This window comes from Polypterus senegalus, chromosome 11 (assembly GCF_016835505.1).
Source record: "Polypterus senegalus isolate Bchr_013 chromosome 11, ASM1683550v1, whole genome shotgun sequence".
Lineage (NCBI taxonomy): Eukaryota > Metazoa > Chordata > Cladistia > Polypteriformes > Polypteridae > Polypterus > Polypterus senegalus.
The window spans coordinates 38,110,054-38,238,205 of NC_053164.1; the positions used below are offsets into that span (position 1 = coordinate 38,110,054).

Here is a 128,152-nt window from a genome sequence, read left to right on the forward strand (position 1 = left end):
ATCTTAGTGTAGCTTTTCACACAGTCAGATATGACATTCTACTGTCCACAATGGAGAACATGCTGGGTATCTCTGGCACTGCCTTCCAGTGATTTAAGTCCTGTCTGACTGACAGGCAAGAGTTTGTTAGTCTTGCAAACAGCCGATCCAGCTCAGTGCCGGTCACACAAGGGGTTCCTCGGGGGTTTGTCCTTGGCCCTCTGCTCTTCTGTATCTATGTGCTTCCCCTTGGCCATATCATCCATAGCTTTGGACTGGGTTATCATTTTTATGTAGTTGATACTCAACTCTATTTCAACGTTAAAAGTGAAACTTCATCAGGGTTTTCTCAGCTCACAACTTACCTCAGTGAAAGTAAAACCTTGACGGAGCAGAACACTTTAAAATTAAATTGCAACAAAACTGAACTCCTACAAAAGTGCAACTTAGAAAATGAGCTCCTTCTCAGTCACACTTGATGGTGATCTCATCAGACCTTCTGATGCAAGGAATCTTGGTGTCATTTTTGGTTTCCTCTCATTTCTTATTCTGCCTACATAAACCACATTAAGAAACTTTCCTACTTCCATCTCCATAACATATCCCATGTTCACTCATTCCTCTCCTTTTCTAATGCTGAGAAACATGTCCAATGCTTATATTACATCCCACATCAATTATTGTAACTCCCTACTGGCAGGTGCCGCTTCTAATCTTATATTACAACTCCAGTTGATTCAAAACTCTGCTGCGAGAATCCTTACACAAACCAGCAACAGTGAGCACATGACACCCATTCCGTTCTGCCTTCAGTGACTCCCAGTGTCTTACAGAACTGAACATACAATTTGATTATTAGCCTACAAAGCTTTAAATGGCCTTGCAGCAGACTACATAAGTGTCCCTCTCCATCACTAGGCTCCTGTTCGCCCACTGAGGTCCTCTGATTCTGACAATCCTGTTGTGCCCACACTAACCTGCACTCTATGGGTGACAGGGCCTTCAGCTGTATAGCTCCCAGATTTGGTCTGTCTTTTAAAAACCAACTTAAAACTCATCTGTTCAGGAAGGCTTTTAACTTAACCTGACATTCTGCCTCCTCTTTCAGTTTTCCTCTCTGCCCAGATGCTCAGTATAATTTGTGTGTGTGTGTTATATCACAAATAATGTTATTTGCTAGGCTTTCTTTTAGATAGATAGATAGATAGATAGATAGATAGATAGATAGATAGATAGATAGATAGATAGATAGATAGATAGATAGATAGATAGATAGATAGATAGATAGATAGATAGATAGATAGATACTTTATTAATCCCAAGGGGAAATTCACATAATCCAGCAGCAGTATACTGATACAAAAAATAATATTAAATTAAAGAGTAATAAGAGACAAAAACTTTGAATAATGTTAGCGTCACTGAAGCTACTCCTCTGCCTGGAGATGACACTGTTAAGTGGATGCAATGAATTCTTCATGATTTACAGGAGTTTGCTTTGCCCAGCGCTCTGCCTCAGATGTTAAACTGTCCAGCTTCATTCCAACAACAGAGCCTGCCTTCCTAACAAGTTTGTCCAGGCATGAGGAGTCCTTCATCTTTATGCTGCCTCCCCAGCACATCACCGCGTAGAAGAGGGCACTCGCCACAATCGTCTAGTAGAACATCTGCAGCATCTTATTGCAGATGTTGAAGGATGCCAACCTTCTAAGGAAGTATAGTCAGCTCTGACCTTTCTTACACAGAGCGTCAGTATTGGTATTAGGGTTATCTCTGGTGGTACCCAAGGACCCTGACTCCCATAAATCCCTGCAGGTGTCCTTATTGGGTCCATGCCAGAGAAGCACTGCCATCGATCATACTTGGGAAGGAACTACCCTGGATGCACCAACCCCTCCTTATCCATTATTTTATCCTTTTGTAAGGGATGATGCTTCAGTTATGACTTAATCCATACTGTCCTTCCATTACAGTGTCCTGGCTGGGAAAGGTTCCAGCATAGTACTCACTTTATATATTGTCACAAAACTATCAATGAGACATAGCAAGGTTTGGGACAGCCACCCGTATGATTTGGTATCCTGGCTACAAAGCGACTTTTAAATGATAGCACTGCTGTGCACAAAACCGAGTCCAATACAGAACTGAGGGAATAGGGAAAAGGTGGAGGCTTTTAAAGGGGAAGACAGGAAGTGAAGTCAAAGGGGTTGTGCTCATGTAGGTCTTCTGTCATTGGTGCGAGCCCGGACGTGACATCACAGGGGCCGGAGTCGGCAAGGTCTCCTTCCATTGGCTCGGTCCCGGAACTGACGTCAAGAGGACCAGGTGAAATCTCCTGTGAATGGTCTACAGGCAAGGGAGAAAAAGAGTGCACTCTGCCACATCCCGGTATGTCTCGGAACTGTCCTTACTCAAGCCTTTTAGCAAGACGTGTGACATATATATATATATATATATATATATATATATATATATATATATATACACACACACACACATATATATATATATATATATATATATATATATATATATATATATACATACACATATATATTGGCATGAACATGAAAAAGTGTTTCCTCCCATCATGATTACGAATATTAATGCATATTTATGACATGTTTTCAGAGCTCTGACTGGCTCTCTAGTTAAAATGAACACAACTAAAAAGATAATTGGAATCAGCTGACTGAATAGAGCCAGACTTGATTACAGCCAGCCCTGCTCAGTATCATATATTTTTTGTAATCAAACTTTTAGAAGAAAATGACATTAGAATAGCAAACATAATGAGATTTAATTTAAAAATCAGATAAAGGACTCTACCTCAAACTACACCCACTCCCCAAATCCGCAAAGTCATGTGAATAAGGAATAGACAAGAGAGACAGTGAGAGAAAAAATATCAGATCCCTGTCATCCAATTCACCATGAAATGAACTGCAGCTGACAGTTTGTCAATAGTGGCATTGGTTGATTGATTAATCTGGGACACAGAAAGATCCAAAATCAGTAAAGTCTAAAAAGAGGATTTTCAGAGATTAGGAAGAAAGGAATCAGGAGATTTCAATCAAGAGGCTTGTTTTATCTTGGTAGAGTAATATATATATTGCTCTACTGTCCCCTATTGTATTATTAATATGTAGCCTTAGAATACCTAATCTCACAGACTTACCACTGTATATAACTTATCCCCACCTTCCCTTCTATATCTATAACCTTAGGCAATTAGATGTAGTAAAAAGACAAGCAGGAGTTAAGTTACACATAAAATAATGTATTACTGATAATATTCATAAATAATAACAAAATGCAAAGTACATTTGAATATTGGCAACCATACAACCTGATAAAATGGTGATGTGTAATTCAGGTGGCACACAGACTTGCAGTTACTTAAAATGTCTCTAGTTAAGGCATCGTTGGTGCTCAGCTTTCAGCCACATGTCTGTTCAATATGGCTGCTGAGCTGTGCTCTTCAATGTAATGTCTTCATCATCATATGTGGGTCAGTCAGAGAGATGCTTCTTCATCATATGTCAGTCAGTCAGAGAGAGAGAATGTGGTTGAGCAAGTACATTTATAGATGTTCTCTCCAATTCCTAGAACCAATAGGACATCATGGTACTTAAAGGCCTCTGAGACTAGCCAATTCCAAACAGCCATACCTCAGACCAATGGGTGAAATAGAACATCTTATCTTCTGCCCCCCCAAGACCATATATTACACTAACCTGGCTTTGTGTGGGGGATGGGAGAAAAGACTTTAGCAAAGAAATGCTCATCAAACTGGTTTAAGACACATCCCCAAATCCTGTCGTAAAATTACAAAGAAAAGTCGTAAACATGGGGGGGATAAACAAGAATGCCTCTCACCAAGGTACCACTAAATTACATTGGTTTGCCTAAATTATAAATAAAGACATACAAAACATTTATCAAGTTATATGCAAAATCCTACATCACAACACTCCACCCCGATGAATGTTTTGTACAGTGTCTTTATACACAATGTCTTTAAATTGTTTCAAGAGTCTGATGCATAACTTGTGCATTGATTTGCAGTATTTGCTCTCCCAGTGTTAAAAGTTGTCCGTGACCATTTGTCCATTACATATCTTCTTTATTTCAAAGACAATCTGAAGAACTTGGAAGCGCTCCCGATGACTTGTATCTGCTCCAGCTTGCGTCAACTCTTTCTGCAGTCTCCATATGTCATCAGATCTGGTGGTTCAAAATGAGACAAGTCCACACCTTCCACTAAACTAGCCCACTACAATTGAGTCTATTGTGTGAATTTTTAATCTGTACTTGTTCTCTGTCTAACTGCTAATTAGACCCCTGTCCCAAACTATCTAAGCATATGCAACTGTACAATTAACATCAAAATTTGAAAGGTAACATGCCACAGGTGCCAGTACAACCACTTCTGCCCAAGTGACAGGCCATGTGCCACTGCATAAACTGTTCACAAACCAACATCTGTGGCCCCTCTGCACACATTTGGGGTTGACTTAGTTGCCTCTTGTGCTTTCCTACCCATGGTGCAACTCTTGACTGCCATCAGCCTTTACCAGTATAGGCTGGCATCACCACCATGAGACATCAAAGCTTTGCAACTCTCATCATTCCCCCCGTAGGCCACCCCTAGAGTTGTTTGCTCACCATATGCATACTCATTGTGCTAAACACCTCGGTTCAGAATTGGCCCACTGGTCCTGTGCCTGCACCATAGCCGACAATCTCAGCAGGGCTTCCATATTTTCCCAATTAGACTATACCTGAACATCGGAGCCCATATGTCTTGCAAATGTACCAGCTGCACCTGCTTTCCTGAAAAGTTCACCAATTTGCTCAGTATACCTTTTCTTATATTAATTATCCCTCTTAATTAATTAATACCCAGAATGTATACTTTATGAGCCCAAAATGAATCCCCTTATTTTGGCATTCCTAACTGGTTTGTTCAGTTTCCACCCCTTGGAATATAAATTTGCTGCAGTAATGAACAAACCTTTTCTTTTAAACTATAGCTATTGTGACTAGTCCTATTATTATTGCATGACTTGTGGACTTGTTACTCACTTAAACCCCAGTAAGTGTCTTTTCTTGATGTCTCTTCAGTTCTTCTTCATGTCTTTGTCTTTAGTCTTTACGTGTTGTCTTTTCTTCATTCTGCTATGTAGGCAGGTCTGCAAAATGGAAGGTGACAAAGCAGTTTCTGTCCATCTCATTTTCTTGGCTGTCGACCTGGTGCCAAAACTCAAACTTTGCTTCCAGGCATTCATTGGAACAGCTTGGCACTAGTGCCACACCACTCCAATGTGCCAATGGTAACCCGATCTCCTGCATGGATTTTACTCTGCTAATTGCCTTCACTATTTATTACCTGCACCAAACCAAAGTCCATAAAAAACCTTACTATAGAAGTAGCACTATTGCAAAAGGCCAGAAAATTGAAACAGAAATAACTATTTTCCCTTTCCTGTCTTCCTGTGCTACCCTTCTATTTTTTCATTGCCTGTGTGTCCTTTTTTTATTGTATGGTAACTGCTACCTGAAAGTGTGGACTGAAGCCTCTCACAAACCCAAGTTCTAAATCCAGCATTTCTGCTAAAACTGACCTGTGTTCTTTACTAAAGACCAGCTCACTTTTCTCCATTTTATTGCATGGAGAGTCATAGGCTGTCTTTTGAACAACTGGTCAGTCAGGTTTCAATTACTGAACCTAAGTGTGTGTGTGTTTTAATTACTGCTGGCCCTAGCACAGCTGTTAGGACCTTCACACCCCTGTGCATTCCTGGCTTGCTAGCTGAGCTTCCTGCTGCACCATCCCCCATCCTTTGTTCTTTGGCTTGTCCTGTTTCATTCAAACCAACTCCTAAACTGGTGCACTTTCTTTCCAACTCAGCCATTCTTGCACTAGCACATTCAGACCTTTCACACACAAGCACTTGAATTCCTTTCATTTCCATTGTTCTTTGTTTTAATTCCACACTTTCTTTACTCAGTACCAATATGCCAATATCCAGTTCATGCCCTCTAGTCAACAATTGCCATTCACACTCACCAGCTCCTCTGCCTTCTATCTGATCTCTTTGTCCTAAATCAGATTTCAGTGCAGCACTGGTTACCTTTCCTAACAGTGGTGAAATATCTATCAGTGTAGCATGCTCTTTAAATACTGGACAGGCCTCAGAATTACTTGGAGATTGTGGTGCAGTGGAGAATAAAGGAAGAAAACACCCTTGCTGTTTTCCTTCCTTTCATCTCTCTCCTTTTCCTCACACTCACATTCCCACTCTTTATCTGAGCACACATCTGTCTCATGTAAGTCACCCACCCATGTTTTAGGGTTCCAGTCTGATCTGGTTACTGTTGCCCTAACTTTCACCATGGATGGTTACATTTCTTTTTCCACTTCTTTCACTGCTTTCTACTTTAGCAGTGGGTGTTCTACATGCTAACACTTCACAATTATCACACCAACTGTTACATCTTTCAAAACTCTCACTCAACATTCCACAACTTTTACTTTCATTCACTTTGCTATTTTCTTCCTTATCATGATCTTCCTTATTACCAATAATACAAGCTAGTAAACCTCTTATAACAGCAGCTGTCTTCTTTAAACCTGATCTCTGTTTTCTTGCTTTTAATCCTTCCAGCCCCATTCCATTTTGTGGCACACTCAGCTCAGCTTCTGCTTTCTCTACCTGAACTACAGGTTTCCTAGCTTTAGCCTGCTTCCTCTGCCACTCCACTGGAAGATGGCTGACTTTAAAATGAACTTAGGCATTTCTAAGTCTACAATTCTCTCTAATACAATTTGCCAAATTCGTTATGGGTTGGCCTACTTTTGCCCCTGTAAGCAAACATACACATACATACACAAAGATTCTAAACGAATAAGTACCGTATGAATGACGAATGCATGTCCCATCACTCCCTAGCACTTTAACCACTTAAATGCCGTATGAATGACGCATGCATCTTTCACCACTCCCTAGCACTTTAATTAGGGACTCACTACCACCAGTACTAACAAACATGCGGGTGTCCTTGTGACACACATGAAGTCTCTACACTTTGTTGGTTATATTCCATTCAGCAACCAAACAAAGTTTTACTTCCACCGCATTTGTACACTGGGTGCCCTAAAATTCACATACATAAACAAACACATACATCAAAACAGTATTTGCAAACAGGGTGCAAAACTTGGTTACCCCAAAATCCTGCCCGACTACGCCAATTGTTTTATCTTGGTAGAGTAATATATATTGCTCTACTGTCCCCTATTGTATTATTAATATGTAGCCTTAGAATACCTAATCTCACAGACTTACCACTGTATATAACTTATCCCCACCTTCCCTTCTATATCTATAACCTCAGGCAATTAGATGTAGTAAAAGACAAGCAGGAGTTAAGTTACACATAAAATAATGTATTACTGATAATATTCATAAATAATAACAAAATGCAAAGTACATTTGAATATTGGCAACCATACAACCTGATAAAATGGTGATGTGTAATTCAGGTGGCACACAGACTTGCAGTTACTTAAAATGTCTCTAGTTAAGGCATCGTTGGTGCTCAGCTTTCAGCCACATGTCTGTTCAATATGGCTGCTGAGCTGTGCTCTTCAATGTGTTGTCTTCATCATCATATGTGGGTCAGTCAGAGAGATGCTTCTTCATATGTGGGTCAGTTAGAGAGATGCTTCTTCATCATATGTCAGTCAGTCAGAGAGAGAGAATGTGGTTGAGCAAGTACATTTATAGATGTTCTCTCCAATTCCTAGAACCAATAGGACATCATGGTACTTAAAGGCCTCTGAGACTAGCCAATTCCAAACAGCCATACCTCAGACCAATGGGTGAAATAGAACATCTTATCTCCTGCCCCCCAAGACCATATATTACACTAACCTGGCTTTATGTGGGGGATGGGAGAAAAGACTTTAGCAAAGAAATGCTCATCAAACTGGTTTAAGACACATCCCCAAATCCTGTCGTAAAATTACAAAGAAAAGTCGTAAACATGGGGGGGATAAACAAGAATGCCTCTCACCAAGGTACCACTAAATTATAAATAAAGACATACAAAACATTTATCAAGTTATATGTAAAATCCTACATCACAACACTAATTGTTTTATCTTGGTAGAGTAATATATATTGCTCTACTGTCCCCTATTGTATTATTAATATGTAGCCTTAGAATACCTAATCTCACAGACTTACCACTGTATATAACTTATCCCCACCTTCCCTTCTATATCTATAACCTTAGGCAATTAGATGTAGTAAAAAGACAAGCAGGAGTTAAGTTACACATAAAATAATGTATTACTGATAATATTCATAAATAATAACAAAATGCAAAGTACATTTGAATATTGGCAACCATACAACCTGATAAAATGGTGATGTGTAATTCAGGTGGCACACAGACTTGCAGTTACTTAAAAATGTCTCTAGTTAAGGCATCGTTGGTGCTCAGCTTTCAGCCACATGTCTGTTCAATATGGCTGCTGAGCTGTGCTCTTCATTGTGTTGTCTTCATCATCACAGGTTAGCAAGAGAGATGCTTCTTCATATGTGGGTCAGTCAGAGAGATGCTTCTTCATCATATGTCAGTCAGTCAGAGAGAGAATGTGGTTGAGCAAGTACATTTATAGATGTTCTCTCCAATTCCTAGAACCAATAGGACATCATGGTACTTAAAGGCCTCTGAGACTAGCCAATTCCAAACAGCCATACCTCAGACCAATGGGTGAAATAGAACATCTTATCTCCTGCCCCCCAAGACCATATATTACACTAACCTGGCTTTGTGTGGGGATGGGAGAAAAGACTTTAGCAAAGAAATGCTCATCAAACTGGTTTAAGACACATCCCCCCAAATCCTGTCGTAAAATTACAAAGAAACAGTCGTAAAAAGGGGATGGGGGAAGGCAAACATGAATACCTTCACCACTTGGTTTGCCTAAATTATAAATAAAGACATACAAAACATTTATCAAGTTATATGCAAAATCCTACATCACAACACTCCACCCGATGAATGTTTTGTACAGTGTCTTTATACACAATGTCTTTAAATTGTTTCAAGAGTCTGATGCATAACTTGTGCATTGATTTGCAGTATTTGCTCTCCCAGTGTTAAAAGTTGTCCGTGACCATTTGTCCATTACATATCTTCTTTATTTCAAAGACAATCTGAAGAACTTGGAAGCGCTCCCGATGACTTGTATCTGCTCCAGCTTGCGTCAACTCTTTCTGCAGTCTCCATATGTCATCAGATCTGGTGGTTCAAAATGAGACAAGTCCACACCTTCCACTAAACTAGCCCACTACAATTGAGTCTATTGTGTGAATTTTTAATCTGTACTTGTTCTCTGTCTAACTGCTAATTAGACCCCTGTCCCAAACTATCTAAGCATATGCAACTGTACAATTAACATCAAAATTTGAAAGGTAACATGCCACAGGTGCCAGTACAACCACTTCTGCCCAAGTGACAGCCCATGTGCCACTGCATAAACTGTTCACAAACCAACATCTGTGGCCCCTCTGCACACATTTGGGGTTGACTTAGTTGCCTCTTGTGCTTTCCTACCCATGGTGCAACTCTTGACTGCCATCAGCCTTTACCAGTATAGGCTGGCATCACCACCATGAGACATCAAAGCTTTGCAACTCTCATCATTCCCCCCGTAGGCCACCCCTAGAGTTGTTTGCTCACCATATGCATACTCATTGTGCTAAACACCTCAGTTCAGAATTGGCCCACTGGTCCTGTGCCTGTACCACAGCCGACAATCTCAGCAGGGCTTCCATATTTTCCCAATTAGACTATACCTAAACATCGGAGCCCATATGTCTTGCAAATGTATCAGCTGCACCTGCTTTCCTGAAAAGTTCACCAATTTTCTTAGTATACATTTTCCTTAATATTATTAATTATCCCACTTAATTAATTAATACCCAGAATGTATACTTTATGAGCACAAAAGTAATCCCCTTATTTTGGCATTCCTAACTGGTTTGTTCAGTTTCCACCCCTTGGAATATAAATTTGCTGCAGTATTGAACAAACCTTTCCTTTTAAACTATAGCTATTGTGACTAGTCCTATTATTATTGCATGACTTGTGGACTTGTTACTCACTTAAACCCCAGTAAGTGTCTTTTTCTTGCTGTCTCTTCAGTTCTTCTTCATGTCTTTGTCTTTGCTTGTTGACTTTGTCGTTTCCTCTTTCTTTTTTTTTCATTCCACTATGTAGGCAGGTCTGCAAAATGGAAGGTGACAAAGCAGTTTCTGTCCATCTCATTTTCTTGGCTGTCGACCTGGTGCCAAAACTCAAACTTTGCTTCCAGGCATTCATTGGAACAGCTTGGCACTAGTGCCACGCCACTCCAATGTGCCAATGGTAACCCGATCTCCTGCATGGATTTTACTCTGCTAATTGCCTTCACTATTTATTACCTGCACCAAACCAAAGTCCATAAAAACCTTACAATAGAAGTAGCACTATTGCAAAAGGCCAGAAAATTGAAACAGAAATAACTATTTTCCCTTTCCTGTCTTCCTGTGCTGCCCTTCTATTTTTTTTCATTGCCTGTGTGTCCTTTTTTTTATTGTATGGTAACTGCTACCTGAAAGTGTGGACTGAAGCCTCTCCAAACCCAAGTTCTAAATCCAGCATTTCTGCTAAAACTGACCTGTGTTCTTTACTAAAGACCAGCTCACTTTTCTCCATTTTATTGCATGGAGAGTCATAGGCTGTCTTTTGAACAACTGGTCAGTCAGGTTTCAATTACTGAACCTAAGTGTGTGTTCTTGTTAATTACTGCTGGCCCTAGCACAGCTGTTAGGACCTTCACACCCCTGTGCATTCCTGGCTTCCTGCCTGAGCTTGTAAAACTTCCTGCTGCACCATCCCCAATCCTTTGTTCTTTGGCTTGTCCTGATCCATTCAAACCAACTCCTAAACTGGTGCACTTTCTTTCCAACTCAGCCATTCTTGCACTAGCACATTCAGACCTTTCACACACAAGCACTTGAATTCCTTTCATTTCCATTGTTCTTTGTTTTAATTCCACACTTTCTTTACTCAGTACCAATATGCCAATATCCAGTTCATGCCCTCTAGTCAACAATTGCCATTCACACTCACCAGCTCCTCTGCCTTCTATCTGATCTCTTTGTCCTAAATCAAATTTCAGTGCAGCACTGGTTACCTTTCCTAACAGTGGTGAAATATCTATCGGTGTAGCATGCTCTTTAAATACTGGACAGGCCTCAGAATTACTTGGAGATTGTGGTGCAGTGGAGAATAAAGGAAGAAAACACCCTTGCTGTTTTCCCTTCCTTTCATCTCTCTCCTTTTCCTCACACTCACATTCCCACTCTTTATCTGAGCACACATCTGTCTCATGTAAGTCACCCACCCATGTTTTAGGGTTCCAGTCTGATCTGGTTACTGTTGCCCTAACTTTCACCATGGGCGGTGTACATTTCTTTTTTCCACTTCTTTCACTGCTTTCTACTTTAGCAGTGGGTGTTCTACATGCTAAGACTTCACAATTATCACACCAACTGTTACATCTTTCAAAACTCTCACTCAACATTCCACAACTTTTACTTTCTTTCACTTTGCTATTTTCTTCCTTATCATGATCTTCCTTATTACCAATAATACAAGATAGTAAACCTCTTATAACAGCAGCTGTCTTCTTTAAACCTGATCTCTGTTTTCTTGCTTTTAATCCTTCCAGCCCCCTTCCATTTTGTGGCACACTCAGCTCAGCTTCTGCTTTCTCTACCTGAACTACAGGTTTCCTAGCTTTAGCCTGCTTCCTCTGCCACTCCACTGGAAGATGGCTGACTTTAAAATGAACTTAGGCATTTCTAAGTCTACAATTCTCTCTAATACAATTTGCCAAATTCGTTATGGGTTGGCCTACTTTTGCCCCTGTAAGCAAACATACACATACATACACAAAGATTCTAAACGAACAAGTACCGTATGAATGACGAATGCATGTCCCATCACTCCCTAGCACTTTAACCACTTAAATGCCGTATGAATGACGCATGCATCTTTCACCACTCCCTAGCACTTTAATTAGGGACTCACTACCACCAGTACTAACAAACATGCGGGTGTCCTTGTGACACACATGAAGTCTCTACACTTTGTTGGTTATATTCCATTCAGCAACCAAACAATGTTTTACTTCCACCGCATTTGTACACTGGGTGCCCTAAAATTCACATACATAAACAAACACATATATCAAAACAGTATTTGCAAACAGGGTGCAAAACTTGGTTACCCCAAAATCCTGCCGACTACGCCAATTGTTTTATCTTGGTAGAGTAATATATATTGCTCTACTGTCCCTATTGTATTATTAATATGTAGCCTTAGAATACCTAATCTCACAGACTTACCACTGTATATAACTTATCCCCACCTTCCCTTCTATATCTATAACCTCAGGCAATTAGATGTAGTAAAAGACAAGCAGGAGTTAAGTTACACATAAAATAATGTATTACTGATAATATTCATAAATAATAACAAAATGCAAAGTACATTTGAATATTGGCAACCATACAACCTGATAAAATGGTGATGTGTAATTCAGGTGGCACACAGACTTGCAGTTACTTAAAATGTCTCTAGTTAAGGCATCGTTGGTGCTCAGCTTTCAGCCACATGTCTGTTCAATATGGCTGCTGAGCTGTGCTCTTCATTGTGTTGTCTTCATCATCACAGGTTAGCAAGAGAGATGCTTCTTCATATGTGGGTCAGTCAGAGAGATGCTTCTTCATCATATGTCAGTCAGTCAGAGAGAAAGAATGTGGTTGAGCAAGTACATTTATAGATGTTCTCTCCAATTCCTAGAACCAATAGGACATCATGGTACCTAAAGGCCTCTGAGACTAGCCAATTCCAAACAGCCATACCTCAGACCAATGGGTGAAATAGAACATCTTATCTCCTGCCCCCCAAGACCATATATTACACTAACCTGGCTTTGTGTGGGGGATGGGAGAAAAGACTTTAGCAAAGAAATGCTCATCAAACTGGTTTAAGACACATCCCCCAAATCCTGTCGTAAAATTACAAAGAAACAGTCGTAAAAAGGGGATGGGGGAAGGCAAACATGAATACCTTTCACCACTTGGTTTGCCTAAATTATAAATAAAGACATACAAAACATTTATCAAGTTATATGCAAAATCCTACATCACAACAAGGCTTAAGTCAGTTCTAGTGCTATGGTGCCTAAAGGGTCAGCAGAACAGGTTTAAAAATGTTTAATGTGTAATGCAGGACAGGTACATTCCAAAACTTGGAATTAGTAGGACATTAAAAACAAAAACTCTGCAGTGGATAAATAAGGAGTTGAAAAAGAAGCAGCAAAGAAAAAAACAGCTGTATAAGATGTATAGGACTAATAAATCCATTGTAATAAATAAATAAATCCATCATAGGGCATACAAGAACACGAGTGCAACCATTAAGAAGAATATTAGGCAGGCCAAAAGACAGTTATAGAAGTATACAGCAGATGAGATGAAAGATGATCTAAAGTGATTCTTTCAGTATTTTAGTAGTAAAAGAACAGATAAGGAAAAGGTGAAGTGCATCAGGAATAGTAAAAGGGAATTAAAAAATACAGACAGTGAAACAGCAAATTCTCTCAACTTGCATTTTTCTGAGGTCTTTACATGTGAGGAAGTGGATAACCTCCCAGCTGTAAAAAGGACTACAAAGAAGTTACTGAGTGATTTGGAAATTGCAGAGGGAGGAGTACTGCTAACCGTCAAGTTTTTAAGTAGGTTAGTGAGTACATATATAAACCCTAGTATTCTCTACTGTTGCGACCCCTGTCATCAGAGAACAAAGATTCAGGAAGCACACAATGCTACAATCAAAGGAAATTCCAGACAAGTTCAGAAAAAGAGTTGTTGATATCTAACAGTGTGGTGAATTTTACAAAGCTTTGAACAAAGGCTATGGAATTCACTGAATCACACTAAGAGTCTTAATCTCCAAATGGAAAACACTGGGAACAATAGTTAAACTTGGCCACCCTGCCAAAAATCACTTCAAGGACACAACAGAAAATCACCCAGAAAGTCACAAAGATTTCCATAAAACATCCAAAGAACTGCAGGCTTGGTCAGTGTTCATGACCGAATAATTAAAAATTCATTTAGCAAAATTGGGCTGAGAGTGACAAGCACCTGAATGATCCTCAAGCTTTTTTGGGAAAACGTTCCAAGGGCAGATGAGTCAAAATGATAAACCTTTTGTGGTTTAAAGCACACAACATTCCACTGTCAAACATGGCAATAGTAGGTAGGACTTGTAGAACAATGAATTCTGCTCTTAATCAGAAAATTCTTAAGGAAAGCTTTGGAATGGCCCAGTGAACGTCCTGACTTAAACCCAATGGAAATGCTGTGGCAGTGCCTGAAACGAGAAGTTCATGTCTGCAATGTTTCTAAATTAAAGATATACTCCACCCAAAAATGTTTTTTATGTTATATACTACAAGTAGATTGTATTGATGGCTATGAAAAAGTTTTAATTCCACATTTTCATGCAGAATGTCTGTGATTCTGTACAATGGAGTCTTTCACTTCTATAGAATGTGAAAAGTCCACAAAAAGAAAAAAATCACGTTACGTACTGTATGTTACCTAATCCACGTGTCTATTATCTAGCTTGAAATTTGCAAAAAGCATGCATTTTTTGTTAAAATAAAGCGTTCCAAGTAACCAGGAAAGATGCATTTACTTTTGAATTGCAGACCTGCCTCTACTCCTAAATCACCAGTCAAGACTACTGTCTTCATACCTTCTCACGTTTTATCGTTATATAACATTGAAACATGGTGGATTTAGTTTGCTTATATCAACACTTAGCAACAGAAAAAGATTGTTTCACGTCAAAGTGAAGACAGATCTCTGCAAAGCGGTCTAAATTAATAACAAATCATAAAACAGAAAATAATGAATCACATAAGTATTCTCCCCATTTAATATGATGCATTTAAATCATCACTGGCCGAGAAGTCACAGAATTAGTTTCATGGAGGTCACCTGTCCATGGTTTCAGTTGATTGTAGTGTAAAGGAACCTTATCTGGAAGGTCCAATTTGTGATGAGTAAATATGGCAGCCTAACCTACACAATGAAGACAAATGAACACTCCCAGCAACTCCAGCACAAGTCAGGGGATGCGTACAAGAAAATGTTTGTCACTCAATATCCGTTGATCAATCACACTGTGGTAAATCTGCCTAGAACAGATCATCCACCAAGACATGAGGAGGCCACCAAGAGGTTGCAGTGGCTGAGATTGTAGAGACTGTGCAGACAACAACTCCTGCCTGGGTGTTTCACCAGTCTCAGCTTTACAGCAGAGAGGCAATGTGAAAAAAAAAAATACCCATGACATCTCAGCTAGAGTTTGCCAGAAGGCACATGGGAGACTCTAAAATCAACTGGAATATGATGAAACCAAAATTGAGCTTTTTGGATATTAGACTAAATTCCATGTTTGAACACTAAATATTATCAGATTCATACCCACTGTGAAGCATTGTGGTGGCAGCATCATGCTGTAGGGATTCTTATCTGCGACATAATTTGGAAGGTTTGTGAGCGTAAAACGAACGCAGCAAAATATACGGAAATCAGGAAGGAAAATCTGTTGCAGACTGCAAGAAACCTATGCCTTGGTGGAAGATTTGATTTCCATCAAGACAACAACCCCAAGCATAAAACCAAACCTGCACAGGAATGATTTAAAAGCAACAATGTTAATGTCTTGGAGTGGCTGAGTCAGAGTCCAGACCTCAGTTCAAATGAGAATTTGTGGCCAGACATGAAAAAGGCTGTTCGTTTAGGAGAATAGTGGCAAACAAACTGCAATCCAAATGAGCAAAACCTATGGTGTGAGATCTGTGCAAATACAGTAGACTCACAGCCGTCATGGCTAAAAAAAGTGCATCTACTAAATATTGACTTGACTGGGGTGAATATGCGATCAGTTAATTTTGTATTTATATTTGTAATTAATTTAGAACTACTTTGTAGACATCTGGCTTCACTTTCAAAATGAAGTCTTTTTCTATTGACCACTACACAAAAGACAAACTCAATCCACTGTGATTCATTGTTACTTAACAATAAAATATGACAGCTTCCATGAGGTGAATACTTTTTTAGGTACTGTAGCACACAAATCTATATTGAAACACACATAATGTAAACATGCGTGAAAAGGTCCAGCACTCTTGCACTTATTTCAATAATTAACAATGACAACATTTTGCAAATACTCTCGGGATGTCTATCTTGAAGAACAAAATGTATTTCTATAGCAAATATTCATATAAGGCATGTACAGTAGCTCAAAGTGTTTTACAAGAGGTTAAAGAAAACATTTTAAGAAAAACAAATATATGTAAGAGTAAACACCGAGGTAAAATGAGCAGTGAGTGTTGCAATAAATAAAATCTAAACTGAATAGTTTAGAGCTTATAAATTATTATATACAAGAAACAGACAACATTAGCAAAGATGATAGGAAGAGCTTGCTGGTTATGAAAAAAAAAAAAGTCTCTTCCTTTCATACAAAAGAGTTTTTCAAGGTTTTGACGTAATAAGAACGTCTTAAGAGCATCTTGTCTTGGACAATAATCTTAGTAAAAAAGATGTGTTAGATCATCAGAAGCACTTGCCATGAATAAAAGATGCATAATGTGCAAAGATATATTAATCCATTGTTTCTCTCTGAGGTTCTAGTGGGGAATAAATGGGAACGGGAGATATTGTTTAAATATATGGTATGTGTTCTCAAAAATACTCCCCAATACTATTTTATTATGTATATAAAAAGGATGGTCACTCCACCTTAATAAATGGATCAGTGTCTGTGTATTTGTGTGTCCATCTGGTTTGCTATGTCTCTGTCATTTCAACAACAATGGCACATCACAAACATTTTCAGTAATGAAATGCATTGCAAATTTGTCATTCCAACAGATGGCACATCTACACGTTATCACTGCTTTTACTAATCTTATACCAAATAGCACATAACAGAGACATATGCATTGCATTTATCATTCCAACGTATGTAGTAATGCATTTTACTACTACAATTGTTTGTAATGCACCATCTGTAGAAATAACAAATGCAATGCATTTTATTACTACATGCATTACAACATACACTCCAATAGATGGTGCACTGCTATCGTGTATACTGAGGTCTACAATCATCACTTAGATTTCAACCTGTCTTGAGTAGCACAGCTAGTACAATATATAAAGTGCCCTCTCTCAGGATGACTCCACACCTGAAATAATTTCAAGTAGTCAAAGGTATAAAAAGAACAATGTTTACTTTTTAATAATAAATAAAACACACAGGGAGCTACACAATAAAAGTACAAAATACAATGGAAAACACACAAGAAACAAAACCTGCTGCCCTTCTGTGCCTTTCAGTTTCACTCTGTCTTTGTCTATCATGTGGGATGACATATCCTTTTGTTCCTCTGTCAGTTTTACACCAAAAGCATTCTTTTCTCACTTCCCAATTTTTCTCCCAACCCTTACAATCCCCAGAACTCACTTAGTACCGTAATCCCTTTCTGGGGGTCATCTATGACTCAAGCATCTGAATGACTTTAGGGATCAGGAATATTTCTTATTTTGCTACAGAGACTGAAACTTAGAGACCTGTTTTTGGTCCCTTACACTTTTGCATCCCTCACTAGCCCTTAAAAGGCCTGATTTCCAAGGTAGCTACTGAGGTGCATATTGTAAATGGACCTTATGCTTTCACTTTTCTCAGTCAGGGAGTGTACGGTGCCATCTTGCAAATGGTCAGGAAAGCATTAGCCCTTTGCCAATCATCTCTCACCTCACTCTTAAGGTGGCAACATTATCCCAGGTTTCCTGGGTCGCAGACTTTGTTTTGTCAACTTTGACCAGACGTCCACGATATCCTCTTTCCCGAAAAGAGTTTTGGGTCTTTCTCCACTATCTTCCCTCTTGTACTCAGATGGACTTCTTCTCTTATCCAGGCTCTCTCTTTCTAACCCTGGTGCCTCCAGAAGTTATATATGTAGAGCACTGCACATGACAGGGTCTACTGCAAAATTCATTTCAGTTTAAGGTTGTAGGGAGCCAGAGCCTATCCCAACAACACTGTGCACATGAAACAACTCTGGATGAGGCACCAGCACCTCATAATGTGCGTGGGCTAGTGTAGAACCAAGAATCAACTTAACCTGAATAATAAACTCTCACAAACATGAGAGGAATGTGTAAACTGCATATAGACAATGACTAGGCAGAACTGAAATCCTTCCTCCAAAAGATGTCAGGCAGCAGTGATAACAATACCAGTGAATTTTAGGAGTACAAAATCTGGTAGGGCCACATGAACATCAAATAGAGAAATGCTGTCAAAAGGGACAGAGCCATGCTGTCCAGTGTGTCTGTGTGTGTATGAGAGAAAGAGAAACTATCAAGAATTTAAAGAGCTGCACCTAAAAGACCAGTAAAATCCATTGGCCTGGTTACATAGCTTCAGGTAAGATACTTGGTTCCTGGCCTGGATCTGCTGACAAAAGTAGGGAAAGTAAGTGCAGGTGGTGTTACCTCTAACCCCAAATGAAAAGTGTGAGGCAAAGCTGGCAGTATTATATGCAGTTTTATAAGATTGGACTGGCAGTGGTGGGTGGCCAACTAAAAAAGATGGCCTCCAGTAAACCTCACATGTGGGAGTAAGGGAGGAACCCTTCATTCCACAATGTATTAGGTTACCATCAGCAGTGATGAGAAAGTATTAGAGAAATAATTCAATTTAAGAAATCACACATAATTAAGTTCTATTCACATTATTGTGTTGTACAGTACAACCAACATATGGCAATATTAAAAGATATCTCAACATCAACTACTCATATTCATATATTTTCAATTTTTGAACAATGGGCAAAATGCTAAATTGTACCATACACAAGTAATCAATAAGATTCATTAATACTGATGGCTACTCCAAAACAGAAAATATGCAATGTTAAATACAGTATGTTAAAATCACTCCCTGACAAATATTTATGGTAGTTTAAAATTATTTACCATGATGCCATCTTATTTTGACATGGACACTTCTGCATTGTGCTACTGTTGTCATAGTAGTTGCTAGGGGCATGGCTTTATAGTCACATCACTAGCATGATGATATAACAGACTACATGTAATTAAGAAGTGACATCCTAGATTGTTTGGATTACCCTAAAAAGCTTTGTCACTGCACTTTGCTATTGATATCTCAGTCTCTGATCTCTTGCTCCTGTTTTTTGACTTCATACTTGCCTAACATTTTACTTTTGGTTGCCTCTATAATAGATTTCATAGTTTGAATCTCCTGTAATCTTTAAAATGGTTCTCTCTCTGTCCTCCCTTTACAATCTAACTTATAGCAGGACATGAACCAGCAAGTGATAGAAGATTGTTAGTTATCAAATAGAAGTATTCATTTCAAAAAATCAAAAAAAAAGGCAAAAGTACAAAGTGTAAATGAAAATTTTAAAATGGGAAGCTGCATGACTAAGTGGGGCTAACACAAGTTTTTTTTTTTTCTTTCCTGTCCATCTCTAAGTACCACACTGTCTCTCACCTTTCGACTCTTTCTCTCTCACGATCCTGGCCTCTCTTTTACCCACAAGACAGCTTTTGCCCCAGTTTACCTCCCCAGGTCAATAAACTTCTTGCGTGAGACAATTTAGCACCTCATCCTAATTGCATTTTGAGGTCAAACTCCCATAATCACTTGCAAGTAAAGATGCAGCCTTTGTGACTGCTAGAAATGTGGTCTACACCTTTTTCTGTAGGACACCAGTGTGTTTGCTTCCCTAAGCCTTATGCAGCTCTTAGTAAGAGTTTGATCACAGCTACTCAATTGCTACATAATTTATAGGAAAATCATACTCATACTGTAGGGCACATCTTTCTAGCAGGCAACCCTTTACTGTCTGATGTAGAGGTCAATGATTCAATACTTTGATCTACTTTTATATTGTGGGCACCAGGGGCTGCATTCACTCCTCAAATTCAACAGACACCTGGCACAAGTTCAACCACAACACACATTTTTATTCACAGGGGAAACGTTTCCCAATTGTTCCCCCCTACATAGTCCCAGCACACAGTACAATAAAAGATCGCCTTTTTTTCTTCTTTCTCTTTATAACAGTCATTCTTCCACTGTTTCTTCTTCAGCAAGCTTTGTCCTTCTTCCTCACTCCTGGGATGAATGCAGGTGACTCCTTTTAGGCTACACCTAGGAGTACCCCAGGTGGCATGTTAGAGAGGTCTGGAATCAATCCCTGGTGTACAAATGTAGTTAAAGCCCAAAGTAGGGCTCTACAGCTCCCATTGGTGGCTACCACAGAACCCAACAGGGCAGTCCCAGACTCCAACTCCCATGGAGCCCTGTGGGGATCCGAGGTGCTGTTGCAAACCATGGGACCTGCCATCTAGTGTTCCAGGGGAGGCAATACCCTGTGTACATCTGCTTCCACAGTACTTCCACTACGACGGTCTCCAGGCAGGGAAAGGGCCCCAGCTGTCTGTCAAAATATAAATGAAAAATAAGTTTAAATCAGTCCTTTACACTTCCAAGAACTCTATCTAATGTCAAAAATCCATCTCACATGTTTAACATCACCCTGTTCCTTCCTAAGACTGCAACAGTTTTTGTATATCAAGTACTGGCCATTTAAGTTTAACATAAACTATTTTAGTAGTTTCATATTTTGTCAAGTTTTCTCTTCTTTAAGTTTTGAAATTTGGGGAGTGTAACTACAATGGGGTATCACTAAACCCCAAACCACAGACACAATGTCACCCAACACAACTCCAGGTTCAAGTACAGGGTTTTTATTTGTTACCAACACATTCCAAATAATCACCAGAGAAATTCAACACCAAAATATAACAAGAAATCAATTTCTCCCCTCCATCCTTCCTACAAATGAACGTCTCCTGCTGCCTCCCAACTCTGACTCCCCAGGTGAGGCTGCAGACTTCTTTTAAACTGGACCTACCTAGGACTGTTTCTGGTGTCATAGTAAAGATAATCCGAAGCACTTCTGGGTCATGTGGAAACCAGGGCAGTTCCACCTTGGCAGTACTCCATGGCAGCATTCAAGGGCCCTGACTGGGCTACGTTTTCTGACTCTAATTCCCATGCCACTCTGTGGGAGTCCTAATTGGGTTCATCCCTGAGGAACACTGCCACCTGCCATGTGGAGGAATGAACTGCTTCTGGCACCCATGTTTGCCTTTTCCATCCATTATTCTTCTCTTCCAGGTGGGATGAAGATTGTCAGGTGTTCTGGCTGGATTAAGTCTCCACTGGCCTCCTTCCTGGGCAAGAAATCATCCTCCATTCAGGCCAGGATGCCTGTCCTTCCTCTGTGGAAATTACAGGAGTAAATAGATGTCTGTGTTTGACTTAAATCTAAGCACATTACCTGAAAGTAGATCGATAGATCAATAGATAGACAGATAGATCGATAGACAGACACTTTATTAATCCCAAGGGGAAATTCACAACAATCCAAGTAGAAAATAAACAACAATAGAACAGAGCTGATAACACTTTGGATTGTCCTCCTGTTATTCTGTTAGAAGACACTGCTCTATCTACCTGTGAAAATGCTGAAGCTATGCAGTGAGACAGTGAAGCCACCTAAGGCCATGTTTATATATCTATATATACTAAAATGAAATGTCACAATCCCTGCATTCTCGCTGTCACTTTGTCTGCCACAGGCAAGCAAGTATTCAAAATGGAAAGTTGATATGACTGGGGCTAATGGACAAATATGGCAGGCATTACCTTCATAGGTTTATTTACAAAAATCCACAGTGCCTGTAATGCTATGAAGCTAGAACAGAATCTTTTAAAATCAATTTATCTAAAAAAGTAAAAGCTATATTGCTTTATCCATAGCTAAAGTGAAGACCTGCAGATTAGAGATTAGACATGTCATAAAGATGGCCTGCTGTTTAATCAGAAATTACTTTCTCTTTTTTTAGACACCCTGGGACCCAGTAGTGAGATTAAATGTTTTTCTAAAAAGACAAATGAATTAAACCAAATGATGATAGTTTCTTTTTTACATAACTATTACAGAATTATGAATAAACAAATAGAAAAGCAAGCAATTCTAAAAATACATTCATGTGTATTTCTCCTAATTGCAATGAAAAATATGAATAACATCAATCCATCCATTATCCAACCCGCTATATCCGAACTACAGGGTCATGGGGGTCTGCTGGAGCCAATCCCAGCCAACACAGGACGCAAGGCAGGAAACAAACCCCAGGCAGGGCGCCAGCCCACTGCAGATGAATAACATTTACAATTTAAATTAAAGTCATTTATCAAAGTAACTTAGAAAAATGTAGGCAATACACTATGAATTGTCTGATCATTCAGAACCCATGATTCAACAAACACATGTAAAGGTGATGGTAGTTGTGCCATGTTAGATAACAATCATTAGTAAAAAATGAAAAAAGTGAAAATACCTGGACAAAGCGAAAAGACAATATGATGACTTCATTTTCCAATTTTATTGTTTTCTTTGAGGCTCTCATTTCATCAGGTAGTCCAATGATGCCTGTTTTTAATCACACAACAATATGTGGTATCCTAATTATTGTGCAAAGTACATTACAACACTTGCATTACTGATTTACATTTAATCTTAACAGATCTGAGAACACTGAGATGAAAGATTAAGGCTGAATTATATCTTACTACTCATTAATAATAAAAAAAATATTCTGGCATGTGACATTAGACAATGAAACTTCTGTCCTCTCATAAAGCCAAAGCTGGAAGTAAAATGCCCATTTAAATCATCGCCCTTGGATGTACAGTATAACAATCATCTTAATGCAGTGCTGGTTATTTTTACCATTTGTGGCATGACAATTATTACATTATCTCCTTCATAATTACAGCTATTAATAATGTCAAAGATAGCAGATTCCTCTAAGAATGTTCTCTGTATCTGTGGTGAAGCAATGAAGCTGATAAAACAACCGTCTCAAAGCACTTGGGGACCAGTTTTGGAAAAGTTGTCTTTTTAGCCAAACCTTTCTCTTATTTTCACCATATGTTCTTTTTGTGGCATTTTGTGCTACAAGATAATTTTAAAGAAATCCCTAGTCATGGGGCAAAAGTCAGGGGGTTCTACGAGCCCCAAAATAACACTTTGGACACTGTAAAAAGCTGAAAATTAAAATTGTATAAATTTAATTTATTAATAAATACATTAATTAAAAAAAAAAACAAAAAGCAGCAAAAAAAATTCTAAAAGGCAAACAAATTCTGTTTTCATAATCCAGACTGTACTCAAAATAAACATTATCCACAGGTAATAAAATGCTGATTTGAGGAGCCAAAGTCAAATGTGAAGGCTGAGGGCATTTCCTCTCCTGATATGAAAGGGGCCCCAACATAAAGGCTCCACATGAAGGGCATAGAACAGACACCCTCAACATAATAGTGCAAATTTAGAAAAAAATATAATGAACTGAACCCTCTATGAGCAGCATGGTGTCGCAGTGGTAGCGCTGCTGCCTCGCAGTTAGGAGACCCAGGTTTGCTTCCCAGGTCCTCCCTGCATGGAGTTTGCATGTTCTCCCCGTATCTGCGTGGGTTTCCTCCGGGTGCTCCGGTTTCCTCCCACAGTCCAAAGACATGCAGGTTAGGATTGTCAATTCTAAATTGGCCCTAGTGTGTGTTTGTGTGTGTCCTGCAGTGGGTTGGTACCCTGCCCGGGATTGGATTCCTGCCTTGTGCCCTGTGTTGGCTGGGATTGGCTCCAGCGGACCCCCATGACCCTGTGTTTGGATTCAGCGGGTTGGAAAATGGATGGATGGATGCTTTATTTATTATTGAGTATTGCTTTGTTTCTTGTTTATGTCCTGTATCGAGGTGAAGTTATGTGTATTTTATGTTTTATTATTATGTTTATATTTTTAGTTACTTTTTTAATGTGAGCATGTTCTGTGTTTTTTGTTTGTTTAAGAACTGGTCCATCCCTACAACGGCTGTGGAGACAGGCAGTTCAGTGGGAATCATTGTAAGGCTTTTTAAGGCGTGAATACTGTTTTTGATTATTTTGCTCTGTCTTAGGATTCTAATTTCTTGATTGAGTTTTTCTGTGATTTGTCTACAGTGAATTACCTTGTAGGCAACTGCTTCAATGCTTCTGTGTGCTCTGTGGAGCTTTTGTTACATGTTTTTGGCATTTTAAAAAAAAAACAATATACAGTGTTTGTTAGCCCATCTTTGCACTGACTGAGGTCTTTTGGTGTGATTTTTGAGATATTTAAGACATTTAAGGACATTGTGGGGCTAACATCCCCTTTAGACCTTCAATTCCTTAGGCAGGCATTTGAGTGGTAATTGATTACAGTCAGAAAAAGAAGCCCTTGTGAGGAATTCTTGAGGCCTCACACCTTTTTTCTTTCATGGAGGATCCATCCATCCATCCATTGTCCAACTCTCTGAATCTGAACACAGGGTCACGGGGGTCCGCTGGAGCCAATCCCAGCCAACACAGGGCACAAGGCAGGAACCAATCCTGGGCAGGGTGCCAACCCACCGCAGGACACACACAAACACACCCACACACCAAGCACACACTAGGGCCAATTTAGAATCGCCAATCCACCTAACCAGGATGTCTTTGGACTGTGGGAGGAAACCGGAGCGCCCAGAGGAAACCCACGCAGACACGGGGAGAACATGAAAACTCCACGCAGGGAGGACCCGGGAAGCGAACCCGGGTCAATAAATAAAGCAACATAAAGAAAAATAAAATTACAAAGTTAAATTCAAAAAATGACAAAAATGATTAAATAAAACAAAGAGACAAATGAGCCAGTAGATGAGTCCCTTTCTATTTCCTAACACAGTGAGGGACAATAACACTCTCCCAATATAGCTGATATCCAAACATCCTCACTAAGGAGTGGTGAGTGGTGGCTCCCTGGCTCTAAGGTTGATGGTTTGAATCCTGGCAGTGACAGAAGGAATGCTACTCTGTTGGGCCCTTGAGCAAGGCCCTTAACCTGCAATTGCTCCACAGGATCTGTACAAATAGCTGACCATGTGCTCTGACCCCAAAACTCTCTGGAGAGTTTGGAATACGTGATAAATGACAAATTCCTAATATAAGAAATTATACATGGTGAATTAAAAATCACTAAGAGGAGAATTAATATCTAATTGAGTAATACATGAATTCAAATACTGCTTTATTTAAATGGTGACCCCCCCAACCCCAGCCTTTTGGCTTTGGTTATATTTCTTAACAAATGTGCGACTACCTTTGTTATATGTATCCCCATCTCTCATATTTAGCCAGAAAGTAACAGAGGTTGCTGATACTGGGATACCAACAGTGTTTATGTTGCAGGGGAACAGTGCTTAAACCTTTGACATGCCCTACTTCTGCCTTCCATCTTCTTAAGTTAAGTTGCTGGTCTGGTCTGTGGCAGGTTGGTAAATTGATTTATGAAATGAAATTACCCTATTTTGCATGATGAAATAGACATTTTAGCATTTCATAAAGAGCATAAACGTGCATATGTCTCATGAAACGTGGCTGTCCCGCATAATGCTACTCAGAAGCACAAGGTGACGTGGCTTTTTGAAGACTGCCTTTCTGTATATGATGCAATTCATCTTCTTCAGATATACATATGCTGATACAATTATCCTTAGCTAACATGAATATTAATTAGTACCAATGTAAGACTATAGTTTTTACCCAAGATCCCCAGATCACCATGGGGTATTTTGCACACTATCCCAAACCAGCTACTTTTTTTTTCTTTATCCAGTGTGTGTTTATGATTATGTAGAAATTCTAGAAGTAGGTAGGTAGCTAGTTGGCCTAAATCATCAGTACTGTGACTCTATCAGTTATAACCATCACTGGCACCCTGAGAGGTATGCTTTTCCATTAAAGTTGTTGAATGGAGTTTTTGCATCCTGTACTCTATTATCAATTGACCAAATCTCATTTATATTATTTAACTTTATATTGTCATAATTTGGTTACTCCAATCTCATTAAAGTTGCCCAGTTTTATTCTGTGTTTAATGTGGTTTGTGTGTTCATGTGTGTACACCAGGGGTCCCCAACTCCCGTCCTGGAGGGCCCCAGTGGCTACAGGTTTCTAATCCTTTTCTTAGTAAGTGACATGTTTTTGCTGCTAATTAGCTTCTTTTGAATTAATTTTATTTGACTTTCTCTTGAAGACTCAAACCCCTTAATTGTTTATTTTTTCTTAATTAGCAGCCAAACAATAATCATATATAAAAGGAACCAAAACATGACCAGCAAACTGTGTCGAGCGTACAATATCCGTCCATCCATTCATTATCCAACCTGCTATATGCTAACTACAGGGTCACGGGGGTCTGCTGGAGCCAATCCCAGACAACACAGGGCACAAGGCAGAAAACAAACCCTGGGCAGAGTGCCATCCCACCACAGGCCACACACACCCTAGGGAAAATTTAGGATTGACAATGCAGCTTACAATATCTGAAAATAAAGAAAGGTAAAGGTCTCAGGAATGCCGATCTGCTCAGGTCCCTAAAACATTTTAACGCTGCTCTTGGAAAAGAGAAAATGAACAATTTCGGAAATGTATTCTATTGCACAATGTGAACAGCAACAAGCCATTAAGGAATTAAAGAATGGGTTTAATTAACAACAAGAATCAGAGCCTAATTAAGCAACTGGTTGGAGTGAAACTGGTTGGAGTTGCAGGCTCTGACTTAGTTAGTCTTATGTTGGCTCACTCACTTTTCATTTCCATTTCATTGGCCACCTTTCATTTCATTTCCAGTCGGGTTCCATTTAAGGAATGAAATAAAGCAATTCACAAACGATGAAGAAATTCAGGGGAACAAATCTTAAAAAACAAGTCAATTACAATTAATTCAAAAGAAATTAATTAGCAGCAGAACAATGCAATAATAATTACGAAAAGTATTAGAATGAAAACCTGCAGCCACTGGGGCCATCCAGAACCGGAGTTGGGGACCCCTGGTGTACACGTTTAGCAATTTGCTGTTAATGGGTTTGTAGTACTAGGGTGTTGTACCGTGTTAACCATTATGAATGCAGAGAAAAGCCAAGTAAAATGACACCTTTTATTGGCTAACTAAAAAGATTACAATATGCAAGCTGAAGAAGGGGCCTGAGTTGCCTCGAAAGCTTGCATATTGTAATCTTTTTAGTTAGCCAATAAAAGTTGTCATTTTGCTTGGCTTTTTTCTGTTAATGGGTTGAAATTATATATTTGTGAACTGAGAAAATGAAATGTGGTCTGCATAAGTGTGCTTACGTATCCTGTCACCGTCATAATACAAGAATCTTCAATGGCACATCTTAATGCATTTTTAGTTGTTGACCTGCTCTAAGAACACAAGTATCCCCTACAAGCTTTCATCATAAGGCCGATGAAAGTGGAAGGCGAATTATTAAGTGTGGATATGAAAAATATTGCACTCTTTAACATGATTGCTAATTTTTCACAAGTGATTAACCTTTATGTTCTGACCGTATTTTTTTCCCCGCTGATTCACTACGTGCCAACACTAGCTTTATCATATGAGAAAAAAAAGTCTTGTTTGTGTTTGCCACTTCTGACTTCCTTGTATATTTGTTATTGCATTATTTTTAGATGACCAAATCGTTAATTATATCTCGGTCTAGTAACATCATTGTAACAATCCAAATTAAATACAGTCAGTCCCAAAGCCCTTGCAGGTGGGACTATGCTACTGCTTCCTAGTGACACAATCTATTCTGATTAACTAAAAAAACTCCAGATTACCCATTTTTCAACACTTGCCTTCAACCTTACAATATTACACTTGTTATATCAGTTATAAAAATATGAAAACTTGTTTTTATTGTGGAATGGTTTTTATCAACCAAATTTTTTTCTGCCCTTATAGTCATAGTTACAGTTTCAAGATTTTTTAGGTTTTAGTAGATTCAAAGAACAGACTTGACAGAGATGCAGAAAGCCAAGTTCTGTTCTCCACCTACATATCACACTTACATCATTGGAGTGGCTGAACCATTCTACTGTACTTCGAAAATTGGTTGGCTTGCTCTCTGAATTTTACCTTATACCAGAGGTTTTAATCAAAGGTAAGCAGACAGATCAGTAGGCTTTGCCAGATCAACAAGCATCTGGAAGGGCATACAACTTGTACAAGCTTGTAACCACAAACTGAACCCTTGCTTACTCTGATGAGGGAAATGAGTTGTACCTGAGAGTGGATTCTAATCCAATCAATGGAAGCTACACCATCTGTTAAAAACTTGATACATAATATCTCTCTACTCTCTTTGAGAAAAGAATGCTAACCATATAAAGGGACTGAAAGCTGCCTCTTTGGGCCTGGAAGTCTTAGTCTCCTTAGGACTCTTGTAGCTGAGCCCTGTGGAAAACCTTTGAACACCCAGGAGGGATCCATTAACTCTAAAAATCAGCCATTTCTAGCTTTGATGATGTGCTAATGCAATCTAGGAGTAGAAGCCTTACTTCAGTGGACACAATATGCCACCCCAGAGACACAGATAATGTTGTTAATATTGCGAGCTTCTGAATATTTTCCATGGACTTTGTAAATGTTTATGTGGACCTGATAATTGTGTGTGTTTGTTTTGAAACACAAGAAATTGATATATACTTTATTGTATATATACTGTATATACTTTATAAATGCATTTATTGATTTGTTTGATATATTTACTATGGCTCCAATTTTTTGGTTGTCACCATTCTAAATAATCATTACTATGACGCAATACAAATTGCTAGTATTTATGATCTTATTTTATTACTATATTTCCTTAGCCTTTGCCTGTGGCCCATGTTTTACCTGAACATTTCCTTCACAGTTTTTTTGAACCCCCAAACCTTCTCCCATCATATACTTTTGTTTCTTTACAGGTGCCGCAATTTTGTCTCAGTAACCCCAATGGTTGCTAAGTGTTGATGGCCAGGAGTGCATGAAGTACTGAGTACTTTCTGGTCATACCAAATTGTGGATAGAAACCAAAAAAATTGAGTGTGCGTTGATTACCAATTCACATAGTATAACTTGTCCTATGACTGCGTTTCTGAACCTTTAAGTCAGTGGTTCTCAACCTGTGGGGCAGGCCCCCTTAGGGGGGCACGAAGTAACAAAAAGGGGGGCACAAAGATGTGAAAAAAAGAAAACAAGAATCAAAAATATGAAAAAACATCTGTTGAAACCAAAACAAATTAACTTAAACTACATTCTGATACTAGAACAATAAATATTGAGTTAGATAAATGTCGATAAAAGTTAAGTAGGTATAATAAAATATGCACCTACATTTCAAAAAAATGTTAGGGGGGGCGCAATTAAAACTGTTATGAAAACTCGGCTCGCAAATACTTAACCTCCTAAGACCCAAACTCTTTCATGGCATGCATTTTTAATTTCTATTTGCTATTTGGGATGATTGGGACCTGATAAATATAAAAACAAAGAATTATCTTTTTACCTGATGTAGTTTCTGAGAAAAATGATGTCCGCATACGAGGACATTCGTTTTAAATTTCGATAGAACACTATAAAGCCACAATTGAGTAATGATGGGCAAAACTCTTTATTTGGTGTCAGAACACAGCAGCATTTTTCCTGAGTACAAAAACAAAATGAGAAGCAACAATTGTGCCCCTTTGAGCAATATGGCTCATTTGAAGTGCTGCTAACAGTTGCAGGAAGACATATGTCTGTAACAAAGTAAAAAAAGTAAAAGATTTCTGAACATCACATGAAACACGAAACATTTCACTCCAAAACTGCTACTTCAAACTTTTTTCCCCCGTAGCAACATGTTTACACTTATGTGTGAAAGGCTGTGTAACAGTTGCGATCTGCCTGTAAGCAGAGGAACACCTTGCATGTAACACACTTCACTCGAGTTTTCCCTGAGCAGCCTTTTGCTCTGCAGCGCGCTGCATTCTTCATTTTTACTACCTCTGGCAGATGTGCATTAGCCTTCCTGCGGAATGAGACATGGGGCACTGCCTTCACTGGATGCTTTTTCCCTTGGATTAACACGTCTGGGTCATCTTCCTGCGCTGAAAAGTCAGAGCTGTCATTGGCATGCTGAGCCAAGAAGGTCATGGCCACTTCCATGCGAAATTCAAGAAACTGCATGATGTTCTTCTTTGGTGTGCCACATACAGTAAGGTCTTTGTGGTACAGTAGCCAACTGTTGGCTAAAGCCAGATCCATAAAGTGCATTAGCATCCGCAGTGTCCATTTCTTTGTAAGGCCACTCATGCGATTGTAACTCATCATTCTATCGACAAGCTCAACTCCACCCATCTTGGAGTTGTATTCATGGATAATACTTGGTCGCGAGATGGTCACATATCGTTTTATTTTTTTGTCCCATCTCTGGCAGGTGTCTTCTGGTTTTCTAGCATGAACAGCAGACATCATCAATACGGGTTTGTTGTCATACCACTTCACCACGCAAATCTTTCCATCCTCAGTGGTAACTTGTGCTGAGGTCCCTCTTCCGTTCTTTTTCATTGTTTTGTCAGTTGGTAGCTTCTGTACTGCTGCAGCGACCCGATTCTTCATAACTGTACCAGTTACATACATCTGCTTCTTCATCATGCATTCCACACCTTGGATGGACATGAAGAACCGATCACAGTAAACCTTTGTATTAGGATGCAGTGTTTGAGACAGGCGATCTATGACCAAGCCTCCCAAACCCAGATCCTCTGGTTCTTCAACCTGCTCAAGGAGTGCACGTGCCCCTTGATAAATGTCAAAGTCCAGCACAATACCATCTGCTGTTGTGCAAACAAAGTTTTTTATGCCAACTGGGTTTGGCTTCATTGGCAGATATTGTCGACACGGACAGGCTCCTGTGAATGGAATCATCTGCTCATCAATGGAAACGTATTCTGGGCGAGCCTGAGATTTGCATCCTTTCAGAATGCGGTTCAGAAAAGGCCTCACCTTCCAGAATTTATCACACTCCCTCAGATCCTCTGGAACATCATCATCAATGAGCACTTTGAGTGATTGCCTTAGTCTGAAGAATCTGTCACGTGTGAACTTTTCAGTGATGGCATGGAATCTCAAGGTTTTGGACCAGTACATCCTGATTGCAGGATACGGTACGCAAGACATCAAAATACAGGCACCAAAAAAATAATAAATTTCATCAGTTGATGTGTTGAGTGGGTTCCCACTTCTAGCCAGTGACGTAGCATTAGAGCAATCTGCAATCATTTTCATCACATCTTTATCAATATACTGCTTTATGTAGTCCAGTGGGGTCCAGCCCTCTCTGTCCTGCACAGTTTCTTCCTCATGCTCAAACTGGGCTTGATTTGGTGTTAGCGGAGAAGCCTTCCATCGCATCCCACGCCCTTTCTTGGACTGTTCTTGATGGCTTGGTCCTGGTGTTGTCTCTTCAGGGACATTGTCTGAGACATCAGCCTCAGCTTGCTGTGTCCGAGAGTGATGTCTGGGAGTGCGTGATCTGGCAATGTCACGATCTGTACGATATCCTTCATATTCATCACGGAGACGTTTACGTCCCCGATAAGCTGAGAGGGCTGTGGAATGGGGTCCTCACACCCACTACTGTCCTCCTCACTGCTGCTTAGCTCCTGTCGTGGGGCTTGATATTCAGCATCCCCCATGGGATCGTCAATGTTTGACAAATCTTCCACCTCTAAGTTGTCTCCACCATTTAACCCCAGTAACTCCATTGCTCTTGTGAGAGAATAACGCTCTGAGAAAAATATCATGAGAAAAATCAAATAAAAAACTATGGAGATTTATTTATAAAACATGCTATATCTGCTTGTACCGTAGTAAACTATTGTTTTCTACCTAAATCATCCAAAAATACAATTTCATTATCACATTTTACTAGCACATGTGGCTAGCATTTATGATAACATATAACTCCCTCTGTCCACATTTGTGGACATTGTCAACAAAGCTAACAAAACTAAGTCCTTCTGTCCACATACGTGTACCACATGTTTAGCGGCATGGTAAATCGTTACAGTTACTAACTTTTGTAAAATTTGACTTCCATAACAAACATTGAACACTTTTATACATATCTGAACAAGAATCAGCCATGAAATGTGATTGAATTTTTTACTTGGTCGAAGTTTGGCTCGGGAGTTGCCATCTGAACTTCTGAGTGTGTTTTCGGCCATCTTGAATCTAACATGTAATGAGAAATACTCTTCTGCCACCACCAAGTGGCAGTATAACGTCCTCGTAAGTGGATATCAGGTCCTTGTAGAGCAAAATTTAGTATTGTGGTCTAGACAACTCAAAATGTGATGTCCGCATATGTGGACGCCAGGTCCTAGGAGGTTAAAGGTTGAGAAACGCTGCTTTAAGTATTTGCGACCCGAGTTTTCATAACAGTTTTAATCGCGCCCCCCTAACATTTTTTGAAAGGAGCCCACTAATACCAATTTGTTCTTTTTTAATTAATGATATATCATAGATGCATATTTTGTTATACCTACTTAACTTTTATCTACATTCATCTAACTCTGTGTTTATTTTTTTAGTATCAGAATGTAGTTTAAGTTAATTTGTTTTGGTTTCAATAGATGTATTTTTCATATTTTTGATTCTTATTTTGTTTTCTTCACATCTTCGCACCCCCCCCCTTTTTGTTACTTCGTGCCCCCCTAGGGGATCCCACCCCACAGTTTAAGAACCACTGTTCTATAACTTATTTTTGACTTTGACTTTTGGGTTGCATGTTTGATTCTAAGTGCCTTAGTGTTGATGTTCTGGCATAAAACACTAGGTTAGTCCTTTTGATTTTTTTAATCCATTCTGGTTTTGACAAAACAATTTTCTATCTTTCTAATAACCTTCTGGTCTACATTATACTTTTGTCTCACCTCATGGCAAAATATATGTTGCAAAGTCAACAAGTATGCTCCACTTCATCTTCTTCAATTTTAAACATGTCAGTTTGTCTATTTTGTGGATTTGCATGTAAGGATTTGATTTCTAAGAGTTATTTCATGTTTTAAAGTGAATTTGCAAAGTTGACTTTTCCTACCATCTTTTGTTCTTGTGAATGTTTGAATTTGGTTAAGTGACCATGAACATTGCTTTGATGAAAGCATAGGAGTTGACAGTATAAATATAGATGTGAGCCCACACTGCTTTATCTCTCTATGGAGAAAAAAAACCTTTGATTGTCTTGGTGGACATTAGCTTTAAACCAAGTATGGTAGGATTTGTGTTCTAATTATGAAGTCTTTGTGTATTTGACTTTAAATTTAGTCTTGTCCTTTCATTTCTGATTACTTGGTTTTATTTGGCTTTCCAGGTATTCTCATCCTTGCTTGCCCTTGACCATGATATTTTGCAGTTTAAGCATCTTCCTGTTCTGTAACGCTCACTGTAATCTTCTGTGCCTATAGCAATCAAAATGGCTGCATGGAAAAAAACAAACCTAGTCCATGTGTGCTATGGTGGACCGTTGCCCAGTTTGGAAGCCATAACGGAAGGACAACATGCAAGGGGGTATAACCCAGCTAGGATGGGGCTGGATTGCAATCCCACTCAAGGGGAAAGACTAATGGATGGACTGGGGGAAGTTATATCTCAAGAGCAGTTCCTCCCACAGTATGATAAACAGCAGTGCTCCTCTGTACGGACACCTGCAGGGATCCATGGGATTCGCAGCATAGAGGGACTACCCTGTCAGAGGCCTTGGGTGCCGCCAGAGGGCACTACGGGGAGAAGGACTCCCTGTTTTGATGGCTTTCATATGACCTGAAATTGCTTCTATCAGGCTATGCCCTGGCACTGGACATAAAAGCAAGCCATCCAACCTCCTCCAGTTGAGTTAGAGTCAGGAGGCAGAAGGCAAGGCTCACTTGGAGGAGAAAAAGCAGCATTGTTAATTGGAATGTGTGGAGTGGAATGTAAAAGGTATTTGTGAAATAAATTTTTTTTTGCACCTGTTTTGGTGTGATTGTGTCTGGGGTTTAGGGCTCGGTGATGCCCCGTGTCTCTTACAATCATTAAAAGAATAACATTTTAGAAATAACCAAACTCACAAAAGAGTTGCATTCAGCATGTACAAAAAAAATCATGAAATGTGTTCCCATGCCAGCTCTACACTATAGCAAGGAAAACAGAAGCATAGTGTGTCCAACTCCAGAGAAAAATGACAAACACCCATTTTGCATCTTTATGAGCATGGCCAACAAATAACTTGGTATACAATCCAGAAAGAATCAAATGTATTTTTGCATGGCAGTCCTTTTCATGCTAATAACTCCCCACCCAAAAGCCACTTTAAAAGGAATATAAGAAATGTGTGTAAACACTTTAAAACAGAAGCTGAATAATTAAATCTGAATCAGCTTATTCCTCAAGGTTTATCCAAAATACATAGCAATTATAATGAAGTTGAAGGAGCCACAGTTGATGAGGTCCATGCACTGCTTTGATTCCTCACTTATTAGAATTTGTCTAAGATTTGCATTTACTTATTTGGCAACTGTCCATGCTCGGCAGCCATCAAATTTAACTGAACTGGAGAGATTTTGTATGGAAGAATGGTTAAAAATACCTCCATCCAGAATCCAGACACTCATCAAAGGCTATAGGAGGCGTCTAGAGGCTGTTAGATTTGTAAAAAGAGGCTCAACTAAGTATTGATGTAATATTTCTGTTGGGGTGCCCAAATTTATGCACCTGTCTAATATTGTTTTGATGCAAATTGCATATTTTCTGTTAATACAATAAACTTAAACCCACTGCTGAAATATTACTGTTTCCATAAGGCATGTCAAATATTAAAAGGAATTTGCTACTTTGAAAGCTCAGCCAATGATAAACAAAAATCTAAAGAATTAAGAGGGGTTCCCAAACTTTTTCATATGACTGTAGTTACTGGCAGGCAGTGATAAGGTGTGGCTAAAAGAGTATACACAAGTACATTAGGTTTAAGTTGATTTCAGGTTTATAAAGGAACTTGCTGAGGCTTGTGCATATACAGTATACATTTTTACAAATCAGATTCTTTTTTTATGTATGCTGTTTTTGCCTTCAGGGATAAGCAAAATTTTAATATGGAATCTAAGCAAGGTTTTATATATAAGGCCTCGGACAGCAAAAATCTAAATATTCCCTCTAAACTGATAGATATGATAATATCATCCATATTGACTTTCACAGATTTTGACCTGACATTCATAGTACACACTGAGATCTAAAATGAACTGACAGCTGTGCTGTACCAATGGCAGGTGTGTCACTAGGTGTGGCAACCTGAGCCTTGGCAGACATTCATATGTGTGTTCAAACACATACTCAAGTGGGCCATCTATAACCATTTTCAAGATTGCCTTTAGGATTACTTTACCAGTGTTGCCACTCTCCAGCACCATGGTAAACAAGAATGTATTAAAATACTTTATTTCATTTTAACTAATAGAAAACACAAATCAGCACTCTTGATATATGCATTATTTCTGTCCAGTTTCCATGCTCCTTTTACCTGAATTCTTGTGGGAAAGAACCTATTTATCAGACATGCAATTAAAATTTTCACTTTAATAGTACACCTGACAATACTTCTACTACTAATGCATTTCTACAATAGTTTACTCAGAAAATAGACCATGTACTTAGCACTGAACAATTAGATTAGATTAGTTTAGATTAGATTAAATGTGATTTATTAATGCCCAAGGGGAAATTCAAATGCATACAGTAGCAAAAACAAAATAAACAGATATTGACACAAAGTACCATAGAATAAAAATCATATAATACAATAAATATTATGCTAAAAACTATAGTAAATTGAGTCTGTACAGCCTCTCGCTGTAGTGAAGGATGGGACATCAGGAGGAAGTGTTAAATTACCTAATGGCTACAGGCAGAAAAGATCTCCAGAGACACTTCTTATTACACCCTGAAAGAAAGAGCCTTTGGCTGAAAGAACTCCAAAAAGGAACCAGCAGGAGGAGATGGGAGGAATTGTTCATAATGGCATCCAATTTTGCCACCATCCTCTTTTCCATAACAGGCTCCAGTGTCCAGGGGCAGTCCTGTGATGTAGCTGGATCTTGTGAAAAGTTTATTCAGGTGTTCTGCAGTGTCTGAAGTTGCTTCCACAGTATAGAGTAATACACTGCCTACCGCAGACTGGCAAAACATTCCCAGTAGCTTGCTACACATATCTGAAGACTGCATCAGAAAGTACAGTCTACTCTGGCCCTTCTTACAATGCAATTGTGTTATCAGACATTTCAGGATACTGCTGGGCTGGTGAATTAAAAAACTTTATCTTTCACATTAAATATAGACCTTGTAAGCCACTAGGGGGCGTACTGTCACCCTAATCTCCGGACACAGATGGGCAGGACACAGGTTCACTCAACACCTGTGTTTATTTACAGTTTATGCACATTACCAACACCACAATATACAGTCCATTCCCTTCCTTGCCGCCAGTCCATCCGCCTCCACTTCTCCTCAGGCTTTGTCTCCTTCCTCCCGACTCTGGCTCCCCAATGGCGTGAGGCGGCTCCTCTTATTCAGGTCCTGGGAGTATTAAAGGTGGCTCATCACTATTACCTGGAATCACTCCCAGGTGCGCTGGAGGTCCTCTACAGGGCTCTATAGCTCCCCCTGGCGGCTCCCAAAGAACCCAACAGGTCTTCACCAAACTTCAGCTCCTGACATGCCCAGCAAGAATCCGTGGTGCCACAGCCGCCTAGGAGGGCTGTCCTCTAGTATCCCAGGGGAGGTATTGCCTCATCAATGCCCTTTCCCCTGGTCCTTCCGCCCTGCTGGTGTCCCAGCCAGGTAGTGGCCGTGGCCGTTGATCACAGCCTGTAAAACTTAAAAGAGACAGTGACACTCTATCAGGGTATATTTTTAATCTTCTTGCATGGGAAAGAAGACAGAAACAGTGTCTGTTTTGTATCTATAAATATACAATCAAACTAGGCAGGTGTTGGAATTGACATTGGGAAGCTTATAATCCTATTACATAGTTTAGGCCCCTCAAAATGGTAAAACTGGTCATGACTGCAAGTTAAAAACCTCAAGCAAAACTTGATTTGGGCAACAGTTTTTTTTTTTAAATGCAGTAAAGAAGAATCAATATTTATCCTCCAAATTCCTTTAATACCTTTCAATAACCAAAGTCAGTCCAAGTACTACCATTTCTCTGTCATTCTTCCCTTCTCCATTAATATTAATAAGGTGAAGTGCCAAACTTTGAGAATAACAGGAATCCTTTTACAGTAGACTTCGCCTTCTATTATGGAAAACTTAAATGAATATTCCACCCAAAAATTATATAATTTTTTCTATATGTTAATTACCCCATGTAGTTTGTAGATGTATTGGGAGAACATGGGGGGGTCATGAGGTTGCTGGAAAGGGATGTGTGGCGCTCCTGGGGCCTCATGTATAAAGCCGTGCGTAGAACTCACACTATAATATGACGTAAGCACAAAAGCGGGAATGTGTGTATGCACAGAAAAATCTGTGCAAGATGCAGGAAACTGTGTGTACGCAAACTTCCAAGTTCTTCCGCTACATAAATCCCGATCAGTGTGAAAAGTAATGTACGTGTACGCGCCTGCTGTCCCGCCCCAGCTCCTCCCAGAATTACACCTCTTTGAACATGTAAATCAATATTAATAGCCTTTAAACTCAGCATTCTGTGAAAAGACAATGGCAAAACCACGAGAAAAAATAGAACAATTTCAGCGCATACCAAGTGGAGGCAAGGAAAAACATACTATTTGTTGGTTTAAACAGTGGTATAAACAAGAAAAGGAAGCTGATCGAGTGACATAGCATGTTGGAGAAACTCGAAAGCTCACGTTCACAAAGTCGCACAGAGCCCGAAATAAAAAAAGAGTTGCATATGAAAGTCGCCGTGAAAAGGCGAGTCGTAGCCCACTGTCTGAGTGTCATATGAAAGCTTATTAGGGTACAGAGAAAAAAAGGCACACAGTGGGGAAAAAGCAGGAAATGTCAACTTTAATCTTGAAATTTCCACTTTAATCACGTAGTTTATTTGGTCATTAAAGTAGAACATCATAAACTTAATTTTAAAATCATTTAATTTACTAGTTTCTCAATTCCCATTGTAACTAAAGTAGTACGTTAAATGCTTTGTTTTGTATTCGATGTTCTATGTGCTCTATGTGTGTGAATCACTATGTGCTTCTTAAACCAGCTTTGTCTACCTCTGACAGGACACAGAATCCATTACATTCATGATATTACAGCTCTCTGAATAACTAAAATACTGAGATGTATACGTGATATCATTTTCATGATGATAGGAGTTAAAACATGTTATTAAACATGGGAATACGCCGCAGTGATTGTGCGTGACCTTTCGATAAAATAATTTATTGTAGCAGTACTGTCTTTCAAACGTACTAACCTCCAATTCCTGTCCTTCCTTTTCTTTCTCCAAATACCCAATCGCCACATGATCAGCTCTGTAATAGACGTTAAGCCATCTGTAAGCTTACAATAATGATTCTTCAAAACTTTTAAGTAACATTGAAATATCTTCGTAGTACATGTTTAATTATTCTGTCCTTCACGCCAGCCCCAGTGAAGAATACAGTGCAAGGCATGCAGGAACAATCCGTGAACGGAGCGCCAGATCCTTGCTAGCGTAGCGACACTGTGTCCTTTAATTATTAACAATATCGATTATTTAAATAAAGTTTTATCTGTATAATATAATAAAAATATTTTGTTGCATTTCATCTTATAAATGATATTGCCATCATATGTAAATATGCGCTTTATAAAGTGGATCAGGTTGTGCAATTTTATAACTGTATCGCAAGTTTACAGTGAGGTAATTGTACTTATAAGTACAAACAGTTCTACAAGGAGCACTTGATGGACTGATTGAGTGCATTTAGAGCTCTTGGGATGAAACTGTTTCTGAACAGTGAGGTCTGTACAGTAAAGGTTTTGAAGTGTTTGCCATGTGAGAAGCAGTTCAATAGACAGCATGGCTGAGGCAGCGTGTGCTTGACGCTGTATACCAATAATTCTCTTTCCAATCAGCTGCTCCGAGTGGTGCAGTGAGAGTAATATGGAAAAAGATGATCGCTGTGGCAACCCGTAACAGATGCAGCTGAAAGAAGAAGAAGAAGGTGCAGTGACAGTAGCAACACTAAAGCAGCTATGGTATTTAGAATAGTTTGACCATTCTGTGGACCATTATATTGTTACAGGTTGATTACAATCACATGCATTAAACTAATAAACAATATGCGCTTAATTTCAGTGTATTTATAAAGCCACGTCAGGAATATAAAGAGTAACTACACAGGAACAGTAGCACTGCTTTGACGCTGGGTGCCGCCAGTCTGCAAAACCGAGCGGAGAACTTGCGTATGACAGGGTATGAGGTACCGTGGAAAAGTACGTGGCTTTACACCAAGCTTAGGTTTTATACAACGCGATTTGAACATGGAAACGTTCTTAGCAACATTTCTGTGTGTACGCACCATTTATATATGAGGCCCCTGGTATCTATGCAAAAGGATGAAAGTCCAAGTCTTTAGAGTGCTGGTGCTCTCTGTCTTGCTATATGGTTGTGACACATGGACACTATCTAGTGACCTGAGAAGACTGGATTCCTTCGGTACCGTGTCCCTTTGTAGAATCCTTGTATACCACTGGTTTGACTTTGTGTAAACTGAGTGGTTACTCACAAAGTCCCGAATGAGGCACGTTACCTGCATTATGAGGGAGGGTTAGTTATGGCACTATGGTCGAGGGTGATCCGGCTTACAGGATCCTCATTGTTGTGGACTAGAATGGCTGGACCAGGCCAAGGGGACGTCCAGGTAACATATGGCTGCAATAGATATATGGTCATTTCCAGAGGGTGGGACTAGACTGCGTATCTGCTTGGGGGGTTGCCAACCAGGATCCCAAGCTGTTTCATCATGTGGTGGGTAAAGCAATGTGCTGTACCAGTGCATGCTCCCCAACCTGACCTGACCTGTTTGTAGAGGTGGCTAAGAAATATGTTTAATCTCACGTTTTCATGGAAAAAGTAAATTGCAAAGATTTTGGCTGAATGGGAATCAATAGTGGCCAATGCTGGATAATGGCAAGTTTCCACACAAAAAAGAAAGAAAATTCAAACGTTACTCATTTTAAATAATCAGCATGTCTGTAATCCATTTGTGTGCTCAAAAGATGCACAATTCATGCATTTTTTGCGAAAATATTATTAATACTTACTTCCGGAAAACTCAGGAAAGAAACCTTCCCATAATACTGTGCTTTTGAATTAAAGACAGGATTCTTGACTACTGAAGGGGGAGAGGCAGATCTTCACATCTGGATCCCACTTAATCAGAATCTTTGTCATGTACTTTCTCCTTAAAAATATGAGAATAAAATTTTTTCTTGGCCAGCACTAAAAACATACATTTTGTCCCAAACATAATTAAAAATATAGGTTATGAGGAAATGGTGTGTAACAGCACTGAGATGTTGCATCACCCAGGGATGAGTTGCCCATAGCATGTATTGGCATTCCATCACCAGCAGCCGGAATGACAATAAAAATGGCAAGCCTGCAATGTTGCAAACAGAATTCCATCTAGTGTGACAAAGGCAAGCAGTCCATTTCAAAATAGTGAGCAAGCTAAAAGAGTCATATAAAGAGCAGCGAATCCATCATGGCACTTGGCACTACACTGGTGTCAAAAGCATGGCGAGCATAAGACCTACCATCTGATTTAGCAAAGTGCCAAGTACTGCAGAGACAGCAATGGGCTTGGCTCTTTGGAGAAGTTGCATGAGAGTCTTGGGGCTAAGATCCTAAATCTGGAGCACTGCTTGCTCCATCTGTATGGGATAAGAGAGCTGAGGGACTCCTACCTCTGCAGCTCCACCAATAATTCTCAGTCTGTGACAGACCATTGGCTTTTGTGCAGGGATGCCAATGGAGCTTGCAGCTCATGGAGCTGGGAAAAGTGTGGCAAATCAAGTTGTGTGAAACACAGATGGTAGTAAAAAGGGAGATTGCAAAGCAGTTATGGAGCAGCCATAGGGGTGAAGAGTGAAAACTGAGATCCAGAGCTAGAACAGCATTTGCAGTGTCAGTCCAGTAAAGGAAAACAATCAAGAGACTGATACATTTGCAGCTCCAAACAAGGAGGTTCACCTACTCACTTACATTCAGCAGATCACTGCAGAGACATGTAGTTTTTAAAACCTCTGTTGCACCTCACGACTACACAGTGCTCAACACTCATGCTATACTATCTGACAATGCAGCTCTCAACATCGCCCAACAGTCATGTGCTCAAAACCTCTGCTGATGTACTTCTGTCACTGGCCACTTGACCATAGCAGAAACTAAGACCACCCTGCCATTTAAAAAATTTGGAAGTGGTCACTAGGGATAGTAACTTCAAATAGAGTGCTAAGACTAAGAGTGATAATGGTAATGAGAATCTGCATCAACCAGGGATAAATCATCCATAGTTTGAGCTGGCATTCCATCACCTGCAGTATGGGTGTCTATAAAAACGTTAAGTCTCCAATGTTGCAAACAGAATTCCATGTAGTGTGGCAAATTCAAGTTTAGTTGAACATTTTAATAAATGATACATTGCTGCCAAAACAAAAGGGTTAACACATCGAACTGTTTGCACATCAATTCTCCATGGCCCATGTTTTTGTAGTTCAATTTTAAAATATTAAAACGTTTGAAGATATATTTTTTTAATAAAATTATTAGAATGTTTTTATATTTTATTTTCAAAAATCACAATAAAATAATGGCATGCTACTCAATCAAACATATAACTGTAATAAGATACAACCATTTACTTCAAAATGAATACAAAATAAGCAAGGAAAAAAATGAAATACAAAACAAAAAAAACAAAAAACAAAAAAAAAAACAAGACTCAACCTCAGCAAAGAAATTCAGTTTTTAAATAGCATCTACAAAACATACGTAGCCTGTGCGAATATGAGGGCTTAAGTTACTTCCATTGCGTAAAGCGGATTTTCCTTTTAAATTATTTTAGACGTACTGTATTGGGACATACTTACTCTCTTTCTACTTTCATGTAGTACCAAATATCAATTACTCATAAACATTGCGACACGTTGTAATTAAAGAATCGCATATTATAAACTGTAAATATTAAAAGAAAGGTTTTTAGTCATTGTAATTAGAAAACAAATAGACCTTCTCTACAGCTTCGATAAGCTGTCTTTATCTCGCCCGCCTCCTCGCCTTTAATACTTTTTAATTGGTCAAACATTAATCCGAGTACAATTGTTTTTTTCCTTTTCGCACTGCCTTATGGGTGTAATAGTTTAGGAAAAGAAGTACCTGGAATTTAACTGCGGAAAGCAGCTGTGTAAAGACTACAACTCCCAGGAAGCAACGGATTGCAGTCCTAGTATTGAGTTGCGATGTGTATTGCAGCGCAGTGCAGCGGCGGCCGGAGCAGTAGAGAAGGTGCTGGGGGTGGGGGGGATTGATTGGCGTCAGGAAGGGGAGACCCATGGATTTTTGGGTCTGAGACAGGAATACAGAGTTGGGTAAGTACCTACGGGCTGTCTTGTTGTATTTATTATTACTGAATCCAGGATTTGACGATAGGCCTGGTCGTTGTTTTAGGTATAACATGGGGGACGTTTTATTCGACCCTGTGCTGTTCGCGGTGTTTATTGTGGTGTCTTGAGCTCTGGGACGCAAAAAAGAGCCCCAGTTTCCATCATTTGTGTTGCTCTCTGGTGTAATATTCGGTAATTAAAATTCTTTATGGGTAGATTGATGGAAACGGTGCTCCTCGAAGTCTCACTGTCCTCAAAAACAGTTGCATGCTCTGTGAACCTCTGGGAACTGATAAAAATGAGCTGTCTGTTATTTATTTATGAGCCATCTTAAATGCATGTTAGGACGGAGCAGAACACTAAAAGAGTACAAAGGGTTTATTTCCACTGTTTAACCAAAGCTTCTAGTGGCGAGACCCCAATATTTTATCAACAGGAATGCATCGCATACTCTAGTGAACCAACATTGGCGGATGAAGGGCTCTATGCAGTCAAATGTTTTGGAAATCTCTTTTTAATTTTAGGTCAGTCTCTAGGTGTAGACATTAGTCATTTCGTTTCTTTTATTTTGTGCAGTATACGTTTGGAACAATATATTTCCCCGTATTTAAAACAAATGTAATAATGTGCTAAACGGCTGCGGCCGTAAGTATTACAGGATGGCAATCAAAGCATGAAACCTGCGTGATCTTGGTGCCATTATATTTTTGGCATGCTTAAACATGTTCACTGTCGAAGCAAAATGTAAAACATAGCATTAAATCAGGAGTGAGTTTTGGAATACTCTTGTTTGGAGTAGCCTAGTAAGTAGTGACTAGTACCTCTCTTCACCTTCAATCCATCATTTAACTGTAATACCATGAACAATCCACAATCTTTGATTAACATGCTTTATTGATCAGTTGTACAGACTGAAAAGCACTGTTATGATGTAGGAATTGCTTTCGCTCTTCAGAGTGATGTGTTGCCATCAGTCACACATCATAACAATAAATAAGTTATTAAAAACTTATTTTATACCGTGTGTTTCATAGTATTCAGTTTAAGTGTGTTGCATTCTGTAAACTATTATCTGTCAAGAACAATATGAAATCTGCAAAAACAAGTTAAATTCAGCATAAGTAATGTAAGAAGTTTCTTACATTCACGAAGTCCCTCAAAGTTAATATAAATGTTTTCAATTTTTATTCACAAATTATAAAAGAGTTGTTTTTCAACTATGTACAATTGGAACCCTATCTAGTTGTAGAAATTGACAATAGTAATGCAGTAGGCTGGTGAACTGTGAGGATGTATGTATTGTCAAGATAGACAAGGTGCAAAAAGAGATGTAACAGGGTGATGGATATCCTCGCACTTTTCTCCTCCTGCAATGCATTTGACCCAGAGATGACCAACAGGCAAAGGATGCCTCAATTTGATTTCCTTCTCATTGCATGTACAATTAATCTATAGGAAAAGTAACCTTTAATCAATAGTTATAATAATATTCTAAAAACTACTTAATCCATTTCGTCATCACAGAGGACCCAGAGTCTATCCCATTTATTTTCTTCTTGCAAGGCAGGAAATTACCCTGGTCATCTGATCCTTCACAGAGTCCATTCATGCACAAAATCATCCTCGCATTCACACAGGCACTAATTTAGAATACCTAGTTTATTTAACGAATATGACTTTGAGAATGTAACCAGGAATTTGCATGCTAGCTGGGTGAGAACATGCAAACCCAAGACATCCAATGTCTGGACAGAACACTGGATACAGGAAGCAATAGTATTAAACAAAGCAACACCATGCTGGCCAAATAATTTTATTAACGTAGTTCTTATTTTCTCAGGCAGGATTTTCTTTTACTTTTAATCTTAAATACAGTAATTTACATCATTTAAAGTACTGGTTACTCATTACTCCTGTTGTTTTCTTGGGTAAATCAGGACATGACTAACGATAATAAACAAGGGCTTGAATTGGTCATTTCTTTGATTGACTGGTATTATTGAGGACATGGGTTTTCTTTGTGCCCAATTTCTGTATTTGGATAGGCCCTGGAGAAAAGCAGCTGTATCCCTGAAGAAGCAGATTAAGATGATGAATGAATAGCTATTTTAGGCAATTTACAACTAGAATCCTTCATATACCAAGTGAAACTGCCTTAATGTAGACTCGTTGTACAGATATTAGTCTGTTGTTCTTTATTGTTGTGAGTATATCTTTCCCACAATAGTTAAGTCCATTTTTTCTCTTTCCAGGTCAGCAGGAAGAATTATTTGATGGTGGCAGCACCAAGTAGCCCATTCTTCTGCACTGTTCCCCATCCTTTTGCTCCTGTCTTCCTCCATCATGCTGTAGCTGCCGGCTATCCTTTGCCTCCTCAATGACTGCCTGGATTATTCTTCCTGTCAGCCTGTCTGCCTTTTCCATCACAGGAATATGGATTGTGTAGGTATTATTTGTTGTGGGTCTTTTAGTGGTTTTGATAAGAACAAGCCATACAATTGGAGTATTTTGGTAATGTGGATTAGATTAAATATACTTTTTATTCCTAAATGGAAATTTCAAACTTTACAGAAGCCAAAGAGATGGTAGTTGATTTGTTGAAGAAAGTTAATTATGCACAAATGCTCCAGGCGCATAAAAAAAAGTTTTGGCATTTAACTTCCACTAAAGCCACGTTTATCAAAGCCTAAAATAAAACTTTGTAAATTATCAATACTATTATTGTTTGCTTGCTGTGTAGATGTATTTTTTTAAAATAAAACTGACCTTTCCCAGTACTCCTATTGCAAAAAAAAAAAAAACAAGTTCTCCTCCTATTTACGTCAAGGAAAGTGAACTTCATCTCCCTCTAAAGTCAACAGGAAGCTTTAGACATCATGATATGAAGCTGGCTGCCAGCTTTTCTGATTGTTAATCAGAGTTTAATTAACTCCCCTCTCTATTTCCATACTTCTCCTTATTGTACTGCGTTCAAAATGAAAACATGGCTCTCTTGGCAACAGAAGTTTCATTTTGCTAAACTAAACAATTTATTAAACCAGTCACATAGGACCTCTACAGCTGAACAAAGGGGCCATGTTTTAACAATTGCTGGGTATAGGAAAGGAAAAGATACACATTTTCTGTCTTCGGCAACACAGTGCTTTTGTGTTTTATATAATGATATCCTGCTGTATGTTTCATTCAAAAGCATTTTTGCATTATAAGGTAAAGAATGTTGTTTGTTTCCATTCACGGTTTGCACACCTTTAAGCTTTTCTGTTTTTTTTTTTAAATTACATTATTGCAAACACTGGTTTATAATATTTAATGTGAGAAACTTTACACAACACTATTGCTTAATATGGATTGACACAGTGGCTAGTACTTTACTCCAACCTATAATTGTCATCCTTGCTTGAATAAATATCTTGTTTTCCTCTCCTTACATTTTACAATATTAAGATGTATTTCATCTCTTAAATATAATTAGTCTTTATGTAGTGCGTAAACCTTGTACCTCTATGCATATGTAAACTATACATTTCACATGGTAGTTCTTCTTGTGCATATGTAAAATGTATGTTCTCAATGTTTTGTCCAAATATTTTTGAGAATTTCGCGAAATGGAATTTTTTACAGCCTAGCCGTTGCCTATATTCAATAAACTGAATGCTAAAGGAATGTTGCTATTGGCAAAAGCAGTGGTAACCTTTTTCTAAAGTGTGAATATGGACCTATTAGGTCTGAAGTCATATGAGAAAAACTATTTTATTTGCCAATTATTACTGCACATTTTTAAAAAGTCATTCTTCTCATTGTAATTTTTGTCGTAATGAACAATAAGGACATGCATAAGGAGCTTGGCATAATTGCACATTGGTAAGCACTCCTCCTTTATAGCTCCAAGAAATTGTGCTTAACTCCCAGATCCTTTATTGTAGAGTTAAAGAGTTATCTCTTGTTACTGTAGATTTATTTTTCCTCCAAGTACACCAGTTTTCCTCCTGCATTCCAAAGACATATGTTAAATTAACTGCACAATCTAAACTGGTCTTATATGAGTGGGTGTGAGTATAAAATTTGATGAACTAGTATCCTGTTGACTCCTTCCTTGCATGGGATGATGTTGGGATGAGCTTCGGCTGCCCTCATATATTTAAAATGAAAAAATCAAGTTAGGTAATATTACATTATTAACTGAAAGAATGTACACTTCAAAGGGTATCTATTTTCATTTACGCTACACGCACACAATACTTGCTAAGTCAGTAGCTTCTTGACTTATAACTGTACTTTTTCCCCAGTGGTGGTGTTCTTTTGCATGTAAATGTTGGTGATTTCAACATGAATGGCTCTTAATTAAGAAAATGAGATTGGCGCACCTCTTCAGATGGCTAGCAGCCTCTTTACACCTTTGAAGTAAATCTTTCAGGATATAGTTTAACAAACTGAAAAAACAGCTAGACTTATGGTAGGAACATACTATCCAGCACCTGCCAAAAAACAAATTCTATGCACCATCTTAGATTTAAGTGAGTTTAGGTATGAGAATAGTAGGAAGAGCCTTTGAATCTATAAATGGTAGCAAAAGTTGGTGTCATAGAAAAAAATATAAAGAAGTAATCCTTTTATTGTTGATTTTATAGTGTTTTCTCCACAAGAAAGTGTTAATCGATTTAAAGTGTAAATTATGTTTAATTACTCACACCAGGCTTTTACTTAGCAGTGCTTCTGTCTATAGCGTGTATTTGTATATGTATGTATGTGTGTGTTGATAAAATGTCTCCATCAGTTGTTTTGATGGACTCAGATCCACACATAAATGGTTATTTAAGTGCATTCACTTATGCGTATGGCTTTGGTCAAGCACCTCTGGCCATAAGCCTAGCTTAAAATACATTTTTGGCCTATCTTTATTAGAGTTTTTGCTGCCCCAAGCTTGTTATCCTTTATTGAGTTGCTTTTACTTTGCATTATTTCCCACATCTGTAACAAGTGTTTCTGACCATTATAATAACATTACATTCTTCATAAATGAAAATCGAGGTAGTATTCCTTCCAGTCAGCACTGTGCTGGTGTTTTGTAGAATATAATGCTTTCAATTTGGAGGCAACAGTTAAAATTTTCTTTCATGTGACATCACCTGCCCAGGATTGGTTCCTGCCTTGTGCCCTGTGTTGGCTGGGTTTGGCTCCAGCAGGCCCCCATGACCCAGTGTTTGGATTCAGCGGGTTGGAAAATGGATGAATAGATCACCGGTTCTGTGGTGCACTAGACTGATTACACTTCATTGTATGTAGAGTAGGGCTACCTCTTTGTGCATCAGCATTATTACCTTGTTAAGACAATGTGAAATTGGAAGATAATTTTGTTGAAGTCAAATAAAATTTAAAAGATGATACCACAAAAATAAGAGTTGGGAGTTTTTTTTTCCATTAAATGTAAATTTAAAGTTTTAATAGAAAGAAAACTCCTAATTCTTGTTTTCAAATTAAAATATGTTTGTAAGCCTTTCAGTGATGGATGGATTTATGTTGGAGGCAGATGAGTAGTCTGATGGCCGGTGAGAAGAAACTCCTACTGAGTCTGACAGTCTTCCACTGCATACTGTGGTAGCATTTGCCAGGATGGCAAAAATTTGAACAGTACGTGGGCTGGGTCGGTGGGCTTTCTGACTATCTTGGTGGCTCACCTAAGGCAGCATGACAAGTGCAGATCTTGCATAGACAGGAGGGTAGTTCCTATTATTTCCTCTGCCAACGTAGCCACTTTCCAGAGGGACTTCTGATCTGAAACAGTGCAGACTGTAAGACTGCTGGTTAAGATGCTCACTATGGCGTCAGTGTAGAATGTTATGAGGGCAGAAGGGAGGAGGAGGAGGTTTACTCTCAGAACACATCCCTGGGTGACCCCAGTGTTCATGTTGATGGTCTCAGAGATGTTCTTTTCAACACGTACTGTCTAGCGTCTAAGTGAGGAAGTCCAATATCCAGTTGCATAATAGGGTGTTGATATCATGTTTTCTTACCAGGTGCTGGGAGTTAACTGTATGAAAAGTGAAGCTAAAGTCAGTTAAGAGCAGCCCCAAATAACTGTTATTATTCTCCAGATGGGTCATGTTAAGATGGAGTATTGCCGATTTGGCATCGTCAGTGGAGCAGTCAGGGCAGTATGCAAACTAAAGTGGATCAAATGTTGCCGTGAGTTTGGATGTTGTGTGGTTCTTGACCAGCCTTTCAAAGCACTTTATCATGATTGGGATGATAGTAGTGACCCTGAAGCACAGAGGTACGGCGGCTTGCCTCAGGGAGGTATTATAAATATCTGTAAGAACTGCATTAGTTGATCTGCACATTCACTGAGTAAACACTTTGGTATGTTGTCAGGACCTACAGCTTTCCGTGGGTTGACTCTGCGCAAGGTCCTTCAAACATTAGCTGGGTCAAGACAAAGTGCTTCATCGTCCAGGATGGAAGAAGCTTTCGTTGTTGTTGTATTGTTCTTTTCTTCAAACCAGCTGAAGTTATTGTTAAGTGTATTAAGGAAATTGTCATCACAGAGTGGTGCAGGAGACCTGTAGCCTGTGATCGACTATATGCCTTGCCACAAGCAGCAGGGGGCTTTAGAATCTCTGAAATGACCCTGAATTTTTCCTCCATAAGCATGCTTTGCTGCTGTCATGCCCCAGTTCAAGTTGGCTTGGGCAGTCATCTCTGTCGAGTCTGGTCTGTATAGCATACTTCATTGTTCAATAATGAGCTAAATAGATGTCTAGTAATTCTGAAGCTGTTCACTTTACTCGATTTATGTAGCAGCTGTTTTGATTTGTTTATCACACCACTCTTTCTGGTGTGTCTCGGTATACAGCATTTTATGATGAAGGTTTGCAGTGAAAGTTTTGCTAAATTATCAAGTTCAGTTATTTTTGCTTAATGTGGACAGAAGGAAACACATTTTTTGGACCTTGCATGCTAGTCCAAGAATCTTCTGATTATTTAATAGTAGTTCATATATTTACAAGAATTTTGTCTTAGAAGGGTACAATATGGTGCTAGTGCTGTTACCTCATGTAATCAGCATCCTGAGATCAAATCTTTAGTCTATCCTAGTCTATATTCTTGCTATGCCTCTCGAGTTTTTCTCCAGATACTGTGGTATTGCTGTCCTATCTCGAAGCATGAATGTTGAAATGGCAGCGCAAAATTGGCTTATTGTGGGCATACATGCCTTCTGGGTTGTTTCCTGCCTTTCACCAAATAATACGCATGTCCACAAAACTCTTTCTTGGATTAATGGTGTTTAAGAATGTAGTGTTGCTTTATGATCTGAAACGGCAATGAAATGTACTTTTTTTTTTAATCTGTGATTCTTTTGATATATGCATGGTAGGCCCTCCAATAAAAGGTATATATATTTAAAGACAATTCTTGCATTTTCTTGTAAAATATATTGTTCATGTGCAATTGCTGCTTTATACTAATCTTTACTGTTTTTTTAGGAACTGAATGTAAAAAGAGCACAATTGCACAGAGTATACGGTTTGCTCTTTTAGGAGATTTCTTTTGTAATTTTTGCATTCAGTGCTGTTCATATTTCACAGTAAACAAGGAACATATACATGTTTGCGCTTGCCTAGTTTGCAGCTAACATGTGAAAGGTCTTACATGACTGTACCTCTTGCCTCAAGGCAATCTATAAATAATGTATACCCTGTTGCTTGATTTCCTACTAAAACTTGAAAGAACTGGTATTTAATCAGAAAAACCTCCTTTTACAAAGAAACTGTTATTTGAATTCATTGTGCAAATCTGGTATATTATACAAGTTAATATGTTTTAAATTATATTTCATACAATTCTGTTTCACTTTGCTTTTTCTCATAGGATTAGCTCTTTTTGCAAGAATTAGAAACAAAAGTGAATGTAATGAGATAGGACCTTCCACATTTTTTGGTATAGCTTTTAAAATGAACTGCTTTATTTAATTGGGTAAAATTTCAAACGTTTGTTGATCAAGGCATTACAAAAATGCAATGAGCTGGTTGTCGTTACTTCAATCAAAAATGTTTTCTGTGGATCACACCTAATCAAGCCTATAGTTGATCTGTCACACAACAAATTCTCCCACATTATGCTTTTCTTAACCAAGGTGTTAATGCTGCCTCTTTGTTTTTGTTTGTGTATCATTAGATTCTTCATTTTGTTAGGATTACTGAGTCTTACTAAAGTATTTTATGATCTCGGTCCAGTACACCCTGTGTTTTACTTTCAGGGCATTTATAATTTTAAATACTGGGCTGCATGTTCCAGTTAGTTTATAGCTTCTCGTTTTAAGAAATTGTTCACCATTCGGTTATGCAGACAATGTCCAAAACATGTACCTCTGTTGCCAAATAAGTGCTGTCACCACTCCAGCTAGAGTACATTTGCTTTATTAATATTAACTTGAAAGCTTTGGCCTCATTTTTCAAGCATTATAAAACTTTCCTCATTTATCTGTAATATTCATTGTTTTACATCATTATTGTAACTTATCTGCTGGAGCAAATCTTTATTTTAGAGCTGCAGAACACATTGTGGTACCTGATGTGACTACAGATTTTTTTTTAATAACTGTTTATTGTGATCTCAAACATGCAGTAAGCTGTCAGTTGTTCTGTAGTGTAAACTAATCATAACTTGCTTCTTTTAAAATCTGGCGTAGGGGTCCTGATTGTTCATGAATTTAACTGTAGTGCTTATTTGCAGGTATGCTATGGCTGTGATGAACCATCATGTTTGTCCAGTAGAGAACTGGTAAGTCTTTTTGGTTTAGATAACATTTGAATTTAACACACTATGTAAAAGAATTAAATTTCAAATAATTTGAATTACTTTTTGAGTGGAGGTGTAATTCAGCAATTATCTTGTTAAGTCATTCTATTTTAAATAAATGTTCTCATCACAGACCCTAAGTTATCTACACTGTATGTACATATCGACAATGTGCTGGCAGACTTGTTAATGGTGTCTAAGCAAAGTTGAATTATGTTGCAGTGGTTGGAGCCCCTACTTTCATAGTTTCGAGTGTACTGGGTTTTTATTCTGGCCCAGTCATTGTTTTTAGATAGTTTGCCTGGTTTTCTTCTTTTTTAATAAGGTTTTCGCTTTTTGAGTAGTTAGCTGCTATTATTATTATTATTATTATTATTATTATTATTATTTATTATTACTATAATATAATAAAAACATACATTTGATTTGAGTCTGTAACACCCCTTGTAAATTTTGGCTACTTGTAAAAGTTAGCGCTTGTTTTTTTATTATTCGGTTTTATTTTGTCAGTGACGTTCACATGGTACAACAAACTTGCCTCTCCCTCTCTTTGTTGATGGCGCTTATCTTCATTCTTTTCATAAGAGAAGCGATGACCACAGTTGGTGCTGTGGCTGATGCCTGCTTAGAACTGTTTGTTGTACCGGCAATCAAAGATTTGATGTCCCATGACCACTATCAGACTACTATGCAGCATTTGCGCTTTGATAACAAAGACACCCATGCAGAACATGTGAAAAATAACAGATTTTCTGCAATCTCAGACATTTGGCAACATTTTGTTGAGAACTGTGTTTTGAATTACAACCCAGGGCAAAGACTTTCCGAGTCTGTGGATATAAAGATTATGAAGTTGTTTCTGGGCAATGGCAGAACTGTAACAACAATTTTTTCACAGCGTTTTCGCTGGCTAATAGACTGATGCACCACAATGCAACTCTGCTTGCCATCATAAGTAAAATGGTACTTCCATCTAAAGCTAAAGTCACTTCAGTAAATGAGCAATTCGCCACGCTGATCTTTAGATCTGGCAGTGGCAGACCGGTGGTGTATGCACCCAATAAGAAGCCAACTTTGATATCAGTCTGTAACAGCTGGTGTAAAGTTTTGCTACCTGTAGAAGATGTTGCTGAAGGCATATAAACAGACACACAAACGCTGGTGAATAATGTCTTCTTGGTATCTTGTCACTTGGATTTTCTGTTATTCAGTTTCATCTCTATAGATAATCTTCATTTGGATCTTGATCTTTGTTTGTCCGCAAATGAATTAGTAGAAGAAGCACTAGATGGCAGTAGAGAGACAGCTAAAACATAGGCATTGAATTAAGAATTTCCTCCAGGCTTATACTACTGAAGACTGCAGTACGCCAGTCACACCTCAAAACACAGACATGCAAACTAAACAAATTGTTGTGCTTTAAATTAACTAAAGAGATATTCATTTAGATCTTGATCTTTGTTTGTCCGCGAATTCCACGCATTCGTAGACCACCTTCCAGTTTAGTACGTTGTTGTTACTCAAGGATGTCAACAATGTGCCCGAATAACGAAAAGGGTGGTGGACAGTGTTACGCTGGTTAGCTCCTGAGGCCTGGTTAGAGAATGAGATTGCCGATGATAAAAGGTACGTGCCTACGTAACATATGAATGAAAGAAAGACAGTGGGTAAAATGAATGACAACGTAACAGCACATTCCGGAAATTATTATTGTTACGTTGTAGCCGGCGAGTGCTGCGCGTCTCACAGTTGTACAGTGGCTTGCTCACATGTCAGTGAAGTGATCCCTATTTATGCTTTAAAGAGCCTGGATACCTATGTGTCCCCCTTTTATAACCATTGCTCCATGTATATTGCCTTACTCTTTGGATTGCCACAAAGCAACCTGCGAGATTGGAGAAAGGTTGAGATGAGATCGTGAGAGGAAACGACAGCGTCGTGAAAACGAGACGGATCAATATCCAAGGGTTTTCATTTGTAATTTTGTTTCCCTTATAAAAAAATCATAATGTTATGCGACGAAGGGCCCAGTTCATGACTGGCAGCCGCGTTTAAACAGGGAGCCCTTCACAGACAACTTTAACACGCGCAACGTAGTTGGGCACACGTGGCTAGTTCTTGAATAAAAGCACACTTGTTTTGTTGTACCTTTGTGAAAGTGTTTATTTTAAATTCCTGTAACCACTTGAATGAGATTGAAGTCTCTGCCTGTCTTGTGCACACACACAATTATACATGAAAACGTCACTATTTGAAAATGCTATACCATATGAACGTGAGTTGTCATTTGAAGAAGTTTTTTTTGATCTTGCCCGTACTGTAAGAAGTCTGTCTGCATTTTCAGTATCACTAACAGAATAAAACTGAGTAATAAAAAAAGCACTAACTTTTAAAAGTAGCCAAAATTTACACAGGGTGTTACAGACTTAAATCAAATGTGTTTTTATTATATTATAGTAGTAATAATAATAATAGCAACTCACTACTCAAAAAGCGGAGCGCTCGGTCTGGAACCTGATACCTCTGGGTTATAAGGCAGCAGTTCTTACCTCTGCACCATTCAAGAATACATATCAACTTCCTTTCAATTGACATTTGAGGTTGGATTTTTAACCCATTGAAAGCAACATGTAAATTAAATGTTTTTTTTTTTTTTTTCTTTGGTTATATACACATTATACACTTTACGATATTATTAGATTAACAGGAAAAGGTTTCTGTTTAAGATATGTGTTCAGCAGTTCCTGTTATCCTACACTTACACACATTGTTGTAGACACGTAACACACATGAAATATATGTATGCAACTGGCCTCTGCTCTGTCGGGGGTGTGGGAATGGGATAGCAGGCTGCACGCTGCTTGTGCTAATTGACACATTTGCAAAAAAAAAAGACACTGATGAGGAGAGGTGCAAAGGAATTTAAGGCAAAACTTTTAAGGAACATTGAAATGTCTTCTTAGTACATGTTTAATTATTCCATCCATACATCTATCCAGGCCCAGCAAGCATACAGTGTGAGAAAGGAATAATCCCTGGACTGGGACACCAGCTCATCGCTACCGCTGTGCCACTGTGCCCACACATTTAATTATTAACAGTATACATTTTTTAAATGAAGTTAACAATGTATCTGTATAATGTAATATACATACATGAATGCATTTCATCATAAAAATGTTATTAAGAGCTCCAAACAGATAGCTCTTGGTAATCTAAATCGACTTAGAAGGCAGTTGTCACCATCTGTAAATACACGCTATCTCCTCTATTGAATTGCATTGAATTCCTTTATTATTGTTGTATGGTACAATGAGATTCAATATGCAAATCCTCCATGAACTTATTTTCCTACAAAATGATAAAATAATTATAAAAAAGTGAAAAAATATATAATATGAAGCCATAAGTACACTATACATGTACATACAGTGCAGATAGTGCAAATGGTTCATAAAGTAGCCCAGGTTGCGCATTATTACAACTGTAGTGCAAGTTTACAGTGAAGTAATTGTAATTCTAAGTAAAACCAGTTCTACTGGGAGTACTTGAGGGACTTATTGAGTGCATTTATAGCTCTTGGGATGAAACTGTTTCTTAATCTTGAGGTTCGTGCAGGAAAGGCACTGAAGCGGTTGCTGAATGGAAGAAGTTTAAATAGATTTTGCACATGGCTGAGGCAGCGTGTGCTATAAATGTTCTCCAGGTTAGATTCTGTATTTCGATAATCTGCGCTCACGACACTGTCTACCATAGAGCTTTCTGATCAGCTGCAGTACAGCTGTGATTCCACACTCAAACACTGGGTTAAAATACTCTTGAGTGATGCACTGAGAATGACAACACTAAGGCAACTATGGTATTTGGACTTATTTGGACTAGATTGGCCATTCCTTTGGACCATTATATTGTTACAGGTTCATTACAATCAGATGCATTTTTATAAACAATATGCGGTTCATTTCAGTATATTTGAAAAAGCCATATCAGGGATGTGAATCTAAAAACGAATGGGAAGCCACACAGGAACAGTAGCACTGCTTTGACACTCGGTAAGGGTGGTGTGAGAATGTGTGTTGCTTTACACCAAGTTTAGTTTTTATACATCTTGATGTGAATGTGGAAACGGGTGTACGCGCCATTTATACTTGAGGCCCCAGATCTCTGCTTGTGGCAGCTAATCCTCTTACCTGAAGGGTACTTTCAAAGTTATTCTGGAAAAATGCCATGATCTCAGATTTGGAAGTGCTAATTCTCCGCCTGACCACATCATATTCAGGTGCAAATATTTCCTGTACATACTGAAGATGAAGGTCTGATAAGGCCAAGTAGATAACATCTGCAAACAGCAGAGATGCAATACTGTATGACTGCTCGTTTAGCTATGCAAGGACAAGCAGAGAAGCAAGCGGTGTTATTTATGGATTATGTTCTCTGATGCCCAGATAAAATGATCACACATACCTTGATCTCTGATGTTGGTTCCTCTGTTCTTGCCCTAGTTTTTGTCTCTCGAACAAGCCATGCTTATGTTAAAATGCACATATAGAGTTTCAGGACATGTGGCAATATTCATATTTGATTGGCTACCTTGTCCTTGTGATGAATGAATCTTTTCAACATGTTAAGTCTTTTTACACACCTAAATACTGCTTTCCTTTCCCAGGGTATAAACTAATTAGACCTGCTTCTTAGTCCTGCAGTCTCAGTATTTTTCCATTCCCTGGTCATAACTAAATTAAAGCAGCCTCTAGTTCTGTGCCACCTTTACTTAAACTGACTGCAGTTATAAACCAATGGAAACAGATGCTCCAGTGTTATAATTTAATTGATACAATACAGGTAATTTGTATGAGATAGAAACACTTTCAGTGTGAATTGCTTTTAATTGTAAATTCAGTTCTCTCTGCTTTGTTTGAGCAAAAATTAAAACTTTATTTAAGCAGTCTGCATTTTAAAAAACTGAGGATTTTCCATTCCAAGACGCTCCTTATGAATCTAAGGTTCAACTTTGAAACATCTGTGTCTCAGAGAGGCTGAGTTATGCAATCATTTGGTAATTGGAACACTTCATCCTATACTTCCTTTTTAAAATGGGGAGTATTATCCAAGTCTACCAAGTGCTGAAATGTAATGTCCCACATTGAACTGGTACGTTAGCCAAAACACCCAACAATATTCACTGCTTTGAGCGTTTCTTGTCTGATGTCATTAAAACAACAGGTGTGAATGAGAAGAAAATATTGGTCACCACAGCGACTTCAGCCCATAAAGATTTGCTCTACCCTAACTAATGCCTCTGACACTAAATATCCACTGGTTTTAGGAGTCCCATGAAGTGTCCCTTCCACTTCTTGATGGCATTCAGTATTCCTATTTAAGGTCCATGTTTCCCCACTCTTGTAAGAACAACATTTGTGACATCCTGCCCGTCCCTCTTGAGTTCTCAAATGTTTTGCCAGAGTTTCTTTGAGGCCTTCTGATAGTCATTATTCAAGGCTTAAACCCCACTCAAACATTGGCTTTCATTTTGGCCACTGTTGCTACTTTTTGAGAGCCTACTGGTACGTCCTAGTCAAATCTGGAGACCTTCCTGGTAACCTTGCATGGATCATCGCATTGTGGTTTGAAATGAAACTTGAAGAAAAACACTAGTATGTAGACTTGGTATAAGCAACAACTGAATTTGTTAGATAAACTGTTTTAAAAATTTGTCCTTAAACTACCTTTAATCAATATACCAATAATCCAGTCATCCTTCAGTCTCTCAGAATATAGAATCAATGCAGGACGAACTTCAAGACAGAGAAGCTTTTTATCTGTTGCTCCTCTACATGATGATTGCCTTTTTCAACCCTCTCAAACCTACACAATGTTTATTTTTTCAGAAAACATACAGGATTAAGACATTTAAATAACTGTATATAGAGTTGTTGCATCTTATGAACAACTATGCTTCAAATTTTACTTCCAAGTCGTACGCTTTTTCCACTATTTGCACACTGGAAATTTTGTTAAAAGAAACCTACTCAGCTCTTCACATCTTCCACTCATTTCTGTTCCTGAGTAAATACTGTTTATCTTGAAGACACAGACAGCATCTCAGTAATATATAAAAACATCTCAAAGAATCTTTACTTTAGCGATTCTAGGGTATGGTGAGAAAAGGACCTTTTGACCTCCTTAATGTTGCATTTTATTCCAAAAAAATGTTAAAAGGGTTGCATTGTTTTGGCATGAAAAATTACATGTTTATTAAATCTCAAATGTATAACAATGATACAAATAATAATAGTAATGATGAATAAAAATAATACGAAATGAACAGTAATAACAAAAATAATAACAGTAATAATAATACTACTGATGATGCCAAAATAGTATATAATCTTAAAATGAGTCCTTTGTGTGATAAATCTTAAAGCACGGTGAAAGATACAATCCAATGACACAGTCGGGATAATGATAGCATGTTTCTTTTCGGATTTTCTTTCCAGATTTATCGTTTTTAAACGGCACACTGCACAGGTGCGAGTTAAATTCTGTTTTTTTTTTTCCTGTTGGAGGTATATAATCAATAAAATGTCTACCAATACGACGTTCTGTATTGATCCGTGATGTCTCTTTAGCAGTAGTGTGGGTGGTGAATGTGAGACAATGACTTGTTCTACAAGCTGGCATGTAAAGTTTGCATGAGATAGTTTTGCCGGCTTTTTGTTTGTGTAACACGAATGCATTCCAAATGCACTGTTCCATCAGATGATAAAATATATTTCTATAGTATTTTTTGTATTATGTAGCAACTCCATACTGATTGTTTTTCTGATCTAACATTGTCCAGATATTTTGCTACAATTGCCTGGTACAGTTAGGTCCATAAATATTTGCACAGAGACAACTTTTTTCTAATTGTGGTTCTGTACATTACCACAATGAATTTTAAATGAAACAACTCAGATGCAGTTGAAGTGCAGACTTTCAGCTTTAATTCAGTGGGTTGAACAAAAAGATTGCATAAAAATTTGAGGCAACTAAAGCATTTTTTTAACACAATCCCTTCATTTCAGGGGCTCAAAAGTAATTGGACAAATTAAATAACTGGAAATAAAATGTTCATTTCTAATACTTGGTTGAAAACCCTTTGCTGGCAATGACAGCCTGAAGTGTTGAACTCCTGGACATCACCAGAGGCTGGGTTTCCTCCTTTTTAATGCTCTGACAGGTCTTTACTGCAGCGGCTTTCAGTTGCTGTTTGTTTGTGGGCCTTTCTGTCCGAAGTTTAGTCTTCAACAAGTGAAATGCATACTCAGTTGGGTTAAGATCAGGTAAATGACTTGGCCATTCAAGAATTTTCCACTTCTTTGCTTTAATAAACTCCTGGGTTGCTTTGGCTGTATGTTTTGGGTCATTGTCCATCTGTATCATGAAACGCCACCCAATCAATTTGACTGCATTTAGCTGGATTTGAGCAGACAGTATGTCTCTGAACACCTCAGAATTCATTCGGCTGCTTCTGTCCAGTGTCACATCATCAATAAACAGTAGTGTCCCAGTGCCACTGGCAGCCATGCATACCCAAGCTATCACACTGCCTCCACCATGTTTTACAGATGATGTGGTATGCTTTGGATAATGAGCTGTTCCACGCCTTCTCCATACTTTTTTCTTGCCATCATTCTGGTAGAGGTTGATCTTGGTTTCATCTGTCCAAAGAATGTTTTTCCAGAACTGTGCTGGCTTTTTAGATGTTCTTTAGCAAAGTCCAATCTAGCCTTTCTATTCTTGAGGCTTATGAGTGGCTTGCACCTTGCAGTGCACCCTCTGTATTTACTTTCATGCAGTCTTCTATTTATGGTAGACTTGGATATCGATACGCCTACCCACTGGAGAGTGTTGTTCACTTGGTTGGCTGTTGTGAAGGGGTTTCTCTTCACCATGGAAATGATTCTGCGATCATCCACCACTGTTGTCTTCCGTGGACGTCCAGGGCTTTTTGCGTTGCTGAGTTCACCAGTGCTTGCTTTCTTTCTCAGGATGTACCAAACTGTAGATTTTGCCACTCGTAATATTGTAGCAATTTCTCGGATGGGTTTTTCTGTTTTCGCAGCTTAAGGATGGCTTCTTTCACCTGCATGGAGAGCTCCTTTGACCGCATGTTGTCTGTTCACAGCAAAATCTTCCACATGCAAGCAACACACCTCAAATCAACTCCAGGCCTTTTATCTTCTTAATTGATAATGACATAACAACAGACTTGCCAACACCTGCTCATGAAATAGCCTTTGAGTCAATTGTCCAATTAGTTTTAAGCCCCTGAAATGAAGGGATTGTGTTAAAAAATGCTTTAGTTGCCTAACATTTTTATGCAATCTTTTTGTTCAACCCACTGAATTAAAGCTGAAAGTCTGCACTTCAACTGCATCAGAGTTGTTTCATTTAAAATTCATTGTGGTAATGTACAGAACCAAAATTAGAAAAAAGTTGTCTCTGTGCAAATATTTATGGACCTAACTGTATATCTTTCAGATTTTCTTCGTTTTGGGTGCAGAAAGGGGATTCTAATCAAAGTCATCATTATTGGTAAAGTGCAGATATTTCATAATTAGTGAAAACCTTCACTCAGACATACTTTCCCCAAATAATGGCAGCACTGACAGCACTTTTACAGCCCGAGTGATCCTCAATTCTGACGCTTACGCAAAACACATTTGTATAGTTGCCCAAGTGATACTTGGGACTAATGCTTTTAGCACTGTTTTTGCATAACACTCGGGTCTAACGTTAAGGAGGTTAATTGAGTGTGAAATGCAGCCATAATTACAATACAGTCTCGTGCTGCACGTGCAAGACACTTAATAATTCAACATGAAATCTTTCATCGATCACACTATATTCCTTTTAAAATTGTCTAGAATGTATCCAGGTTATGATCCAACCTGTGAACATTGCAATCTTCCTCCAGCATCCCTAAGCCAAATGTTTTGGGAATGCACAAAATGAACATTGTTTTGAACAAATATCTTTAAATACTTGTCAGATAGCCTTGGTGTCACAATCATTCCTAACCCATTAATACTATAGTACTTCTAGATAAGTGGCAAGGTTATTGTAGTTTTGCCATGTTATATTAGTTTTTATTTCTATATTTTTTCTGACCTTACTTGGAAATTCAGTTTAGTAGTTTTCTTCATCGTGTATTTTTAGTTTTTAATTTAGCTCTTATTTTACAAAGACATTTCTATTTTATTTTTATGTATATTAGTTTCAGTTTTAGTAATTAGGGTACGGTTAGAGAGCTACTATGGAGTTTAGTTTTTGTGTCACAATGAGACAGAACTGTACACTTAACGGGTTTGGAGTTTAATGTTAGTTAAAGCTTACTACACTACACAACACACTTTACTATTTCATTTTGTTTTTGTTGGATAAGAACATGCATAATCAAAAACAGATACTGAATATGAACAATTTTATACTTTTTTAAATATTTTGTATGTCATTTGTGCTGAACAAATCTGTGCTGCCTGTTGGTACTTTTTTTCTTTTCCTTTTATTGCCCAGAATGGGTCAATTTGTAATGTAATTTAGGTGAATTTTAAGGTGTGAGGATTTTTTTTTTTTTTTTTTACTCTAAATGTCTACACCACACAACATATCCTGCTCCAACGACAATGTGCTTATAATAAATCTCAAATCCTGGGCTTTATTTTCTACCAGCCATACTGATCTCTGATTTCTTCTCAGGCCTACCTACCTGTATTTCAGTGGAAACAATAGAATGGAAACAATTTTACAAGGTTTGTTTGGCTTTGTTTTTAAACAATGCTTTTAAAGCAAAAGTGATTGGTCAGCAATGGAGACCTAGTCAGTCTCTCGATCAATGCCGTTTTATTTTCAAAAATTGGGAGTGGTCTCCCCTAGACTTTCTTGTTTACTCAGATATGGGGGTGGATATTTGAGGAGTAAACCACAAGACAATGATTATATTATGATTGTTTTGTCTTGGTAGAGTAATATATTGCTCTACTTTCCCCTATTGTATTATTAATATGTAGCCTTTGTCAGAATTCCTCAGAACTCCCAGACTTACCACTGTTTATAAGGTATTATAGTATATAACTTCTCCCTACCTTCCCTCCTACATCTATAATCTCAGGCAGTTAGGTGTAGTAAAAGACAAGCAGGAATTATGTTACAATTTAAACAGTGTATTATTGATAATATTCATAAATAACAATATGCAAAGTACATTTGAATATTGGCAACCATACACCCTGATTAAATGGTGATGTGTAGTTTCACAGACTTGTTAGTTATTTAAAATGTCTCTAGTTAAGGCATCATTGGTGGTCTGCTTTCTTCAGAACAGGCCGCATGCCTGTTTCAATATGGCTGCCGAGCTGTGCTCTCCATTGTGTTGTCCTTTCAGTTCATCAGTTTGGTAAGAGAGAGTGATGCTCTTTCATCAAATGTTAGTGAGAGAGAGAGAGAGAGAGAGAGTGAGGCTAACCAAGCAAATTTCGTGGTACTTAAAGGCTTCCGATACAAGCCAATTCCAAACAGCCATACTTCAGACCAATGGGGAAATAGAACATCTTAACACCTGCCATCCCCCAAAACCATTGATTGAGGTAAAGCTTGGCAGTTAGGCAACCTGGCTTTGTGCGGGGGACGAGAGACTCTAGCTGAGAAACATTTGTTTCAAGCAGTTCCCCCAACTTTCACTTTCCTGACTTAGTTTTGCCTAAATTTTAAATAAAGACATACAAATTTTTTATCAACTTATATGCAAAATCTCACATCACAACAATTATGTACATTAACGAACCATCAACAGCAAATCAAATCAAATTAATAATATATTGAACAATTATTATAAAAGTAAAGTTGAATCTGCATGAATAAGAAAAAAATCGAGTATGTGTTCAGGTAAAGTACCACTTCCAGTTAATGGATTTGACCCAAAAGTTAATACAGATCTTGGTGTAACAACCACATGCCAAGTTTCATTCATCTGTTTAGTTGCGTTTTTGAGTTATCGTGTTTTTTATATATATATATATATCTCTATATATATATATATATATATCTATCTATATATATATCTATATATATATATATATCTATATATATATATATATCTATATATATATATATATCTATATATATATATATATATATATATATATATATCTATATATATATATATATCTATATATATATATCTATAGATATATATATATATATATATATACATATACACACACACACACACACAGACATAATTCCAAAAAATTGTATTTTTGGACTCTGGGAGGTCTAAAACATCAAGATTCATCAAAATCTCGAGTTCAAATTTTTTTCATGATTACTATACTTTCTATGTACTTCGTGTGCGAAGTGGCAGGTGAATTACTGTCAACAAAAAGCAGGCACCTGAGAAATAAACTGAAATGTTACTCACTCGTGATTTTTCTGTCCATACAGTAAAGTTTTTGTTGGTCAGCACATTCCCATTTCAGGCATTTGAATTACATCTTGATATACAACAAATGCAAAGAAAGATGGCATGTAAATCGCTTTCTATCCCACAGGCTTTATGCACATATTCAGCTTGCTGTGTCACCACAAATGTTGTGTGAACACCCACCCTCTGTCACCAGCCGCCATTTACTGGATGAAAATGTGTGGGCGGCTCGTTGTGGATGAGTTTCTGTTTTACAGTTAAAAGATATAAGAGGTAAAAACTAACAGCAAGAATACTCATTTAAAAATGAAAACTAAAATTATTTTTAGTAAATTATTATTTTCCAGTTACTTTTAATAGTTTTGTTTAGTTTTAGTTTTTCCTTTCGTTTTTATTTTATTTCAGATTACAAAAATGTTTTTTTAATAATAGTTTCAATTTTAATTTTAGTTTTCGTTAACTATAATAACCTTGATCAGTGATACTGAACCCGTGTCTCGTGAGCCACATGCATCTCTTCAATGTCCAATTGCTGCTCTTTTAAGTCTTAAGTCTACTTAAGAAAAAAAAACTTTAAAAAGATAATAAAGAAAAACATTGTTAGCAGTATTCATTTCATATTAATTCATCAACATCAGTCACTTCGTTGTCCATACTACAGTTGTGATTTTTGTTTAGTGATAAGAGTGGTAGAGAAATAAAGTTTTGTTTCAGCGTACTGATAGCTCTATAGCTGATCATTGCTGTGTATCTTTGTCGACCTTCTAGTAATTACAACAAGGTAATTAGTTCTCATACATTTCCCTCCAATGCAGAAACTTTATCTAAATGGATCATCGCTATCTGGAGACAGAGCTTTATGATTAGTCCCCATACCAGAGTTTGTAACGGACATTTTAAAAAAGAGGATTTTCATTGAGCCAGGATCTGAGACAATGTGGCGACTGTTGAAGAAGGGAGCAGTTCCTGTGTTGTTTGAGCAAAATATGTTTCTGGTTTGGACTGTAAAAAATCATCAGCAATGTGATGTCAGTTTTTTACCTTCAGGTATTAGCAAGGATGATGAGCTATGCTGTATGTTATACTGTTATGGGTTGTGAAAATCATTTAATAATAATACTGAAACACTACCAGTAATGTAGAAAGTTGTGGCTGTAGTGATAATAAATTACAGTTCTTGCATCATGATTTTCATCCCTTAAAAACATGTTGTTATCCTTATTCTCAAATGCATAGCCGTTTCAGGGAGGAAAGGGATGTTTTGCGACTCTTATATATTTTTGTTAATGTGGCTTCTGAGTTAGGACAAGCTTAAGTACTGCTGTTCTAGCTAATCTTAAAGTAGAGCAGGACAAATTGATTGTAATTGCCTATACCACACTACTTGCACATAGACTTACCCTGCTTAGGGATGCTGGAAGAATCCTTAACACAACTTTTATAAGTTAGTGGGTAACTGTTATTATTTGAATTTGGGAAAAAAAATCTAATCCTTGCTGTGTCTCCCAGCCTATTTGTGAATTTCTTGAGTTAATACCAATGTCTGGTGAGAATTTCAAATGAATAACCTCATTGAATAAATTTACTGAAAAATATGTTGATGCATTCAGTACTTATTTCCTCCGCTGTGTGCATTTGTATATAATATACAGTATATATATAATGTAAAGTAGACTCCCTCACTAACAAAAACACTATTATAGTTGAAAAGCAGACATTTGGATATTCCATCTAGGTCAGAAGGAATCTGCTAAGAAAGGTCATTTCGATGTATTTTGGAGTAAAAACACCACCTTCAATAAATAATCCAAATGCATCAAAATCTCAAAAACACATTCCTGGATTTGATTGAAAGTGAAAGTTTGAGACATTCATTATACAAAAAAGAAAATTAGCTGCCAACTGTTTTTTTTTTTTCTTTTGCTTCTCTGAGACTGATCAGTGACTGAAGGTGACACTGGGAGAGAGAATCTATTAAAAAATTGTCTCAGGGTGTTCGCTTTGTTCACATCCCCTTCTAGCGTTTGATCCCTGGATTGCTCAAGTCCAGTAATTTTATCCAATCCATTCCAGACATTCTTCATGTTATTCAGAGTGAGTTTATTTTTTATTTTAGCTTTGTAAGCTTCATTCATTCACTCAGCTTTTTCTTTAGCACATGCTGTACATCCTTCATAGCCTCTTTATCACCAGATTTGAATGGTCAATCTTTTTCTCATTCAGGAGACCTTTTAGCTTCTTTGTAATCCAGGACTTGTTGTTTGGAAAGCAACATACTGTCTTTTGTAGGTACAGTACCAATGTGCTAACGCAGAAGTTAATATAGTCTGTGATGCCCCGAGTCCTTGAGAATTGTCCCCAATTGACTCACACATCATTTCCTATTCTGTCATTTGGAAGCAGTCATTCAGAGCCACTTCAGCCTCCAGGCTCCACTTCCTCATTGGTGATAATAGGTTGCCGTCTAATAACAGGCTAGTCGCTGGGAACAAGAATAATCAGGTTGTGTACAGATTTGCTCAAATGAGAAATTAGATTATACTTAAAGGAATCTTTAACATTTGACAATGTAATGGATGTTTTTCAGTTTGTTCTGTTTTTTGCTGATCAGACCATGAACAGAGTGCCTTTTCAAAAATAAGTTTACCTTTTCTTGATCCAGACAGATTTTTTTTAATTGTTTATTTGAGTTTCCTGACAAGTTCCCCTTACAATTTTCATTACACTATAACTTATTAAGTTTATTACATAGAAAATCAGCCAAAAAATCCCGGACCATCGAGAGTGTGCAAACTGACAACATGAAGAATCGTCTTCGCACCGAACTGCAATCGTCCCCGCATAAATTAAAGTCTTGGCCTTTTGAATGGAGTGCAGGCTGACTTTATAAACAAAACAAATTGTGTTTAGGTATACAGTAATCCCTCGCTATATCGCGTTTCGACTTTCGCGGCTTCACTCTATTACTGATTTTATATGTAAGCATAACTAAATATATAACGCGGATTTTTCGCGGGTTCTGCGGACGATGTTTTTTTTTTTTTACTTTCTGTACATGCTTCCTCAGTTGGTTTGCCCAGTTGATTTCATACAAGGGACGCTATTGGCGGATGGCTGAGAAGCTAACCAATCAGTGCACGCAGTTAAGTTCCTGTGTGCTGAAGGCGATGTTAACCAGGAAGTCTTGTCTCGCTCATTCTGCATCAACGTGTTTCGCTGTGTAAAGAGTTAACTTTTGTGCTCTTTTGTGTTTATCTTTGTGCATAGTCAAGCCCTTCATTATGGCTTCAAAACGATCTGCTCCTTGTACTGCTTCAATGAGGCCATGATTCTTTTTATTTAAAAAATAGGAAAGGAATATAAGATCTACGGCTGCAGTGTCCTTTTAACCAGGGTACAAAATGAGTTGTAAGTGGATGTAATAAGGCAGTAGTCTGGATGGAATCTGCTTTAGGGATTTGGATTGAAGTCTGCCGGAAGAAGAACAACGGCGGTGATATACAGTTGCCTGAAGAGGCTCCTTTAGAAGAGCTGTAGCGCTCTCCTTTGTTGTGCAGTAAAACTATACTCATCGTTATTGGACAAGTCGTTGTGTCATTGTTGGTGAGTAACTATAATTAATTTTCTACTTACAGTACTTAGTACATGTACGTACGTTTAGTATCACTGTACACACATTTACTGTATACAATTTTTCTTGCATTGTAAGTATTTATTGCTGGTGGCCTGTCTATTGTAATGGCTGTAACATGTGATATCGGAGACACTCGATATCTTTAAAATAATATTTAGGTTTTACTGTATATAAACAGTGTGTTTACATACATAATTTCAATGAATCTTACCTAATATCTAAGAGAATACAAAGGGTTTATGCTGTATAACTGTGCAGGGAATATTTATAAACCGTGTGGGAGAGTTTATAAGGGCTTAAAATATATAAAAATAACCATACAAACATATGGTTTCTACTTTGCGGATTTTCACCTATTGCGGGGGGGCTATGATCTGGAACGCAACCACTGCGATGGAGGAGGGAATACTGTATTGAATATGTTAGATGGCTGTTTATGCATATTCTGCTGTACTGGGCACTTCTTATTTTGGTATTATTGGTACATGATGGAAAATAAAGAATACTGTGCATAACTTGTGTGGGGGTTAAAAATCTGTTACTATAGTTGGTAAGCCATACATGTTTCCTTCCAGACATGGATAAATATTGAATCATTCTTAAAAGTTCTTAATTAACTTGTTGTTGTTATCAAGGGGCACATGCTCACAGAAATCTAGGTTATTTTTTTCTTCCAGCTTATTGCTAGCCCAAAACAATTCACTTGCACCTCAAAACAAGCATCAGAGTGAAGAACACTTGAATCTTAGAGAAAAATACATCTTAGCTTGACTTTTAATGCTGATGTAAGTTGTTGAAATAAACCACTGGTTGGAAAGCAACACATTATCAGAACACGAGTCTCTGGTCTGGCAGGATCATGGAAGTTTCTTGTCTGTGGTTGAGTTCTTGGTGACTTGGTTTAGAGAAGATGATGTTATACCAATGTAATAGATAGAAGCTAACACAGCATATTGTTGCTTGTTAGATGCCTATTTTTTCCCATCATGTCTGAATATTTATAAAAATAAATACATATAGTAATTCAGTTCTACATGATTATTCTGGAAAGTTCATGGTTATATAAAAGATTTAATGGTTGTCTTGTTTGGAATGCTTGTCTGTGGTTTTTTACATTTGTTTTTCTTCTAATATTCCCATTGCTGGCTATAATACCTTTATATTTGTGGCTAAATGCAAGACAAATTTTGGTGGGAAATATGTACATTTGTACTTGAAAGTTTGTGAACCCTTTAGAATTGTCTATATTTCTGCATAAATATGACCTAAAACATCATCAGGTTTTCAGTCAAGTCCTAAAAGTATATAAAGAGAAAACAGTTAAACAAATGAGACAAAAATATTATACTTGGTCATTTATTTATTGAGGAAAAAGATCTAATATTACATATTTGTGAGTGCCAAAAGTATGTGAACCTCTAGGATTAGCAGTTAGTTTGAAGGTGAAATTCAGAAAAAGAGTTGTTGATGCTCATCAGGCTGGAAAAGGTTACAAAACCATCTCTAAAGAGTTTGGACTCCACCAATCCACAGTCAGCCAGATTGTGTACAAATGGAGGAATTCAAGACCACTGTTACCCTACCCAGGAGTTGTCGACCAACAAAGATCACTCCAAGAGCAAGGTATGTAATAGTCGGCGAGGTCACAAGGACCCCAGGGTAACTTCTAAGCATCTGAAGCCTCTCTCACATTGGCTAATGTTCATGAGTGCACCATCAGGAGAACATTGAACAACAATGGTGTGCATGGCAGGGTTGCAAGGAGAAAGCCACTGCTCTCCAAAAAACACATTGCTGCTTGTCTGCAGTTTGCCAAAGATCATGTGGACAAACCAGAATGCTATTGGAAGAATGTTTTGAGGACGGATGAGACCAAAATAGAACGTTTTGGTTTAAATAAAAAGCGTTATGTTTGCAGAAAGGAAAACACTGCATTCCAGCATAAGAACCTTATCCTATCTGTGAAACATAGTGGTGGTAGTATCATGGTTTGGGCCTGTTTTGCTGCATCTGGGCCAGGACAGCTTGCCTTCATTGATGGAACAATGAATTCTGAATTATATCAGAGAATACTAAAGAAAAATCTGTCCATGAACTGAATCTCAAGAGAAGGTGGGTCATGCAGCAAGACAACAACCCTAAGCACACAAGTTGTTCTACCAAAGAATGGTTAAAGATGAATAAAGTTAATGTTTTGGAATGGCCAAGTCAAAGTCCTGACTTTAATCCAATCGAAATGTTATGGCAGGGCCTGAAGCAAGCAGTTAACGTGAGGAAACCCACCAACATCCCAGATTTGAAGCTGTTCTGCACGGAGGAATGGGCTAAAATTCCTCCAAGTCGGTGTGCAGGAATGATCAGAAGTTACCGGAAACATTTAGCTGCAGTTGTTGCTGCAAATGGGGGTCACACCAGATACTGAAAGCAAAGGTTCACATACTTTTGCCACTCACGAATGCAATATTCGATCATTTTCCTTAATAAATAATTGACCAAGTATAATATTTTTGTCTCATTTGTTTAACTGGTTTCTCTTTATCTACTTTTAGGACTTGAGTGAAAATCTGATGATGTTTTAGGTCATATTTATGCAGAAATACAGAAAATTCTAAAGGGTTCAGAAACTTTCAAGCACAACTGTAAATACAGCAAAAAATACATATTTGCAAACCCCTTTAAAGCATAATCATATTCTGTGTATGTATTTGCTGCAAGCTACACTTGTTTAGCGGCATGGTGGCGCAGTGGTAGCACTGCTGCTTCACAGTAAAGAGACCTGGGTTTGCTTCCCGGGTCCTCCCTGAGTGGAGTTTGCACTCCAGGTACTCCAGTTTCCTCCCACAGTCCAAAGACATGCAGGTTAGGTGCAATCCTAAATTGTCCCTAGTGTGTGCTTGGTGTGTGTGTGCGTGTGCCCTGCAGTGGCCTGGCGCCCTGCCCCCGGGGTTTGTTCCTGCCTTGCGCCCTGTGTTGGTTGGGATTGGTTCCAGCAGACCCCCGTGACCTCGTGTTAGGATATAGCGGGTTGGATAATGACTGACTGACTACACTTGTTTAAGAGAATTCACTTCTGTTTAATGTGGCTATTTGTGTGTTAACCTTTTTTTTCTTTACAATGGAATGTTTTAATTTAATAACTATTTTATATTTTAGGTCTTATAATGTGACTTGTTCTGAGGATACCTCTAAACGTGGATTCCCAAAAAGCTGTTGTACAATCCAGGATATACCTCTCATTAGGTAAGAGAATGAAGAGGTAATATTTTGCACAGATTTATTTGATAACTAGCGACTGGGAGCCCGATTGAATCGGGCTACAAATTCAACGTTTGTGAAATCCATACTTTGCAAAGAATTGTTTTGTTAAGTCCTTGAAATGATTTTGTTATCATGGCACTGATTTGTGGTTAAAATAGACCTTTTCGGCCGCCGCAAGGCACGGGCTGCTCGATTTCTTTCAACTCGTGCTGCATTTGCGGCTGCTTGAGCTTCTTCAGTCGCTTGTGCATGGCTGGCACGATTTCTGTCAGCGTTAGTAGCATATGTCGAGATTAAAGTCGACATTTCCACTTTATTCTCATAGTTTATTTTGTAATTAAAGTAGAATATCGTAAAACTAAACTTCATCCTAAAATCAATGTTTAATTTAATAGATTTTCTCAAACCCCATCATAAGTTATGTAGCACATTAAATGCTTTGTGTTAAGTGTTCCCCGACCCAGTTGTCAATCGCTACACGCTTCTTAAACTGACTTCCTCTTGCACGAAGAGGAGGCGCAGGCAGCGATTACCTCACAGAATACATTAATTTCTTTATATTCCTGCTCCCTGAACATTTAGAATGACAGTTTAAGAAGCACGTAGTGATTACCATGGCTCAGGGAACACTTAACACAAAGCATTTAATGTGCTACATAACTTATGATGGGGTTTGAGAAAATCTAGTAAATTAAATATTCATTTTAAAATGAAGTTTAGTTTACGATGTTCTACTTTAATGACAAATTACGAGAATAAACTCAACATGTCGACTTTATTGTCGACATAAGCATCGAGATTAAAGTGGAAACGTCCAGAATAAATTCAACATGTCATCACACTATTCTACAATACCCAGGTACATTACACAGTATTGAAAAAAAAATAAAACAAGTACAACTTGGCTTGCAGTATTATTCAGTAGTATTGAAACAGTATTCCAGACAACATACATGGCTCCTTTTTTCAGCAAAGGTTCTTCTGTGTCATAATGTTCAGATTTATCGTCTGTTACAGTTTCAGTTTCAGAATGTTCTCTGTCCATTTTCGCTGTTCAGTACCTCCACTAACGCATGTACTCCGTTGCATCTGTGTTTCTCGGTGCAGCAGTGAAAAAGGTCCATACCAAACAGTTTCCTGCTGCACCACACTTAGTTGGAACACGTTATGATTATTCAAAGAAATTGTCAAAACTTTTTACTGCATCACTCCAATCACCCAGAACAAAAACTACATCCAATAGAGAGGTGGAGCTAGTTTTTTTTTTGTAGAAAGAAATGCTTCATTCCAGCATCCCAAATAAAAAGTGGCTTGCTGTCTTAGGTTATGTCTATTCTTTAACGGCTGTGTGCATTGATTGGCTTGTGAAAAGCCAATCTCTTTCTGGAGGTTTTTATTTGTAGACATTTAAAAACCTGTATGGCCAGGTAGATGGCAAGTCCAAGTGTAATGGACTTTAAACATCACCCTTATGTGTTACAGTTAAACATACAACCAATATGGATTCTGCTTCAGAGTGCCTTTGAAAGTCCTCAAAGTTCTCTTTCCAAGTGTCAGCCTAATAAAGTGAAAAATAATAACAGTCTTTGGCTAGGAGCAATAAATATGAAATAATCAGGATATCGCTGTTCATGTCATATTTAAAGGTTTCTCTTAATGCCATTTTTCTGCATATGGTAACATGCTACAAGTCTTACAAACACAGTTCACAGTGGTAATATTAAAGCAAATCAAATAAGATGAATAAACTGACAAACACAAATAAGCAATTGAGAAAGAGAAGGTAGGAGCCCAGTATTTTAAGACATTATATTTTTCTGATTATTACTGTTATTTTAAAATATTCTGGCATATGCTGTCACCTTCTGCCAATACAACAGTCCTTCAGAATGAGTTACTGTATACTGTTAACATGCTGTATACATTTTTGGATCTGTTATTTAATAGTTTATTAAGTACTAATGGTTAAAACACAAGTTTTTTGGAAGTATTATGGCATTTAAGGTTTTTATATTAAACCACTGAGGAATAGGTAGTATATGACTAATACCTGCTTCTTTCCTCTGGTGCAGCAAGTGTGGCTCATTTCCTCCAGAAAGCTGTCTCTTCAGTCTAATTGGAAATGTTGGAGCATTCATGGGTAAGTCATGGACTGAACAGTGTGAGCTCACCTGTAAGGAGTCCTCCTTCCCACATTTTTATCCCTATATCCTTGACTGACTTGTCATCTTGCTTTCTAAATTTCTGTATTTACTTGCTACTTGTGAAGATTTTGTTTCAGATCAGCTAGACTTAATAAAGCTTTGGGGGATTTTAAATAGGAGCTTGTCAAAGCAGATGAGGATGCTTTTTGGGGAAATAACTTTCTGCTTTTTTTCCCCTTTTTATACTATCTAAGAAATGGACTGCTAGGCAAGTTTGAAAGAAATAGCTTTGTCCCTTGTATGTTCCTGTTTAATAGTGTGAAAGAGGGGAAATTTGAGGGCTGGTATGACAAAAATACTTAACAGTATTATAAGTCAGCACAGTGCCAGTAGAAGACATTACAGTGAGATATGGAAATTTAATGGATGAGATCACGGAATGTAATGTAAGATTGATGAGGTAATTAAATGAGCTAGGTTGATGAGTCTGGAGACCTACTTTTCCATGAGTAATGAATGTCTCTCATATATATATATAATAATAATATATTATATATATATTTATATATAATAATATATAAAGTGTATAAGGACAATACGTTATAGATGAAACATCGACGACTAAGCGAAGAAGAAAGCAGTGCGGAGTTAAGAGACTTAAAAGCATTGGAGAGACAGAAAAGAAAAAGAATAATCTAGGTGCAAATTCAGAAAATAAGGAAAGTAATTATCAGCCCAGAACAAGTGGAATTGAAAAAAAAAGCATGTCCAATCCTGAAGTTGGCGCTATACACATGCAGAGCAGGTTAGAGTTTATGAAAGCAGTGGAATTTGAAAGTCTTAAAAAAAAAAAAAAAAAAAGTTGGCGTGATACACATGTAGAGAAAGTTAAAGAATATGAAAGTAGGAAAATTAGAAACTATAAAAAAAGAAAGTAAAGATCACAGTAGCGCAAACAAATGGAAATTATTACTCGTAAAAGGGAAAATAATCACCACGGACCAGGTGTCATTGAAACAAAAGCACGATAAAGCAAGGTCAGAAATAAACGACAGAGTAGAAAACAAAGTAAAAAGACATAAAGAGGTTAAAAAACAAGGGGGCCAAACACATGCAAAGCAGGTTAGAGATATGAAAACTGGAATTCAAAAGACTAAAAAAAAAAATGTAGGCACGAAAGACATGCAGAGCAAGATATAGAATATGAAAGCAGCAAAAAATGACAGTGTCAAAACAAAGAAAGTAAACATCGCATTAGCGCAAAGAAAGAGAAATTATTATTCGGAGAAATAACAAAAAGGCGAATAGTGATCGAATATATGGACATAGGTGATATGTCAGAAGTATGTAAATATTGTAAGGCTTTGAAGTTTAAGTCAAGAGATTTTCAAAAACGGAGTTTACCTCGCATGCGTTTATTGGTTACTTTGCAAAAAAAATTATTAACTGCTGATGATGTAGATTGTTTTATTTGTGCTGAAATTCCAAACAGAGAAACCTATCCTGAATCATTAAACACATGACTCACTGACCTCATTAAAAAGATTCAGCACATTGGGACTCGAAAGATTCCAAAAAGTGTTTTTACAGAAGTTCTGCAATAAAAGTGAAAGTAATGAAATAGCAACAATTCAAAGAAAAAAAAAAAGTCTTAAAAGTGTGTATCCGGAAAAACAAAAATGGGGTTTGGTGAGCGAAGCGAGCAGGGGGCAAAGCCCCTGTGTGTGTGTGCGTGCGTGCGTGTGTATATATGTATATCCTTCTACATAAAAGCGGTCGGGATTGTCCTTCCGTCCCGTGAGTGGAAAGTGTAGCGGTATTCTGCTTATCACAGACTTACTACTTGCTGCTTGTGGTACGAAGTGACATGATGTGAGCAGAGTTCTAGTGCTCCCATCGTTCCCTTGCGCCATTTCAGGTGACTACCTGTTGAAGCTCATTGAGAGAATGCCAAGAGTGTGAGTAATCAGAGCAAAGGGTGGCTATTTTGCAGAAACTAGAATATAAAACATGTTTTCAGTTATTTCACCTTTTTTTGTTAAGTACATAACTCCACATGTGTTCATTCATAGTTTTGATGCCTTCAGTGAGAATCTACCAATGTAAATGGTCATGAAAATAAAGAAAACACAGTGAATGAGGAGGTGTGTCCAAACTTTTGGCCTGTACTGTGTGTGTGTGTGTGTGTGTGTATATGTGTATATATATATATATATATATATATATATATATATATATATATATATATATATATATATATATAAAGCACTCCATGAGTTAATTGAAATTCCAGAAGACCTGAGAAGAAAGAAAATTACTGAACTATATCAGTTGTAAAAGGGTTACACAGCAATCTCTAAAATCCTGATACTCCAGCGAACCACTGCTAGGGTCATCATCGTCAAATGATACAGAAGAGTGGCTGATCTCTTGTTACCAGAGGCTTTTGAAAGTAGCTGTTGTTGATAAATGTATTATTTTGAGTGATATAGTTGTTTGAAAACCTTTTTCCTTCAATAAATTAAATAATCATTTAAAAAGTCGAGTTGTCTTTTGTGTTATATGAAATTTGCTAGGAGATCAGAAACAGGTATTATGCATAAGCAAAAACAGAAGAAATCAGGAAGCGGACAAATACTTTTTCTTGCAAGTCTGCTTGGTATAATGAGGGGGGACCCAAAAATTCTTTTAGCCACCTTCAAAATACTCTCCTTAAGATGCAATTCACTTGTCCCTGCACATCTTCCATTCCAGGTAATATTTCCTGAACTTGACTTTTGTAACTGGGTCTACACTTCCTGCATTTTCTTCCATGTATTTCTAACACAGTAGCAAGCCTCGTGCCATTCACTCTCAATTTTAATTTCAAGAACAAAAAAGTTCTAGGCAGCAAGGATTGTGAAGGAGTAGCCAAACTGTTTTTAATCAAAAACTCTTTGACTGATAATGAAGTGTGTGCAGGTGTGCTGTCATGGTGCAAAATGCAGTTTTGCCAGTGCCATTGCTGCTAACATTTTTCTTTTCTGGCGTTTTCCCATAGCCTCCTCAGCAGTTCATTGTGATGTCACAGAGTAACAGTCACGGTGAACAAGCTCTTTAGTTGATCATTGTGTCTTGAAAACTGGCCCTGGTGGTTTGGAGAAGAAAAATTGCTGAAGCCTTCTGCACGGTTACAAAATAAACACTAAAAATGAACACTTGATTTAGCATGATGCTACTGTGCAGACTGATTAACTACACATCTAGGTACATGATACCTAACTACATATTCAATAACTACACTCTACGCCTGTGCTGTTGACCAATTCTGGGAAATTTTGGGTCCTCCATCATACTTATCATTTCTCTTTACCTAAATGTTGAGGCTTACAGTAAACTCGTTTAGTGGACGTTGTTCCTGTCTGTTAATTCAGTGATTCTTTGGGGCAGGTGTAGTTTTGTGTGTGAATGTGTAAATATATGACATTAAATTTCTTTTATTTACATTGTTGCCAGGTAGCACTATATTTTAAACAATGGCTATGTAGCATTTTATTGTGACTGAAATTAGATAAATTTTTTTAGATACTTCCTACTACCCTTTTCATGTTGACAAGTCAAGATATTACTACTTTATTCGGCAATTTGGTTCAAAAAGCACAATATGAGAAGATTTCCTTGCTTTAGGAGATTTGAATTCTGACATTTTATTTTCTTAAGTTCCTAAGTTAGCTAGTTTGTTTCCCACATATAAAATGGCAAAATGTTTTGCTGCACATCTATATAGTCTTCATTTCCTAGTCATGGGTAGAGATACACCTTTATTTGTCCCCAGGGGGAAATGTGGCTTCTTATTGGACTATAATAGTAATATAATATTACAACAAAACCCTATCAAATACATTCCAGAATGATTTAAAAGAAAAGAAACTTCCGACTTGGCAGTCATAGTGAGGCATCATCAAAGGGGGTATTGTTGTTGGTAAAAGATGTCACTACACACATTAAAGGAACATGGTCTCCTAAGAAAAAGTCTGTTCTGCCCTTTCTTATGTAATTCCTCTGTGTTATGAGACCAGTCCAGGCTGTAGCAATGCACTGCCTTCACTCCTTGAATAGTGACCCAATATAGAGGCTCTTTCGTAGGGTGAAACTCAATAACAAAAACAGGATCATTGCTCAGGTTATAATATTAAAAAAAAAAAAAAAGTTTGGTCTGGCTATTTTAAACTCCGCTTGTAAGTGAAATGTATCTTGCAGCAGGATATTCCAATGCCGACAAAGTCTGGTTTGTTTGTATTTGATCCTGCTGTATTGTTAGCCTATAGGATGGCAGTGTTTTCAGGTTCAGTGAGTCTGAGCATTTATAGAATGCTTCCGAATACACTGGAAAACCAAACTATAATTGATAAATATAAGTAGAAAATAGAAAATTTAATCCAGTGTATCAATGGAAGCAATTTCATTTCAATGAGTTTTGTTCCACTTTCTAATCATAAGCAGAGCAATGGGGAATTGGGAAGCAGTTTGTTAGTATTTTGACTTTTTTTCTCTCCAAACCTTTGTGCTACAAAATAAAAGATACAAATGTAGTTGGTTTACTTGGACACAGTTTTTACTTGTGTCACATAGCTTCTTTCTTTTACAGTACAGAAAAAAGTTTACTTTGGTGGAAGACAATTACAGTTTACAGATCTGCAGCAATATGCTCAGCTTAGTTTAATGGACATTTTTTAATTATTAATTTATTGATATCAGAGTTAGTAACTTCATAAACTGGTCAGGTCATCACTGAATCTTTTATTACAAACGACAGTGGACAGCAGATAGAGCATGGACATTTTCTTAAAAATATGATAGCAGGCTTATGAACAGCAGAAGGTCAGTATGTTTCAAAAGATGTAACCGGGAACTGGTATTTGAGGATATTTGTAAGCATGTTAAAAGGAACAAATATTTTGCAGTAAAAAGCTCTGTAGTAGTAAATGAATAACTTTAAAATAAAAAAGTAAAGACACTACATTTTAAAAGACATTATGTGAAACATTTTATTTTTACATTTTACAATTGCATTGGATACCATCGCTTAATTTTTCTTTTACCTATTGCTCACTAAATAAAAATATTGCACTTCAGCAATGTATCCAGTTTTCTCTTACAGTTTACAGAAAGTCCAAGTGTACAGTACAATAGATTCTGCAATAGAAGACATCTCAGCCAGAATAAATTACCGCCCTTGTGCATGATGCTGCCAGGATACTGTAAATTCTACGTATCTGTGTTCCTTTGCCATACAAAGCAGATTCAGAAAACAGATTAATTGACGGATGATTAGGAACAACACTTCTAGTTCTAGAACTGAAAGGCGCGTTTCACTGACATTGTTTTAAAATTTGAAGGAGTGACATAGACATCTTATGTTCATTATAGTACTACTATTGTTACCTTTAATAATCCTTCAGCAAATGGCCTAAGCAATCTTCTGTCTTGTATATCCATATTCAATGTGTCACTGATGGTCTTCTCTCAACCCGCCCCACCCCCACCTCTTCTTTTAAATATAGTGGTCATGGTCTGTATGCTTCGATATGCTCAGGTCATTGAAAGAAGTCGCCGCTCCTGGATAAACACTATGGGGCTGATTACTGGCTGCACTAACGCTCTTGGGTTGGTAATGGTTGGCAACTTTCAGGTAAATATAAACAAGTTTTGATAAGTAAAGTATAAGAAATAATGTTAAGCTAGTGTATCAATTTTCAGGCAACCACATTTTCTTTTATTTCTATTTTCTGCTTCGCTCTATACACCAACTTACTTATTTATTTAGTAACTGTGATCACAACAATGCCCAAGTAAGGTTTTACTATAAAATGGCTTGAAATTCAGTGTGGCACATTCATATGCACAAAGCAAGGTAAAAATGCAGAAAGGAGATTTAATATTAGTGTCTGTTCCATCTGCATTGTATTATTTTGTTCACTAAATATAAGAGCATACTGTGATTTTATAAACACAAATCTAATCACTGCTCTTTTAACTTAAAGGCCACTTACACTTATGGTAAGTGGGACACATATATTGGGGTTAGTTGAGCTTACTTTTCCTCTAGGGTGATGCCTTCCTTGGTATTTATGAAATTTGGTGTACAGAGATAAAACTTTGACTGGTGTAAGGGTCACTTACCTATTCCAGTGGCTTGTCTAACTGGTCACGTTTTGGCTTTGCATCACAGAGTGATACAAACCACTTTCCTTCTGTGCCTACAACTAGGATTTTTTCATTCTGTTACTTCTAGGTGGACCATGCCAAGTCTCTACATTACATTGGAGCAGGAGTTGCCTTTCCAGCTGGACTGCTGTTTGTAGGCCTGCAGTGTGTGCTTACTTATCGTATTGCCATGACGGCTCTGGACTACTGGATGGCACATTTGCGTGTTGCTCTCACCATTGTGGCCTTATTTTCATTGGTTCTAAGTATCCTTTGCAGTTTGTGTATGAGTGAAGATGTAGATTTGCAAATGAATGAGGCATCTAGGTAACAAATTGTTCTTTTTGTCGAAATGCAGCTATATTTGGGTAGATCTGTTCCACTGGACTACATGCCATGTGTGTCTGTTTGTAATTCAAATAATGTTCTGATCCATATTTTGACATTAGTTTTGTTGTTGATCTAACCAGTGTTAAATGTTGTCTTTCGGTGGGGTGGAAGTTGGGGTCGGGGGAAACAAAAGTCTTGTTATCAATTTCATAAATGGCTAACAAATGTATACTTACCTGAAAAAGACTATGGATCTAGACCCTATCAATTAGGAATCTTACAGTACTTGATCTGTCTAATTTTTCCATAGCTTCACATATCCACTACGGATGAACCATTGGAGCTTTTTACATTTTATTTCTTTCTGGCTATTGACCATCTTACTAACTGATCCTTCTATTACCATTTCATTACTCTGGAAAATGGTCCAGCAGCTTCCAGAAATAAAATTTCATAAATTGTGCTCCCACCCTCTTATTTACAGAACTGAATGTGCCAAGCAGCCTAACCCCCTCACCCAGTTCTATCAGTGCACACTGCTGTTAGGTAAGGCCTCTATGTCCAGCTGCCACTGCCATCTTGAGTAGCTAGTATTGAGCACATTCCCCTCTATGTCATTGAAATCGTACTTCTGGTATTTATCAACAGGTCTGCAGATTCATTAAAAGATTCAGCTGAGCTTTTAAGTGTATAATGGTGTCTGTGTTTTCAGCCATGCACTGTACAGTATTGTTGTTCAAAATGGAAATGGAAGTGGTTTAGAATGTTTTCAGCTGCGGCAACATTTTATGAATTTAAGATTTTCTCTCCTATTAAGACACACCCTCAATCAGTTTTCCTTTTTTATATTAAAAGTAAAGTATTTATTGAAAGCAACAACATAATTTTTTCTGTATTTGGGAATTGCTTTGTGTAAATACACATCTAAGTGGTGTGTGCATTAATTTTGATTAAAGCAAACTTTCGATTTGACTCGGTTGCTGCTGAGTTTTTCAAGTTAAATTATAGCCTTGTTTAGGGGAGAGCTCTTTGTAGTGTTCACACAGAAGACTTGGACCTCCCATAAAATGCAGTAATGTTTCATTTTCCATGTGTTTTTGTCAAAAACTTAACTATTCACAGTAGCAAGACATTTTAAGCAAGGGTTCATTCTGTCTATCTGTCTGTTGTAAAAGGCGCTATGTAGCGCCCGACCCAGCACAGACTTATGCAGAGGCCCGTGTAAAACAAATAGGTTTTTTATTTCTTTTCTTCAGCCGTGGGGCATGCCTTCCCCATGTCCCACAGGTCCAACACAGTCACAAAAGCACAAAACAGACTTTATACAACCCTTCCTGGCACCACCACTCCTCCCAGGCAACCTCGTTCTCTTCCTCCCGATTCTGGCCACGAATGAAGGGAGGCTGGCCCGTTTTATAGCCCACTCGGAAGTGTTCCAGGTGCTTGACCAGCTGGCCCTGATTGCACCTCCGGGTGGGGCTGATAACTCGTCCAACTGGGTTGTTGGCTCTCGGCAGCACCCCCTAGCGGCCACCCCATCTCCCAACCAGGCGGTGGTTCTCCATGTCCCATGGAGCCACGTGGGAGACTGGGAAACGAACACTGGCCAGGGAGGCTGCCACCTAGTGTCCCAGGGGAGGTATTGAGCTGTCCATTGTGGCTCCCCCGGAACATATGCAGCAGGGGCGTCCCGACCGGGCATGGGACCCAGCTGTCTGTCACACTGTCTGTCTGTCTGTCTCATCTAATCTGTATAAATAAAATAAAGCAATACTAGATTTTCTTAACTAATGATTCTTCAGGTGGCATCTTTTTCATTCATGAAAGCTTCCTGCTCCAGCATGCTGCTGCCGTATGTGAATGGATCTTCACTGTTGACATCCTGGTATTCTATGGGACTTTTACGTACGAGTTTGGTGCTGTCACCAATGATACAATGGTAGTTGGACTGCAGCACCGAGGGCCAGTGAGTGCCAGCAAGGCCTGCAAATCTCCAGGGAGTAGTAGTACCTCAACACAACTCAACTGCAACCCAGAGAGTATTGCCATGTTATAATTGCCATGTAGAAGAAAGACTGTCATAGGCAACAAACTTGGGCATATCCTAAAACACCTTTCAAAGTTAATAATTGAAAGGTAGCTGGGATGTAGATGCAGAGGCTTCTGTCTTTCAGAGTAGTTAGATGGGAGCCCATCAAGAGGTGTGTGTGTGTGTGTTTTTTTTTTTTCCTTCTTTTTGAAAGCCAGGGGGTATGATAACTGTGCAACTCTAGGAGGCCAATGTATTTCTTCATGTGGTAGATGCAGTAGACAAAAGAAATTTACTTTTCTACCTACTGGAGTTTGACCTGATATTTACTTATGATTGCTATGGCTTAATTAATGGGTGTAGGTTTTTTATAGCAGGTCTTTCTCACAACCAACATGTTTTTCACGTTTCTAGCAATCACATCTAGAATGGGTTTGGCTTTGTTGTGGGATTTTAGTGGGTACTTTTAGCTTTTTTGAATTTTGTTTTAATCAGGAGACTCATGCTTTAAAAAGGGCTCTATGTTACAAATAACTTCTTGGCATCATTTATTACTTTTTTAGCAATAAACTCACACATCATCCCCCCACATCCCAAAAAAGAATAATTGGTGCTGAAGCTGCTTCCCTTATGTTTGTTTTTAGAAACTTTATGTTGGCTATTATTTAATGTTCTTATGTCCAATGAGTGGCATAAGACAGACCAGCCCAGGTTATAGACAATCATAGTTGGGCCTTTATTTAGAAACCATTTAGGATCTTTAGATTAGCGATGAGTTTGCACATGAAAACATCCTATATTTCTTTTAATTAATCAAAAAAGCAGATGCAGCTGTGGCTCAGTCCTTAGCGCAATTGCTTGGTATGCAAGGCCATATGAATAATTTGTTTTGGCAATGTAGACCAATCCTGGGACAAATACAAATGAGTATTGTTTTCAAGTTTAGGATTAAAAATTACGCTTTATATTGTTGCAGCATTTAAATATGTTTCTTAGTTATGAATGCTCAAATCTTAATTTTATTCAGTTGCTTGAGCATGCATGACTTTTTTTCCTAATGAATTCACTATTTTGGCCTTTTTTTTCCCACTAATGCAAAATAATGCATCATGAAGTACCTCATGTTTTACCCTCTTCTATATTAAGTATTGTAAGTTGAATATTGGTCTTTTTTTTACTGTAAGAGTCAGTTCTACTCTGAGAATCTCCAAGAAGATCAATAACATATAGGCACACTCAAAGTTAGGGAGTTATTTTACAAGTTCACTTAGTGTTGAAATACACCAAATCAACTCCAGTAATCCTCAGTTAAATTCAAATAACTTGAACAAGAAAATACCATGTTGTTTCATTTAAACTACAAATATAAAGAAGCCTTTTTTGTTTCATATTTTTATTTTATGTTGATGTTTTCAACATGTTTTTTTTTTTTTTGTAACTTGCCATAGCTGAGAGCTGTAAAGGCATTTTTGCTAAATAAACACATTCATTTTGTTTACTTAAAGACTCTTGTGCCAGGTAAAGAATTATCATAAAAGGATATTTCTGTGACTATATTTTACATGATATACTTGGAATGTGTTTACACATATTCAGCCTTTGCAATAAATGTTATTATATTTATTACTACTATTGATATTTAAAAAATGTAACAAAGTGAATTATTTACTAGTACAGAGTAAATTGTTATCTGCACCAATTATTTTATTGGCTTTTTTTTTTGACAGTCTTCTGATAGATGCAGTGCTGTGAAAAGTAAGTTCACCTCATGAAAACGAGTGTGTTCTCCAGCATATTTACATGTACAGTGGTGGAAATAATTATTTGATCCCCTGCTAAATTTGTAAGTTTGCTCACTTACAAAGAAATGAACAGTCTCTAATTTTTATGGTAGTTTCATTTTAATGGAGAGAGATAGAAAATCAACCAAAAATCCAGAAAAAACACATTACATAAAAGTTATAAATTGATTTGCATGTCAGAGAGAGAGAGTATTTGGTCCCCTACAAGAGTTCTGGCTCCCACAGATTGGCTGTGTGCCCATGTGGCACACGGATTACAATAAATCAATCAATTACACGTACTCCTGATCTCAACTCGTGTTGTGTGTAAAGCACACCTGTCCAGAGTCAATTTCTTCCATTCCACCCTCTCCACCACCATGGGTAAGACCAGTGAGCTGTCAAAGAATGTTAGGGACAGGATTGTAGACCTGCATAAGGCTGGAATGGGCTACAAGACCATCAGCAAGAAGCTTGGTGAGAAGGTGACAACTGTTTATTCGGAAATGGAAGAAATATAAAATGACCATTGATCACCTTTGACCATAAAAATTAGAGACTGATCATTTCTTTGTAAGTGAGCAAACTTACAAATTCAGCAGGGGATCAAATAATTATTTCCCCACCATATGTATATTTGATCTTCAAATTAACATTATATATTGATAAAGGTGATTTTCCAAATAATAATGAATATTATTTTTTCCATTCATTAAATAAGTCAGAAATGTATTTGTCTGTTTGGAGAATAAATATGTACACCCCTAGCTTTAACAATTGGTGCTACCCACTTTAGCAGAAATAGGTTCTTGTAGGCATTTCTTGTAATTATCAATCTTCTACATCAGCTACAATAATTTTGTCCAGATGTCCATACAGAAGTCCTTTAAATGTATGATGTTTTAGGTCTTTCTTGCATGTACTACCCACTTCAAATTCCTCCACAGAATTTCAGTGGTATTGAAATCTGTACTTTGACTTAGGCTTTTCACAACCCTCCATTTATTATGTTTGAGCCATTATTTATTTGGTAGATTTGGTTTGGACCATTGTTTAGTTGCAGCGTATACTTCATCATTTTGAGAAATGACCTCACCTTCTCCTCGGGTATTCTGGGGGGCAATGTGTAATGACTTCATGATGTAAAGTTGGCCAGTCCCTAAGGCAGATAAGCAGGCTCAAACCATAATACTTATACCACCTTGGTTTACAGCTGGTCAAATGTTCTTCTAGTCAAAGGTTTGACCAAAGATTACATGTGGCATTGTGGCCAAGCGGCTCTGCTGTTGTGTCCTCTGTCCAAAGCACAATGAATGTCAATCTTCAGCCTTCTATCAGTTTTTGTTTTTGGAAACCAGAGGCTTTTTTCCATTGCCACCTTGCATTGAGGGCATGGTGCAGTCTCTTTCAAATGTTTCACTTGTGCATTTTGTAATGAAATCTGGCAAGGATTACTATAAATCCTTTGATGCTATGTCCATAGCAGCTGTTGATTTCTTGGGCATAATTTGGTAGGATGAAGTGGCTTAGTCCTTTGTATTTTTCTCCTTTGGCTTTAGCAGTGTGATGTAATAGTTAATACATCAAACCCTGAGGCTGTAGGTTCAGTTCCCACTACTTACACTGTGTAATGATGAGCAAGTCAATTTACTTTTCTGTGCTCCAATTAAAAAAAGCAAAAAAGGGGGTGGGGGATAAAAAATATATTTCAAATGTTGAAAGCCACCTTGGGTAAAGGACTCATTCAAATCATAAGTAATAGTCGAATGTTTCCAATTGATATTAACAGCCTTTCTTCTAAGAATCTCAGAGAGGTGTTTTGCTCTTGGCATGATGTAGCCACACACCTCAATTGCTCAGACCAAACTGCACCACAGGTTTCTGATGTTTCCAGGTTACTCTCTAATAATAATCTAATAATTTGTACCTGATTGGGAACACCTGACTGTAAATGTATGCATTTCATACAGTAAAAATGGTTGGGTTGTACTATTTTTTTCACAAGGGAATTGCATTTCTGTTGGTTTAAATGGAACATTTAATGTTATTTTTTAAATTGACTTCCTTTATCAGTATTGTTGAAATTATGATCAAATACAATTGTGTCCAAATATTTAAAAACAGACTTTTTCATGGGATCTACTTTTTAACACCACTGTGTATAAACTTAAGTCCGTTGTACGTATTAGGAGTTAACTTTAAAAAAAAAAAAAAAAAATGTTTAACCAGAATTCAGTTAAAACATCTTTGCCAATTTAGAATATTGAAATGAATTCATATATTGAAGTTTAGTATTATGAGCATATTATTTTGTAGTCTGTATTTCTGCTCCTTCTAAAACTCTTTTAAACTAACTTTTCATTAGTTTAGAAAAGAAAGTTTGTTTAAAATAGTGTAACTTGCAAAGTAAATGTAAATAAGCTTAGATAGTACTTAAAGGAGAATCACCACATTTTTCTATGATTTAATAGCGAAAAGGTGTATTTCCTGTACGAGCTTTGGGGAGGAAAAAATTGAGGAATGAAACAACACAGCTATTTTCAGAAAAGACCCATGATGTCATTGGTTTAGTATTGATCCAACTGAAGAACTCAAAATTACAAGAATCAATGTGGCCACGTATGCTATTCTGCTGTATTTTTATGCATATGGCTAGCCCGTCCCTGATCGCCACCTTGATTCTTTGAATATATTGAACCGGTCCCCTCTTTCTTGTGTTTGGTACTGCTGCATCATTTTTACGCTATTAAAGCCAGAAAAACGTGACTGGTACCCCTTAACACCATTTATAAATATTTCTGTGTACAGATCAGCTGCACATCTGATGAAGGCCATACAGACGAAATGGTATCTCTTACCTTCTTTCCTTCTCGGCATGGACAAAACTTTTTACCTTTTTCCAAATGTATGAATATATGCATATACATGTATTTTTGAGTGTATGCAATATTTTTTTTTGTTTTATACAAATAGTTTTTTACTGCCAAAAAGTGATTTTACATTTTTAGTACATGTAAGTATTCAGAACGTTCGGAAAATCTAACATATTTGGCTGAAGTATATTGCTGTGTATTTGATAATTTAAGACATTATCTTAAAAAAAAAATACAATATTCTATTTTCTATTTCCATATGACATTTTATTGTATAAAGAATATGTTTAAATTGAAATCACTTGTAAGTTATTCTTGTAATTTTTCTGGCAAAAAATAATTTTCTTTTGTGCATTGTGCAATCCTGATTAAATCTTGATAGAAAATGCAGAAAGTCTGCTAATTTATTACCTTTAGATATTTAGGTTTTTCCATGTTGTATTGTAAGCTAAAACATGAATATTTAACATTTTAATTTTTGAATCATTAACACATATTTTAAATTTTAATGTTTACATTATTACTACATAATACATAATTAAGAAGCTATTATTAAGTTTGTCATAAATTTTAAAATGCAGTTGTAATACACTTTCATATGCATCACTACATCAAATGCAAAGCAGAGATAATGCAGAGCAGTTGTCTACGTAGACAGACTCTCACTCGGTAGAAGTTATTTTCAGTTAACAATCATCTTCAATGAGCAGTCCAGTTTTAAACATTTTTAGGAACATTTTTTCTATGCCTTTTCACCTAACATGTTGTATAATTAAATTGAAGCATTACATTTGAAGTAAATATTCATTTTTCCCCCAAATGTTTCTGTATTATATATGAATATTATCATATAGTTAATTACTTAACGTGTAGTTTTCAGTATGCTTTAAAAGAAGAACTCTTAGAACTCTTGAAATTGTTTTGGGTGCTGTCAAGAGCTCACTTAATATATTTTGCCTCCAGGCTTTATTCTGAATTAAGGTCTGTTATCCTTATGTTACATATAACTGTACATGTTTTAACATCATCAATCTCTGTTTCTCTTTGTCTTTTTGAACTACTGTTGCTTATGGATATTTGCTTACAACTTTCCTGGTTAAGATATGGCAGTGGTTTTTTTCCCTGCGATAAGCTACTTTTTTCTGACAAAGAAAATTAGGTGCATCATTTTTATTGAGGTAAAATCACTTAATATTTGCTTCATACTAAATTGAATGTATGTCTGGGTTAACGTATACTGTAACTACACTCTGTTTAGTTAGGCTGTCTGTTACTGTGTTTTGGATGGTGTTCTGGGGGCAGAGGTTAGTGTGACATCACAGTGCTTAGTCATTTTTGTATGTTCTCCCACACCATGTGTTAATTGATTAGGGTGGGGTAACTGCACTGCAAAGCAAATTAATATTCCCTTCCCAAGTAAGTTAATAAACACTGATGATCAGGTGTAGAAAATAATAAAACAAACGCAGCTTGTAGCACAGTCCCCTTTCAGCGATCTTTTTTTTTTTTTGGTCAGATCACATGTTAACACTCCGATTAAAAATGGAAGCAAAGACATGTCTGCAAAACTTTGACTTTTCACTGTTAATCAAGGGAAACCCTTTATTACTTGAAATTAGCAAATAAATGCACGGGACAGAGGATATCTTTAATGATATGTCCAGTATTTTTCAATTCAAAGTTATTTCTTCACAATAAATGCCACACAAATTTGTTTTAAAAATAAGATATTTTCTAAAAATTTTTAAACATACATAAGACAGTTCTAGTGTTTTATAATGTAACCCATTAGTCACAGGGCACCACTGGAAAATAAAGACTAAACACTTACTTAATATGTCATCTTTGAAATGTCAAAACATGCCCTTCATGTTTCTAATTAATGTTTGTGAGAACAGAAATGATTTGGAAATAATTATTTTAGCACATATTCCTAGTACCATTTTTCTCAAGGTAAGGATACATTTTCTATTCACTTGTATTATATGAGTGGCCTTCTTGGGTGGAAGTCTCGCATGAATTTTGCTGTAAATCAACACATGACATTTACAGTTTTCTGTGATTTTTGTCCTTTGAGTGGAAATCTTGCTCATGGGAGTGAAAGGTTCTTATGAAAGAAGACAAACGCTGGTGATCTTTTTAAAATGGCTGAATCTCATAATATTGGTTTTTTTTTTTCTTTGAAAGTGGTGTGTATTAGCTGTTTTGCAATGTGTTTTTAATCTGTCTCAAGATGTGGATTAGTGGTAGAAAACTTTATTTAACTTTTAATATTCTAAAAGGCCAGGAGTAGCTACATTTTTTTTATTATTTTTTTTTATATATAGTATTTAATTTTACAACCCATTTTTGCATGAAAATGCATATACACAATGTTTTTGAAGAAATAACTTTGAATTGAAAAATACCAGTTCTTAAGAGTACAGAGACTTGGACATACTGTATGAAATGCACTTAATGGTTGCTTCATAATATTAAGACTTGAATGAAGCTGTAGTTTTAAGAGACAAAATATGCAGAGTGGCACAGGCAGCGGTTTGCATAAGGCATCCCAGCATGGGCTTGTTAAAATGTAGGTAAGGATAGGGTTAGTTTCCTTGTATTTCAACAGTGGACAGAATAATCCATCCATCCATCCATTATCCAACCTGCCATATCCTAACTACAGGGTCACAGGGGGGTCTGCTGGAGCCAATCCCAGCCAACACAGGGCGCAAGGCAAGAAACAAACCCTGGGCAGGGTGCCAGCCCACCGCAGGGCGAACACACACACACGCATACACACACTAGGGACAATTTACGATCGCCAGTGCACCTGACCTGCATGTCTTTTTATTGTGGGAGGAAACGGGGGTACCCGGAGGAAACCCACGCAGACACGGGGAGAACATGCAAATTCCATGCAGGGAGGACCCGGGAAGCAAACCTGGGTCTCCTAACTGCGAGGCAGCAGCTCTACCACTGTGCTACCGTGCCGCCCGGACAGAATAATGTTAGTGTTAAATGATTTTTCTCTTTTAGTAATTATTATTTTAACATCCAGGAGCTCTGTAGCTATATTTGTCCCAGGTTTGGTCAGACTTTATTTCAGCAGTGTGGACTTTGCCTGCAGCTAGCTTTCAATGACAGGCAGTTGTCCTTTGCTAAAATGTGACACAGTCTCTGTTCGTGTTGCTTTAGGGAGCTCACCAGTAAGAGTTTGGATTTATTCTGTTTTGATCTGGGAAAGGCACAACTAGATATTCAGTAGTCTTTAAATACCACACAAGTCACATTTACTGTGGGAATTGATTAGAATTTATTTTTTTAATGTTTCTTTTATAAAGACCAATTTCAAAAGTGTTTCCTGTCGGCACTATCTCTAGAATACATGGAAGTATGTGGCAATTTTTTGACATCATTTCAGTGTTAAATGATGCTTTTCAGTCAGTGTTCAGATAATTTTAATGTGTCTTATGTTCGGGGCTGGTACCTAGTGAACTCAAAATATAAAAATTGAAATAGTATAGTAGAAATAAAAAGACAAGTATTTATAGTAGTGACACTGTTACGTCAACCAAAGAAATATTTTGATTAAGCCTGTACATTGTATTCTTTTTAATTTTTTTTTATGTAGAGTATGCAGGTTTTTGATTTTTTTCCCCAGTCTACGTTGAGCTGTTCTATTTTATTTATTTGTTTTGACACCTTGTGGCCAGTCTGAAAAGCTGCAGTAGGCTGACCTTCACAGATTATCTGATTGTGATACTTGTGGTGCTTTCTCTCCATTCTGATATAAGGGGTTTCTGCTCCTGGACTTTTCTCTCTACATCATCTCCAGTCGACCTTCTGAGATTCGTAGACCGTTCACAAGGGCACGTCACCCTTCTAAGCTGTCTGTGCCGACCCAAACTGTTTGGGACGCCTGTGATGTGTTCTCATTAAAACAAAGCACTGTCAGACATCTGTATCTCCCACAGAGTGTGCAATGTAATGTTTTCCCTCACAGCTTTATGTTGAGGATGGAGGTCCTGTGTTCTTAGTCCAAAAAGAAGGCTTTGGGAGTGTTTCCTATGGCAGTGTACACACAGCTGCTGTTGTCTCTGCCCTCCAGGTTCTTGACTTTGCATTGCTTGCATTCTCTTGGGCTATGTGTCCACATGCCCTCCTGGTAACAAGCTTTGTAACTCCCCTTAGGATATCTGGGCTGGTTCCAGAAAGTGTAAAGCCATGCCTCCTGCTCCGACTCCTCAGCTTTGCCTGATGCTAAGTAGAAGAAGGGACCATAATACGTAAGGTGTACTTGCTAGTTTGCATGTTATAATTGTTTTGGAGCCTGCCACTAACCAGGCCCCTTTAGTACAAGTGTCATGGGTTATTGCTGCCTTTTAATCGAGTATGTTACCATTAGCTGACATCTTCCACCTGCCGATTTTTGCGTAGTACTCATATTATTGACAGATTATCAGGAAATAGTCTCCCTTTTTAAAATCATTTTCCAACTTCTCATCATGTGCAGCACACTGTAGTTTCATTTAACCACCACTGGCCTTAGTCAGATGAATGTTGTTTTGATTTTTCTTCTGCTCCTATGTGTAGCCTCTTCTTTTGCAACTGGTATGGCAAGCTTACAGTACATAGAAATATGCTCTGAAAACAGGAAATGGCATCTGCTCCCCACTATTTTAAGTATCGGCCAGAGAGGTCAGGTCCGCGATACAAACACACTGTCATAAGTTGTTTATTCTTCAGCCCAAACAGACCTGCTTAGCTATGGGAGGCAAATGGCAGAGGAAACACTTCTCATCCTAATTGTAACCAGAACTGTCAATTCAGCTAAGGCAGTGTAAACATCTCGCCGTTCAGCTTCCACACGGACATCCAGTTCAGCAGTAGGTGGAAAGCGGCAGAGGAAATGGCGGCATAATATGCACTGTAAATAACTTTTCTTTAGGAAATACAATTCAGAGGTTTTCACTCTTTGTTGACTGGATCAGAGAGGGTTCCTCTCAGCCTTTTTTTTTCTACTTGCTTTCTATTTTAATATTGAAAAGAAAAAATATATACAGTATAATCAAGTAATTTCTGAAAAATCTATGAAGAAATTATTTTTTTTTTAACACTGTAGAAATCACAGTTCACTTGCCTTCAGCTTTTGAGTCATACCTGCTCAGGGTGTTATGAACACCAAGTCTGTGTGTTAGCAGAGACAGCGTGTGAGCACCAAAAACTAAAAGCCGAATGAAGTGTAGGTCATCCGCTTTCCTGTCCTCTCAACACCTGCTGGGTGTGTTTCTTAGTAAACTGAATGTCCCAACAAGTTTGCTTTGACAACTAATTTGACTGTGTGCTCCGAGGACATCCTCTCTTGTGAGTTCGGCTTAGTTCTTCACCGCCGCCTGCAGCCCTGACAGTGAGGCCTACATGTGTGTACAGTATGGGGCCGAGTGGGCCAGTGCTGCTGTGCTTGTAACCTACGCACCCATCACAAGTGGCGTTCTGCGTGTCTCTGGCAAGAATCTGCCACTTCCTTACACCTCGCCATCACAATAGTGAAATGAGCCATATCAGAAAAGACCTGTAGTTGAGATTTCTGTCCGTACCTAAATGTAGGCTCAGTCCTCATCCTGAGAGTTCACCATAGCAATGGTTTCATTTTATCAACTGTGATATTTGTAATTTATTTTTTAAGCTGATCTTTCTGTACTGTAAAACAGTGCAATGTTATAGGTGGGGGGGAACCATTCCTTTGAGGTTTTTATGTTTGTATATTTCTATATAGTTTTAATTTACTTTCAGCATAGTTCATTATGGATAAACAGTAAGATTTTTCTTCTATCTCTTTCTGTATGAGTATATGTTTATGTATTTTGCTTTCATTTTTACTTAATGTTTCAATCTTAATAAACTCCTCAAGGCAATTTGGAAATCTTGTGTGTGACCTGCGTTTGTTACCTTAGCCGCCTTTCCCTGCTTTAACACCAAGTCATTAGCTTATTCTGTTTGTTTTCAGTTGGTGAGCTCAGCTTCTGGATGACCGGTAATTCTTCAGGCTATCATTTCAGACTCTTCTATTAAATCTTCAGTTATTTAAATTGGCAGACACAAGTGTGAAAGTGTGTGGAATGGCTGCAGGGTTTCAGTCCAGCCGCTTTCTTTCTCACTACCCAATTACTGTACTGTGACCAGTCAAATACAGTAGACCGTTTTTGCCTTGTTCTGACTCTCTATGCTGTTTCAGAATTGGGTACAGAGTATGCAAGTTACTTCTGTTTCAGTAAATACTATTAAATGGATTTAAAAATTTAGCCAAGACATTACTAGTGCTGCTTAAAATGACTGATTTTCATATTCACTACAGTATATTGTTTTTATCAGTATGCTGCTGCTGGAGTATGTGAATTTCCGCTTGGGGATTAATAAAGTATATCTATCTATGATAGATAGGAAAGGCACTATAGGATGGATGGATGGAGATAGATAGGAAAGGCACTATAGGATGGATGGATGGAGATAGATAGGAAAGGCACTATAGGATGGATGGATGGATGGATGGAGATAGATAGGAAAGGCACTATAGGATGGATGGATGGAGATAGATAGGAAAGGCACTATAGGATGGATGGATGGATGGATGGATGGAGATAGATGGGAAAGGCACTATAGGATGGATGGATGGATGGATGGAGATAGATGGGTAAGGCACTATCTATCTATTCCCATGAATGCAAAGGCCCATTTTCAGCAGCCATTCCTTTAGTGTCCTAAAGCTCAAGTCCTTTAGCCCATCTTTCATTATTCTTGTTTAAATGCTTGTTAGCTATTAGAGAAACGTTTAATTGCATTAGTATCACTGATTTTACTAAAATAGTCTCAAATAAAAGGTATTTTTTTCCTGTTTTTCCTCTGCAGGGTCACAAAAAAACAATTCCATCCAGTATGGCAGTGGCGCGTGGTTTAGAAACTGGATGGGTGGATCTGACTGACGCCTCAGTGAAATGAGATTTTCTGTCACATCATTGTCCTGCTGCATCGACTCGCTAAAGTGCCAACACCAGAAAAAAGTCTGCACAGGACCTGTGAGTGGTCAAAGCTCCATAACATTAAGGCAATTTCTACATCAAGTTTGGGAGTTATAAATCCCAAGTTTTCAATAAGAAGTGGTTTATATACATTTACAAGTGTAAGTATTTTTTATACACAAGTCCACACATTAACATTGTCTTATGGGAAGTATTTTCTGCAAAAAAGGAGTAATTTGTGAAACTTTTTTAAGTAAAATCCCCCTTTCATCTTTTCATTTTCCATACTTATCTTGGTGTGTCAGTGTCATAATTAAAATGAAAATGCAATCTCCACTTTAGATTTGCTTTTTCTTCCTGAAGTGCATAATAACCGCTAAGATGAAAATTTAATATTTTCTATTAAGTCACATATTGCAGTCTTAGCCACGCCCATTGACCCTGTGCTAATTTAAAATATATTTGCACGTTGAGAACTTGAAACTGTAATGAGCAGCAGGTGGCACCAGTGCTTATTTCCATTTGGCTTTTCATTTTTGCAGCTTTATTGCTGTTCAGGCTTGCGGCTGATTTGGCCCTTTTTGGGTTTTCGTTCAAATTTTGTCACACATACACTGCAAACCTAATAGACAAGAAAATACTGAATTTTCATTATAGCAGTTATTCCACATGTCAAGAAGATAACGCAAATCTAAAGTGAGGATTGAATTTTCTTTTAAGTTTTGACACTGACACACCAAGACGGGTGTGGAAAATGAAAAGACGAAAGGGTGATTTAATTTAATTTTAAAAATTTTAACAAATTACTCTTTTTGTGGAAAATTAACTTGGAAATGGTGTTATTTCATTTTACTTTTAATTTTAGCAGCATCCATGTGAAAGACGGCAAAAGAGAGATTGCATTTTCATTTTATAATTTTAATTTTCATTTCCTTCTCTGCATAAAACATTTCTCTCATATCCATTGTAGCTTTGGCCTTATCCTTAACGTCGTCGTCGTCGTGTTCAAAAACAAATTTCCCAAGGCGCAGGTTTTTTGCAGACTGCGTGAGGTTTTTCTTGTCATTTTGCTGCCCACACCAGCCTTCCAGGCCCTCACACCATGAGGCTGCAATCACCAGGATACTTCACAATGAGGATGGTGTGTTTTAGATAACGTGCGGTGTGACAAACGTGACATTTAGTTTGATGGCCAACAAGCTCAATTTTGGTCTTATCAGCGAAGAGAATGTCCTTCCAGCTGACTTTCGAGTCTGCCACGTGTCTTCTGGCAACTCCAGCCTGAGATTTTATTTGCATTTTGTTTTCTCATAAAGTCGTGACTGGTGAAGCCCCTAAACAGCAGTTGTCTGCACCGTCTCTCCAATATGAGCCACTGTATCTGTAACTCCTTCACTTCTGAGGTGTCATTGGTCACTCGATGGCCTCCCCCACTCGTCGTCTTATTGCATGGTCACTCTTGGCAGATTCACAGCTGCCCTCTACTCTCTTCATTTTTAATGGTTAAAGTAACTGGACCCCATGGGCTGTTCGGTGACTTGGACATTTTCTTGTCTTTATCCTCGGACTTGTGCTTTTCTATCACGTTTTCATGGAGTTTCTTAGAGCGCTCTTATGTCTTCTTTATGTAGGATACTCCACCATACTGACGCACCATAAGGTGGCCTTTCCAGATGGTGGGCATTTAGATAGCAATCAAGTGAAGCCCCAGCCAGGTGGTCTCCATTGAACTACTTCTGTGTCATCTAAAACCAGTTGGCTTCACTAGTCAGGATGTAGGGGTCTCGTATTAAGGAGGATGAATACTTTTTGCCATCAGTTATTTTGTTTTCTATATTTGTAATTAATTCCAAGCGCTTTGCAGAGATCTGTATTCACTTTGACATTAAAGAGTCTTTTTCTGGTGATTAGTGTGTCAGAAATTAAACCCACTGAGATTCAATGTTTTATCCATCCTCTTTCGCTTATCCGAGGTTTGTCACGGGGGCAGCAGCTTAAGCAGAGAAGCCCAGACTTCCCTCTCCCCGGCCACTTCTTTCAGCTCTTCCGGGAGAATCCCATGGTGTTCCCAGGCCAGCCGAGAGACACAGTCCCTCCAGCATGTCCTGGGTCTTCCCCGGGGCCTCCTCCTTGGACATGCCCAGAACACCTTACCAGGGAGGAGTCCAGGAGGCATCCTGATCAGATGCCCGAGCCACCTCATCTGATTCCTCTCGATGCGGAGGAGCAGCGGCTCTACTCTGAGCCCCTCCTGGATGACTGAGCTTCTCACCTTATCTTTAAGGGAAAGCCCAGACACCCTGCGGAGGAAACTCATTTCAACCGCTTTTATTCGCGATCTCTTTCTTTCGGTCACTACCCACAGCTCATGACCATAGGTGAGGGTAGGAATGTAGATTGACCGGTAAATTGAGAGCTTTGCCTTACGGCTCAGCTCCTTTTTCACCACGACAGACCGATGCAGAGCCCGCATCACTGCAGACGCCGCACCGATCCACCTGTCGACCTCACGCTCCATTCTTTCTTTACTTGTGAACAAGACCCCGAGATACTTGAACTCCTCCACTTGGGGCAGGATTTTGCTCCCAAGAGGGCACTCCACCGTTTTCCGGCTGAGGACCATGGTCTCGGATTTGGAAGCTTCCAAGTGGTGAATACTTTTTATAGGCACTGCATGGCTTGTATTCTTCACTAAGGAAAGACCGTTGCATTTAGTTTCCAATCAGTATATTGTGTAATCATGTATTCCCCTGTTGGTTGTTTGTTTTGAATTCATTTAACATTTTGGGGGCTCCGGCGCCTTACTCAACCAGCACTGAACACAAGCCAGCCAGGCTTCCTCCTACAGAATTGATTTGAAATGGCCACCTAACTGATTTGAGAAGAGAAAGGAAAGCTCATGTAGACATGGGGGGGAAATCAAGCAAGCAAACTCGACATGAACAGTGGTTAGGCCCAAGATTTGAACCCAGGACCAAAACATATAATCCACCTCAATGTGTGAAAATTCTGATTTCATTTGACTGATCATTTGTATATGAACTTGTGAGCATGGGATGGACTAAAAGAAAGCTGTGATCCAAGTTGGGTGCCACTTTTAACTGAAATTTAGTGTGTTTGTCCGCTTAATGATTCTGAGACATTTCAGTTGAACTAAAAATGTTTTGCTGCTGATTTTCATTTGTACTCCTCATCTGATGTGTCTCGTTTTGAGAGTTCAAAAATAATTAGCCAGCATTGATGGATTCTACTTGCCGAAATCCCGCTTTTCTGTTCTTGCCTGGTGAAACCTTTACTTGTGTTTGTCACGGCTGCACTGAGATTAGCAGAGAAGTCCAAATGTGAATGCAGAAAATTACTCTTCAGTGACATGTTGCATGTCATGGTTTTGTATGCTTGAGGCATGTTGTTAACTAGCTGGGTGTAGTTTGGTGCTCCGGAGTTGGCAAGAAAATTCTCCATAACATCTTTGAACGCCTTTCATGCCATTTCCTCCAGTCCTACCGCTGATCTTCACACCGCTGAATCACTGATGACGTGTCTGACCAATTAAAATGCCTTCCTTACTCTTGGCATCAATTACAGGTGGAAACATCTGTCTCGGATATCGAGATCCCCTTCATCATTCGGCGCTTTTGTAAATAAAGAGGAGGCAAAAATATCTTTGTTAGGTAGACAAATGGTTTAAGCGGCACATGTTTTTCCCCTGGAGCAGCCGCTTCGTTTGAATGTAATGAGGCTTTTTAGCACGCCTGTCCCATTTGCCCTTCTTGGTCTTTCCAAGCTGCACTCTTACTAGTGGGTCCACTGCTTTTAGATCACCACACAGATGTTCCAGGTGGTGGTGTTATACTATACATGTTTTTGGAGATTTCCTTCATGTGCACTGCACAGCCTGTGGCCATTGTCACCGTGTAACAAGACTGCTTTCAGGTGTGGCACCATGACGGTGGCTCATACTGCCAAGCCAATAAATACCCTGCCTGGATTAGGCATACCAGTTTACTTGGTGGGCAATAAATTTGTAGACAAAATATGAGAAGAAATGACAAAAACAAGCGATTGCAATAAAAGGACACGTGATAGGAAAATTCAAAAGTCTGTAGGCCATAATCTGTAAGACAGAACTGAAAGTGTTCAGGAAGCAAACTCTTTGTTGTCCAGTGTTCTTTATTGGCTTGCAACCCAGAATTGCTCTTTACTGAGACCATCATTTGAATTGCAGACATTTGTGTTTTATTGTCAAAAATAGTGTTCAGTTCTTTCTTAGTTCCCTCTTGTCGTTTGGACTTTTAGTGTCTCATTTGTGTTTATTTTTTGTATTAATAAATATTTAGTAACACGTGGCTTTTTAGCAGTAGAGTTGTGATTAAATGAATACTCCATCCAAAAATGGTATTTTATTTTCCAAGTTATTTACCACATGTACTTTGTAGTGATGATTGTGAGAAATATTTATGGTGCAATGTATCCTAATGGCGACCCGTGCTGTGAAAAACATATGGAAACAAGGATAAGTTCTCCCGTTACTTGTGTTGCATAATCGACATCAGTTACCCAGTCGTGTGCTCAAAACATGCGAAAGACGCACATTTCTTGCTAAAATATTCATAATAGTTACTTCCAGAAGAAGCCGAACTTTGTAAACTGGAAAACGCATTCTCACATTTCTGTGCTTTTGAATTGTAGAGCCACCTCTCCTCCTCATTCATTGGTCGAGACTCCTGACTTCAGTTCAAAAGTACAGAATTATGGGAATGTTTTCCTGTTTAAAAACTGTGCTGCTGCTTCAGGAAGTAACTGCTAATCATGCCTTGTTTTTAAAAGTTTTTTTATTATATTACTGTGGATTATGCAACACGTGTAATTTGAAAATTTTTTTCTTCCCATGAATGTTTTTTTACATTATTTGCTGTTGCACAATATGGGTCGCCACTAAATCCATTGTATCAAATATTTTTTCTCTTGCTCTGCGTAAAAACATAAGAGAAATATTCTTCTCAGCCATCACTTGTAAGCTACATGGGGTAACACATTTTTTTTTTTTGTATATGTGGACTTTTTTGTTTGTAAATATTTTCAAGACTTGGAGTTGGTCTTGAAGGTTTAAGCGCAATCTGTGCTAGTGGTCCTAAGGCAAACCATGAAAGAAGCTTTACTTCTGCTCAGGCCTTTAGGTTATCTTCATGATGATCAGTATTATTCATTCAGTTGCTCACTTTCCAAATGTGCTCAACCAGTGCAGGGTTACAGAGAGCCAGATGTGTCCTGGTGGCAAATGGCACCAGTTAAGAAACAATTCTGGGCGGGCGGCCAGTTATTATTGGTAAGATATTTATCAAGTTGAAAAACACAGGAAACGACTAAGAACAGTTTCATAATGTGTATTGTTATTAAAACATAAATATTTATGAAGTCCAACAGTTTTGTTAATGTACCCCACCAACCTTTGCTTAAAAATACATCTTCAGTATCCCCACAAAGCACAATGGCAAATTGTATTTAAAAATGTCCGCCGCAGCCTGCATTGCTCTGTTTGAAGATTCCTTTAATCTTGCAAACCTGTACTCCAAACTACAGAAAACATTTAATTTAGCATCATACAAGATTCAGACATTGAGGAGACACAAGTTTGGTTTTTGGTCCTGATCATTTTTTCCAACACGTTTGTCCCCAGTGTGCTGCACCGCGACTAATCCTGGGGGAGCCCCGCGTGCGTTCAGAGCTTACATTCCACTGTTTATCGAGGCCTGATTTCAAAAGACTGCACACGTTATTCCTTCTCTGATTTGGAGGAAAAAGTCTCCTTTTCAAAACAGCCTCTAGCCAAATGTCAAGGACTAATTCGTATTGATCGATTTGAGGCATCTACCTCCCCCAGGTAGTAGAAAAGACTAGGAAAATTCCCAAAACTCTTTTTTACAAGGCCACTGGGGTTGAGGGGCGCCATCTGGTAGAATGTCTCACATGATGTGTCGTCCACTATTCTTCAGGGTTAAAATTTTCAAATATAAGGTTGCCTTCTGCTTCCATCATTTACACAATACCTGACATGAATTATTATATTCGTCCATTCATATTCTGTGTCTGCTTTTCCACCATAAGGTGTGGGTGAGTCTGCACCAGTCCCAGCAGCAATGGACGCCAATCTGCTGAAAAGCGCATAACCACACACAATCCACACAAAGGCCAGTTAGAAAACGACAATCGCACCAACTGGTATGGCTTTGGACTGTGGGAGAAAAGTGGGAGTATCCAGCATAAGAAACAGAAAAATAAACATCAAACTTCATACTAGGGGTCACCTAATTAGACAGAACAACAATCTAAACACAGTGAGGCAGCAACACTACCCGCTGCACCACCCACTTATTTTGTACAATCTGCTAATCTGATTTACTGTACTTTGTTCATCTTTTTCATGATATTCTTGGAATTGCGGGACGTACACACATTATCATTCTCCATGGTTATTGAGGACCTTGTGCTTTACCCATTGCACTGCTTTAAAATGGCTTGACAGGCGAGTCGAGAAAAGTTTGGTGACATTCTGCAGTAGACGTAGAGGAGAGGGTCATAGTGGAAACACTGCAGGACAAAGCTGCTGGTTCTCAGGTGTACATGGAATCATGAAGGTTCTCCAGACGATGCTTCTGTTGTTTTTTGCGCTCCTAAGATTAAAGTGTTACAAAAAAATATATTTATTATGATACAAACAAAATGACAAGGTGAAACTGTATGACAATTTTTGCACTACCAAATAAAGCAAAAAAAAATAGTAAGTTGCCTGCCAAATCTGTCATTATCACTGTGCACTACAGACCTCTCTCAAACAAAAGGGTTTCTTAAGTTATTCTATCCTTCCATCTGGTTTTAAACTTTCTACATCCAATCATTAAATTAGATGGGGCCACCACAAGGGCACACATTAAAGCCAACGTCACATAATGTGACTTCTAGTCATGGGCAATGTCAGACTGGCTGACAGCAGTTACTGAACTTCTCGCCAGACCATGTCAGTTTAAACAACTAACAGATCATTTTGCTAGTATGTATAAAATATGAAACATCAGACAGATGAGCTTCTATACTGACTGTCAGATCCAAAGCACCCACCTTCCTTATTCTTCGTCACTGCATTATATGGATTTTATTCCAGATGAGCATTCATTGGTGCTCAGCTTTCATGTACACAGAGCCCATCCCATGACTAAAGACAAAAACCTGACTGACTAAGAAGCCAGCCGGTAGTCACCAATACGCAGCCCCGGCACCTCTTCCAATTTCTCTACTACTAGTGTGCTATGCCCATGTCGTTAGTAGCTTCACGGGGACATCTCTTCAGTTGAACTGTTATTGTATCACACCACTCAAGTGTTCTTAACCACACCAGCGTATTGTGGCATTTGACATTTAATGGGACACAAGTGCTCTTCAATCAAATACTAGTATATCATCATGAGTGAGACGTTGTGTAATGTGCCATAGTCTTAAACATGCACATACTCGGTCATATTGAGCTACTGCACATCGTGGGGGATGTATGAAGAACCCACAGTATTCCAAGAAAACTCATGTGAAGTGAATGTGGAAAATCCACACAGTGAATGACTGGAGCAAGAAATGTACTCCCTTTTCAGGACCATCTAAAAGAATGCTAAACATGGAGACATAGAAGGCTGATGCATGAGCTCCATATTACGGCATAACTGGACGTGTGGTCCAAAGAACTCCTCTTTGAAGATCCTTGTTGGAACAAAGATGTACTAATTCACGATTGATGGTCTAGGTAATGGTCTCGGTATACGAAACAGAGCTGTCTTCCAATCTTGGTTGATCATGCAGTAAAGCTTCCTAGTTCTTAGCACCAATGTTTTATTTCTTCATGTTTCCTTTGATGATACATGTTGGCACAGGCTATAATCACCCTATGAATCGCATAACTGATGGATGGATGGTTGCTTTTAAGGAATCTCAATCGCACTTTTTCTCCACCACCAACTCCTTTTCATCCTTATTTTTCTTTAGTGCATGGGTGTCGAACTCCAGGCCTGGAGGGCCACAGCGGCTACAGGTTTTCATTCTAACCCTTTTCCTAATCATTGACCTGTTTTCACTGCTAATTCACATTTTAATAGCCCTGTTAGAAAGATTCAGTCCTCTGAATTGGTTTCCTCTGTGAAACGAGCCAACAGATGACCAACTAAACTGGGGCTTCAAACTCCAACCAGTTTCTTAATGAGAAGCCAATTCTTGCTGTTAATTAAACTCGTTATTTAATTCCACGGCTTGTTGTTGCTCTCGTTCTGCCACAGCTGACATTTCCAAAACTGTTGATTTTCTGTTTCCCATAAGAACATCGTCAAAGTGTTTTAGTGAGTTGAGAGATCAACCTTACGGAGACCTTCACCTTTCTTTATTTTCAGATATTGTGTGATGTGGTGGTGGCTTGTTTTGTGTCTTATTATTGTTTGGCTGCTAATTAAGGAAAAAGAAACAACTAAAGGGCCTGAGTCAAGTTAATTAAAAGAAGTAATTAGCAGCAAAAAGTGGTTACTAATTAAGAAGATGGTTAGAATGAAAACCTGCCGCCACTGTGGCTCTCAAGGACTGGAGTTTGACACCACTGCTTTAGTGTATAGAAAGAAAGCCACTTGGAAGGCCATTATGAAGCATATGAGTGACTTGAATCCAGCTAAACTGCGGCAGCCAACTGTGGCTTTGATGCTGGCGCTTTGCATTTTGGTAAAGACAGTGATGTTAGTTGCTCATCTTCCAGGTGAATTTTCAGAGTTTTTTTTTCTCCTAAGACAGTACTGATGTAATTTTTCAATTATTTCTTCTTGATTATTCAAAAATAGCATTACTAGATGTTTACAGAACTTACAAACAACTACCTGTGCTAGTGTAAGCAGTCTCTAATAAAGGCTGATTTTTAATTTTTTTTTCCTGCCACTGTTGTTTGTGCTGCTACCTCCCCTACTCAAATCCCATGTCTGCTCACTGACTGTATTTAATCTGCATGTTCTCCCAGGGTCATCTGCATGGGTTTCCTCCCATATTTCCAGTGTTTTGCAGGTTAGGTTAATTTGTGATTATATACTGATTGTGTGCGAGTACAAATGTTGATGTTTGTGCGAGTGGGTCCAGTTAAGGAATGGTACCTCGTTAACAGCCATTTCTTGCCTTGCACCCAATGCTACCAGAATAGGATTAAGCATATATGATAGTGTTTTATGTTTTGTTTAATTTTATTGACATACACAAAAAGTAGTCAGACCCCTTCACTTTTTGCACACTTTATCATGTTGTAGATTTAATTTTAAATTGATATGTTTGCCAATTAATCTGCACTCAACAACACTTAATAACAAAGTGCAAATATGTTTTCTGAAAATGTATAAATTTATTAAAAATGAAAATCTGAAAGTATTCAGACTCTTTGGTGTGGCATTCAAGATTGTGGTAAGGTACAGTGGCGTGAAAAACTATTTGCCCCCTTTCTGATCATCAAACACATTTAACCATTAGTCAAATATAACACAAGTAAACACAAAATGCAGTTTTTAAATGATGGTTTTTATTATTTAGGGAGAAAGAAAATTCAAACCTACATGGCCCTGTGTGAAAAAGTAATTGCCCCCTGAACCTAATAACTGGTTGGGCCACCCTTAGCAGCAATAACTGCAAACAAGCGTTTGCGATAACTTGCAATGAGTCTTTTACAGCGCTCTGGAGGAATTTTGGCTCACTCTTCTTTGCAGAATTGTTGTAATTCAGCTTTATTTGCGGGTTTTCTAGCATGAACCGCCTTTTTAAGGTCATGCCTTAGCATCTCAATTGGATTCAGGTCAGGACTTTGACTAGGCCACTCCAAAGTCTTCATTTTGTTTTTCTTCAGCCATTCAGAGGTGGATTTGCTGGTGTGTTTTGGGTCATTGTCCTGTTGCAGCACCCAAGATCGCTTCAGCTTGAGTTGACGAACAGATGGCCGGACATTCTCCTTCAGGATTTTTTGGTAGACAGTAGAATTCATGGTTCCATCTATCACAGCAAGCCTTCCAGGTCCTGAAGCAGCAAAACAACCCCAGACCATCACACTACCACCACCATATTTTACTGTTGATATGATGTTCTTTTTCTGAAATGCTGTGTTCCTTTTACGCCAGATGTAATGGGACATTTGCCTTCCAAAAAGTTCAACTTTTGTCTCATCAGTCCACAAGGTATTTTCCCAAAAGTCTTGGCAATCATTGAGATGATTCTTAGCAAAACTGAGATGAGCCCTAATGTTCTTTTTGCTTAACAGTGGTTTGCGTCTTGGAAATCTGCCATGCAGGCCGTTTTTGCCCAGTCTCTTTCTTATGGTGGAGTCGTGAACACTGACCTTAATTGAGGCAAGTGAGGCCTGCAGTTCTTTAGACGTTGTCCTGGGGTCTTTTGTGACCTCTCGGATGAGTCGTCTCTGCGGTCTTGGGGTAATTTCGGTCGGCTGGCCACTCCTGGGAAGGTTCATCACTGTTCCATGTTTTTGCCATTTGTGGATAATGGCTCTCACTGTGGTTCGCTGGAGTCCCAAAGCTTTAGAAATGGCTTTATAACCTTTACCAGACTGATAGATCTCAATTACTTCTGTTCTCATTTGTTCCTGAATTTCATTGGATCTTGGCATGATGTCTATCTTTTGAGGTGCTTTTGGTCTACTTCTCTGTGTCAGGCAGTTCCTGTTTAAGTGATTTCTTGATTGAAACAGGTGTGGCAGTAATCAGGCCTGGGGGTGGCTACGGAAATTGAACTCAGGTGTGATACACCACAGTTAGGTTATTTTTAACAAGGGGGCAATTACTTTTTCACACAGGGCCATGTAGGTTTGGATTTTTTTTCTTCCTAAATAATAAAAACCATCATTTAAAAACTGCATTTTGTGTTTACTTGTGTTATATTTGACTAATGGTTAAATGTGTTTGATGATCAGAAACATTTTGTGTGACAAACATGCAAAAGAATAAGAAATCAGGAAGGGGGCAAATAGTTTTTCACACCACTGTATATCCTGTTGGCTTTAATTATCCTTGACATGTGTAGAGCTTGACGAGTGTCCACCTGTGACAAACTGAAGTGACTGGACATCAATTTAAAAAGCACACCTATTTATATAAGGTCCCACAGTTCACACTGCAAGACAGGACAAAAACCATGCCATGAAGTCCAAGAACTCTCTGAAGGCCTCCGCAATCGGACTGTTCTGAGGCAAAGATCGGGTCAAAGTGATAAAATCATTTGTAAAGCTTTGAGGTTTCCCAGAAACAAAGTGACCTACAAATTGTGAAACGGAAGTAGTTTGGAACCACTGGGACTCTTTCTAGAGTTGGTCACCTGGCCAAACTGAATTACCGTGTAAGAGGGCCCTGGTCATTTTAACAGAGCTTACTCTACTGACGTGATAGAACCTGTTGGAAGGACGACAATCTCATCAAGTGTTTATGGTAAGAGTGGCTCTTGGAGTTTGCTAAATGGTATTTCAGGAACATGTGGAAAAAGATTCTGTCAGCCGAAGAGACAAAACTTGAACTAATTGGGCAGAACTCCAAGCACTATGTCGGGTGAAAACCAGGCACTAATCATCACCTGCCTAATACCATCCCTAAAGAGAAGCATAGTGGTGGAAACATGATGCCATGGGGTTGCCTCTCACTGGCAGGGACTGGGATACTGGTCAGAATTGAGGGAAAGATGAATGCTGCCAAAACTGCTTTAGAATGCATGTGACCTGAAGCATACAGCCCAGACAACACTGGAGTGGCCTTGGGATAAGACTTTGAATGTCTTCGAGTGGCCCAGCCAAAGCCCGGACTTAATGCCCATAAAACATCTGTGGAGAGACCTGAAGATGGCAGTTTCAGATGCTTCCCAGCCAATCTAATGGTGCATGAGAGGATCTACTAGGAACAATGGGGAACAATGGGATTAACTGCCCAAATAGGTGTACAAAGCTTGCAGAGATTTACCTAAGAAGTTGTAATTGCTGCCAAAGATACTTATACAAAGTACTGAATTAAGAGCCTGAATACTTCTATAAATCAGAACTTTTAATTATATAGTTTTGCAAAACTTTCTGAAAATGTTTTTACATTGTCATTAATGGTAAACGTATCTATTAAAAATGAGTTTACAACACAAAGTGCACAGAAATTAAAAGGGTCTGAACACTTAGTCTACTGTATTTTGTTCTCCATTGTTTACTTCAAATAAACACGTGCATAACTGGCTGGGTCTCACAAGGTCATTTTTGAATTAAATTCTTAATATGTACAATGGGTATAGAAGAGAATCGCCCCCTTCGAAATATTCCCATATTCTTTGATGGTTACTTACACCCGTTTGAGTTTACAAATATTGTCTGGGGTGATCCTTTATTAATCTCAGTATGTCTTGTTTTTGATTTTTTTTATAATTTTTCTGAACTGATATCTTTCACTTGGATGTTATAGGTTGCATTGAGTAAGTAAAGCTGAGAAGAAATATTTTTTGTGTGTGTTTTCATTTAAGGCTATAAAGCAAAAAAAAGGGAATATTTTGAAGGGGGGGGTCATTTCTATGCCCACTGTACTCAATCATCATGTCCAATTAAACACACAGTAACCTTAAACTTCAACGTGCTATGTTACAGCCACTCCACTTAAGATGAGAATTCAGAAACAAGCTGTAATCAGAATATAAGTTTGTCACAGTGCTCTGTATAAAAATTATTTTATAAATCCACTCACATGTACAGGACAGGCCAAAGTTAGCACACAGGTGCTCTCAGCATTTAGAACTGCTAGGCAAGCATTTGAAGAGAGAAGATACAACTACAAAAATGGGCATTGTACTATTTCTGTCTGTTAGAGATGAAATTGAATCCTTTCCCTGCTTTGTTTGGAACCTAAGTAAGGGCCTGCATGTGGAGAAGACAGTATAAAAGACTTGGACCGCAGCCAGAGCAGCGACGAAAAATGGCAGACTGTATACATCAAGATCCCACCTTGGTAACTGTCTTGCCATTTGGCTTCCTTTGTCTGTAATGCTGCGTAAATCGTCGTTAAAGAAAGCTAAGTTATTTTTTTTTAGTCAACACGGTGCTGGCGGAAATTGGGCTACTGTTGGCCGAAGACGAGGGGGGAGACATGTCCGGAGGCAGGAGGAAAGTAAAGAGAGTGGAACTGAGGGTAGGAACTTTGAATGTTGGCAGTATGACTTGTAAGGGGAGAGAGTTAGCAGCTATGATGGAGAGAAGGAAGGTTAATATATTGTGAGTGCAAGAGACTAAATGGAAGGTGAGTAAGGCCAGGTGGATTCAAATTGTTCGATCATGGTGTGGATGGGAAGAGAAATGGAGTAGGGGTTATTCTGAAGGAACAGTATGTCAAGAGTGTTTTGGAGGTGAAAAGAGTGTCAGACAGAGTAATGATCATGAAGCTGGAAATTGAAGGTGTGATGATGAATGTTGTTAGTGCATATGCACTGCAAGTTGGGAGTGCAATGTGTGAGAGAAGATTTTTGGAATGACTTGGATGAAGTGATGAACAATGTACCCAAAGGGCAGAAAGTGGTGATTGGAGCGGATTTCATTGGGCATGTTGGTGAATGGAACAGTAGAGACGAAGAGGTGATGGGTAGGTAAGTTGTCAAGGAAAGGAATGAATGTCAGAGGATAGTGAATTTTTCCAAAAGGATGGACATGGCTGTGGTGAATACATATTTTAAGAAGAGGGAGGAACATAGGGTTACATACAAGAGTGGAGGAAGATGCACACAGGTACATTACATCCATCCGATGCAGAAGAGTTGATCTGAAGAAGAAAGTGGCAGGGGAAAGTGTAGTTAAGCAGCATAGGATGGTGGTCTGTAGGATGACGTTGGAGATCAAGACGAGGAAGAGAGTGAGGGCAGAGCCGAGGATCAAATGGTGGAAGTTGAAACAGGAAAACTGCAAGGTTGAGTTTAGGGAGGAAATGAGACATGCACTGGGTGGCAGTGAAGAGTTACCAGACAGCTGGGCAACTACAGCAGACGTAGTAAGGGTGAAAGCAAGAAGGGTGCTTGGTGTGACATCTGGAAAGAGGAAAAGGAAATCTGGTGGTGGAATGAGGAAATACAGGAGAGTATACAGAGGAACAGGATGGTAAAGAAGAAGTTGGATAGTCGGAGAGATGCAGAAAGTAGACAAGAGTGCAAGGAGATAAGGCACAAGGTGAAGAGAGAGGTGGCGAAGGCTAAAGAAAAGACGTATGATGAGTTGTATGACAGGTTGAACACTAAGGAGGGAGAAAAGGACCTGTACCAATTGGCTAGACAGAGGGACAGAGCTGGGAAAGATGTGCAGCAGGTTAGGGTGATAAAGGATAAAGATGGAAACATACTCACAAGCAAGGAGTGTGTGTTGAGCTGATGGAAAGAGTACTTTGAGAGGCTGATGAAGAGGTTGGATGATGTGGAGATAGTGAATCAGGAAGTGCAACGGATTAGCAAGGAGGAAATAAGGACAGCTATGAAGAGGATGAAAAATAGCAAGGCCGTTGGTCCAGATGACATACCTACGGAAGCACTGAGGTGTTTAGGAGAGATGGCAGTGGCGTTTTTAACCAGATTGTTTAATGGAATCTTGGAAAGTGAGAGGATGCCTAAGGAGTAGAGGAGGAGTGTACTGGTGCCGATATTTAAGAATAAGGGGGATGTGCAGGACTGCAGTAACTACAGGGGAATAAAATTGTTGAGCCACAGCATGAAGTTATAGGAAAGAGTAGTGGAAGCTAGGTTAAGAAGTGAGGTGATGATTAGTGAGCAGCAGTATGGTTTCATGCCAAGAAAGAGCACCACAGATGCAATGTTTGCTCTGAGGATGTTGAAGGAGAAGTTTATAGAAGGCTAGAAGGAGTTGCATTGCGTCTTTGTGGACCTGAAGAAAGCATATGATAGGATGCCTCAAGAGGAGCTGTGGTATTGTATGAGGAAGTTGGGAGTGGCAGAGAAGTACGTAACAGTTGTATTGGATATGTACGAGGGAAATGTGACAGTGGTGAGGTCTGTGGTAGGAGCGACGGATGCATTCAAGTTGGAGGTGAGATTACATCACAGATCGGCTCTGAGCCCTTTCTTACTTGCAATGGTGATGGACAGGTTGACAGACGAGATTAGACAGGAGACCCCGTGGACTATGATGTTTACTGATGACACTGTGGTCTCTAGCGATAGTAGGGAGCAGGTTAAGGAGACACTGGAGAGGTGAAGATATGCTCTAGAGGGGAGAGGAATGAAGGTCAGTAGGAACAAGACAGAATACATGTGTGTAAATGAGAGGGAGGTCAGTGGAATGGTGAGGGTGGATGAGTTTAAATACTTACGATCAACAGTACAGAGTAATGGGGATTGTGGAAGAGAGGTGAAAAAGAGGGTGCACGCAGGGAGGAATGGGGGGAGAAGAGTGTCGGGAGTGATTTGTGACAGCAAGAGTGAAAGGGAAGGTCTACAGGATGGTAGTGAGACCATCTGTGTTATATGGTTGGAGATGGTGGCACTGACCAGAAAGCAGGAGACAGAGCTGAAGGTGGCAGAGTTAAAGATGCTAAGATTTGCATTGGGTGTAACGAGTATGAACAGAATTAGGAGTAGAGGCTCTGAGGCTAGAGATCTGCATTGGCAATCGGAAGGTTGCTGGTTTCGAATCCCGCAAATGCCAAAAGGGACTCTGCTCTGTTGGGCCCTTCAGTAAGGCCCTTAACCTGCAATTGCTGAGCGCTTTGAGTAGTGAGAAAAGCGCTATATAAAAGCAAAGAATTATTACATTAGAGGGTCAGCTCAAGTTGGACGGTTGGAAGACAAAGTCAGAGAGGCGAGATTGCATTGGTTTGGACATGTGCAGAGGAGAGATGCTGGGTATATTGGGAGAAGGGTGCTAAGGATAGAGCTGTCAGGGAAGAGGAAAAGAGGAAGGCCTAAGCGAAGGTTTATGGATGTGGTGAGAGAGGACATGCAGATGATAGGTGTAACAGAACAAGATGCAGAGGACAGAAAGATATGGAAGAAGATGATCCACTGTGGCGACCCCTAACGGGAGCAGCAGAAAAAAGAAGATGTGATTTCTTACTGCCATATCACCATGGGAGAGATATAGCCTTTTAATATTATATCTATATAGTTTTGAGTTGCTTAAAACGCAGCAATTACAAAAGAACTTATTCCAACGAGGGAGCTAGCGACCCCTAGAGGAAATACAAGCCCTCCAGCAGGCAGCTTTTATGTGCACCAGGAGGACAGCACTGTGTAGCCAATTATAAAATGCTCACCTTGTCTTTCTTGAATTCCTCATACTCCTCATTGTCAGTAGGAAGTTCAAGTCTGCACAGTGGGCATGAGTTTGTCTGTAATGATGAATTTAAAAAAGTTTAATACTCACAAGCCTATTCAAACAGGGAGACTTCAAAAACAACAAAGCTTCAAGAAGAAGGCAGTGAAAACTTCATGGGCCTTAACACTACAGGAAGGCAAAATGTTATTTTATATAGCAACTTTCTCTAGTGAACAGCCTGACTAGGTTTTTACAAATGCAGAAGAGAAGTACCATTAATTACATAAATACTTTGACAACTGGAGACAAGGCTGCTTAAGTTACCTTGCTTGCAATTACACAGCGAGTCTGAGGCAAGACTGAACTAGCATCACTTTAATTTATTAAAGTCTACTGCCTTGGCAATTTATAGCACGTTAAAAATGGGAGAATAATAAAGTAGCAGAGGTTAAAACAATATACAGTACTATACTGTACTTTCACAGTGATAAAAAGCATCTGTCAGTTTCTTCTGGCAGAGTGTTAGACTCTTCAAGAAAACTGGTTTTATGCAATACATCTTAGTTTAGGTATCCATTATAAAGCATTTTTTAACAATTAATAAACATTTTATTAACTGTGCTATTAAACAATAATAATTAAACACTAACAAATAACTCTTCGTCTTTCATCAAGGAATAGCAAGAGAACAGCAAGTGTGATGTGACGTGTGACAGGCTACCCTGTTAGGTGTAATCGTCATATATCGCAGCTCTTTTGGGATTCCGCAGTACATGATTGTCATTTTCTTATGTTGTATTAATGCTATTTTATTCTACAATGCTGGGCCATTTTTCTGTTTGTTTTTCCTGTTTTAGGTTATTTTACAGTAAAAATTTGTTTCTCAACAAGTTACTTGTAGATGCAAGGGTTTTCTCATGCAAAAGAAAGAGGTACACTTAATATGTAACATTCAAACAAAATTTTGAAAATGCTAAAAACTACAATTTTTTTAACAGTTAATCGCAAAGTAGCTCAACGTCTTTGGGTGTAGATGGTTTTTTAAAAGCTTCAATGGCGGTTGTTGTGGTCAGTGATCTTTACAGGCTGCAATGTTGAAACTTGTGTTTGTGATCTAAACAGTATTAATTTTATTAAAGAAACAGAAATATGTTCATTTGGAACAGAAGGACCATATTTACAGTATACCTTCTACTTTGACGATATAGCTGAGCAATTTGACTATCATGGTCTAAATAATGATAAAGGTACATTTAAATGTGGTGGCACTGACTCATTTAACAACATAATTATTTGCTTTTGAAACATTAAAGATTTGGGATGAGTTACAGGGCTTAAAAAAGCCTTTTGCAGCTTAACCAAAGTGTTGTACCAAACCATATAAACTGTTTTGAGAAATGCTCTCACAGTAGAGAGAATGTTAAGAATGTTTCTGGAAATGTGCCAAAGAAATTGAGAGAAAAAAAACCCATAATATTCTTCCCTATTTGGTTATGAAGACTGGGTCACATTCATTACATTAAGTACAGATCAGCTAGGCTTCAACTGATGCTGTGCTATCTTGCGAGTGTTATGGTCTATGTTCCATTGTAAATCATTTTCTTCTTACTACTGAAGCGTGATCTCCCTTTGTTCTACTACTTCTTGACCTCACTGCTGCCTTCAATTCTGCTGACAATAGCGCTCTACTCAAGTGACTGCAAAACTACAGTATGTTAGACTTAACTTCAAATGGGTTCTTATGTCTATTTTCTTCAGTGACCTCTCTCTCTCTATTTATATCTATACTAATAAAAGGGAAATCCCTCACTGACTGACTGACTCATCACTAATTCTCCAACTTCCCATGTCGGTAGAAGGCTGAAATTTGGCAGGCTCATTCCTTACAGTTTACTTACAAAAGTTAAGTAGGTTTCATTTTGAAATTCTACGCGTAACGGTCATAATGGTTGACAAGTTCTGCCATTTTGAACTTTCTTATTTATGGCCCCATCTTCACGAAATTTGGTAGGCGGCTTCCCTGCGCTAACCGAAACCGATGTGCGTACTTATTTCGGTGGTATGATGCCACTGTCAGCCGCCATATTGAACTTTCCAACAGTCTTTGTTACTTATGGGCCAATCTTCAAGAAATTTGGTATGCGAGTTCCCAACGCTAACTGAATCCTACTTACGTACATATATACGTCCATAGCCTGCTGCTCAGTTGCCGTGTGAGGTGGCGTTGAGTCCCCCATCCCAACACCTCCCACATTGTTGACTGCCTGCCTATATAAGGCCGTCCATCGCTCCGGTCTCTTCTTTCCCTTCCTTGCTTCGCCACGGGATTCACGTCTCCCTGCCGATAACTGCAGCCTTTTTATTTAATCCACGGCTTCTCCGCTGTTTTATTGTTTGTTTATTACGATTATGGTTATTGTGTAGGTATTTTAGACTTACTTTACATTGTTCAGGTACCCATTTCCTTTATCGTTCCAACCGTACCCCCATTAACATGTCTATCGAGGTGATCACCATCGATCAAAGAACTGTCACTTACCGAGTGGTTTCCATGCTCGGAGATGGCATCTGCCTTTTCCATTCTCTTTGTTACATATTACACGGCCATATCAGGCTCACTCTTGATATCCGAAGGAACACTGTGTCTTATGTATTGAATGACTGTGACAGGTTCAAGGTGTGGACTGATGACAGTACAGGAGATAATTATACTACACAGGAGCACTATAAGAGTGAAATGCTTAAGCCTTTCACCTATGGTTCTGCATGCGAGTTGATGGCGGCCGCTGAATTGTTCGGTTGTCACTTTCAAGTGTACCGAAATGGCCAAATATTTTATACCTTTGGACAACCGCCAGTGCCTCTTAAACATCTTAGATTCACATGTGACGATTTCAGTAGCGGACACTTTGATGTTTATGAATGTTTAAACTCTCAAAAGCTGGATGCAAAGTTTTCGATGAAACCGGCTGTATGCTTACAACGCTTGACAGATGCCGAATGTCACTTCAACACAAGTCCTGCAAATACTGTCGTAATTAAAACAAACCATGAAACTCAAACCAATTATGACAGCAGCAATCCAAGCTGTGAGATTTGAGGCAAGATTGCTTTTCACATGGCCAACTGTACGTTGCATGCTCAAGAGTAAGCTCAGCGCACAGCTTGGTCATATTACAACCGGAGGGCCGAACTGACAACTGGGCATACAAAGAGATCCTTAACAAATAATTATTGGTATATTTTCCCCTCAGTTTAAAAATGTTTACTTTTCTTCTTAATAACAATTTTAAGGCAGTACTTTGCCGCTGCGAAACGCTGGTATTTTGCAAGTTCATGAATATATGAGGTAACAACTGAAATTGTTCATATCTGATACTCATCCAAGGGTTGAACTAATGATATTCATATAAAACTGGTTCTCAATTCATATGACTAGAACTTGACCTCATGAACGTCTGTTAATCTGCTACAAAAAGAACACAGACACAACTGGGCAACTTGTGTGTAGCTCCAGCTTATTGTAAAAAAAATATTTCTAGATCTCAGTTCCTGGCAAATTTTCCAACAGTTTAATGTAACAATTGTGGCAGTAATTCTCAACAGCACCTTGCATTTTCAAATTTCTATTTTTGTAGTATGCATGTCTGTCTACTGCCTATGAGACATTCTTGTGGTTTAACCCTCATCTTCACAATCAATGCCAAAATACTCTTATTATGCCTTTATCAGCTCTTTAATGGATTACTGCAGTTTACTTCTCAATAGTAGATCAGCTTGAATTTTACATGTTAGAAATGTTCCTGCCAAATTTCTACATGGATGAAGTATACTGAACATATATCTCAATTGAAGACACTGGCTTTCTGGGTAAAACCATATTATTTTCAAAACTTTGCTACTAAGGCTATGCCCACACTACTATATTTTCATTTAAAAACAGAGCTTTTAAACAAAAATATTCTGACCACAGGATTTTTCAAATCATTTTTAAAAGGTTTCCTGTCCATACTGAAATGCCTGAAAACATTTATGACATAGACTTTTACCTTCACTGGGCAGGTGAACGGACTATGTTGTGAAAATTTCAGAGACTTGTGAAAATCCGATTTTCGTGTGCTTTATGCACTTTCAAAACTACTGGCACATGCAGGACTCTGATAATGTGTTCACAGTATAGAAAAAGAAATACATTTTTAAGGTGCAGCAGCAAAGTACCCCAGCGTCATGTTAATGTTCTTTATACAATTGAAAGTAAAAGTCTTCAGAACTGGTGCCGGTCGTCATGTCATTAGATGAGAACACCACAAATATTAAAGTGATAGAAAAAAACGCCACTTAGCTCTATTTTCGTTTGTGCGAGGACTGATATAAGCTGGCCAATTGGAGCGTATCTGGTACCAAACAACATTTCTAAAACTAACTCAACAGGAAAACATGCATACATACAGTACATACATAAATAAGTATGCACATGCATACAGGTGTCTAATTCTTTGCCTTACTGCACTGCTCTTTTGCGTCTCTCTGTCCTGTAATATTGTGAACTCGGCCCCATTCCACACCCATCCACTACATGAAGTGCCTTGTTATTAATTTTGCTTTGGAATGCATAACACATCCAGACACGGGATTTATTGCAAAACTGTAGTGACCAGTAAATAATTTGCCTTTTACACAAATATACTTCATTCTAACTTTACAGAATACAATTTAAATGCATACAGATAAAGCAGCACAATAAACACCATAGAAAGCAAATTTTCTATGTCTGCCATGTTGGAAAATGTTTTCTTGTGTGAAGGATGACCAGTCAGTGATTGAAATGCTGTAATGAGCAGAATCCAATCAGGGAAGGGCCATGAAATAAGTTTAAACCAATCGGCATGGTTCTCTCATCCTAACCACAACAATGACGCTGCATTTACAGAAGTATCCGGCTCTGAAGAGTGCTTTTAAAAGACTTAATTTTCAGGGCTCAGGAGTAATAGGGTGGCAATGACGAAAGGCAAAAACGCAGACAAATGTATGTGCTTTTAAATGAAAACATAGTAGAATGGATGGGCCTAATTCACAAAACTGTTAATTCCAACATCCCTAAATAACCTGATATAGATGGCAAGAAAACAAGTACTGTATTTAATTTAATAAGATAGAAATTATTGTGACATAACCAATTGCAGTCATTACAAACAAGAAATGTAATGTGTGTGTTCTAATTACTTTAACAAAACAAATTTTTGTTCTTGCAAATAGCCTAGAGTTAAGCCATGACAGATATGGGATGTTGCATACGAGGCTTTGTAATTTGTAATCACTAAAACGTCTGTTCAGAGAGAGTCATCATGATGTTCATTGTTTATTAAATAAAATAAATTCACAAACCACTCCTCAAAAGAACATAAGGAGATGGACATAATAAGCAGCAAGTTCTCATTTTTATGCCATACCTTTCCCAGCCAGGGCAGAATGCAGCCAGAATGAAAGAAGTGTTCACAAGGCATCTTTCTCACAGTTTCATCTTCCTCAAATTCTAGCAGACATACGGGGCATTTCACTCCTTTTTCTGTTAAAGCACATAAAACATATTCACCAAGGGTTTTGTTAACTAAAGTTATTAAAATAGATACTTTATTAATCCCTAGGGGAAATTCACAAAAATATGAAGTTATTTGAATTCATGACTAGATACTGGTACTTTCATGACAATATGTTAATCAGTTCAGAGGGGACATACAAGTACATATGTCATTGTCATACAGTATGTACACAACAACAAAATTGACTTGACCACGTAATAACCAAATGTTATCCACTTTCTTTATGGTTGCAAAATGGAAGCTATTCAGAACAGATGCATAAAAAAGATTTTTTTTAATCCATACAGTTATCTCAGTTTTCAGTTACTGTTTTACACATATATATCACACACACATATTATATTATATATGTTATAGGCAATGTATGAAATACAAGCATTGTATAGAATGCCATAAATTGGATGTCGAAGTATGAAACGGTTAATATGTCACGTATTTCCCAGGCATTCTATGCAATGCCAAAAGACAATACTTTGCCTAAATAGCATTTGTCATTCTATATAATGCCATACATTGCCGGTAACACACATATGCAGAGAGAGAATGAATCAAGGACCACCATTTTTACTCTTGCTATTATAGAAATGTATGACACTAGTAGGTTTACTAAATTGCAGTAAAAAGTAATAACTGATCTCTTAAACTCAAACTGTTATTGTTTAAAGTGCACAGAAAAATAACTTTTTTTTTCTTATACAGTAAGCCACTTACATTTAAGCTTATGATTTGGACAGTTTTTTAATTTCACGTTTTTAATGAATGATCGACGTCTCCTTTTTTTCAAGCTATTAACCATTCATTCATGTTCTGAACTCATTTATTCAATTACAGGGTCACAGGCAGCTAAGGGACTGTCCCAAACATGAGATAGAAGGCAGGAACCAACCCTGAATGGGATGCCAGCTAACTGCACGGCACACTCACTCATGCATCACAATATTTACTTATATATTAAATTAGATATTATTATTTATACATTAAAATATCTTTTAGTATTTACACATGGAAACACATTTAGTACCACTAAAGAGCATAACATACAAACAGAATGAGAATGTGCAAATTCCATACAGTAGTTAAACTGGGTTTTCAGCTCAGGATTTTGGTGCTGCAAGGTAGCAGGACAAGCCACTGTCCTGCTCTTATAACCTATTTAAACAATAGGCAGTTTAGCTAGATGTACGCTTTCTGCAGTGATGCTCAAATCTTTTCATGCAATAATAAAAAATTTTGAAAAGTAAAGCAGCTGTTCATTTTCACTGGAATGCATCAAAAAACCTCTAAAACTGAACCGCACCACTCCTATCCAGTCTGTAATATATTTTCTACAAAAACATATAAAAATGTCTGTTTTGCTTTTTCCATCATACTTACCAGCTTGTGCTGGTGTAATGACCACCATAGGGAGATTCTGTACAATTCCTTTGGATGCTGGGGGTGGCAAACGCTGGTCCCACTCAGAGGTGTTATACAGCCCAACATCAATCTCTATCCCCTGTAAAAGTGACCTGTCCAGGTAAACAGCGTAGATTTAGACATAATGGGAAAAAATGGCACACTTTATATTCAACAGTATGTATTGAACATTTGTATAAAATCTCTGCTGCATTCATTATGTGCGGCCATATGGAAATAACTTAGGTAGCCACTTGGTAGTGCCATTATAGTTGTAATATTTAATGTTTATAGATACAGTAATCCCTCGCTATATCGCGCTTCGACTTTCGTGGCTTCACTCTATCGCGGATTTTATATGTAAGCATAACTAAATATATTACGCAGATTTTTCGCTGCTTCGCAGGTTCTGCGGACAATGGGTCTTTTTATTTCCTGTACATGCTTCCTCAGTTGGTTTGCCCAGTTGATTTCATACAAGGGACGCTATTGGTGGATGGCTGAGAAGCTGACCAATCAGAGCACGCAGTTAAGTTCCAAGTCTCGTCTCGGTCATTCAGCATCAACGTGTTTCGCTGTGTAAAGAGTTAACTTTTGTGCTCTTTTGTGTTTATCTTTGTGCATAGTCAAGCCCTTCATTATGGCTCCAAAATGATCTGCTCCTGCTACTGCTTCAGGGGCCGGGGCCCAAGCGCCAACTGAAGAGGTTAACGACTGCCGAAAAGGTAAATGTTTTGGATTTGTTGAAGGAAGGGAAAAGCTACACCGCTGTAGAACGCCATTACAGAATCAATGAGGCTACAATTCTTTTTATTTAAAAAGTAGGAAAGGAATATAAGATCTACGGCCACAGTGTCCTTTTAACCAGGGTGCAAAACGAGTTGTAAGTGGACGTAATAAGGCAGATGGAATCTGCTTTAGAGATTTGGACTGAAGAAGAATAACGGCGGTGCTACACAGTCGCCTGGAGAGGCTCCTTTAGAAGGGTTGTAGCGCTCTCCTTTGTTGTGCAGTAAAATTAAACTCATCGTTATCGGACAAGTCATCGTGTCATTGTTGGTGAGTAACCATAATTAATTTTCTACTTACAGTACTTAGTACATGTACGTATGTTTAGTGTCACTGTACACAATTTTTCTTGCATTGTACGTATTTATTGCTGGTGGCCGGTCTATCGTAATGGCTGTAACATATGTGATATCGGAGACACTCAATATCTTTAAAATAATATTTAGGTTTTACTGTACATAAACAGTGTGTTTATATACATAATTTCAATGAATCTTACCTAATATCTAAGAGAATACAAAGGGATTATGCTGTATAACTGTGTGGGGAGAGTTTATAAGGGCTTAAAATATATAAAAATAACCATACAAACATATGGTTTCTACTTTGCGGATTTTCACCTATCGTGAGGGGGTCTGGAACGCAACCCCCACGATCGAGGAGGGATTACTGTATTCATAAAATTAACATGCAGTACTGTCATGATTTAATTAGTAGGGCTGTATATACAAACTTCAGGATGGCCAAAGTAGTGCTATGCTTCTTTTATTCTCCGTCTATTTTACAGAACATCTGTTTTCTTTATTTATGGCCGGCTACTCCACCTATTGACCATTTTATTAGATACATTCAGTGCAGTTCCCGGTTTCCTTCATTTTCCAGCCCATTTTAATTTCTATTACAGTGCATCCGGGAAGTATTCACAGTGCATCACTTTTTCCACAATTTTTATGTTAAGCCTTATTCCAAAATGGATTCAATTAATTTTTTTCCTCTGAATTCTACACACAACACCCCATAATGACAACGTGAAATAAGTTTACTTGAGATTTTTGCAAATTTATTAAAAATAAAAAAACTGAGAAAGCACCTGTACATAAGTATTCACAGCCTTTGCCATGAAGCTCAAAATTGAGCTCAGGTGCATCCTGTTTCCCCTGATCATCCTTGAGATGTTTCTGCAGCTTAATTGTAGTCCACCTGAGGTAAATTCAGTTGATTGGACATGATTTGGAAAGGCACACACCTGTCTATATAAGGTCCCACAGTTGACAGTTCATGTCAGAGCACAAACCAAGCATGAAGTCAAAGGAATTGCCTGTAGACCTCCGAGACAAGATTGTCTCGAGGCACAAATCTGGCGAAGTTTACAGAAAAAATTCTGCTGCTTTAAAGGTCCCAATGAGCACAGTGGCCTCCATCATCCGTAAGTGGAAGAAGTTCGAAACCACCAGGACTCTTCCTAGAGCTGGCCGGCCATCTAAACTGAGCGATCGGGGGAGAAGGGCCTTAGTCAGGGAGGTGACCAAGAACCCGATGGTCACTCTGTCAGAGCTCCTCAGGTCCTCTGTGGAGAGCGGAGAACCATCTCTGCAGCAATCCACCAATCAGGCCTGTATGGTAGAGTGGCTAGACGGAAGCCACTCCTTAGTAAAAGGCACATGACAGCCTGCCTAGAATTTGCCAAAAGGCATCTGAAGGACAAAAAAACAAAATTCTCTGGTCTGATGAGACAACGATTGAACTCTTTGGTGTGAATGCCAGGCGTCACGTTTGGAGGAAGCCAGGCACCGCTCATCCCCAGGCCAATACCATCCCTACAGTGAAGCATGGTGGTGGCAGCATCCTGCTGTGGGGATGTTTTTCAATGGCAGGAAATGGGAGACTAGTCAGGATAAAGGGAAAGATGACTACAGCAATATACAGAGACATCCTGGATAAAAACCTGCTCCAGAGCGCTCTTGACCTCAGACTGGGGCGACGGTTCATCTTTCAGTAGGACAACGACCCTAAGCACATAGCCAAGATATCAAAGGAGTGGCTTCAGGACAACTCTGTGAATGTCCTTGAGTGCCCCAGCCAGAGCCCAGACTTGAACCCGATTGAACATCTCTGGAGAGATCTTAAAATGGCTGTGCACCGACGCTTCCCATCCAACCTGATGGAGCTTGAGAGGTGCTGCAAAGAGGAATGGGCGAAACCGGCCAAGGATAGGTGTGCCAAGCTTGTGGCATCATATTCAAAAAGACTTGAGGCTGTAATTGCTGCCAAAGGTGCATCGACAAAGTATTGAGCTAAGGCTGTGAATACTTATGTACATGTGATTTCTCAGTTTTTTATTTTTAATACATTTGCAAAAACCTCAAGTAAACTTTTTTCATGTTGTCATTATGGGGTGTTGTGTGTAGAATTCTGAGGAAAAAAATGAATTGAATCCATTTTGGAATAAGGCTGTGACATAACAAAATGTGGAAAAAGTAATGCGCTGTGAATACTTTCCGGATGCACTGTATGTCTCATTAGTGAGACTACTTATTTCTGTGTAAACTGACTACGACTCTCTAGTCACATGACACTAATGCACAATTTAAAAGTACTGAAGTTGTAATCCTCCAAAGAAATATGTGGGTAAGTGGGCTTCTGTATGCTACACTGCATATGTCTCTACAGAAGCATACAGAGTGGGAATCTTTATCAGTGCCAACATGTCAATGCTTGGCCTGCCCGGGTCTATATATTACAAGATTCAGGCTGGCATTACAAACCAGGAGGAAAATGATGTGGAAACTATGTCAAAGTGTAAACATTTTAAAATGCTATACTGCTACTGTATGAAAAATATGGCAACAGCCTATCAACTGTTAAAAACATATTAGTGTAAAATATGTTGTTTTTGTTTCATTTAATTAGAAACTGCTGGCCTGAGTAGCATCAATCTTATGCTGCCATCATTGATTTTTTGTACCCTTTTTGTGCAAATCAGGGCCACAAAGAGACAGAGCCTATCCCAGCACCATAAGGGGCAAAACCTGGATAGGGCACAAGTCCATTGTAGAGTACAATTATTCAGATATCCACAGTTACTTATATTATATTAGTCCAAGTAAGACCCCTTAATTAACCTCAATTGCAGTGTTTTGTGATGCTGGGAGTGATAATGTGTAACCCTGAGAAAAGCTCTTGGAATCAACACAAAACGTTTGACGTAATCCAGTATTCCTTAAACCTCTACAGGACTGACCCAATAAACTTATCCCAGTAACTCAGAAAAATATCTGCACCGTCCTCACCTGGCTAGCTCCAGAAGGGCATTCTGGCGGTATTGTTCCTCGGGGTTAGTTGGCTCACAGTCATGCTCATCAAAATAACAAGCCATCACTGCAGAAATCAGAAAAGAAAAGTCTTCAGTCAATAAACTGGACACCTTTGTTTACATTTACCAAAATGAAAATGTACTCATAAATGTTACTGTATAAACAAGGTATGATATTTGAGTTGGGGATTTGTGTGTAACTGCATATGAGTTAAAAGAAAACTCCTACTTAAAGGATCACAATTAAATCACAAGAAAGATGACGGATGGAACGTCTGACCTTGTTAGCCACTACTTTCCCTCGTCTATCATTAACACGGAGCTTGGGTCCAGTGCATACGATACAAGTGCAAGATACAGGGCTACAAAAAAACTGCAAGAGGAGGAAGAGCTTTTAAATGGGGAATGGCCTGTCTGTCAGGATGATGGAGACTGCATTTTTCACAGCATTTAAACTCGTAATGAAGAATAACGAGTGAAAAATAGCTCATTTTCTGTTGCTTTTAGGTTATTTACAGAGGAAAAACATCTGTCAGTTGCTTTTTCTGTACATAAAGGCTGTAATTATGGCCAGCTGTTCCTAATTCTTTCTCATCATGATTCACTTCTTAATAATTTCCTGTAGAACTTGATGCTGCTCTTATCTTGTCCAAGCTGATACTCCTGTCCACAGAACAAGATGCCTAAGTGGTCAGAAACACCTTGCATCACCAGTGAGAGAAACAGCAAATGAGTGTAATACTACAGTTATGGATGCCACCTTGTGCTGTACTGTAGAAGGAGAGCTTCTAAATAGCTTAGGTTAGGCAGATGTAGACTCCAAATTGCCATAATCACTCAAATGTTTATTTACTTTAAAAACATTATTGACTGACTTTTTTTTTTCTTTCTGGTGATCCAATGCTAACTGGTCATAATTCCTCTTGGCACGATTTTTAATACACATAAATTCTGCTTTACTTACTAGATTTATATTTTTTTTCTCTTGTAGGTGCAGTCTGTAAAAGGTTTATAGATCTTCTTTCGGCTGCTCCCGTTAATCATTGCCACAGTGGAGCATCCAAAATATATATAGATCTATTACCGAAAATTTAAACTGATGGGTATCCATGCATTATATACATTTAGATTGCCTGGTACTGTATTCCGTGGCAAGTTTAAGAAATTATGTAATTAGGAACCGTCAATCTGTACTTTATAAAACGCCTTTACCAGTAAGACTAATACTTGGTGCCATTAAACCAAAATATAATAAAATGTTTACAACATAAAAGATAACCAAGGTATACACATAATTTTTTCTATTCTTACTTCACACTTTTTTTCCATTATTTTCCCAATAACGCGCAGTGTCCGAATATTGCTTATTCATGCAAAGTAATGTATTAAAAATAGACAACGGTGTTTACATAAACTATTTATAGTCTTAAGTAATTACTTAATGTCTTTTTCTATGGTTTTAGATTGAAACAAAAGCCATATAAACTTTATTTCTCAAGTTACTAAATTTAACGCCGAATCATTAGCTATATTCTTACCCTCTCGCATCAACCAGGAAATGCTGAATAACATGACATTTAAAGCCGTTTGCGGTAGCGATTCAACTGGACCGCCTCAATATAAAATGGAGCCAATCGAATTAGCGCTCTATTTGGTAAGAACCAATCATAGGGCGTAAAACTCGTTGCCGCAAAGGACGACGCTTGGTTGAGGCGAAGGGAAGTTGCTGTTCGTGTAGAGCGACGACAAATTCAAGCGACGAGCAGAGCTGAGTGCTGTTTTTGTTGTTCCGGGTACCATCCTATATAGCTTGTTGTTCTTTGCTATCGTGGAGTTTTTTGTCGTCTTATTTATTTACTAGCAAAATACCCGCGCTTCGCAGCGGAGAAGTAGTGTGTTAAAGAAGTAATGAAAAAGAAAAGGAAACATTTTGAAAATAACGTAACATGATTGTCAATGTAATTGTTTTGTCACTGTTGTGAGTGATGAGTGTTGCTGTCATATATATATATATATATATATATATATATATATACACACACACATATATACACATACATCCACATATATATACATATCTACATATACACACATACATATACATACACACACATATATACACACAAATACATATATATACATACACACATATATAAACATATATATATACATACATATATACATACACACACACACATATATATACAGTCTTTGGGGTGCAAGCAACTGTTGCTGGGGGGGCCAGAATCCATGAAGGATGAAAAATGAAAAACATTATTTGTACAAAATCTTAATTTATTTATCGATTCCTAAATAATTAAATGGGCAGGCTATTTCCTATCAGTGCAATACGCTGTTTGTTAAAACGGATGAGTCCCGCTCTTACGTGCAAGTCTGCGTGGATATTATTTCTGTTCAAGTTCTATTTAAATTTTAAATAGAAGGAATTTTTATTTAGTCGACAGAATATTATTCCGGAATAAATCAACTCAAACCTTATATAACTTATAATATTTTGCTCTCCATAAAAATATACCCTGTCTAAATTATACAAGTTAGAAATAAAGTAAACGTTAAAAGAACAAACATTCAAATTTCTTTACTCTTATGTAATTTTATATAAAAAATAAACTTAAATTTTAAATATCCCAAAAGATTTTGCTCTCCATTATACAAATTCAAATATGAACATGGTGCATAACAAATCCTGGGAATATAAATAAAATTTGTTCTTTTCAGCAATAACAAATCAAATCATTCAGTTGTCTTTGCTCTTATGTCATTTGGACGCCTGGCATCTTTTTTTGGCAACAAGTTCGTTTCTGTTTGGTGTGAGGTTCTGTGTTGTGCAGATTCTCAGGATGGACTGCAGGTGCTCATCAGTGAGGTGACTCCTGTGTGCTGTTTTGTTAGTCTTCATGACTGAGAAGAGCTTCTCACACAGATATGTGGTACCAAACATACACAAGGTTCGAGCCGCATGTAAACGGAGCTGGAGCATTTGTGCGGGAATGGAGTGAATAAACTGTGTGGGCCGTGCAGTATCGTACTTTGCCTTCAGTGTGCCATTACACTGCAGCTCAATCACCTCCATCTGAATCTGCACAGGTGCAGTTTCCACATCGACGGCAAATGGGTTGCGAAACAACTCAAAATTCTTTTTTTGTTTTTCAAAGTCACCAAAGCGCCGTGCGAACTCAGTGCACTCAGTTTATCAGCAAAGTGCGTATTTGGGAACACCGTAGTGGAGAGTTGGTTCAACATTACTTGGCAACAGGGAAAGTGGGGCAAGTTGCACTGGTAGATTTGTGTCTCCCATAAAGGTAGCTTCACTTGAGATCACTTTGTGATTTTGCACGGGTAAAAACGTCTGCTGATGTGTCAGATTCTTCTTTAACTCTTCTGCTTTCTGTATCTTGTGCATTGCATTCAGGTCTTTCAGGTTATCTTGATGTTTTGTCTCATAGTGCCGTCTTAGATTAAATTCTGTAATTACAGCCACATTAGCTCCACAAATGAGACACACAGGTTTACCGGCAATGTCAGTAAACATATACTCAACCTCCCATCGGTTTTTAAAGGCTCTATGTTCAGAATCACCTTTTCTCATTGGCATCGTGTGAGCTAGCTTCGCAATAACTTGCAGCATCATAAGCTAGACTTGATTAACGCGGTAAGTGTTCGGCAAGGCAGCTGAAGCGCTGCATTATGGGATCTGTAGTTTATTGTGTTACCAGCGCTTCATATCCCTGGGCCATTAATAACAATAATACAGTATATAAAATGATCTCGCGGGCTGGATATAATTACACGTGGGCCTTATGTTTGACACATATGGACTAAATAGAACTTGAAAAGATATATTTTTTCGAATGTGATCGCGCAATTCACATCGAGTTGACACGCACTACAGTACATCGAGCCCGCGTGCTATTGTGGTTTTGCCTGTGTGCCTCAATAAGTTACCCTCCCCTCGCTCTTACTTTTTTACCGTTCACGTAATGAATACACTCAGTATGGCTTTACCAAAACAATCATTGATCGCAAATAAAGTATCCATTATTCATAAAGCTTCAATTGGTGATCTGTCTTTCTGCGTTAACCGCATATTTTTTCATACGTCTCAAACCAAAGGGATGAGAGGCTAAAATGAATCGGGAAGCGCGCGTACATACTCAGTGCATTCCCTCTTGGGAATCGAACCTCGGACGTCAGCGCTAGAGGCGAAGCCTCTACTATTGCGCCACGGCGTGTGGTTTGTCTATTTGAGCGTAGCAGTGTAATTCGGTTTTTGTTCAGCACTCTTTGGAACTGTTGCTTTTTGTCTGCGCACTGTGTCAGTTCACGTGAGCCGCTGCATATGGTTTTATATGTCACTCGCTCCCTTCTAATTGTTTCGCTGCCTTGTTAATTATATAATGCATGTTTTCTTCAGCGCTTTTTGGAGCTCTTCCTGGTTTTCTACGTACTGCGTGATTACGTGGGAGGCGTGATGATGTCACATGAAACTCCGCCCCCCACGGCTTTCAAGCTCAACTCCATTTCAGTAAATGGAGAAAAATAGCTTCTAGTTATGACCATTATGCGAAGAATTTCGAAATGAAACCTGCCCAACTTTTGTAAGGAAGCTGTAATGAATGAGCCTGCCAAATTTCAGCCTTCCACCCACACGGGAAGTTGAAGAATTAGTGATGAGTGAGTGAGGGCTTTGCCTTTTATTAGTATATATTTTTGCAGTATGTCCTTCTACTGTTTTTCGGAGATTTTACTCATTGAGTTCTGCCGTTACTTTCTAAAACCCAAGTTTATACACACAAAAACATTTTTTCCCCTGCTTTCAGTGCTATCTATTGTCATAGCTGTTTTATTTTAATTTTTTTTTGTCATAACACTTATCATTTCCATGGATGGATTGATGGTAGCTTGTTTTCGTTTCAACCACTTTGTTTTATCGTGTTCTTATTCAGGCTGCCCGATCTTTATTTGCTGCATTTTATTTTTCTTCTTTCTTTCTCTCTCTCTCTCTCTCTTTCTCTCTCTCTCTCTCTCTCTCTCTCTCTCTCTCTCTCTATATATATATATATATATATATATATATATATATATATATATATATATATATATATATATATATATCTTATTTTAGTCTTAAACATCTGTATTCCCTGTTTTTATTTGGTCCTTATTAGCAATAAGAATCAAATGAGAAAGGAAAGCAGCAGTTCTCCATTTAGCTTGTTTCCATTTACACCTGTGTGCATTTATCATGCGCTATTTGGTTTAATTAAATACTTGGAAGGAAAGTGGAGAGAAACAAGTGAAGGACCGAGAATTACTCCTCCATTTTAGACTTCAAATCATTTTTATGATATTCTTAGAAAGGAAAAAAAGATCTAGGATATGAGCATGGCCTGTCATGGTAGAGTTGAAGCACTAACAAGCTATGAAATGTAATTATTGGCAAAGATTGTTTTCTAATTAAGAAACTGGGCTGGACCAAAAAACCTGTAGCTGCTGCGGCCCTCCAGGACTGATTTTTGGCCACCCTTACTCTAGCCTGTAGAGGTTTGTGTGTCCCTACATGGATATGCCTTCCCAGACCATCACTGACCCACCACCAAACTGGTCATGTTGAATGATGTTACAGGCAGCATAATGTTCTCCACAACTTCTCCAGACCCTTTCATGTTTGTCACATGTGCTCAGGTTGAACCTGCTCTCATCTGTGAAAGGAACAGAGCGCAAGTGCTGGACCTGCCAATTCTGGTGTTCTATGGCAAATGCCATTCGAGCTCCACGTTGCCAGGTGGTGAGCACCGGGCCCACTGGAGGACAAAGGGCCCTCAGGTCACCCTCATGAAGTCTGGTACTGATTGTTTGGTCAGAGACATTCACATCAGTTAGCACTTTAAAACACTGCTGAAAACACATTATTTTAAACATGGCCTTTTTATAACTTCACTTTAACTTAATCCTGATACTCTGTAAGTTCAATTCATCATAATAACTATTCATGCTGGCTCTAAAATCCGTACTGACCCCTACTCTCTCTTCTGTTTCTTTTTCCAGTTTCTACCGGAAAGCCAGAAGTCTACGTGACCATCATCATCAAGTCCTTCCGTGAGAACCCTAAATCCAAAGAGGACTGTTTCATTTATGTTAGGTAGATTGACAAGAGGGGACTGGGCAGTCTAATGGTCTGGAATCCCTACAGATTTTATTTTTTTCTCCAGCCGTCTGGAGTTTTTTTTGTTTTTTCTGTCCACCCTGGCCATTGGACCTTACTCTTATTCTATGTTAATTAATGTTGACTTATTTTATTTTCTTACTGTGTCTTTTATTTTTCTATTCTTCATTATGTAAAGCACTTTGAGCTATTTTTTGTATGAAAATGTGCTATATAAATAAATGTTGTTGTTGTTGTTGTTGGAGGTCATTTTGTAGGCTCTAGCAGTGCTCATCCTGTTCCTCCTTGCCCAAAGGAGCAGATTCCAGTCCTGCTGATGGGTTAAGGACCTTCTACAGCCCTGTCCAACTCTCCTAGAGTAACTGCCTGTCTCCTGGAATCTCATCCATGGCCTTGAGACTGTGCTAGGAGACACAGCAAACCTGCTGGCAATGACACGTATTGATGTGCCATCCTGGAGAAGTTGGACTACCTGTGCAACCTCTTTAGGGTCCAGGTATCACCTCATGCTACCAGTAGTGACACTGACCGTAGCCAAATGCAAAATGAGTGAAAAAACAGTCAGTAAAGATAAAGAGGGAAAAACGTCAGTGGCCTCCACCTGTTAAACCATTCCTGTTTTGGGGGTCGTCTCATTGTTTCCCCCTCTAGTGCACCTGTTGTTAATTTCATAAAGCAGCTGAACCTGATTAACAACCCCCTCTGCTACTTAACTGACCAGATCAGTAGCCCAGAAGTTTCTTTCACTTGATGCTATACTCGGATTAAAAAAGGCTCATTTAATTTTTTTGAGCGGTATATATATATATATATATATATATATATATATATACATATTTTAAGGTTTCTAAACTCTTTTGGGACCCCCCAACAAAGGCATGATATCCTGAAGAGCGTCCCAAAGTGTGATTTCCGTGTCTATGGAAGATAGCCTGTTGGTTGCCAGGGCAACCGTGGGCTCCCAGCGCTGTGACGGCTCATCTTGAAATGAAATCCAAAAAGATCGTGGTCACGTTATGAGCACCTGCCATCGATGGGTAATGCAAGGGACATTATAAATGCAGGGAACAGTATTACATGGCCACAACCCTGCATGATTGCTAGGTCTGTGTATAGTTAGTGGTAGATCCCACTACAATGAATAACCAGGCTGTTTCTGCTTCAACTTGAATAAAGTTGGCTTTGCTAAAGGACTGAGACTCAGCCTCATGTTTTGGGGTGCAAGACAGGGACTCACACATCACAATATATATTGTAAAGGTCCTGAAAAGTTGCATTAGCCAGGAATTAGTCACCCATATTCTAATCTGGCATTTCATCACCAGCTGCAGGGGCTCCTAATAAAAACGTCAAGTCTACAAAGTTGTAAACTTTATTCTGACTAGTTTGGCGACGGTTAGTGGTCAATTTAAGGAAAGAGCCACGTAAAGAGCCGAGAGAATCCATTCTGGTATGTGGTGTGCAAGAAACGTGATATAAAGACCTACTATCTGATTTTAGCAAGTGTCCAGTGCTGCATAGACTACAGTGGACCTGTTGAGGCTGAGATCTAGGATTATGAAATATGCCAGTTGCAGCATCAGTGCATGGGGTAAAACAGCTGAGAGGCTGCTACCTTTACAGGACTACCAGGCCATCTCCTTCTGCTAAGGTCCACTTTCCTGAGTGCACAGACACAAGCACACAGTTCCTGGCCCATGAAGCTGAGAAGGTGTCGCAGCCTTTGAGCCATGGTGCACCCTATGAAGCAGCACCAGTAGTGCATCTGTGCAGGTAAAGGACGAGGCAGATCGCAGAAGCATTGAAGAGCAGTAGGGGCCACTTCAAAGAGCCATGTAAAGAGCTTAGAATCTATTCTGGCATTTGGTGCTAGCATTGAAATAAATTTTTGTTATTACAGAGTCAGGGAGCCCACAGCCTATCTCTGCACTGTTAAAAGGAAAGTGAGAACAAATTACCGGTGTCAGAGCCTGGTCCGCATTGCCGGCAGTAAGTCGAGCCCGTTTCCAGTGAGAGTTGGACTCCGCCAGGGCTGCCCTTTGTCACCGATTCTGTTCATAACTTTTATGGACAAAATTTCTAGGCGCAGCCAGGGTATTGAGGGGGTCCGGTGTGGTGGACTCAGGATTGGGTCACTGCTTTTTGCAGATGATGTTGTCCTGTTTGCTTTGTCAGGCCGTGATCTTCAGCTCTCTCTGAATTGTTTCGCAGC

At 38.4% G+C, this 128,152-nt stretch overlaps 2 protein-coding genes across 8 annotated transcripts; one reads left to right on the plus strand and one right to left on the minus strand.

Annotated features, from left to right (window-relative positions):
- The first annotated feature begins 42,675 nt into the window (after positions 1 to 42,675).
- LOC120538851 (transmembrane protein 150A-like) lies at positions 42,676 to 92,988 on the plus strand. Of its 5 annotated transcripts, XR_005635524.1 has the most exons (10): positions 42,679 to 42,815; positions 45,083 to 45,272; positions 51,561 to 51,608; positions 69,881 to 69,967; positions 72,058 to 72,125; positions 77,673 to 77,800; positions 78,404 to 78,581; positions 80,448 to 80,846; positions 82,402 to 82,429; positions 92,220 to 92,988. XR_005635524.1 is itself a non-coding variant. In XM_039768406.1 (8 exons), exons 2-8 carry the CDS (start codon positions 45,208 to 45,210, stop codon positions 80,699 to 80,701), a joined length of 828 nt encoding a protein of 275 aa, XP_039624340.1. In that variant the 5' UTR covers positions 42,676 to 42,815; positions 45,088 to 45,207; the 3' UTR covers positions 80,702 to 81,230. The 5 variants fall into 5 exon arrangements, 2 of the variants coding, with proteins under 2 accessions (XP_039624340.1, XP_039624339.1); XR_005635525.1 differs by lacking the exon at positions 82,402 to 82,429 and having other exon boundaries at positions 92,220 to 92,987; XR_005635523.1 differs by lacking the exon at positions 92,220 to 92,988 and having other exon boundaries at positions 82,402 to 82,505.
- Positions 92,989 to 97,697: 4,709 nt separating this feature from the next.
- rnf181 (ring finger protein 181) lies at positions 97,698 to 121,368 on the minus strand. 3 transcript variants are annotated; one of them, XM_039768407.1, is made up of 6 exons: positions 121,292 to 121,368; positions 119,731 to 119,818; positions 115,631 to 115,764; positions 114,107 to 114,222; positions 108,655 to 108,729; positions 97,698 to 99,000 (listed from the first exon to the last, which is right to left on the minus strand). In XM_039768407.1, the coding sequence occupies exons 1-6, from the start codon at positions 121,323 to 121,325 to the stop codon at positions 98,941 to 98,943; spliced, it is 507 nt and encodes a 168-aa protein (XP_039624341.1). In that variant the 5' UTR covers positions 121,326 to 121,368; the 3' UTR covers positions 97,698 to 98,940. The 3 variants fall into 3 exon arrangements, with proteins under 3 accessions (XP_039624341.1, XP_039624342.1, XP_039624344.1); XM_039768408.1 differs by lacking the exon at positions 121,292 to 121,368 and adding an exon at positions 121,065 to 121,190; XM_039768410.1 differs by lacking the exon at positions 121,292 to 121,368 and adding an exon at positions 120,718 to 120,737.
- Positions 121,369 to 128,152: the final 6,784 nt, after the last annotated feature.

Coding starts and splice junctions, on each gene's coding strand:
- LOC120538851 (XM_039768406.1), top strand. CDS start 45,208: ATGACTGCCTGGATTATTCTTCCTGTCAGCCTGTCTGCCTTTTCCATC. Junction 77,801..78,403: donor TAATGGTTGGCAACTTTCAG/GTAAATATAAAC, acceptor TGTTACTTCTAG/GTGGACCATGCCAAGTCTCT. Junction 78,582..80,447: donor CTTATTTTCATTGGTTCTAA/GTATCCTTTGCA, acceptor ATGATTCTTCAG/GTGGCATCTTTTTCATTCAT.
- rnf181 (XM_039768407.1), bottom strand. CDS start 121,325: ATGTTATTCAGCATTTCCTGGTTGATGCGAGAGG. Junction 114,223..115,630: donor CATTACACCAGCACAAGCTG/GTAAGTATGATG, acceptor GTGCTTTAACAG/AAAAAGGAGTGAAATGCCCC. Junction 108,730..114,106: donor TTCTGCCCTGGCTGGGAAAG/GTATGGCATAAA, acceptor TCATCATTACAG/ACAAACTCATGCCCACTGTG.